The sequence below is a fragment of the Choloepus didactylus genome, chromosome 6 (genome assembly GCF_015220235.1).
Source record: "Choloepus didactylus isolate mChoDid1 chromosome 6, mChoDid1.pri, whole genome shotgun sequence".
Taxonomy (NCBI): Eukaryota; Metazoa; Chordata; class Mammalia; order Pilosa; family Megalonychidae; genus Choloepus; species Choloepus didactylus.
In genome coordinates this window covers 150,021,572-150,132,376 of record NC_051312.1, presented here as the reverse complement: position 1 = coordinate 150,132,376, position 110,805 = coordinate 150,021,572, and the positions used below count along the sequence as shown (strand labels likewise).

Here is a 110,805-nt window from a genome sequence, read left to right as displayed (position 1 = left end):
CAGCCACTGAAGTTTTATTTTGTTTCATTTCGCATCCCCCTTTTGGTCAAGAATATGTTCTCAATCCCACGCTGCCGGGTCCAGATTCATCCCCAGGAGTCATGTCCTGCATTGCCAGGGAGATTTACACCCCTGGGAGTCAGGTCCCAAGTAGGGGGGAGGGCAGTGAGATCACCTGCTGAGGTGGCTTAGTTAGAGAGAGAGGGGGAGTGGCAGCTTTTGCAAGGGACAGAAGGGCTGTCCAACCTTTAGCACGGTCTGTGGACTCACCACACCAAAAGGAAACATTTAGTGACTCTTTAAGCCTTACTAAGGTAGCTGACTTTCATATCTACACATCCAGAGAAGCACTAATAGTGCCTTTTACTATAAATGTTAAGGGCTGCCTCATCAAGCCCCTTCTTCCATTTTCTTTTCGCTCAAATTCAAGTTTCTTGACAGCCTTTATGCCAAATCCAGTGCTCCCTGCAGAAGGCCTATGGAGGGACAAGACAGGGTCTAGCCCCAAATTATTTACAATATAGTCTTTGAACTTTTAAAAACAATATCAAACGTTCTCCCTTTCTTTCCGCTTTGTTACCAGTTATTTATATAAACAAAATTTAAATAAACAAAACCTTCAAGAGAAAAAATGTTGCTGAATTGCACAGTTTTTCCCTCCCTTTGGGTGTTTTCTGTTCTCAAGCCTTTGCTTGGTTGTGATTTCTCCCTCTTTTCCTTGATTAGTTTGGCAGTTCTCTAAGTTTTATCACCATTAACGCTTCTTTCTTCTCGTTTACGTTCCAGTGTGCTAAGTCTTTACATGGCAATCTCACTCACTCTTCCAAACAATCTCGCAAGGTAAATATTGTGGATGGGGAAACCGCCCCTCCTAGAAGGTCCAAGGTCTCATCGCATTGCAGGTGGGTGGGAACAGCTGGGCGTATTCCATGCACTTGGCCACCTTCTCAAAAGGCGATTTTAAGAAACTCCAGGATGCGCACACAAGGGTGAAGAAATGAGCACGCTCAATCATTGGCGAACCAATGTCGAATAACACTTCTTAACGTTTCTGAAAATCATTTCCCTTATTGGAACTTCCAGAGTGGCAAGGAGGGAAAAGACGAGCTGCAGGAAAGGCGCTCTGAGGCTTGGCAGGGGATGTTTCGGTTGTACTGGAAGCGGCGGGAAACGCGGGACACAGGCAAGGGGGTCAGAGGAAGGGAATTCAAGTGCGGTCAGCATCAGGAGGACAGCCCCAGGCGGGCTGGAGACCCCCGAGCCCCGCTCCGTCCCGGCTGCACCCGAGGTCGCCTAGCTCCAGAGCGCGGCCGGGCGCAGGGCAGACGCTGGCCCCGTCACCTGCCTCCGTGCCGGGACCCAGGAGACCGCGCAGCCCGAGAACCCGGGACTCCCCGCGCGCGAGACAGGAGGCAGCTGGGGCCACCGGAGAGCCCATTCCAGCGCCCCGCGCCCGCTCCCTCCGCAGGGGCTCGACCCGCCACCCCCAGAGTCCGGCTCTCTGATTGGCTTAGCGCACAAACACCACCCAAGACCCGCGCTTTGATTGGGTTGTAAAAGAACAGCAGAACACGAAATAAAGAGGTCTTCAGTCATTGGGCCATTGCATGAATCTCCTTTTGGCTTCTCTGCCGACTGAAAAAACGTCTCAGGATCTTCGTCATGACTCTTAAATCTGGGCCTGTCAGTTTGCCCCGGCGTTACTCGTCTCCAGGGTTGACATGGGGTTTTCAGAGTTCAGCCAATCACATAACGTCTAGATCTGGTTGCCAGGCAGGTTATGCTAATAAGACCCCGCCCTTTGTGCTGCTCCCACTCTGCGGCGGGAAGAACCACCTGGAGGTGGCGGGGGGGGGGGGTTTGATTTCTATCACCCCTAGGGACAGAAGATCGGGGACCCGCTGATCTTCCAGCTCCCCTCACCCAACGTCGTGTAAGTACCGAAAGGATTAAGGGAACCGAATAAGCCAGGGTCCAGAGTACCTCGTCGACTGGGAGGGTGTTTCGTCTTTGCTTAGTCCCACCCAAAATGGCGCCCAGCTCTTTCCGCGTTTCAGAGCTCGGCCGGGGCCAACCGACCGCGGGCCCGGGTTGGGGGGGGTGGAATTGATGGTGGTGGTGGGGGGGAGAAATCCCGGCGGCACCGCCCGATGGTACAGTCCAGCCGGGGCTGGGACAAGGCACCTCACTCGGGGTGGGGGGTCAAACCATCTGCACCTTCGAAGGGGAAAGGGGCAAAGCCCTAAAGGAGCCCCTCCTGGCACCGCGGCCGGCCATGGCTTCGGCGCCTCCTCGCCCCCGTCTTCTCCGTAGCCGGCCTCCCCCTGCGACCACCCGGCGGCCGGCCCGCTCCCCCAGCCGCGCGCACTGCTCTCCCCTGCCCGCGTTGGTTGGGCCGGGACGGCCGTTGGGCGCCGGGCTCACTCCCTGCGGTTGGGCGGTTGGGCAGGCGCGCGGGCCATTCGCGCGGGCCCGGGCCGCTGGGGGACAGGGCTGCTGAGACATAGGGCCGCCGGGGAACGGGGCCGCCAGAGGACAGGGCCGCCGGGGTCAGGGCCACCGAGGGGCAGCGCGGGCGGGGCGGAGCCGGTCAGCCCCCGGGGGCGCCTACTTGGCCTTTGTGCGCCCGCGCACCCCCACCTGCCACCGGTCGTTGGTCCCTCTGCACCCCCTTGATGTGCGAGTGGGCAGCGCGGGTCGCGGGAGGCCTGCTTTAGGGTTATGGGCGGTGGCGGGTTTGGGGCCACCCCAGCGAGCCCGGTGTCCCGGGGTGCGCAGAGCGAGGACGAGGACGATGTGGCGGTTGGGGTGGCCGGTGGCCTGGCTTCTGCCAACCTGCGCCAAGCCCTGAGCCCCAGGCCTTGATAGGTGCCCACGGCCGAGCTTCGTCGTGAGCAGGTTGATGGTAGATGGTTTCCCAGCTGATCGCTAGCTTTCCTGCAGGCTTGTTAGATTGTAGCCAGGTACTGGATACTCTCCCAAGTAAAACCCCGTAGTCACTGCCTGCCCGCGAGGCCTAGAAATGCTGCACAGTTAAATTGTGTGTGCATGCCGTTTAGCCTTACTTGGTGCATTAGTTGGTTTTTAATCAGTTGTCAGTCAGTGTCCGTGTACTCTTAAGCACAAGGTGGGGGGCGGTTTTGGTTCTGTCATCCGGGATTAAGTGGGTGATGAGTCCTTCATTCTGCTCTTTCCACTTATTCAAATCTCGCCCAAGGATTTACCTACATTTTTTACCTACGTTGTAAACATGCCTTATCCACAGGCAATAAAAGACTTAAACACACCAAAACATCAGCAGACATTATCTTTGGCAATTGTAGTTTAGGTGATTTTTAACTTTTTATGCTGTTTCTGTATTTTCTACACCCAGTGTAGAAATCCCAGCGGTACCGGCCTGTGGTCACTGGAGAGTTTTCCCCTTTAAATTCAATTGTAGTTACCTTCATGGACAAAAAACAGGGATCACTCATAACTGTTTTCTGGCCTCTTTCTGACCTGTCCCCTTGTTTTTTTTTTATCACTCCATCTGTGTTGTAAGCTCTTCGAGGGCTGGAAGGTATAAGATACTGTACTTGTGCAGCTCCAATCCGCTCCACCCCCAACACTACGACGCCTTTCACATTGATGAGTGAGCGATACTTACTTGTTACTTTGAAACGGAGAAAAACAAAGATTTTTTTTTTTTTTTTTTTTTTTAATTAGCATTGGTTGGGAGCAAAGCAGAATTTAAATAGTAACTTCACTAGGTTTCCAGTTTTTACTTTGGACCAAGACATTTCTTTCACGTTCTTACTATTCCTTGAGCACCCACTCTTTCCTAAGCCCTATTTGTTTTGAAAGAGTGCTAAACTGATTTGTTTTTCCAAAGAAGCTACTATTTTTCTTATGTTTTCTAGCATGCACCACCACATGTTAATGTGTGTATTGAATATTGTGCATCTGCGTGTAATCTAGCCTGTGTTGTAGACAAAACAAAGTCCCTGTCCTTAAGAGTCCTGAAATGCTTTTTACTTAGAGATTATGGTGGTATTAAGGGATAGCATATCAATCCAATATAATTTTAAATAGATTGGCAATGTCCACTGCCCTGCGTTTATTTTTTTCTTCCTCTGGTTTTAATAATGCATGATCATTGTAGAAAACATAGAAAATATAGAAGCAGCATAAAAAGTAAAAGTCACCTAAAACACAATTGCCAGAGATAATCCTTGTTGATATTTTGGTGTGTTTCAAGTCTTTTTTTGAACATGTATAGAACATTTTTACAAACTTGATATCATAATGTGTGATGTAGTATCTAGTTTCTAAAATGTATATAGGCACCAAAGACTTCACTGATGATGTCATTTTCAGTAGTTTCTTCCATTATGTTGTGAGGTCATGAAATGCTCTGAACTAAATGAATTTCAATATTTTGATTCATTTTACTTTTTAACATGTAGTATAGTTAATAAGGATTGGTTTCTGAATGACAAGCAGAATTGATCAAAGCATTGTGAAGTACTGAGCTATACTTTTGATTTTATCAGTAACTACAATTTAAGCACTGGCAAATATTGGTAACTGCATAATAATTTGGTAAAAATAATGAGCTATTAAACATTCTGTCATTGCAATGTTCGAGTTGTTTAGTAAGTTTTTTTTAAAAATTGAATGCCAAGGTTCTTTGACCTATTACCACTAAAATAGGTAGTCTCTCCCAAAAAGAGTGTAAACACACACCCTGCCTGGAAGTTTGTATGTTTTTCGTAAGCAGAATTTACTGATTACTATTTAAATTTATTGTCGTCACCTTAATAGATTAGTAAATCAGAATTTGATTTGGTATCTAGAAAAAGCCAGTCAGTTAAGAAAAAGGAAATGTTTGCTACAACCAAATCCTTGGTAGAAGGTCCCAGCTCGATTTTTCTTGGTAGTAGGGGTAAGGGGTGGAAGGGGAGCTTTTTTGGACATAATTATTTCTGTGGTCATTTTTCTGGCCTGCACTGTTTACTCCTTCCCCTCCCTAAATCTGGCATCAAATCATTTACATTGTTTCACTGAACATCTGCTACAGTGTATCAGGCTTCAGTCTTTTTTTTTTTTTGTCAGTGTTAGAACGCTAGTTCAAGATTTGTCTAGAACATTCTGAACTGCTGCTTCTCCATTTGTTTCCTACAACCCCTTCTGCAACATTGCTGCTTCACTATTATCCTCAAACATTATTTCTGTTCCCTTTCCAAAATTCTTTGGTGGCTTCCCATTGCCTGTACCTGTGTAGATTTATAATTTGTTTAGGTTGTAGAAAGCACCAGAAAGTTAGTTCTATGTGGATAATTTGAAATGATTAAGGGAATTGGCACATGAGGAAATGGAGAGAGGAGGGAGTTTCTAGATAATCCCTAATCATAATTACAAGAGTAGAGAACAATTGCTATAAAATCAATACTATAGAACCGTTTATGAACCTGCAAACACATAGATTGCTAAATGCCTGCTATTGTTACTTATTTCTTAGTTGAGCCCTCATTTATTTCAAACAGAGCGTTGGAGTTCAAAGCTCCTTTTCTTTCCCTAGGTCCTTCACTTGCACAATATGGTTCTCTGTGGTTGGAATTCACGGCCTCTTACCTGCTGTGATCTGAGAAGTACTGTTCCTTAGATCTGTGCTGTCCATTTTGATAGCCATTAGCTCCCTGCGGCTACCAAGCACTTGAAAAATGGTCAGTGCGGTAGGAAAAAAGGACATACGATATCTCAATTTTAAATATATTGATTACATGTTAAAATGATAATGTTGAATATATTCGGTTATATAAAATGTATTACTAAATTTCATCTGTTTCTACTTTCTTAAACTGACTGCTAGGAAATTTAAAATGATTTAAAATTGCATTTGTGGCTTGCATGATGTTTATTGAACCATGCTGCCTTAGAGTTATTTTGATAGGGGTGGGGTGTTCCCAGGTAGCAATAAGGCATAATATATTAACTTTTGTTTTCTATAGTTTCAGCGAATATATTCTTCTAATGTGTGGATCTGTCTGATTTTTTTTTAGTGCTTATGCTAGCTCTTACAAAAGCACTCTTACTCTTTTGAAGATTACACTTAATCTCAAAACCACTTCCATGTGATTGAGTTGACTGTTATTGAATTAATATATTCAATTAATCATTTGAACTTAAAATAATAAAGTGACATAATCCATTTTGAAAAAGTTGAGCTAAGCATTATCAGCTGAATTGTCCAAAACTTGGTCTGCTACTTATTTATTGATTTTTAAAATTTAGCCTTTTGAAAGATGTAAGAAATATTTCTGGGAGAGATTTGAAATTGAGAAAATCAAGTTCACATTTTTTTTGTGGGTTTTTTTTTTTTTTTTCCTTGTCTCTGGGGTCAAAGGAACCTAGATTCCCAGCTCAGTTCAGCCTACTGGCTGTGACCTTGGGCAAGTTACCTAACTTCTGTAAGCCTTGGTTTTTTATTTTTTTGTTTGTTTGTTTTAATCATTTAACTAGTTTCTTAATTATTAATGAGAAGAAAAATAGTACCAACCTCATAGACTCAGTATTAAGGATGCTTGTTATACTTATCAGGATCTTATAAAATGCCTCAGTAACAGCACTTAGTAATAAATGGCTCAATAACTCTTCACCTATTTTTGGACCCTCTACTTTCATCCAAATGGCCCTCCCACTGGCCCTAAAATATTCTGAAATTTTTCTCTCCATGTTTTTACTTCTTCCTTTCCCAAATGGTGTGTTTGCTCCTCCACGTGTCCTCTCCGCCTCCCCAGGTCTGCCCTCTGAAATCCCATCCATCCTCCTAGAGCAGGGGTCAGCAAACTTTTTGGTAAAGAGTCAGTTAGTAAATATTTTTGTCTTTGCAGGCCTTGTGGTCTCTGTCACAGCCACTCATCTCTGCCTCTGTACCATGAAAGTGTGGCTGTGTTCCAGTAAAACTTTAGTTATGGACACTGAAATTTGAATTCATGTAATTTTCATGTGTCACAAAATCTTCTTTTGAGTTTTTTCAACCATTTTAAAATGTAAAAACCATTCTTAGCTCATAGCCCCTAGTCAGGCAGAATTGATGGACCATGGTTTGCCCACCCTTGTATTAGAGCAAGCTGAAATCATACATTCCTTGTTGAAGGCTTGTTGACCATCTTATTTGAAAGCGATTCTTCTTGTCTTTGAATGTCCTGCAGGGGTTTTACACTGCATCCTCATAGTAGTAGTATTTATTAAGCGTTTACTGTGTGTCCTACTCCAGTTTGTGGCTGGCCAGATTATAAATTCCCAGAAGCTCATCTAGATTGTGGTACAGAAGAGTGCCTTTTACTTACTGGACTCTAACATGTTTTGAGGAATATATGAATTAATATATTTAGTTAGGAATTCATTCCCAGTGATTTCTGATGCCTCCCCCCTTTTTTCCAAAATTCTTTTTGCTTGCATTAGCATTTTCTTATAGCACTTTTGAAGATTTTGAGGCCAATTTATCGGGGATTATTGTCAGGCTTACTACACTGATTACAATGAGGCAACCTCATTGTAAGATCCTCCTGATAATGGGATAACTAAAGCCCCTTTGATTATGCATTGCTGTGTTTGACTGATGTTTAAAGTGTCTTTTCCAAGGCACCTGTTTACATTTAATCCTTCATGTGTGACATTGACTGGACAGTGTTATAATTGTTTTACAACTGAGGAAATGGAGTATACTAGAGTGGTGAGGGAGCTGAGGCTAGGAGCAGGTGTCTGGGTTCTGAACTCCAGGCTGTGGTTGGGATATTGGTGAGGTTTCAGTCTCCTAGTCATCATTTTTCTCCTCCTTTATTCTTTTCCTCTTAAAGTCAAGGAATTGAAAGTTATTCTAGATTTTCAGTACTTCATAATTTGATAAATGTTACGACCTACAATCAAGTAGATATTTATGTGGCATGCAAGTTTTCTCAAGTACCTTATACTCATTAGAGTTAGATATTACATAATTATAAAACGGTAATTCTAGAATTAAGACTAAATTACAAAGTAGCAATTGTGCTTTGGTGAACTTGGTTTCCTTAAAAATTTTTAATTAAAAAAGCTTATGCTCATATTTATATGTACTTATTCCAACCTCTAGGCATCACCAAAAAATTTATAACCTTTAATATATCTTAAAAATAATTTCTTTTTCAGATTCATGGTTTTCAACAGTTATAAACTATAGCAGATATATTTTAAGTCTAATAAAATATGTGCAAGACCTTTACAGAAAATAACTTCAAAAATTTTGTTGGGTGACTGTAAATAAGACCTAAATAAATGGAGAGAGACAGTGATCAAGGACTGGAAGATTCGGTTTTGTAAAGGTGTCAGTTCTCTGGAAGCTGATTAATAGATTTAATATGATCCCAGTAAATTTTTAAAAACTAGATTGGACAAGCTGATTATGAAGCTTTTACCAGAGCCCAAGAATAGGCAAGGCTCTCCTGAAAATGAGAAAGAAGTTGGAACAACTTCTGCTATTAGAGATCAAGAAGTATTCTAGAGCTATAATAATTAAAAGTGTGATATTGGCACTGGGATAGACTCTTAGATCAATGGAACACAATAATGCATCTAGCAATGGCCTCACACATATTCAGACACTTGATTTATGACATGCGGGGCATGGCTGATCAGAAAAGAAGGGAGAGACTTTCTATTAAATGGTGCTGGGGTAATTGGCCATCCATATAGAAAAATTAAATTGGCCCCTGCCTCACACCATACACAAAATCAATTTCAGATGGATTAAAAACCTAACTATGAAAAAATAGTAAAGCTTTTAGAAGTTAATTTAGGGGAATATGTTCATGACCTCAGTATAGAGAAGGGTTTCCTGAATAAGACAGTACAGGCACTTTAGAAAAGGAGAAATCCAAATGGCTAATAAACATATGTCAAGATGTTCAACCATGTTAATAATCAACCATGTTATTAACCATGTTAATAATCAACCACAAGGTCATACTACCACATTCTCCTAAATTAAAGTTGGCAATGTTTGGCATTATCTGGAAAGTAAAAATTTTGTATACTCTAAAACCTACCTACTCCACTGCTAGAGAAATGTGTGCACAGGAGAAGAACAGAAAAATTATTTGGAGGAATTTATTTTTATGATATTGGACTCAGTTAATATTTGTGGGCTGCTATATTTCTGTTCTCTGCACCTAGGGAGCTATTTTTGGAACAATGGTGAATAAATATTACATATATTTCCCTATCTGCTGAGTATTTTAATAAAATTTTCCAGCTAATCTCTTCTTCAGTTCCTAAAACAATGCTAGTCACATTATAGGTACTTAATAAATATGGTTGTGTGTTTTTATAATTATTTGAATTTTTACAATGGGTACCCTTCACTATGGCTTTTTAGCTATCTTAACTCTGGCTATTGAGTTATTTGCTCAGTTAAATCTGCTTGTGGGTTTGGTAAATTACAGCCTCCTCTGATTCCCTTGAGACCAAGTCTAGCCTAGTGATTGCATCATGTGTAGGATGCCAGGAAGACAGAAGCAGATCAAACTGTCCTTGGGTTCTGGTAACTTGGCCTAGGATAAAAGCTGTTAGAGCAGAGAAGAGGGAAAAAAAAAGTTGAAGTTCTGTAGTAAAAGGCTTCTGGGTTTAAAGCCCACTCATTGGCTCTGTGACCATAGAGAAGTGATCATTCTTGGGTGTTGTGAAGACTCAGCCTGAGAGTTTGATAGCTCACAATGCTTGGCTCTGCTGGCCCTCTGTAAATGGCAGTAGCTATAGTTGTTACTATCCTGTTGGTTGTTTAACTAAGTATTATTGAATTTCCACATGTATCTTTTTAATCAGATTGACTATGATTATGTTGATTTTTAAAATAAAGAGCTGCATCTGTTAAAGGATCTTAATTTTGTGGTTTCTTTAACTCCACTGGCTTTACAAATGACTCCAACATATTTTAGCACAGCAAAATGAAATGGTCCTGTTGAGCATTTGCAAAGAGTACATGTGGTTAAGGTTGCTAGAGAGGAGATGCCCCTATTTTGTCTCTCCATGTGGCAGATAAATGCTAATACATATTTTAAAATTCTGTCAATTTTATGTTGAATACTATGTATCTTCTAGTAAGATAACATCCTTAAGAGAGAACCCTGGCCTATGGTTGAGATATTCTCATCGATTTTATAATAAAGTGCATTAAAATGTCTTAATTGAGAATAAGATTTTTCTGGATAAAACACCTTCCTGATCTAACACTTACCCCATGGTATCATAATTTAAATAATTAACATTTTATACCATTATACTATGTTGTAATGAGCATTATTCCACTCTGTTTTAACAATGAGCCTGCCAGACCACTGGTATTATTCCAATTGTCGAAATACATTTTACTTGCCTTTATATCTAATATTTTCCCACCACTCTGTAGTGAGAAAACTCTTTAGGAGATGTTCAGGCTTGTAGAATACAATGCTAATAACTAGACCAGAGAATGCTGGGCTAGCTATGTTGGTTTTATTGACATGGAAGATGTTGAAATTTGGTAGATTCCAGCTCTTAATTATTACCTAATTATTGAGTTTTTATGAGGGCAATCACTGCCTCACTAGCATTCAGTATTTCATCTGTTGTTCAACATCTTGTGGATGAAATGCTTGTTTTTGACCACTCTGTGTTTCACATTTAACTTTGCAAACAAGGGGCTAGGTGAGAGGAACGAGAATCTGAAAGTAAACAACAGATGAGTCCCACACTGTCTGTTCACAGGGAGAGTGAATTTGGTAGAAAGGAAATCACTTTAAACCAGTATCAATTTTCTTCTTAGTCCTGGATCGGTGTCACGTTTTAGTCTATTTGAACAAAAGACTTTGTATTTTTCAGGAGTTGAGGTAGAGCAAACAGCAAGTTATACTGTTTTCTTTTGAATCATATACATAGTGTTAAATTATGAAAATTGCACTCTAGAATAATTTTCCTCAAACGAGTTTAATAGTGAAAGCCCTTTTTTTCCAGTTAAATCATTTTAAAGCACTTAAACATTTATCGAGGAAACAGCTTACCATTTAAGCTCATTGCCTTTTTATGTTATCCAGCATTTATCCTAACAACTTGGGTTTGTGATTGTTGAGTCATAGTTACCATCCAGAACCATCTGTGAGGAAGGCTCACAGGGCCTTGGAAGACCCACCTGAAAGTCTCCTATCAGTTCCTGCAATTGCTAACTCCACAAAAGGGCCTCAGATATGTAGGCCAGATAGCCTGGGGCGTGCAGGTGTACCTGGGTCACAGATTGTCTCATCAGGGAATGCTGCTATTCAGTATGGTCTAGTCGCTGTAATTCGCTTAGCCATAGTCGAAAAGCAAGTCTCTGTGCTCGACGCTATTTGTTATTTGCAGCCATCTTTCAGTCTTCCTGTTTCTCATAAATCTGTGTTTACTGTATTTACTCTCATAAATCTGTATTTACGTACAAAACTCATTTCAGATATTCCCAATAAGTGTTATCATGTGATGAAGGGAGGCTAGAAAGGGAAATGCCCATGAGAGTTGTCTGGTTGGCAAGGAAGCCCACCTATATCAATGCCCCCCACCAGCTTTTTTCAGAATTTTTAGACGTAAATACCACAAATGTTTTAGGGAAGTTGGTTGAGTTGTGTATTTTGAAGAAAGGTGCAAGGATTCTGGCTAACGTTTTTGTTTAGCAATGAAAAAATATTTTTTAAGATGGTGGCTTTGAGCCCTGGACATTTATGTAAGAATATTTATTAATATCACTTAACTGGTTGGAGTAAGAATTCAGAGCACTTTATCTTTCCCTGGTGCTTACTAAAGGCAGGTCTTGGCTTTGTGATAATGAGACTCTTGTATCACTTCTAGAACGATTCTCCAAAAAGCATCACTCCCATGAGAAAATATTTTTCTTTCCCTGTGCAGGAGTTGGCAGGATCTGGCCAGGTGTCAGGAACCTCTGGGGAGGTGTAGAAACACAGATTCTTGTCACCACCCTCCTCCTCCTGCCCCCTAAATGACCTAATCAGAATCTCCGGGAATCTGTTTTCACCCAGCTTCCTCAATGATTCTGGTAAAACCAGTTCATGAACTTTGGGGACTGTGGGCCAACCAAATGACATTTAAATTCCCCAACTTTCACTTGAAGTCTTATGGGCCCAACTAATCGCCGTTCAAGACTCTTCTCCCTCATAGTTACTAGTCCCTGAACACGCCTTCCATTTCCCCTGCCTTGGGACCTTTCTCAAGCTGTTTTCCTGAGAAATGCCCCCATTATTTGTCTAGGAGCCAGCATGCCAGGCTTCCTAGGACAGCCGAAAGACCACTTTGATTTTTTTTTCCTCTGCATCCTGCCCCCTGGAATCAGTTTCTCCAGGTTTAAGGCTCTTGATGGTTATTGCCAAATTGCTTCCTAGAAAGTTTGCTTCTATTTAAACCTATATTTTCACTTTTTTGAAAAACCGCTGTACTGAGGTAAAATTCACATATTTTACAATCTACTCATTTAAAGTGTAGTCAGTGGCTTTTAGTATAGTCACAGAGTTGTGTAACTATCCCCAGAGTCAATTTTAGAATGTTTCATCACCCTGACAAGAAACCCCATATCCCTTAATCACCACCCCCATTCCCCATTCCCTACCCAGCTCTAGGCTACGATGAGTCTACTTTCTGTCTCCATATTGCCCATTCTGCCTAGTTCATATCATGGAATCATACAATATTGGTCTTTTGTGACTGGACTCTTTCACTTAGCATGTTTTCAAGGTTCATCCATGTTACAGCATGTATCTGTATTTCCTTCCTTTTTATTGCCGAATACTATTTTATTATATGCATATACCACATTTTATTTATCCATTCATCAGGTGATGGACATTTAGGCTGTTTCTACTTTTTGGCTATTATGAACAATGCTCCTATGAACATTTGTGTACATGTTTCAGTGTGGATATATGTTTTCATTTTTATTCATTTCCCTAGGAGTGGAATTGCTGGGTCACATGGTAATTCTGTGCTTTTTTTTCCTTTTGAGGAACTGCCAAGCTGTTTTCCGAAGCAGCTATACCATTTTACGCTCCCACCAACAGCATAACAGGGTTCCAGTTTCTCCACATCCTTCTCAACACTTGTCACAAGGATTAAATGAGTTAGATTAAATTAAATGCCTATAAAGTTCTTAGCACAGTGTATGGCCCTAGTAAGCTTTAGCTAAAAATTAGCTGTTAACATTGTATTACCATGGTTCTCTATTTTTGTTTAACGCATGCAACACTTCTGCAAGAAAGAGTTTATTATCCTCCTCTTGCACGTGAAGAAATGGAAGCTCAGAGTTGAATTGCCAAGGCCAAGCATCTAGGAAGCAGCCAGCCTGGGGATTGAACCCAGCCCTCTGGCGCCAGGTCATATGGTTTCCACCAAGCAACAAGTCATGTTCGTGGACGGAAGCGACTCTTTAAATGGTTGCAATAAAATATTTCAGATTCTTTGTTGTTATATCAGAATTTTGGATGAAATGATGAGGATTAAAATACACTACAAAAATGAGCATGATAGAAACCAGCATATCATTATCAAGGACAGTTTTGCACAGTTGGTTGACATGGCATTAACGGTGTTGCCTAGTGTTATATCTGGAGCTCTCCAAATGATAAAAGTTACAAGACGATGATTTTGCTTGAATAGTGGCCACAGAAGCCATGTTCAACTGTTCTTCTGTAGAACCATAGGCTCTAAGTGTTTTTTTTTTTTTAGCAAGACAAACACTGGCTGTTTGGACTGTTGGAGATATTTAAAATCTGTGTGATTTGAATTGTTAAGTGTATTCTGCTTCCACAATAGCGGTTAATAACCTGTAGTGTTTATTTCATTTGGCTGCACTTATTCTTTTTAATCCTAGAATAGTATGAATTTTTAGGTGCATTCATAATTATAATAATAACCACAACTACTACAGCAATTACCACTTTTGAGTGTTTCCTATGTGCCAGGTATGGTGCTAAGCAGTTCACAGTGTTTTTCATTTGCACAGTTGATTTCATAGCTCCACCTGAGATCTCTGCCTGTTATTGTGTTGTTCTCATCTTAGAGATGAGGGAATGAAGGCGTAGAGAAGTCAAGTAACTTGCCCCAGGGCCTGTAGTGAGTAGTTGGCAGCTGAAGAGTCTGATTCCAGGCCACCTGACTCTGGAGCTCTGCTGCCTTCCATCAAAGTCCATGCAGAGGTAGCCAGGAGTGAGGGAGGAGGAAGTTTGGTAAGTCGTAGGCTACTTGAAGGTCATGTTAAGGCACTGGGTATTACACAGAACTGACCACAGGCCTGTTACAGGCGGAAGCCCCCTGTGAAAGCTCCTGTTAATGAATGCAGGCTGGAGGCACTGGGTGAGCAGGTCTAGTCCTGACTTCGCCATGTCACCCTGAGCCTGATGTATTACCACTGTGTGCTCAACTCCTCCTGTACAATGGGGATGTTAAGATCTAAACTGACCTTCCAGAGTTGCTGTGGGATTGACTCAGGGCCACGGAGAGGAAAGCCTTCCAGAAACTATAAAGTAGAGGCGTACATTAAGATATTAACGTTGGGTTATAAGAATTGGACTTTTCAAATAATTTCTTTTCATAGCTTCTTTGGCTTATCAGGTATTCTTGGCATTTCTAAGGACTGATTTTGATTTTGATTTTGTACACTTTGGGAGCAGCTGGGCCCCATAAACCTTTGCTGTTTTACAGTTAGCGCGAGTTAAGTTCCTTGGGAATATTGTGATTGGCTAGTTTTTTGTAGTACTTGATAAAGTCATGTATAATTTGCTCCCCCCCCACAGTACTTTTTTCTTTCCTGTTCATTAAACTTCGGTTATCAACATTTTTATTGTATGTCTACTTAGTGTCTTAACCGTGGAAGCAGTTGTGTACCATTATTTTTAATGGTGATACATTTTTTTATTTATGAGAATGCTTCCTAAGAGGGTTTTCTGTTAAGTAACAAATTACCCTCCTAAGGTAGGAAAAGACCATAGATGCATTCATTCTAGAAAGTTTGTTGATAGCCTTCTGTGCCAGGCACAGTTCTAAGTGCCACAGATGCTCTGCCATTAGGCCAGGTGAGCTGCGTTCCAGCAGGGGGACAGACAGTGCACACATATATAAACTACTGAACTGATGACAAATGCTTTGCAGAGTATTGAAGGAGAGTGATGTGAGAGAGGTGATCAGGAGATGCCTGCTGAGGGGGTAGCATTGACCTTAAGATCTGAATAATAAGAAGTGGGTAAGCACTGGAAAATGTTGGCAGAAAGCATTCCAGGCAGAGGATACAGCTATTGCAAAGCCCTGAAGGCTGAAATGCACCCAGGGATGTACATAGCTCACAAAGAAAGGGAGACCCAGAGAGAACTGGGGCAGTACAACCTTCAGCAATCAAGCCTGAGACAACGTCCAGCAAATGAGATCATGAAGAAATTGCCGGAGAGAGCAGGAAAACCAGGAATGTGTGTTATGAAATCAAGAGAAGAAGGGGTTTTAAAGATGGCATGGATGTTGCAGGGAGGCCAAGCAGGATGAGAACAGTTGAGTGAGCACTGGATTTGGCAGCAGAAAATTAAAACCAGCCCTTAGGGAAGCGATGGGAATTGGAGCCTGACTGGGGTGAGCTGAGGAGGGAATGTGAGATGAGGATGTGGAGACCATGGACAACTCTGAAGTTTCTGTTTTGTATGTGAGAAAGAGCAGGCAAGTATAGTGGGAGGAAAGCAGGCCAGTGTGTTCAAGGGAAAGTTTTGTTTAATGTAAACCTTTTACTGAAATACAGGATACATCCAGAATAGTGCACACTTTTTACTTTTAATAAAGGTAGGCAGTTTGTTTGTTTGGTGATGCATATGTTCTGGGAGGGAGGGAGGGAGGAACTGAGGCCGCAGAAGGGACAGGGCTGGAGCTCCTGAGTCCACGTGGTGGAGTGGAGAGGCTGCTCGTGGGCAGGACTGGGAACACTTCTTCCAGTCATGAGAGTGTGGGAATGGGGTGCGTGTGGGTAGATGAGGACGAAGTTGAGGGTCAGCTGCCTGCTGGGTCCGGTTTTCTCAGTGAAGTGTGAGGCAGGGTCAGCAGCTGGGGGTCAGGGTGGTGATGGGGGTGTCTGAGGAGGAGAGAGAAGCGCAGGAGCTGTCCTTTGTGGAGGCGAGAACCCAAATGTGAGAACCTAAGCATAGCAGGTGTGATAGCCAAGGCTGAATGCTTTTTGAGATCGGTGGCCCCAAAATTAAAGGGAAACAGGTTAACACCTGTGTGGCATAGGTGGGGGCGGGGGGTACGGAGGTAAGGGCCTTTACAAGAGGGTGTTTATAATATGGACGTCAGCATCCAACCCAAGAAAAATGCCTATATTGTTTTAATCCTTTGGCTGCCCTGTGTAGTGTGTCCTTCCAGCTTAGTGTAGTGCTATATTCAGTCAGTGGGAAGGAAGATCTTTCTGGTGTTACCCCTTTCAACTTGTCTGTCCCTTCCTGAACCTTCCTCACTTTTTTATACACTCAGTTAACTCCTGAAAGATTGACTTATAAAGAATTGTAACAATATTTTTTCAAAATGAAAATAGCTTTGCTATTTTTGATTATAAGAAAATACACCCTGACAAAAAACTATTGAAAAGTATTGAGAAAATATTTTAAAAAATATAAAGAAGTAAAAATTACCCAGATTCAGCTTTTCAGAGATAACTGTGGTTAACATTTTGTTGAATATTCCCTAAGATATTTATGCATGAATCTATAGATGTCTTTCCATATCATATATAAAATATTGTCTATCATCTAACTATCTACCTATCTATCCACACACACACATATATATTAGCAAATAGATATAATTTTTATTGAATTTTTCTGATCATAAAAATAAATCATGCTTATTATAAAAAAAATTGAAACATATTGAAAAGTATAAAATAAAAAACTGAAACCTGCAATCCCATGAAGTTATGGTAATCTCTACTGACATTTTTTTAAAATGTTAATTTTACACCATCCAATCCATCCAAAGTATGCCGTCAGTGGTTCACAATATCATCCCACACACATATTTTTAAAGTCTCTTTTTAATTAGGGCATTTTTAGTAAAAGAAAAGGTCCATCAGTGGGGGCATACTTAAATAAATTATTGGCCTACCCATCAGCTGTTAATAGTAATGAGGTTACCAAACACCACTCTGAAAAGGTGTGCACAATATATTAAGTGCAAGAATGATTCCACTTGTGCATAACTGTGTGTGTGTGCTCACACATAAACACATCTAGCTTTTGTGTGTTTGGTTTGTATGTCTTAGAACAGTGGATGGGAAGACACACACTAAAATCTCAATGGCCACATCTGGAGTTTGGGGTAGGTAGGGAGGGAAACTTTTACTTTTTGTTTCAAATAATTCCATAGTATCAAAATTTTAAACATTTATTTGAGAAGTCATCCATGTTCACTGTAAAAAATAAATCCATTTTGTCAATACAGTAGCTCAAAAGATTATAAGGAAAAAGCCTGATTCCTCTTGTTTCCAGAGCAGTAAGCTTGGTCACACGAAAACTCTGATTGATATTCTATGTAAATATATTTCATAATAATTAAATGGATTTTACCTCTGTTCTGCCAACCGTTTTTATATCATACTGCCAAAAGCATTTATAGAAAATGCATACAGAAGGACTATTTAATACATTTAATTTCGAAGTTAGTAGAATGACAAAATAATAGCAATGCAGTATTTTTAAGTGCTTCTTATATTCTAAAACTTTCTCATTGCTTTTTTCTTCCTTGATAAAGAGACATATTCAGTGATTCTGGTTATATCTTTTTTTTCATTTTTTTAAATTGTAGAATGTAACATGTATACATGGAAGTGATAACTCTCCAAGTGCAATTTAACAAGCATTTGGCAAATTTGAAAGAAATCATAGGTCAAGTTGCACAGTTTCAGTTACTTCCCCATTGTGAAATATGACTGTGCTGGTCAGCAGGCCAGCAAAAGTCAAAGGCCAAACAGAAAGCAGCTGGAAAGCAGAGTGGAGCTCATGGATGCCCAGGAGACAAAAACTGGAGTTCCAGGCCCACCAAAGTGCAGATCCCTAGGAAGCACCTCAGAATCTCAGCTGCAACCCCTGGAAGGTCAAACCTAGGCGCAGACCTGGTCTTATTTACAGAGGCTGCAGCCAGCCAGGGGATGGGCTGGGCCCTGGAGGCAGCACGGGGTCACCTTTGGGAGAGGGCGTCAGGAGGCTTGTAGGGTGCTGATGGTGTTCTGTAAGCATCTATCCAGCCCTATTGGGATTCACACACTTTCCCGCAGGCGTGTGATACTGGAGGACAAGCTTGCTCTCTGCTGCACTGAGGCTTCTGCCTGCAACCTTGTGAGAGTGAATGGAGGACTGCTGATAGATTTCTCTTTGAAATTGCCTTCACATTTTACCAGCCAACCGGTTCTTCTTTGTAAAAAGGCAAAGGCAGACATCAAGGTTTGTCATTCTTTAGAACTCCTGGTGGTTCCTTTTGAACTCCAGAGGATTCTAAGGGTAGACCCCCAGCAAGCCTTTAGGTTTTTCTTATCTTTGAATGAATGGCAAGGGTTCTTTTGAAGGATGTGATGGAGGCTCTAATGCATTGCCAATAAATTATCAAATGGATGGAAGGATCAATTTTAGTTTATTTCTTGTTGCATAAAAAGTTTTTATCTGAACTAGGAAGAAAAAAAAAAGTCCACGTTTCTTGGGTTGCCATGATGTTGACTTGCACGCCTCTTTTGAGGCATGAAGAAAGGAGTATCACAGCCCTGAGTGGAAAAAGCCTTTCTTTCATAGAGGAAAACCCTTAGTTGATTATCTCTGAAGCCCTCTGTGTACCAGAAAAAGTAGGAGGCCTGGTGTGAAGATGTCAGTGTGGAAAATAGAAAAGTAAAGTGGGAAGTAAATGAAGAAGGGGAAGAAGGCTGCGACCACCATTTCAGACTGCTTCCTGCTTTCACTCCTGTGCTTGCTTTCCTCATCCTGTGTGGCCTCCTGTTGTTTCTTCTTAAAACCTAGTTCTATTCGCTTCTTGGTTACGCGGTAGCTTCCCTGATGATGGTCAGAAACACACCAGGAAAATTTCTGTAGGATATATTATGCACAGTAATTTTTAACTTGAACAGATAGCTCAGTCATACTTGTAAAAGCGCAAGGTGCTCTGAAATTTATCTGTCATTGTTTGTTTACTTACCCTGTTCCTGAAGGTTTTTCTGTAGTGTTTTTCCCAATGGCATAAAATGTTATTATCTGGAGCAGTTTATCCACCTTCTTGGACCTTTCATTGTTTTCTCACTTGTTAACGTTTATAACAAATGTTAAGCAAGAGTGACCTCAGTAGTACCTGGAAGAAGTCATTATTATCACGTTTTCATTCTTTATTTTCACCCTTAGATGTCTCTGTTTATATAGAAACATTCCAAATCCATAATGGCTTAATTACAAAGAACAGTTTTATTTGGAGTATAATCAAAAGCTTATTCTTTTTTTTTTTTTTTTTTTTTTTAATACTTGTTGAAAGCTTTTGTGAAAGCTGATCTCCCTGCTTATTCACTTTCTCAGAAACTTAGTTCTTTGGGCATATTTCCCCTAACTCAAATTGTGGCTTAAAAAAAATATGTTTTAAGCTAGAAGTAAATACCTGAAACTATCAAACTGCAACCCAATGGCCTTGACTCTTAAAGATGATCGTATAGCAATGTAGCTTGCAAGGGTGACAATGTGGTTGTGAAAGCCTTGTGGATCACATTCCCTTTATCCAGTATATGAATGGATAAGTAGAAAAATGGGGACAAAAAACTAAATGAAAAATAGGGTGGGGTGTTTTGGGTGTTCTTCTTTACTTTTATTTTTTATTCTTATTTTCACTTCTTCTGGTGCAAGGAAAATGTTAAAAAAATAGATTGGGGTGATGAATGCACAACTATATGATGGTATGGTGAGCAACTGATTGTACATTTTGGATGGTTGTATGATGTGAATATATCTCAAAAAAATTGAATAAAAAATACAAAAAAAGAAAACCCTAAACAAACCATATTTTATTCCCATCACTCCACCCTTCCTTCTAGGTTTCTGGTAGATCTTTCACTGGGGTCACAGTGATCCAATAGAATGGTGATGTGCCTTGATGGGGGAGGGCTCTCAGGCTGACTAGTACCTCACTTCTCTTCTAAGTAGTTTCCTCCTCTATAAAATGAAGACAGCAGTCTTGCTCTAGCTATATCACAGGGTTGAGGTGCAGAGCCCATGAAACAAGGGCCTGTGGGAAACCTTGCTCTGCAAGGTTAAGGGAGTGTTGTTATTTATAGCTACTCATTTCCATTTCTCCTCAGCAATGCTAATTTGTTGCAATTCCTTTCTAAAATTGAGACACTTACATAATGCATTATTTGGGCTTCCTCTTCTCAGCAGGAATGAGGAATTTGTGCAGAAATTTGTTCTTGTCCATTGCTACTTCCCCTGCCGGTTCCTTTCAGCCCTCCCCCATAGAAGGGAGTGCAGTCATTTTCTTCTCTTCTGATATCTAAAAGGGTTTGTTCCAGAAATCAGTTACATGTAAAGTCTCCACTTGCCATTCCAGATGAGTGAACATAATAGAAGCCCTGTATTGCCATTATACTTGGTCTAATTTTATAGCTCTTAAATTGAATATAACACTTCTTCTTCATATGGGCTCCATCAGCTACTCAGAATAGAGCACCATTTTATTATGGTGCACTCTTAAGAGGTGTTCTCTGAGCTGTGAGGAGATGGGTCTTAAACAACTGCACTGGGTTGTGGTGGGCACTAAGTTAATTAAGTGAATTATGTGCTAGTGGCTCACCAGTGCCTAGCACATGGTGAGCGCTCATGGAGCGTCAGCTGTCCTCACATCCTGTGCCTCTGATTGTCCCTGTAGGCCGTGCCCTCCCTTCTGGCACATCCCAGGGCACAGTGTGAGAACTAGAAGGGCTGTCTTTGACTGTAGGTTCTGGGACAGCCAGTGGGTGGGGAGTTTCCCAAACCTTGCATAACAAGTGTGGCATGAATCAAGTCAGTAGCCAGAGATCCAAGAACTAAATCCAGAGCCAGAGAGTTTATGAGCTAGAGAAACCAGGAAGCGGGAAAAAGAATGATTGAAATAGGGCAGCTTGTGTTGACTGAGCCTCTAATAGGAAAGGACTCTTAGTTGAACCAGGGCCTTCCTTTGAGATCCTTCAGTCCCTCTCGCACCCCAGCCAAAAAAATGTCTTAAAGGGTTCTTATGTGGGTGAGGTATTATATCATGACCTTTTCCCCATGACCCACCTCTAGTTGTCCCTAAGAAGTGGGAGGAATGTGGCTCATGTTTACTAGGACGTTGGCAGTCAGAGCAATCACCGCCATTTATCGTTCACCTACTGTGTGCCTGGCACTTTCTGGGTGCTTTCTACTGTAGCCCTCCCACTACAGGGGAAGACCGTGGAAGAGGACCCAGATTATGGCTCTCAGGAACACCAGAAGGGGATTCCTTGGAGAGCAGCCCCTTTGACCTGAGCTGGGCGTGAGTGCTGGGGTGACAGGAGGAAGGCAGGGTCAATTTGGCTGGTAGGAGAAAGGACCAGGGGAAGACAGGGTTTGTACTGAGTGTGAGGAGTGACTGCCCTGGCTGGGATGGGGTTGTAATGGCATGGAAGGCCACCGTGAAGGCCCAGCTCCACCCAGGCAGTGAGGTCAACGTCTTTAGGAACACATTCTGGGCACCTTCTCTGGTCCATTTGCTCTCAAAAGTCACTGTTACTCACGTAGGATAACATAACAGGTTTCCCTTCCCTGCCCCCGACTGTCACTGCCCCATAGTTCAGTTTATTTTACCTCAGAAAATCTTTCTAGTGGGTCTCATCTTTTACACTGTGCCACTTTCACATCTAACTTTTACCCAGTTACCTCAGAACAGCCTGATTCATTTTTACCCCATTTCTTTAATTTTTCTTTTCTCCCTACTTCTCCCCCCTCACTCCCTCTTCCTTTTATTCTGCTCATCTAGTTCTTTCTTCGTCCTTTCCTCACTCCCTCCTTTCATTCCTCTTGTCCTCCTACCCCATTTCCTCCCAACCTCATTGTTCTCTTCCAGAACACTCCATCTCCATTTCCCTCTTGCTGTCTTCTTTTCTTCCTTTTATGCCCTTCTCTCCTCCCGCTAGTTCACTTCTACTTGCTCTACCACCTGTAACTTGACTCAGAAAGGACCCTCATTATTTCCTTCATTTAACAAGCATATAAAGTGCTCACTATATTCTCTGGGCTCAGACTCATTCAGTCCTCCTGACAGCTCTATGAAATAGATACTGTTACTGTTGCCATATTACAGATGATACAGTTGAGTCACACAGGGGTGAAGTAGCTCGTGCCAGGTTGGCGGGATGGGGCAGGGTCAGGGCTGGGGCGCAGGCAACTCAGTGCAAAGGGAATGTCAGGCCCCAAGTCACAGGTAAAGGGAGGTTACAGTTCAAAGGCAAATTAAGCAGAAACCGTGCTTGTCTCACCAAGGTCTACAAGTTTTGGAAGTAGTATCTCCAGAAGTCTCATCCTCATATTTTCATAAGCCTTTATCTACCTTTTTATCTTATGCTATTTAGACCCGTTTGTCTTCAAGTACCAGGATTTTTTTTTAGTCTATTAATTTAATATTAATTATAGAGCTAAAAAGTACTTTGGGGATCAACTGATTTTATAAAGAGGGAACTGAGTGCCCTAAATACATTCAGCATTTTTTCTTCCCCCTCTAGCTTTGTTGAGTCATGACACTGTAACAGATGATTCCCTAAATTTTTATTCAGTTTCATTTTATTTTATTTCAATTAAATTATAAGTAAATAAGCTTTTTTAAAATCATATTCACAATTTTAATTTTTTTTTATTAACTTCAGTTTTATTGAAATACATTCACACACCATACAATCATCCATGGTATACAATCCACTGTCCACAGTATAACATAGTTATGCGTTCATCACCACAATCTATCTCTGAACATTTTCCTTACATCAGAAAGAACCAGAACAAGAATAAAAAATAAAAGTGAAAAAAGAACACCCAAATCATCCCCTCCATCCCACCCCATTTGTCCTTAAGTTTTATCCCCATTTTTCTACTCATCCATACAGTAGATAAAGGGGGTGTGATCCACAAGGTCTTCACAATCATACTGTCACCCCTTGTAATCTACATTCTTATATAATTGTCTTCAGGAGTCCAGACTGCTGGGTTGGGGTTTGGTAGTTTCAGGTATTTACTTCTAGTTATTCCAATGCATTAAAACCTAAGAGGTGTTACCTATATAGTGCATAAGAATGTCCACCAGAGCGACCTCTCGACTCCATTTGAAATCTCTCAGCCACTGAAACTATTTAGTCTCATTTTGCATCCCACTTTTGGTCAAGAAGATACTCTCAGTCCCACGATGCCAGGTCCACATTCATCCCCGGGAGTCATATTCTGTATTGCCAGGGAGATTTACAACCCTGGGAGTCAGGTCCCACGTAGAGGGGAGGGCAGCAAGTTCACCTGTCGAGATGGCTCAGTTAGAGAGAGAGAGGGCCACATCTGAGCAACAAAGAGGTACTCAGGGGGAGATTCTTAGGCACAACTATATGCAAGTTTAGCCTCTCCTTTGCAGTAACGAGCTTCATAAGGGCAAGTCCCATGATCGAGGGCTCAGCACATCAAACCGCCAGTCCCAATGTTTGTGACAACATCAACACCAGTCCAGGTGAGGATGTCCAACACACCCGCACTTTCCCCCAGATCCTCGGGACTGGGGAGGGGGAGGCTGTAAATATATTTTTTATTATCTGCTCAAATTACTCTGGAATGTGTCACTATTTCATTCCAGCCTATACTAACCTATCGTATCTCACTTCCTATTCAAAGTTCCATGCAATTGTGGTGTTTGAACAAATCGACTATAGAGTTGTACCGTTTAGAAAATTTAGATCCTGTACCAAATAGATATCTCTTCCCTTGGTCTCATATGGAAGTTGAAGTTTTAAAACACAGTCAGTTTCAACCTTTACCCTTTGGCCTGGCTTGTACTGGTCTTAACCAGACCTGTTTCATTCATATCACTATTTGAAGTCTGGGCTCTTTTTCAGCTTTTTTTTTTTTTTTTTTTTTTTTAACAGTGGCTGTATGCACTAATACTGACATTCATATCTGCCGAGCTCTAGCTCTGAGTTTCAGGTGTCTCAGAAAAATGCATTGTTCCAGAGACCAATCAGGTTATACGCTAGGGGATCAGCATCTCAAAGTTTAGAGATAGGCATTACAATTCAGGGATAGAGTTAACTGCTGTAAGAGCTTACAATCTAGGTACTATTACAATAATTATGTCCACGTTAGGCTATGTTCTAAGATTCAATTCTGAGTTTTCACATTGTAGTTAGTCCATATTGGTAAGGCATTAAAGTGTTTGCCTTCATTTCTGGTGTACTTCACTCAAATACTGTGTACAGGATCCATTCACCTCGTTGTGTGTCTCACAGCTTCACTCCTTCTTGTAGTTGCTCAATGTTCCACTGTATGCGTACACCAGAGTACACCATTTCATTCTTCAGTCATTGTACCCTTAGGTCATCTGCACCCTTTGCAAATGATGATTACTGCCTCCATGAACATCAGTTTGCAAATGTTCATTCATGTCTCTGCTCTCAGATCTTCAAATGACATACCCCATAATGAGGTTGCAGGACCTTTTGGTCCCCACATACTTAACTTTTTGTGGAACAACCACCCTGACCTTCAGAAAGGCTACACCGTTCTACCTGCTCATCAACAGGTAGATAGGTACATCCCTTTCACCATGTTTTCTCCAACACTTTTACTCCTGTATATTTTCCTACAATTTTATAGAGTTATATTCACATACCATACATTTATCCACAGTGTACAATCAGTTGTTCATGGTATCATCATAAAGTTGTACATTTATCACCACAATCAGCACTTGAACATATTGATTACTACAAGAAAAATTGTTTTTTTTTAGCAATAAGAAAAAAAATGATAAAAAGAAAAATAACATGTCATACGATGCAATATACTACTAAGGACAGCAAATAGCACCACTACCAAGAATCCCATATTCCTCCCCTGTATCCCCCTCTCATATACATTTAGCATTGGCATATTGACTTTGTTACATTTTATGGAGGTCTATTACAATGTTACTGTTGACCATAGACTCCAGTTTGCTTTGATTATGTTTTTTCCTGAATACCATTCCTTTTTCAACTCTCTACATGGTTGACATTCATTTGCTCTCCCACATGCAAAAACATTTTTATATTTGTATATTTAGTAACAGTCATTGGCCACTCCAGTTTTTGCCAAGTTATACAGTCCCAGTCTTTATCATCTATCTTTACCTCTGGTGTCATACATTCTCCTATCCCACCTCTTTCAGCTTTACTCACAGACATCTTTGTTCAGTGTACTTACAATACCATGCTACCATCACACAGTATTATGCTATCTATTTCTGGATCTATGCAATCAATCCTAAACATTCTGTAGTCCTTCAGCATCAAATGGCTGGTCTCTGCCCTCTTTCTATCTCCTGGTCGCCTGTGTTGTCAGCTTTTAACTCCCAAAGTTTGTTCATTGTCTGTTCATATTAGTGAGACTATACAGAATCTGTCCTTTTGTTTCTGGCTAACTTCACTCAACATAATGTCCTCAAGGTTCATCCACATTATTACATGATCCATGTCTTTGTTCTGTCTTACAGCTGCATAATATTCCATCATGTGTGTATACCACAGTTTGTTTATCCACTCGTCCTTTGATGGACATTTGGGCTATTTCCATCTCTTGGCAATTGTGAATAATGCTGCAATAAACATCGGTTTACAAATGTCTGTTTGTGTCTTAAGTTTCAGTTCCTCTGAGTATATACCTAGCAATGGGAATCAAAACATAGGGTGTAACATAATTTTGAAGGGACTATACAAAGCATCATCAATCAATTTAAATCAGCTTTTGGAATTTACTCCATATCTCAGACAGGTTGCCTTTTGCCATCCTTGCTGGAAGATTCTGGCTTGGTGCCACATACCTTGCTGGGTTCCTCAGTGTCAGTTCTACAGATCCTCACTTATTGTGAGCTAGCTTAATCCATCCATTTTGGTTCATAGACTGTGAGTATTTGCATAGAACTGTTAATACTCATTTCTTCATCTTTGTCACTTTTTTACCTCTGCAGGCTGGGTCTTTAGGCCTTTGTGTTTCACTGGTTTCCCCATTCATCACTCTTTGATATACAGTTTGCATTCTGAGGTATTATAATCTTACATGATTTAGTTACTTTGTATCTTAAAGGACTTTGGTCTAAGAAAAAGAAAAGAAAGACCCTAAAAAAGGAAGTAACAAACATTTTCTTCCTGTCTGCCTTAACAGAGAAGACTTTTCACAGTTTTAGTTAAAATTTTACAAAAAATCTTTGTATCTGCTTAGTGACCATCCTTCAAACATTACACAAGTTTTATAACCGAGCCACTGCCCCTCTCCAAATCTTATACTTTTCAGTTAGGTGGGTGGGGTTACCCATTTTTCTTATTCTTTCGTCTGCTTTTACTTGCTAGAAGTTTGTTGAGGGTTTGTGATGGCTGTGATAATGCTTTTTTCCTTGACTTGGGCTACAAAGTGCTGAAGACTGTTTCTCTAATGGGGGAATCAAGGAAATAAGTTTAAAGAACTAAAACAAAGACTAAATAAAAAGTTTTAGGTGAGTGATGTAAGGAATCTCCAAAGTCTTATCTAAACCCTTTCCACAATAAATCCAGTGGATTAGTGGATTAGGGATAAGCAGTTGGAAGTCCCAGGTTCTGAATTTTGTGCTGTCTCTCACTTTGCTGTATGACTTGAAGTGATTCACTCAATCTATCTCTCTGGTTCTTGAATTAGTCCTCTATAAAACGAAGTTTGCTCTAGATAAGACTCTGTTCTTAAAAATATCCTTCCCCAAATCACCAGTGTTCTAGAGCTGGTGTTCTTTCATTTAAAAATAAAGAAATAAAGGATAATTTTCTTTGTAAAAGTGAAAAACTTGGGGAATACTTACTCTTGCTTCATTTTTTTTTTTTTTTAATAGTAAAGTGAGGTTGAATGTGAATTTTTGTAGCTTATATAATGGCCATTATGCCGGGGATCCACACAGGTCAGCTGTCCTTGGTTTAGGGAGGATGCAGAAAGAAACGTATAGAATGGCGGGTGAACAATGGCTCAGCCATCAGTTTGCCTGAGTACTGCTGTAGCTCTGCCAGGTGCTAGCTCTGTCACCCTGGGCAAATGGCTTCCCCTCTCTTTCTCCATTCCTCGCCTATAGAGCGGAGATGATAACATACTTCTTCATGGTTGTTGTGAGGATGAATGAGTTGAGGCATGCAAAGTGTTGCTTGAAATGCTGCTGAATATAGTAAGGCTATACAAATGTAGCTATCGTTTGTGTGATGGAAACCAATATAGTAATACTGAATGGTGCCTCAGTGGAGGATGCTGTATATATTAGAGAACAGGGCCTGGAATTTCTTTCTAGTTCTGAAATTCTGTTTTTCTATGCCATAGAATTGGTTTCCCCATACTCTGTCTTTCTCCTTTTTTATAACATGTTTCCCCCTCTTTTTCAGATAGTGAAATCCATCATCTAGTAAGAGTTCAGAAGATTTCCTTTCGTTTTTTTTAATGTAAAGGCATTTATTTTTGTATTTTACTCATTAGTTAAAATTATCTGTTATTAAGTACCTAATATCCTTGGATTTAGCCTTATGGATGATGAAACTGAGGCTCAGAGAGATGAAACAGTTTGCCAAAAGTGATAGAAGTGGCAGATCCAGGATTTGAAGTCAGGCTGTCTGCCTCCCAAGTCTGCTTTAATATCAGTCCAAGCCCAAGTTTCTATTCCAGTGGCCATCATATCCATGGTCACTCATTTACAGCAAGGTCAAGCTCCTTTAAATGGAGACGGATGTCTATAGAAGTGTTCCTGAAGGATGCTGTGTCTCATACTTCGGTCAGCAAGAGTTACCATATAGCTGCACACATTTGTTAAACAAAGGTGAACAATTAGACAAAGAATGAGTAGTTGCTTGTACAACAGGCCAGAATGCCTCTGGGCCCCACTGTCCCTGTTGGCCCCCAGGGCCCCTTCCTGGACTTTCCCACTTCTGTCTCGAGGAGAGAGGACCCCGCAGCCAGCTTTTCTCCTGGCTCCAGTTCTCTGTTCCCAGCCATTGGGCTGGCTGCTTATTTCTGTGTCGTGGCAGAGATGGTACAGATATGGGAAATGGGGGCTCAGGGAGATTGCAGGGAGAGAGGAAAACAGAGAAATTCTTCCTCCCCTGCTCCAGTTCTGTGATGTCTGCTTCAAGCTCCATTCTGGGCTGCCTCCTGGGCTGTCCACAGTAGCATCTGCATCCTGCATTTTCTTTCTCACAGCCTCTCCCCCCCCACAATTTATTTATTTATTTTCTTTAAACTTTTTATTTTGAAATCATTTCAAAGAGTTGCAAAAGTAATACAAAACACGTACAGAGACCTCCAGTATAAACTTCCCCAATTCCCAGATCCACCAATTTTAACATTTTGTCACATTTGCTGTTATCATTCTGTCTGTCCATTATCCATCCAACCATCCATCCATCCATCCATCTTTGACTGTCTGATCTGTCTTTTAATCTATTTTCTGCACATTTGAGAGTAGGCTGTATACATCCTGCTCTTTGGACACTTAATTCTTCCATGTAAATTTCCTAAGAACAAGGATTTTCAGTTACATAACCACCAAAGTACAATTATCAAGTTCAAGAAATTTAACATCGATATGAAGTATACAGTCCATATTCTGATTTAGTCATATGTTCCAATAATGTCCTTTTGAGCCTTTTCTCTTCCATGATTAGATACCGCCCAGGATCACGTATTGCATTTATGTCATTGTCTCTTTAGTAGCTTTTTTTTTTTTTTTAATTGTGGAAACATGTACAATGTCAACTTTCCCATCTAAGCCACTCCCAGGTGTACTGTGGAGTGGGATTAATCACATTCAGTGTTGTGCTACCATCACCCTCCATTGCCAGAACTTTCCTATTCTTAACAGTTTTTATGTTCATTTTGCAGGTCCATCTATGTTCCTAGCCTTCCTTCTTTTACATGTCTAGTATTGGGTTGCAGGGAGGGAGCCAGCCATTTCTGTTAGTTTGTCATTTTGTAATGAGCCAGAAAGGTTTATAGGGGCTCTATGTGGAAGATGGTACTAGTCCTTCCATATAAATAATGATGTATCTAACATATAAGATGCCAGGCCAGTACAGAAACTTCTGTTGAATTCTTGATGTTTCTGAAATTTAATCATGTACCAGTAATCCTGTGGAGCTTAATCACTATATTTAACAACATTTTAAACTGAAGTGTATTTTTCCTTCTTACTCTTACTCTTCATCAGTCTCTTACCATGCAGATATCACCTTGGGGTGAGCTGAGAAGTGGGCTGTCTGTTTTTGTTCACTTTTTAATCTTCCGAATCCAGCATAGTTCTCAGCATAGAAGTGCTAAAAAATGATGTTCACAAAATGTGAAAAAAAAAACTGCTGCCATTTCTGGGGTGTTCATCATTATGCTATGTGATCACAAGTGTTACCATGTTTTAGTGACTCTTAAGATATTGATGGTAAGCTACGCAATTATTTTAGGTACCATTAAGAAAAAAGAGAAAAAAAACCTTGCCAATTAAATTCTGACAAAAATGCTTTTGTTACTTAGAATTTTTTTTTAAAATTAAATTCAGTTTTACTGAGGTATAGTCACATACCATACAATCATCAATGGTGTACAATCAACTGTTCACAGTACCATCATACAGTTATGCATTCATCACCACAATCTATTTTTGAACATTTTCCTTATACCAGAAAGAGTCAGAATAAGAATAAAAAATAAAAGTAAAAAAGAACACCCAAATCATCCCCCTCATCCCACCCTATTTTTCGTTTAGTTTTTGTCCCCATTTTTCTACTCATCCATCCATACACTGGATAAAGGGAGTTTGATCTACAAGGTTTTCACAATCGCCCTGTCACCCCACGTAAGCTATATTGTTATACAATCATCCTCAAGAGTCAAGGCTATTGGGTTGGAGTTTGATAGTTTCAGGTATTTACTTCTAGCTATTCCAGTACATTAAAACCTAAAGAGGAGTATCTATATAGTGCATAAGAATGTCCACCCAAATGGGGTGGGATGGGGGGATGATTTGGGTGTTCTTTTTTCACTTTTATTTTTTATTCTTGTTCTGGTTCTTTCTGATGTAAGGAAAATGTTCAGAGATAGATTGTGGTGATGAACACATAACTATGTTATCATACTGTGGACAGTGGATTGTATACCATGAATGATTGTATGGTGTGTGAATGTATTTCAATAAAACTGAATTTAATAAAAAAAAAATTAAGTCAAGAGAAATGTGCAATTTCTCTAGCAAAGCTAATATATTATGCTTTATTTGTTGTTGAAGAAAAGAGATCTATATCTAAAAAGCATAATTGATTTCCATGACATTTACCTAAGCTAAAAAGTAAAATTAAGAGTTTAATTTTTCACATGGATAATAAAACTCAATACCTATTTATGAACATATTACTAATTAATACACTTGATTAAATAAATGATAAATACAATCTAATGTCTGCCCTCAATAAGCTTCATAACCTAGGAGCAGAAGTAAGGAATATAAAAGTATGTGAGTACTTATACTAAGTGTAATTTAGAAAGGGGCATTAAAAAAAAAAAAAAAAAAAAAAGAATGTCGACCCAAGTGACCTCTTGACTCCATTTGAAGTTTCTCAGCCACCAAACCTTCACTTCATTTCACCTTGCATCCCACTTTTGGTCAAGAAAGTGTTCTCAATCCCATGATGCTGGGTTCGGACTCACCCCTGGGAGTTATATCCTGCATTGCCAGGGAGATTTACACCCCTCGGAGTCAGGTCCCGTGTAGGGGAGAGGGCAGTGAGTTCACCTGCTGAGGTGTCACTTAGAATTTTTATCATATATTTACTGAAAAAGCTCTTTTACCTTCCTTAGACATAGATTTTTATCATATCAGTTTGTATATACATAAAAGGGAAAATTTAAGTGAAATGAATTGCTTAAGATATTCCTAAAACTTCTTCACTTTTAGAGTCTGACTCTTTAGAATACTTTTTGACTCAGAGCCCTTGATGTTTGTGGCTTTCCACATGGTACCGTTCTCCATCCATCAAGGGTATCGGTGATGCAGCAGCTTCTAAAAGAGGGCACTTCTCCTGTCCCCAGGAATCTCTTCCAAGCATCTAAAACCCATTCTGCAGGTTTTGATCCCAGTGCCTTCTTACTCGTCCCAGTGCCTTCTTATTCGGCTTGTGTTGGGTCATTCTTTTCCAGGTATCTCAGTGATAACACATAATGCAGCTTCATCCATGTGGGCTCTTTCATAAAGAAGTTCCAGAAGGTCCTTGGTTGTCATGGTCATTTTCCCATTGATACACATTTGCTAACCAAATGTATGCCCTGCTGCTGTTTCCATGCCTTTAGGTTTTTTTTTTAAATGCAATTTTATTGAGATATAATCACATAACATACAGTCATTCAAAGTGTACAATCAGTTGTTGACAGTATCGTCATATAGTTGTGCTTTCATCACCACAATCAAACTTTGAACATTTTCATTACTCCAAAGAATAAAATAAAAATTAAAATAAAAAAAGAACATCCAAAACATCTCATTCCCCTCCTTCCCCCATTGTTCTTTTACTTTTTTTCATAAGATTTGTTCACACACCATACAATCATCCAAAATATTCAATCAATTGATCATATTACCATCATATAGTTGTTCATTGATCACCCTGATCTATTTTTTTTAACATTTTCCTTGTACCAGAAAAAGTGATAATAAGAATAAAAAAAAATAGTGAAAAAGAACACCCAAATCATCCCCCCTGCCCTATTTTTCCTTCAGTTTTTTGGCCTCATTTTTCTACTCATCCATCCATACACTGGATAAAAGAAGTGTGATCCACAAGGTTTTCCAAATCACGCTGTCACCCCTTGTAAGTTACATTGTCATACAATCCTCTTCAAGAATCAAGGTCACTGGGTTGGGGTTTGATAGTTTCAGGTATTTATTTCTAGCTATTCCAATATATTAAAACATAAAATGTGTTATCTATATAGTGTGTAAGAATGTCCACCAGAGTGACCTCTCTACTCCTTTTGAATTCTATAGCTACTGAAGCTTTATTTTGTTTCATTTCACATCCCCCATTTGGTCAAGAAGATGTTCTCAATCCCATGATGCCGGGTCCAGATTCATCCCCAGAAGTCATATCCTGCAATGCCCAGGGAGATTTACACCTCTGGGAGTCAGATCCCACATAGGGGGGAGGGCAGTGAGATCACCTGCTGGGGTGCATTCCTTTAGGTTTTTTTTTTTTTTTTTTTTTTTTTTAAATCTTCATTTTATTGCAATATATTCACATACCACGCAGTCATACAAACAAATCGTACATTCGATTGTTCACAGTACCATTACATAGTTGTACATTCATCACCTAAATCAATCCCTGACACCTTCATTAGCACACACACAAAAATAACAAGAATAATAATTAAAGTGAAAAAGAGCAATTAAAGTAAAAAAGAACACTGGATACCTTTGTCTGTTTATTTGTTTGTTTGTTTCCTTCCCCTATTTTTCTACTCATCCATCCATAAACTAGACAAAGGGGAGTGTGGTCCTTATGGCTTTCCCAATCCCATTGTCACCCCTCATAAGCTACATTTTGATACAATTGTCTTCGAGATTCATGGGTTCTGGGTTGTAGTTTGATAGTTTCAGGTATCTACCACCAGCTACCCCAATTCTTTAGAACCTAAAAAGGATTGTTTAAATTGTGCATAAGAGTGCCCACCAGAGTGACCTCTCGGCTCCTTTTGGAATCTCTCTGCCACTGAAGCTTATTTTATTTCCTTTCACATCCCCGTTTTGGTCAAGAAGATGTTCTCCATCCCATGATGCCGGGTCCGCATTCCTCCCCGGGAGTCATATTCCACGTTGCCAGGGAGATTCACTCCCTTGGGTGTCTGATCCCACGTAGGGGGAGGGCAGTGATTTCACCTTTCAAGTCGGCTTAGCTAGAGAGAGAGGGCCACATCTGAGCAACAAAGAGGCACTCGGGAGGAGGCTCTTAGGCACAATTATAGGGAGGCCTAGCCTCTCCTTTGTGCACTGATTCTTTTTTTTTTTTTTTTTTTTTTTTTTTTTTTTTTTTTTAAATCATCATTTTATTGAGATATATTCACATACCACGCAGTCATACAAAACAAATTGTACTTTCGATTGTTTACAGTACCATTACATAGTTGTACATTCATCACCTAAATCAATCCCTGACACCTTCATTAGCACACACACAAAAATAACAAGAATAATAATTAGAGTGAAAAAGAGCAATTGAAGTAAAAAAGAACACTGGGTACCTTTGTTTGTTTCCTTCCCCTACTTTTCTACACATCCATCCATAAACTAGACAAAGTGGTGTTTGGTCCTTATGGCTTTCCCAATCCCATTGTCACCCCTCATAAGCTACATTTTTATACAACTGTCTTCGAGATTCATGGGTTCTGGGTTGTAGTTTGATAGTTTCAGGTATCCACCACCAGCTACCCCAATTCTTTAGAACCTAAAAAGGGTTGTCTAAAGTGTGCCTAAGAGTGCCCACCAGAGTGACCTCTCGGCTCCTTTTGGAATCTCTCTGCCACTGAAGCTTATTTCATTTCCTTTCACATCCCCCTTTTGGTCAAGAAGATGTTCTCCGTCCCACGGTTGTGCACTGATTCTTAAAGACCTAGGACACCGCCTGGCAGATACAAGTATTCAATAAATACTTGTTGAATATAGTCAACCTTTAGGGAGAGAATAGAAGTGCAAGCTTGTCTTTCTCTTCTTGGAAACGAAGTCTCTGACTCTTTTTGGATAGTTGGAAAAAGAGACAAGATGGACGATCATTTTCTAGGTAAGGTATAGTTTTATAGTTTGTGGTTGAAGGGAGAGCGGGGCAAGGAAGGAAGGCTATCCCCAGTTAAGAGCTCTATCAGCACCTGTCTGAAGAACAGCGCCCAGGCGCTCGTGGATTCTTCCTCCCCGTCTCCGATAAATCGATGCCAGTAGGCCTCTTTAAATCAATATCAATAGGCCTCTATAAATTGTGCAGTTAAAAAAATTAATAAAAAAGGGAAATAAATATGAACTTCCTTACGATAAAGGAAGTTCATGTACAGGAAGTATGTGTTCATCAAAACATTGTTAGCTTTTGGAAAATATGAAATGTTTTGAAAATTCTAAAGCTCTGTTTGGTGCACCTGTAAAATATGAAGATTGATATATTTGAGCACCGCCTGTGTGTCAGGCCTTGTCCCTAGGATTTTAATATAGACCAGTTAACCCTCACAATAACTCTGGGGGAGGTCATTTTTATCCCCATCTTACATTTAACAACATCGAGGCTCAGGGATCTTGTTGTATCCAGGACCCAGCATGGTAGACCCATGGGAATTTGTGCAATCAGTGAACCAAGTTGCAAAAAAATTAAAATTCCTATCCTAGGAAGGACACAACATCTCTTGTACTATTCCTGCTAAAAATACGTATCCTGAGTCTAACCGTGAAGAAATATCAGATAAACTCAAATTGAGGGACATTCTGCAAAATAAGTGGCCCGTACACACATTTCAAAGATGTCAAGGTCGTGAAAGATGAAGGAAGATGAGGGATCTGTTCCAGATTGAAGGGACTGAGGGACGTAACAGCTACACACAGCCTACGTTATGCCAGACAGGATCCTGGGCCAGGGAAGATGGGGTTTCTTTTGCTATAAAGGACATTGTTAGGACAATTGGCAAAATTTGAATAAGGTCTGTAAATTAGGTAATAGTACTATTTCAATGTTGTTTTCCTGAATTTATACTAATACTATGGCTATGTAAGACACTGTCCTTGTTTTTGGGAAATAGACACTGAACAATTTAGGAGTAAAGGAGCATTTTGTCTGCAACTCACTCTCAAATGGTTCAGGAGGAAAAAAAAGTATATATACACACACACACACACACACACACACATGAGGGGGCAAGAGAGAGGGGCAAAGAAATATAAGAATTCTTTGTACTATTTTTTAATTTTTCTGTAAGTCTGAAATTATTTTTAAAAACTTAAAAAGAGGTTTCCTACATGGAACAGTTTGATGTTTCTCTAATTACTGAAGACTTTGTTCTTTTGTACAATAATATTTTGGTTGCTTTTTAAAAAATGTAACAGGTCTATTTCACATACCATACAATTCACCCTGGATATCTTTTTTATATATCTTTAAAAGGAAGTGATATAAGAGGAAGATATGTTTTATTAGAGTATATGTTACAAAAGATAAAATCCACATGTTCTGGTTGAACAGTTGTGTATTAGTCAGGGTTCTCTAGGGAAAGAGAACCAACAGGAGATGTCTGTAAATATGAGGTTTTATAAAAGCGTCTCACACAACTGTGGAGATGCACAAGTCCGAATTCTGTAGCGCAGGATGCACAAGTCCAAATTCCGTAGGGCAGGCAGCAAGCTGGCAACTCTGAGGAAGGTCTTTGATGAACTCCCCAGGAGAGGTTGGCTGGCCAAAGAAGAAGTCAAAGTTCTCTCTCTTCTCCCTTGAAAGTCTTCAACTGATTGGATTAAATCAGACTGATTGAATTCTCTCATTGCAGGAGATACTCCCTTTGTTGATGTAATCAGCTACAGATGCAAGCAATTGACTGATGATTTAATAAACCAGCCTTCTGGTTTATTAACCAGCCACAAATGTCCTTGCAGTAGTGGTTAGGCCAATGCTTGTTAGACCAGACACCTGGGCACCATCACCTGGCCAAGCTGACACATGAACCTAACCATCACAAGGCGGATGACTTTTGCATTTTGCATTTCCCATGTAACAGCCACTGCAGTCCAGTTGCAACATACAGCACATTTCCATTTCCCCAGAAAGTTCGCTCATGCTTCTTTGTTTATACATTCTCCTGCTGCATTGTTTCCAGTATTCTGAGATGAGAGGAGTTTGTGGGGTTTGTGTGGGTTGGGGTGGGGGTGGGGCAGGTAAGAATGGTCGTGTGGAAGAGAATCAGACAGGCTCCAGAAATGCTCAGGAGATGGCTCCTGCCCAGTGGCATGTGGCAGTCCTTGTGTCCCAGAGTTAGGCACAGACATTGGGCATTAAGGGATCTTTCTTTCTTCTTTAGGCCTTGCTCTAGTTCTGAGGTTGGAGTACATAAACAAGAATGTGCTTCTCAGTTTGTTTCCACTAGTAATGGAAAAAAATCTGGGTGGATCTCGGCTAGTAGCCTTTCCTGTCTTTAGTTTAATGGTGCGCTGGCCACTTTTAGCCTTTTTGTGTGTATGTATGCCGGTTCCATGGGAAGCTGGGGGGAGGTATCTCAGGCATGTCAAGTCTCATGTGACTTCTAAAACATCCACCTGTAGTCATCTTCCCAAGGAGAGATTCATTACTCTAAAAGCACTGTTTTGGAAAAGAGGAGTAAAGTTTCAAGACGTAGATTTCTTGCATCTTGACTTTTCGTAAGGCTTTTGATCAGGTCACTAATCACCCCTCCATCAACTAAACGGGAAACTAAGGGCCATATTTGTGTCCCCCCAAACTGTGGCCAGAGAGCATAGCCCCGCCCCCTGGCATTTTCTCCTTGTTTTGTGACTTTGTATTATTCTGCTGGGCATTTCTGGAAGAGGTGGTAGAGGAAGTCAGTGTGTAGAAATAGTGAGCAGGGGAGGAGAGAGCCTGGGCTCAGCCGCAGTCACACTGGGTTTGAACCCATCACTTCCTAGAATTTGGCATCTGCAAACCACATTTCCCTCAGCAGGGCCAGGATAACCACCTCAAGTAATTTTCAGTGAGGATTAAATTACATCTATCTATCTATCTATCTATCTATCTATCTATCTATCTATCTATCTCTGTACACATATACATATATATATACTTACTGTATTAGGGTTCTCCTGAGAAACAAACTTGACAGGATATATATGTAAATATGAAGGGATTTATTATAGGAATTGGCTCATGTGACTGTGGGGATACGTGAGTCTGGATTCCATAGGGCAGGTCGCAAGTTGGGAACTGATGAAGGTGACAGTGAGTTCCCCAGGAGTTGCTGGCTGGCTGAAGTAGAGATGGAAATTCTTCTTTCTGACTGCTGAAATCATCAGCTCTCCCTTTAAGGCTTCCCACTGCCTGAATGAGGAGACGTCTCTCATTGCTGAAGGCAATCTCCTTAGTTGATTGTAGATGTCATCAGACTTTGATGCAATTGATTGACTAATGATTTAAATCCACAAAGTATCCTCCCAGTAACAATCAGGCCAGTGCCTCCTTGACCAAACAACTGGACACCGTCACCTGGCCAAGATGACACATGAACTTAACTGTCACAGCTACCCAGCTCATGAGATGAGTGGCTACAACATGGCAAGCATGCAATCCGTTGTATTACTTTTACAAATAATTTCTCCATTTTTACCTTTTTTGTCCAGGTGTGTTGTCTTTTTTTTTTTGCAATTTTTTTTTATTAAATTCAGTTTTATTGAGATACAGTCACACACCATACAATCATCCATGGTATACAATCAACTGTCCACAGTATGATAACATAGTTATGCGTTCATCACCACAATCTATCTCTGAACATTTCCCTTACATCAGAAAGACAGGTGTGTTGTCTTTTAACAACATTGTCCTTTTTTTCCTCTTTGTGGTGAAACTGTAATTTATTAAAATGTATTGATCCATTTAAAGCCTTGGTCCCTTTTCTTTTTTCAGGCTTGCCACAGAGAGACCGTCTTGTGTTTCATGAACACATACATGGTGGACAGATGACTGTCCTCCGTCTCATGCTGCTCTAGGTGCTCCGGGCTTGGAGCCGTCCAGTTGGGAAGTGATGGATTCCAAGGCCGAAAGTGCACACGTGTGGTCTACCTCTGCAGAGCATGAACAGAATGCTGCACAGGTGAAGCACGAGATTTCCCACTTTGTATCGATGGCAGTTTTTAGCTGGGTTTGGTTTGCAGACAGCTGAAGAAACAATGGCTCTTAGGTGGTAATGAATAGTTGGGAGGAAGCTGACTTGAAGAATGTGTGTAAGGAGCAGGGAGTGTTTCAGCACTTCGGCAACTGCGTCAAAATGGTCCCCTATGTGATTCAAAAAAAGAGCCCACCTACCACCTGTATGCACCTCTGCCTTTTCCCCAATTTGTCATAACCTCTTTCATACCCTGTTTTATTTTAAATTATTGGTGCTGAAAATCTCAAACTGTCATTTTTTTTTTAATGTTTCCCAGTATAGGATTTTATTCTTTGTGTGCATTGAAGTACAAGGTATGTCTATAAAGTGAGTGGCTGTTTCTTTTCTTTTAAAATCCAGAATGTAAACCTCTAAGTGAAAGTTGTCCGCTTATGAGTCAACAGCTTTGGAGGTTAGTCACGAATTCAAATGCTGCCCTCAATGATAAGCTCTGCCTTTCCATTTGCCATCAGAACCAGCTGCAGGTTCTTTTGACTGTTCTTAGCAGAGGCAAAACTCTGCATTTTGGGTAAGGGTTTGCTTTTTTTTTTTTTTTTTTTTTTTTAATATTCATTTTATTGAGATATATTCACATACCACGCAGTCATACAAAACAAATCGTACTTTCGATTGTTTACAGTACCATTACATAGTGGTACATTCATCACCCAAATCAATCCCTGGCACCTTCATTAGCACACACACAAAAATAACAAGAATAATAATTAGAGTGAAAAAGAGCAATTGAAGTAAAAAAGAACACTGGTTACCTTTGTCTGTTTGTTTCCTTCCCCTATTTTTCTTTTTTTTTATTAAATTCAGTTTTATTGAAATACCTTCACATACCATGCAATCATCCATGATATACAATCCACTGTCCACAGTATGATAACATAGTTATGCGTTCATCACCACAATCTATCTCTGAACATTTTCCTTACATCAGAAAGAACCAGAACAAGAATAAAAAATAAAAGTGAAAAAAAAAACACCCAAATCATCCGCCCATCCCACCCCATTTGTCCTTTAGTTTTTTTTTTTTTTTATCTTCATTTTATTGAGATATATTCACATACCACGCAGTCATACAAAACAAATCGTACTTTTGATTGTTTACAGTACCATTACATAGTGGTATATTCATCACCCAAATCAATCCCTGACACCTTCATTAGCACACACACAAAAATAACAAGAATAATAATTAGAGTGAAAAAGAGCAATTGAAGTAAAAAAGAACACTGGGTACCTTTGTCTGTTTGTTTCCTTCCCCTATTTTTCTACTCATCCATCCATAAACTAGACAAAGTGGAGTGTGGTCCTTATGGCTTTCCCAATCCCATTGTCACCCCTCATAAGCTACATTTTTATACAACTGTCTTCGAGATTCATGGGTTCTGGGTTGTAGTTTGATAGTTTCAGGTATCCACCACCAGCTACCCCAATTCTTTAGAACCTAAAAAGGGTTGTCTAAAGTGTGCGTAAGAGTGCCCACCAGAGTGACCTCTCGGCTCCTTTTGGAATCTCTCTGCCACTGAAGCTTATTTCATTTCCTTTCACATCCCCCTTTTGGTCAAGAAGATGTTCTCCGTCCCACGATGCCGGGTCTACATTCCTCCCCGGGAGTCGTATTCCACGTTGCCAGGGAGATTCACTCCCCTGGGTGTCTGATCCCATGTAGCGGGGAGGGCAGTGATTTCGCCTTTCAAGTTGGCTTAGCTAGAGAGACAGGGCCACATCTGAGCAACAAAGAGGCATTCGGGAGGAGGCTCTTAGGCACAACCATAGGGAGGCCTAGCCTCTCCTTTGCAGCAACAGTCTTCCCAAGGGTAAAACCTGTGGTAGAGGGCTCAAGGGTTTGCTTTTTGGAAAGAGTTAGCAGTCATATGGAGCCAGGTTTTATATGTGACCAAAGTATAAAGCTTAATTTTTAAGCAAAAATGGTATTATAATAAAGTGATAAAATTGGTAATGTGGTGTGATTTAAAAGTCTGATTCTGAATACTTAAAAAAGGAAGGACAAAAAAAAAAGTTCCAGAGATGTTTTCAGCAGAATAGTTGAGACTGTTGTTTAGTTTCCCAGGGAAACTACTTTGAAGGCTATTTTCATGCAGCTATATATTTTGGTGTATTTTGTTTATAAACAAAAATGGAGTCCATTAAAAAACAAAACAACAGAAAATCCTTCTGTGACCCTGTACTTGACCAGGGTCCTCCATTTGCAGGAAACCAGACAGTAGACTACAGAGCTCGGGACCCCTCATAGCAGCTCTATTCCCAGTCATTCCTATCTCTGGCTAGTAATTCTGATTTTGTAGAATACTGAGTGATGCAGAACCAAGTGGGAAAGCTTGGATAGCTTTCTTTTTGAGGAAGTGTTTTTTTTTTTTTTTTTCTTTTTTAAGCACTAAAACTAGTTCAAGGTTTTGATGCTAATGAACAAAATCTAAATGTAAAGCCACAAAATTATCCTGCAGCAAATGAAAACTACACAAATATGTCCAACGCCTAATTCTTGCACTATGCCAACTACATCTTCATGGACAATTCAAATTTATGTGGAAGTTAGAATCATCACTTAGTGTAGAAGTGGAATTTTATTGTGTTTCTGTGGTGCTCGACTGCATTTGGCCCTCAGGTTTCTTTTTGGAGATTAAATTAGTTTATGTCATGTTTGGGATCCTTCATTCCCTACTGGAGGAAACGGAAATAAAAAAAAGTTATGTCCAAAGCCAAGTCGGTAAAAAGAACGGATTTCACCCTAAAACTGCCTTAACTGCAGTATCAGCCCATGAATGATATCTCTCTCAGCTGTGTGCTTTGGCCATCTGCTCCCCAGACCTTTGATGTAATCAGGCTTCAGGCTGTGTGCCAAGTGCTGGGCTTCAAGAATTCAAACCTCCAAGGTTGACTACTCAGAAAGTATTTCACCAAGCTCAGCTTCTCCTTTGGCTGTTTATTATTTACCCTGGTGACGAATGAAACAGTTGTCCAAAAACTCTTTAAAGTACCTTATTACAATTTTCTGTATCTTACCTAGCTGGCAAGGAAGAGTTCTAGTACATTCTTTGGTTCAGCCAACCTTTACTGATATGCCTCCAGTATGTCCTTTGAGTGTGAAAGAACTTGTAGAAAAGAAAGTGGCCTCATTTTAATACGTTTGCTGAAAGGCACTATCAGTCATAAAATGCAATTTTTAGGATTGCTTGAGAAGAATTGGCTTTTGATTCTAGACATTTTTTCACATCACAGAATAATTTGTATTTTATATTTTGGTAGTGTTGCCAGCCAGGAATCGTCAATCACTCTTCCAGGATCAGTTGACCTCATTATCTGCATTGGACATTTGAGACAAAGGGGAATTTAAGTCATTTGCCTAACATTTAAGCAGTAAATCTGTGACAGGTTTCTTGGATCCTGTCTCCTGCTCACTGACACAGTGTAGTTGAAGATTTATCAGTCCCTGGCCCTCCTTTTATCGGGGAAATTTTAGGATCGCAAGTGTGTCCTGTGCTTGGTCTACCGCTTACCTTTGTGAGATTGATTCTGTTCAACAAAAGTAGATGCTGCATGCTCATCTGCTTTCTGCCCCAGGTGCACTTTGTTCCGGACGCTGGAACCGTGGCTCAGATCGTCTACACGGACGACCAGGGCCGGCCCCCCCAGCAGGTGGTCTACACGGCAGATGGTGCCTCCTACACCTCAGTGGATGGTCCCGAGCACACGCTGGTTTATATCCATCCTGTGGAAGCAGCACAGGCACGTCACAGATCATTTGTTTGTAGTTTTCTTATTCATGAATTAATTCACCCTTTGCTTCTGTTTACTCTCTGTCAGTGACTGAGTGAGGGGCTGGGGATATGGGAACTATTTACATAAGATACATGCTCCCAAGGGAGTTTATAGCCAGCGTGGCAGAGGAAGATATGGCTTATTTATTTAAATTAAATGCAACAAGGATTCAGATCACCAGCTCCATCTCAGCTCTTTTCCCCAATGATCATGGGCTAGGTTACAAAAATGTTACTTTTACTGAGTCTCAAGAACCAGGCCCCAAACGGCCTGTAGTTCTATGTAACATAATCAAGATGGATCTGGGAAAGCATGCAGATTATTTTAGTTAAATCTGTTGACAGAGGGTTGTAGTAGGTTATTAACCATGTTTTATTTATAACTTTCTGATTTGTGGGATTATAATAGAGACAGAGGTGTTTGCTGGTAAAAGCTGTACAATTATAGCTATTTTTATTTTATTTTGCCAGTGAATTGGAGCATTCCTTTCCAAATGCAAGACATAATTATTCCCCAATATATAAATGTTAGTTTCTGTTGTTAGCACTTTACAAAGATACAAAGCATTTTTAAACATTTTGTAATAGGATCCTGGTAATAGCAGTTTACCCTCATGCAATATTTAATCAAGAGGCTCAAATCACTCCTAAGAAAAAATGGGGCCACCTCATGAATATCTTCAAATTCATATAAAGAAATAGCCAATAGAACAGTACATGATCTTAAAATAAGCTAGGATAGCTAATGTAGAGAATGTCCTGTGCCCAGCTTTTAGTTTACTACTATGCTACTAAATGTCTGAATTATGATTATTTTTTCTGGTGTTAAATCGAAGAAATCTGTCACTTGCTGAAATTCTCTTTTATGTTCCTCTGGAATCAGAACAGAACAACAGTTCTTTTTCCCCTAGATTTGCTAAAGACTTGGGGCAAATTAAAGTCCTTTAAATTTTTTTTGTCTGGATTGGACAGATTAACCATGGTGCCTGGACTAAAATAGTTTGAAGATTTTCCTTCCCTAGTTAGCTTTGTTGCATCCTGACCCAAACGATTGTATATTTATCTTGATTATTTTTGTTTATTATGACCTTAATGGCTCTATCTAAAAGAGAGCCTCTGGAACATTAAGTTGAGTTTATTTTCCTTTTAATTTTCTTCTGATAATGAATGTGCATTTATATTTGAAGGAACTGTAATACTAGTGCATATATAATGATCTTGTATGTCTGTATATCTCCATCCATTTTCATTCATTCACAAATCTACTCCTGTGCTAGGCAGTATTATGTGGGAATGTATATACCCTCATCCACGGCATGTTTTTACATTTTCGTGACATGCCTTTTAAATTAGCTGTCACCTTGAATGTGAAAGAGAGGCTTTGCTTGAGAGTAAAGTCATCAAGTATGTTAGACATTTGGGATGGTTAGCTTATAAAATCTCTTTGGAGTCATTTGAATGAAGGGCTTTAGCTAAATGTTTGATTACTATCTCTCCTTTATTAATGAAGGATTATTACTAGCTGTATTGGGAGTTAACTCTCCAAAGAATAGTGCTTAGCAGTAGGATAATTTTCTAGGCAAGCAGTCTAGAGATCTTTTGATAAGTCTTTTTCCTTTCTTTCTCTCTCTCTTTTTTAGACTCTGTTTACAGATCCAGGCCAGGTAGCTTATGTCCAACAGGATGCTACAACTCAGCAGGTAAGGAATCACCTTTTTTTCTTGTTTGGGGACAATACTGTGAATTTACAGTCCCCTGCAGTGCCTCCCCTAACCGTCTGTACTCTGCATTCTCTGGATGTCTCTTATGTATTAAGAATGTTCTCCTGCTCCTTTAATAAAAACAAAATATAACATAATGTAACTTTTACTTACTCCAGTCAGTATACATTGGAATAGCCTGGAAATAAAAAAAAAAAAAAAAAAAAATACTTTGTCAGGGAAATTTGAAAAATAAGCCTATAAACCAAATGTTGATTCATGTCCCAAATAATATTCCTGAGTTATAAGAGTGTCTTTTTTTACAAAACAAATTGGAAACATTTGAGTACTTGTTCCATTTTTTTTTTGTTTTTTTTTTGTTCCATTTTTAAATACCCTAAAAATACCCCCAAATTCCACCCAGAAACATCATCATTACTTTCAAATTTGGTAACTATTATTCCAGACATACACAGAGAGAAAAATAAAACAGGCAGGGGAAAAAAATGGTATCCTGCTCCAAATGCTATTATGAATGTCAATACTTTTCACTTAAATTTACTTGAAATTAGCAGAAGAAAAAGAAATTGAAGTGTAACTAAAGAGATTGGAGTTATTTTCTGCTGAACTGCGCTCCAGGTCTAGCCCTGTCCTGTGTATGGACTCCTGTGGTGACAAGATGATATGGAAATCAGTTCACTTGATTTCCTCCCACTTCCTCAGCACTGTTTTGTGCTAGTTACATTATTATTGCAACTAGTGTATTTATGTTTGTTCAGTAATCACAGCTATTTAGAGCTTTGTTCCATTCTCAACTAGCATTCGATTTGGTTTGGAGAAGTCTTAAGTTTGATCTTTTCTCCATTCCTTCTCTGTCGTAATGCCTGTGTGATTCTTTCTTTATCCTTGAAGTTTTTCTTTGAAGTCTAATGACTTCACCAGCGCTGAGTCAGAATTCCCCAAGACAGGGTGTGTCCTTTTAATGTGTAGGTTCACACTTCATTTCATGAAACTTTTTGTCTATCAGATCTTTGGAAACCTTTTAGTTCCATTTGATGTGCTCACCTTTTCCAGAACGTGAGTGGTGCGTATGTGACTCTTTTTTTGCATTCCGTTTGTAACATAATCTCTACAATCATTGTTATATCTGCTGTTCCGTATTTTACTTGCATAGGTTCCTTTAGCCTGTCCATCAAGCCATCTCACTGGGTTTTTTTTTTTTCTTTTTTTCTTTTTAATTAAATTATAACATACCTATAGAAAAACACAAAAATCTTAAGCAGATAGCCCAATGCTATGCTGTGAAGTGAACATTCCTTATAATCAGCACCAGATTAAGCAGTATGTCTTTATTAGCTCTCTCCCAATCACATCTCCTTTCCTTCTTCTCACAAGTAACTACTCTCCTGCCAGCTAACACCATAGATTAGTTTCCCATGTTTTTGAACTTGATATAAATGGAATTAGAGATGGTTTCCTTTTTCTCTGGCTTCTTCAACATCATGCTTAGGAGAGTCATTCCTGTCACTGAGTGTTGCTGTGGGGTTGCTCTTTCTTCTTCCTCCACCTCTTCTACCTCCTCCTCCCCTCCACCACCCCCCTCCCCTCCTCCCCTTCCCCCTTCCCCTCCCCTCCTCCCCTCCTCCCCTCCCTCCTCCTCCTCCCCTCCTCTTCTCCCTCCCCCTTCTCTTTTCCCTCCCTGTCCCCTCCTCCTCCTTCTCTTACTCCTCTTCTATTTTTATCACTACACAGTATTCAATGTTACAACTATACCACAAAGTATTTACCTATTCCCCTACTAATGCACTTTTGGGTTGCTTCCAGTTTGGGCTATTAGGTGTAATGGCTGCCCTGGATACTTTGGCCTGTCTTACAGTGCCCATGTGTACACATTTCCACTGGGTATGTGCTTAACAGGGAAATGGCTGGGTTGTAAGGTATACATAGGTCCACCTTTTAATAAATACTACTAAGCCGTTTTCTGAAGTGGCTCATAGTAATTTACACTACTACCAGCAGTATCTGAGAGTTATAGTTGGACCACCTCCTTGCCATCGTTGGTCTTATCAGTCTTGTTGATTGGGGCTATTCTAAGTGTGTATTAGTGTAATAGAATTTAAAAAAACAATTTTTTAGGTTGAGGTCTCACACATTCCAATAGATTTATTCCTTGAAGGTTTTTGTTGGCATTGCAAATAGTATAATTTTAAATTTTCATTTTCTAACTTATATTTTTATATGGAAACATCGTTCATATTGCATTGTCCTTGCATTTGATCTTCCCATTAGTTCTAATAATTTATGGGTGGATTCTTTTGGATTTTCTCAATAAATAATCAGGTCTGTGAATAATGACAGTTTTTATGTCCTTTTTTTTTGCCCTGTGTCTGCTAGCCAGGATTGCCAGTGTGTTACTGAATTGAAGTGGTGCTACTCATCTCAGAGGAGATGGTTTCAATATTTCACCATTAAGAATGATGTTTGCTATAGTTTTCTTTTTTTTTTAAAGATACCCTTTATCAGATTAAGGAAATTGCCTTTATTTATGGTTTTCTATAAGTGTTTATTTTTTTTTATCTTCATTTTATTGAGATATATTCACATACCACGCAGTCATACAAAACAAATTGTACATTTGATTGTTCACAGTACCATTACATAGTTGTACATTCATCACCTAAATCAATCCCTGACACCTTCATTAGCACACACACAAAAATAATAAGAATAATAATTAAAGTGAAAAAGAGCAATTGAAGTAAAAAAGAACACTGGGTACCTTTGTCTGTTTGTTTGTTTCCTTCCCCTATTTTTCTACTCATCCATCCATAAACTAGACAAAGTGGAGTGTGGTCCTTATGGCTTTCCCAATCCCATTGTCACCCCTCATAAGCTACATTTTTATACAACTGTCTTCGAGATTCATGGGTTCTGGGTTGTAGTTTGATAGTTTCAGGTATCCACCACCAGCTACCCCAATTCTTTAGAACCTAAAAAGGGTTGTCTAAAGTGTGCATAAGAGTGCCCACCAGAGTGACCTCTCGGCTCCTTTTGGAATCTCTCTGCTACTGAAGCTTATTTCATTTCCTTTCACATCCCCCTTTTGGTCAAGAAGATGTTCTCCGTCCCATGATGCCAGGTCTACATTCCTCCCCGGGAGTCATATTCCACCCAGGGAGATTCACTCCCCTGGGTGTTATAAGTGTTTATTAAGAATTGATGTTGATTATTACTAAATATTGATTTTTGTCAAATGTTTTTTCTGACTCTGTTGAGATCATCATATGGCTTTTACCCTCTTTTCTGATAATATGGTAAATTACACTGATATTTCCAAATAAGCCAGCCTTGTTGTTCTGGTTTGCTAAAGCTGCCAGAAATGCAATATACCAGAAATGGATTGAGTTTTACAATGGGGGGTTATTAGTTCACAAATTTACAGTTCTACGTCCATGGAATTGTCTAAATTAAGGCATCAAGAGGTAGATACCGTCTCTGAGGAAAAGGCCGATGGCATCTGGAACACCTCTGTCAGCTGTGAAGGCATGGGGCTGGTGTCTGCTGGTCCTTTGCTCCCCTGTTGCATTGCTTTCAGCTTCTGATTCCAATGGCTTTCTCCTTGAGTGTCTGTGGATATTCACTTAGCTTCTCCAGGGCAAACTCTATGCTTCAACTCTTAGCTTAGCATCTCTAAACGTCTTTCTGGTCTTTCTGTGTCTGGGTCTGTGTCAACTCCTGAGTTCTTAAGGACTCCTGTAAACTAATCAAAACCCACCTTGAATGGGTGGGTCACACCTCCATGGAAATAATCTCATCAAAAGATCTCACCCACAGCTGAATGGGTCACATCTCCATGGAAACAACCTAATGAAAAGATCCCACAATAGGTCTGCCCCCGCAAGACTGCATTAAAGAACATGCTTTTTATGGAGTGCATAACAGATTCAAACCAGCACATTTGCATTCATTATTGGAATAAATTCCACTTAGTCCTTTTCATATATGTCTGGATTTGGTTTGCTAATATTTTGCTTAGGATTTTGAATATATTAGTGAGTCCATTTTGTTTTCAGCCAGTATATTGGATTTTTTTTTTCTTTTAAAGTGGCTTTCATCTTGTTAATAGTTTTCTTTTATCTCTTAATAACATCCTGAAAAGCAACATCATCATTTTTATTGACTGTATAGTATTCTTTTGCTCTTTCTTATATTTATTTTGACTGTATGATATTTTATGGTAGGGATGTACTATTATTTATATTCTCAGTTACCTATTATTGTACATCTTGGTTGTGTCCCTTTTTTTTTGCTACTATAAAGAATACTGTCATAGATATTATATCAAATTATTTCCTTAAGATAAATTCTCAGAAGAAAAATGGTAGGGAAAAACCTATTCACATTTTAAATTACCTAAGAACCAAGGTTGTTTTTATGGAAGCAAAAACAGGATACATGTATAAAAATCAAAGAAGTTAAATAAAAATCCAAAATCCTAAATTTGAATGATGTATCTCTCTTAAAAAAAACAATTTTCTAGCTCTGGCCACTGAAAAAGTTTATATATAATGATCAATCCAGTATCATTGGGTATCCCTAGTGGTTCAATTCCAGTAAAAAGGATCTGAGCTACTTGGAGAAATGGCTGCTTCCAGCTGTGGTGCGGGAAATGTACAAGATGAACCTGAAACATCTTGTCTTTGTGGAAAGCAAAGACACTATTAAAACCTCCTGTTTGGGGGTCCTGTGAAAAGAACTCAAGCTGTAACTTGAAGGGGCCAGAATGGGACAAGTTGAGCCATAAAAAGAATGATACCTATGGTAGATTGAAATACATTAAATATATTTAAAGCTCACCAGTTCATACTGATATTAAAAAAACAACAACTCATTTACACTTTGAGGATGCTACAGACCCACCACCTTCTTCCGAAAACTGGTTAGGAAAGAGAAGGAATCAAGCCTTTGTCCCTGAATGTACTCAGCTTTTCTCCCTGAAGGTGCTCAAGTAACCAGATCCTTGATGGGGACATGCTTCCTTCTGGAAGTGTTCCAGCTAATAAATAAAGAGGGAGCGATAGGTTTGGAACATTATCATTCTTCAGCACCTAATGAAATTGTGGATCGGGGCAGTGACCGTCAACAGCAGCCTGGAAACACTAGGAAAGAGCTGACGAGGAACTTCCTGTGGGCTGGATCAGGGTAACAACCTTCTGAACATTCCCAACATCACCGAAAGAGAGGCAGCCCTAAACACGAGCTTTCCAAGGTGGTGTGCTTGTCTTTGTACTCTCACCCGCAAATTGAGCCCGAATCTTACCGAGGCTCTAGCGTCAGCTGCTGGCATAGGAAGTACAGAGAACAAAATGGACAAGTTAAAAGACACACAAGGATGCAGCTGTGAAAATCCAGGATGTGAGAAACCCTCGAGGACAATTATTCCACCCATAATGGCAAGGGGAAAGAAGAGGAGGGTGGATTAACATGAAAGGAGACTTTGGAGACATCAGTGGGACACAGCACACCCTGATTCGAACAAACCTAGTTGTATAACAATTTGTGACACAGCTGGGGAGATTCTAACCCTACCTGGATAATTGATGATGTTAACGGATTGTTAATGTTTTAGGTATGATGATGTATAACATATAAAAATACTTTTTAAAAGAGATACCTACTGAACCATTTACAGATGAAAATGTATAAGGTCTGAGTTTTGCTTCACAATTATCTAGTGAAGAAGAAAGTGGGTGGGAGAGTGATGAGATGGTAATTGTTGAAGTAGGGAGATAGATACATGAGGTTTATTATACTACTCTCCATGTTTTGATACATGTTTGAAATTTGTCATTATAAATGGGAAAATTATTGTGATAAGACTTTCTAAATTGCTTTTCTGATGCTGAAAAATTTATATTCCCACCAGAAATACATAAGAACGCCCATTTCCACTCACCCTTCCCACATGGATATTTACATTCTTGTTACTTTTTGCCAACCTGACAAAGTTTTTTTTTTAAAGGCAGAGTTTTAATAATTATAAGAAAATTGCTGCTATTTGTACCTCAAGGGGCCTTTCATCTTCTCCAATCTCCAGATGCAATCTCCTTGTTTCATGTTTGGTACAAAAGGGAAGTTGTACTCGAATCTCTCTATGAACCATGATATTACAAATCTCTGTCAACATTGACTTAGCAACTTGCTTTATCGCAGCTTTCTTTTGAAGACAATAACCAGCACAGTTTTTATTTCTGGCTGTAACACCTTGGCGATTGCCAGTTTATTCAGTGACCTGGATAAATTCTGGATAGGAAGTTGGAGGGAGGTTTTAACACAGATTATAGCTACTTTACCTTTTTTTTCTTGGCTTCAGCAAAAGGGTCCTCTTTTCCGTTGCTTTTAGTGATGGCAAAGTCCTGTTGAAGCTTTTTTTCATATATGTATTTCCTCATCCTTAGGGACTGCATCAGTACTCTCCTGACATAGAAGTACAGCCTCTTCTTTGTTTCTGAAAACGAACATTTGTGACTCCCCACATGCTGAGAAGAAAATATGCTGCACTGATAATTGGTCTCAGTAGGACTCAGGAAGCACTCTGATGTGTCTGCTGCTGTCCAGTGTAGTTTCCTATTTCCCTGCTCAGATAAATTGTATCCTGAAGCACATTACAGAGTTTCAGAAATAATTACAGAGGGTGTGGTACTAAGTGGGAAGGAGAAGGGTATGCCATAAAGTTTAACACATTCTTTTCCTTTTTCTATGTTTTATTGTCCATGACAAGGTGCTCAGGATTGAGATGTTTGTGTTTCTCATTGTTTGGTTCCTCCAAGTAACGTTGGCACACAGTTACCGCCTTGCTGCCTGCCTGTGATCTCAGCAGCACGTGTGTGGTTGGCTCCTTGCTCTGGTGTTCCGGGTGTACGTGATGTTTACCTCCTCTGCCACCTGCCTTGAATAGACTTAATTCCACAGGGGCCAGTTGTGATGTAGTGGAAAAAGCAGGGCAGAGCTAGAATTTGAATTTCATTCTGCCACTTAGGAGCTGTGTGACCTCAAAGGGATTTAAGTATATGCATAGCACTCAGTAAATACCAGTTACATTTGAATGAATTATCCATTAAATTTGTAATGTGTGCCTACGATGCATACCTACTCTGCTATCTGGAAATGTACAGTTCTTACCTTCATTCTTTTTCAACAACTGATTGCATGATTCCAGTATATGCCCAACTGCTGCTTTAGCATGAGTCCTTCAAGATAATGCGGAAGTGTTCAAGTCTTTCTTTAGCTACAGTCTTTAGGAGAGTTCCAGCATGGTAGAGGAGAAGGTTGTTGGTACTATTTTTTTTAAATTCAGTTTTATTGAGATATATTCACATACCATGTAGTCATCCATGGTGTACAATCAACTGTTCACAGTACCATCATATAGTTGTGCATTCATCACCCCAATCAATTTTTGAACATTTTCCTTACATGTTGGCCCTATTTTAACATCATGGGCAGAAGCCAGCAGTAACCTGGCCTAACCAGAGTCTTTCTAGCAGCATCTCTTGGGGAAAACGACATTTGCTGCTTCACAAGAATATTGCTAAGCTGCTGAATTTATTCTTCCACGGTTTGGCCTGCAAAGAGATAAAGAATTGAAGAGGAGTAGGTGTGCATTTACACTTTGATTTGCTCAATGTGTGATAACACTCATCACTGTTGCTGGCACGAAGTTTAAGTGGGTTTAGGATAAAGAGCCATATTGTTAACTGTGAGTGGAATTAAAGTAGCTTCATTGCAGGATCTTGTGAACGTGTAGAAGAGGCGGTAGAAAAGCAGTTGCTTTGCCAGGAGCCCTCTTGCTCTTTTCCTGTTGAGTCCTTGTCCTCAATAGCATTTTATTCTGTTCTTAATGAAGCTGAAGCAGAAACATCACCCAGAATTTTGTCCTCCTATATAAAACTTTCCAAAAGGCCCTGAGTTACAGAGTTGGAATATCCTGCGAAAGTCTGGGTTAAGCAAGTGCTAAATTTAGCATGTGTTGTTTGAGGTAATGGTCTGCCTTCTCTCTGGAGCCTGTTTCACAGGTGGACGATGGTATTACACGGCCGTGGCAGGTGGTACCATACATGGAATCAGGTCTGCCAAATGGTTTCTTTTTTGAGTTTAAGAAATTCTTAGGTTTAGATGCACCACTGTGAGTAGCAGCAGAGAGTTTTGATGCCTAAAGGGATTGATGTCATTTCCCAAAGGGCCAGATATGTTTCAACAAACTAATCTTCCGTGAATATGACTATGTGCTCAGCAGTCATTTCAGGTTTTGCAGGAAGTTTATGATGTCATCTCAGTCCTCGGGTCATTTACAATGCTACTACTGCTACTACTAATATCCATTGGTTTAATACTTAGCACCTAATAAGTGCCAGACACTACTACTGACCCTACATACATGTTGTTTCACTTAATCCTCACAGCAACCCAGGAGGTGTGTATTGTTGTGCCCATTTTGCAGATAAAGAAACCGAGATTCAAGGACATTTAATAACTTGCTTAGCAGTGGTGCTAGGATTTGAATCCAAATTGGCTTGACTCCAAAGCCCATGGTTTTCTTCTCTGAGGTATTGTGGGAGAGGAAAAGTAGATTATTTTGTCAATAAATACAAGGCTATGAGGGATAGCTAATAAGTGAGATTTAGAATCCGGATTCTAAGAGATTTGGCAGGCTGGAAGAACAGATACAAGCAATAAAATGAAATTTACTTGGGATAAATGTGAAGCTCTGTATTTAAGTAAAAATCAGCTATTTAAGTCCTGTGGAGGGAAAGATGGTTTGGTAGCACTTTATGAAGGGAAGAAGGGGCTCAGGGATTTTAGTTATCTGCAAGTTCAACATGGGTCAGCGGTGAAAGAAAGGCTGTCATAAATGCTAATGTCACCTGATGCCGTATTCCTAAAAGTAAGGGATCTGCTGAGGCATAAGTGAAGACAAGAAGGCAGTGAGTGATCTGGAAACTTGTCCACGTGGGGAATGATGGAATGAATCAGGCGTTTTCGGTCTTCAATTTCTTGAAGAATGGTCATGTGTGAGAAGGGTTAGACTTACTTTACATAGCTCCAGAGGAGACACATAGATCCCAGCCAAAGCACAAAAGATATGTAGAGGGAGATTTTGACTTAAAAACTCTCACAGAGCTATTTCAAAGTGATTTGGGCTGCCCTGGGAGGTCATGAGTTTCCAGTGATGAAGTACATGGTGGAATTCTGTGACTTCAAATGCTGTAGGAGTTTGGTTCATTGGAGAGTCAGGGAGGGTTAGAGGAAGCGGGGATGGTTCACTGACAGCCTGGAATTTGATTAGATTTAGGAGAGCAGTGAGGAAAGAGCATTCTGGGTGAGGAAAACACCATATGGGAAGATAAAGAAAAAGGGAGTTGGCAATTTATTTTATATTAACTTGATATATGTATTTGATACATTTATTTAGCAGGAAGGGAACATGGCCTGAGTATGGCCAGGGGTGCCAGTTGGGCAGTAGAAATCAGATTGGGTAAAAAGAATCTATGTGACACTTATTTAGGAGGTGAGAGAACTTTCTAAGTTATTTTCTGTCAGTGTATTTAGTAAAGTAGCATTCATACAATAAGTGACCTAAGAGAGCAACTTCCGTGTGATTAAACCCATAAAAGAGCTTAGCATCTCAGAAATGTTTAAAAGGAGGGCTGCTAAGTGTTTGATTTTACCAACTTGTGCTGCCCTGGTGTTTAGTTTTAAAAGTGAAGTGGCTGAAGACAGGTCACGGTATTTCATATGCTACATTGTGGCCACTCTGCAGATGCAGGGGAGACCCCCACCTCAAATTTGGTTTGGGTGTCCCAGCTGATGATTCTACACACACAGGAGGGTGTGAAAGGTTTATTCTGTATGTAACTGGGTTTCTGGGGAGAACAGGGCAGGCTCTCAACAGGTCCAAAAATGGCAGATGTGGAGTTTGGTTGTGGTTGGGGGAGGGGCTGGCGTGAGAGTCCCCACACGGGGCAGGGGCTTGCATGGCTCAAATCTCCCACTGGTGCCAGAGGAGAGAGCGCCCGGGCTTCCTTACCGGTTTGCCCACATCTGAGACCCAAGGGGAAGAGGGAGGGTGAAGGCTTAGAAGCCGTCAGCCATCAAACATCAAAAAATGGAGTCAGACTCCTGATTGCATCGTGCAGATGGAAATCATTTTCCTTGAAAGGAGCAAAGAGTGAAGCATATATTCCACCGGAACCTGGTAGCTTGTGTGCGCGGGACCGTCTGCTAACCTTATGATCACACCTCTGTGCAGGCCTCCTTACCGGTGCACAGCCAGGTGTTACCTTCAATCGAGGGCGTCGATGGGTCCGACCCTTTAGCGACTCTGCAGAACCCGATCAGCAGATTGGAGGCCAAAGAGGAAGAGGAGGAGGATGAAGACGAGGATTCCGAGGAAGATGAGGAAGAAGACGGTGAAGACACAGACTTGGATGAGTGGGAACCAGACCCACCCCGGCCCTTTGACCCTCATGACTTGTGTAAGTTATGGGCTATCTCATCCTCAGGGTGCCAGGTGCTGTTCCTTATGAGTGTGTGTGAACACAGGCACATTTCCTGAGTACCTCCCATGTGCCCGAAGCTGTGCTACGTGCTTCACGCTCCTGTAATGCACCTGAAGCGCTGGCACCGTTACTTTGTTCCAGCATCACCGAAGAGTGCAGCGCAGGAGAGCTCAGGTTGCCTGCCCAGCGTTGCACGACTGGTGCAGGTTGCACCTGGCCTAGCCCAGGTCGCCAATACCTGAGCTCAAGCTCCTGGCCATGGTGGGGAGTTGGTCCAATCCTGCAGTATTCAGGCCATCTCTGTTTTAGCAAGTTTGCTTTGCTGCTTTACCTCGCTTCATAACAGCCTTTTAAAAATGCTTGTTATATTCTTATTGCACTTAGTAATTCATTGATGTTCTGCACCTAATCCCTGCAGAGGGGTTATGTAGGTTTCGAAAGGTCACGCTTGTAAGTGACAAGAGCCAGTCAGGGGGTCCGGTCCCAGCATGCACGAGATCTGTGGTGACGCGTTACCACCTCTCAGTACCACCAGCTTAGGAGGGCTCTGCCTCCACCTGCCAAACCATTGTCTCCTTCCATCGCTATTCATGCTCCCGTGGCAAAGCTCCCATCCTGTTGATTTGAGTTACTGAGGCTATTCAGAGCCTCGTAGCCTGCCCATGCTTCTCCTGGGGACCTTCTGTGTGGTGTGGTAGAACCCGTTAGCATGGGGCCAGTGTCCTGCTCCCCTCGCACATAGAGAACTGTCTCGTTTTGTTTTTCTTTGAATTCCTGTCTTTTCTAAAGCACATGAAGCCACTTTGTCTTATAAATAGGAATATAGTACTCCTCCATTATTTGAGAATTGTAGAAATAGAAAAATACCTATTTCCTAAGCCAGGTCTGTGTTGGGGAAAATATGATTGGTTAGTTAAATTTGTTAAGGGTCACAAGTCCATTCTCTAAATGGTCCAGAAACTTTTCTGTTTTGTTTTGTGGCTATACACATCTGCTCCTGGCAAGTTAGCTTACAAATGAGGACTACTGGTAAAGAAGGAGAGAGTGTGGATAGTGCAAACTGATCACTAGAATGAGAAGTGAAGATACATACCCTGTCCTTACTGGACTAATTGTGTCATCTCAGTGAAGCAAGTGTGAAGAGCCATATTCCTTTATTTCAGCATTATCATCAGGCAGTATGCACTGAAACCTCAAACTGTGCATGTTTTTTGGAGTTAGACATGCCCAGACAATGAAACTTCCAGAACTTCCTTTGAGAAAATTGATTGAACTGTTTTTTTTAATCAACTTGATTGAGATATAATTTACATACTATAAAATTCACCCATTTTGTCCCACCAGATTATGCAAACATTTAGCCCAATGAGCTCTTCTATTTTTTCTTTTTAGACATGATATAAGTGATTTGTAGATTTACTGGCCACTAAGTCTAATTACTATCCAGCCAGAGAAATAAGTCACCACCCACATCTTATTTTTGGCAGGCATAAGCTAATTCTGCCCGATTGCAGGGGAAAATTACAGGATTTTATTGGCCTATGAAAGTCAGTGGATTACAACTGAATGGATAGTGCAGTTGTTGAAGTTTGTTGGATTTGGGCTTTGAAAACTCAGACTTGGGGATTTTTCAGGTTAGAGCTTTTTGCCGTAGGTCGAGTCACGCCGCGGACGTGGACAGCTGCTCAGGCTTGCCTTTCGTTCGCAGGGTGCGAGGAGTGTAACAATGCACACTCGTCGGTGTGCCCAAAGCACGGGCCCTTGCACCCCATCCCCAACCGGCCTGTGCTCACCCGAGCCAGAGCGAGTCTGCCCCTGGTCCTCTACATAGACCGCTTCCTCGGCGGCGTCTTCTCCAAAAGGCGTATTCCCAAGCGGACTCAGTTCGGCCCCGTGGAGGGCCCCCTCGTCAGGGAATCGGAGCTGAAGGACTGCTATATTCACCTAAAGGTAAGTCACCCTTGATTGACTTTCACTCTTGTTCTTTAATGGTTTTCAGAAGGGTGCTCATTTTCCTACTCGAGTCTCTTTATTTTCACTCCAGAGCAGTAGTTTACTGATGTTTTTCTTTCTGTGCTTTAACTTGTTTTAAATGGAAACCTTTTTTCTGTACCCAATAAAATGGAGATTGCCAGGTCAGTCCCCTAAGGCATTATATGAATAATTCTGAGGTGTTGTTTTTAAGTGCTTTGACAGTCTGATCCTTGATGCCTTTTTTTAAAACATTGACAAAAAACTAGCTTTGACTGGAAAGCAAAGAGAATTATGTAAACTCAGTGTAATCCCCTATGTACCAGCAATGTTTTCAGGAAAAGCATTTTTCAGTTTTTAATATGTTATTGACAGCAAGTCTTTCCTGTTGAATCTTTAGTGACAGAATAATTCACTGTATGATGAAGTATATAAATCTCATCTCCATTCTGTGCATCGAATGCTTGTGCTTCTCTCCAATCCTCTCTGCTTCCTGGAGAACCACTCTGGAGAATTAAGCAAGGGGAGGGGAGAAGGTTTGGGATGTGTTCTTTGTGAAATAGCTGCTGGTACGGGGCGATTTTCTTTGGTGAGTGCTCAAGGTCTCCAAGAAAGACTAATACTGTGTAAAGAAAAATACCTCTCAACCTGGCTCCACATTATAAATAAATGCAGCCTGTAGTGAGTTGGAGAGTGTGTTTGCTTGCATTTTCTGGCGTATTTATAGAATTTTTTTGGTGCATCAGCTTTGTGAAACATGAAATGTAGCTGTACAATTGAATCATTCACCTTCAGATTTTGCCAGGTAATTCTCCTACAATTGAGGCTTCAGAAAGTATCTCCTCCCTTTTACGTTTGACAAGTCACGACTCCAGCATCTTTCTGGGTACAAAGGGGAGAATCAGGATGTATGAATTCAAGGAGCAGTATTTTGTATGTTATGACCTTAACGCATATCACACTGAAAGCTTTTGTTTTGTTTCTGGTGTGGACTTTTTCCTTTCGCTTTGGTTGCAGGTGTCTCTGGATAAAGGGGACAGAAAGGACAGGGATTTGCATGAAGACCTGTGGTTTGAGCTGTCTGATGAGACACTTTGTAACTGGATGATGTTTGTGCGCCCCGCCCAGAATCACCTGGAGCAGAACCTGGTGGCCTACCAGTACGGCCACCACGTTTATTACACCACGATAAAGAACGTGGAGCCCAAGCAGGAGCTGAAGGTGCGGCGCTCGTCACTGGGGCCGTTGGTGGGGAACAGCAGTGTTCTAAGGCTTCTCTAATCTTTTTCCTGATGTGGGATTCCTACTAAAAGGGTGCTTTCCTTATGATTCATCTACTTATTGAGTAGCAGCAATGCGCCAAACACCAGTACTAATCCCATAAATAAAATGGAACGGAAAGTACATGGCTTTCGTTCCTGTCAGAGGTCTGTGTACAGGCCCGAGGCCCAGGGGTAAGGAAGCAGTTGTTTGGTAAGTGGCCTGGTATTCATGGTAGCATGATTAAAGATGGGGTCACTTAGCATTTACACACTGTGAAGGGGTATTAACTGGGAAACAGAAGCTTTGATAGAACAAAAGGAACTCAAATGTGTGGGCACTGTTTCTTTTCTTTCCCTGAATACTCCATTCTGTTCAAAGAATTCTACGTTCTGACTTCTGATTTCAGGGATATATTTTGGGGGGACAACTGTTGGAATTTATCTAAATATTAACCCTTGAAGACATAATGAAAATTCTACTTGTGATTCTATGTGAAAATTCTTTTAGGTGAAGCACTTTTTTTTTTTTAAAGCTATATTAGGAACACGGATAAAAGAGGGGGAGAAAATACTGTGGATTCTTGGTCTAAATGAAAAATAGGTGAGAAATGACTGTATCAGTATGTGAATACCAAATTGCATAGTGCCTCGAGGTGGTAAAAGTTAGAAGTAGAGACCTCTTTGGGGGGAGAATGAGGACCTGGATTTTGTTCCAAAACTTTACGAAACCATTGTCTGTGAAAACATGAGCTAGATAATCCATAAACTCTGAAGAAGATGTGTAAAAGGAGCTTTTATCTCATATCATCTTTCCCAAAACATGCAGGATAAGAAAAAAACGGAAGTGAACACTTCCTCACTGTGTAGTGGAGATTATTTCCTCCTTTAAAACAGTAGATAGAACTGTAGAGGTAAAGACAAACAGAAACAATTAAATAAGAATGTAATAGTTCAGTGTAATGAGGAACCAAAACAACAGAGAAAAAGGAAGCAAACAAATGGGGAAACATTTGTGATACATGTTAAAAGGTTAAAATATAAAAACAGAAGGAAAATTGTTCAGCAGATGTTGGGAATAGACTTTATTTAGAGGAGGAAACAAATAGTAAAGAAATGTTTAAAAAATTTTTTCAACATCGATAATTTAAAAAACCCTTAAATGACTATAAGTTACTATTCTTGTTAATATAAAATAGCAAAAATACATTGATACAGCTCAATAAATACGAGGTTTTTAAAAAAATAGGGATATTCATTCTAGAATTGCAGTATTTTGTAGAATATTTCTGGCAATCTGTACTAAAAATGTCCTTGGCTGGGTAATCCAAATCCTTGAAAATTAGCTTAAGGAAATAATTATAAACAAAGATAGAGCTAGATAACATTAGAATTTTGTAATACCATACTTCATTGAATCTAAGCCACCAATAATTTTAAAAATGTCACAGTATTTTATGCACCATTAAGGAAAAAATGCTGCCAGTTAAACTAGATTATAGTGGTTTTTTTTCCCAAGAAGAATGGTTATTTTATACTTACTGAAGGAGTTATTTTAGGCTTATTTAGACTTTATTTTGAAATTATATATCACTCATGTATCTCATGTATACATAAAAAGTCACATATAGGCAAAATAAAAAATAAGTTGATAAAGGGACAAACTGCTTTATGTTCAGTCTGACTTTTTTTTTTCTTTTAACTGAATCACCGTTTTACTTAGTCATTGGTGTTTGTGCTTTTCTATCTGGAGTCATCCTTTATGCTGTCAAGAGTGCTGATGATGGTGCAGTATTTTTAAAACAACTGCTTCACTATTGCCTCTGGGACATTTTTTTCCAAGCTACTGATAGGCTTTCTGCAACTTTTGATGCTGTGTTTTCCAATTTGACTGAACTTACTTTTTTTTTTTAAATCAAGAAATTTAATATATCTAATCCATAGCCAATATTCGATTTTTGACAATTGTCTCATTAATGTCCTGTGTAGAATTTTATAGTTCTTTTTTTTTCCCAACTGCTGGGCCAGGATACAATCCATTATTATGTATTACTTATAGTACTCTCTTTAGTTTTCTTTGAAATGGAACAGTTCCTCAGCCTTTAAAAAAAAAAACAAAAAACAAAAAACACTTTTATTCACATACCATACAACACATCCAAAGGGTACAAATCAGTGGCTCTTGGTATAATCACAGAGTTGTGCTTTCATCACCATAATCAATTTGAGAACATTCTCAATGCTCCAAAAAGAAAAATCCCATAACCTCTATGCCCCCTATTGTTGGCAGTTAGCATTGGTATAGTACTTTTGTTAAAATTGATGAAAGACTATTACAACATTACTGTTAACTATAGTCCGTAGTTTGCATTAGCTGTATTTTTCCCGTGTACCACCCTATTATTACCACCTTGTAAGGCATCTGCTTTTTTTTTTTAAAGCAATTCTATTGAGATAAATTCACGCCTCATATAATCCATCTAAAGTGTGAACTCATGTTTGTCTTTTCCCCCAATCCTACCACCTGTCCTTGGAAGCTAAGTGGCATTGGATGGAAGTCAGCAGGAAGTTTCCTACAATTTGAGTTCTGAGACCTTAATGATATGTCTCTACAGGAGTGATCACACCTGCCTTTCAAGGCTTTGACATTTCTTTTATTTGTCCCTCATGGGCCTTCCCTGGCAAGTGCGAACGACTCATGGAGTGCCAGTGGTGCCTGGAACTGAATGAGGGGAGAACAGGACAAATAACTTGACCAAGTTAGTGCAGGAGCAACTGAGCAAATGGTGACAGCAAGCACAGGGCACCAATGACTGTAAGACACATTCCGAGCTCAGAGATGCTAAAATACGAAAACATACACATCACAGAACCAATGAAATAGAGTAGCATTTAAGACAGCCAAAGGCTAAACCACCTGAAAATCCAACCACAGGGGCAAAGTTAGGTGAGAGAACACAGATAAAAATGAAGTTTCTCTCTACAAAATTTCCATATATTTAAAATAATGTTCCATAAAAATTATATACAATTCATTCATTTGGTGATTGAGACATTGAACTCCTACTATGTTTCAGACACCAGGAAAAGATAAACCTGTTCCCTGTGTTCAGACAACTTGTATTTTAGAGGGGAGATGGATACAAAGGTGTAAATGAGCAAGTGATATCAAATAGTTGGAAGTTTGGTGAAAGATACAAATGGGGCAAAAGGAGCAAGTAACAGGAAAGGGGCCAATGTGGATACGGTGGAAAGAGAAGGCCTTGCTGAAGAGATGAAATTTAGGCTGAGAATCAGGGAATGAGAAGAAGCCAGCCCTGTCGGGGAGGGGTCTGCGAGGTGTGAAAGGGGAGGATCGCCTGGTTCCTTCCTGGTCGTGAAGGAGCGAGGGCGAAGGCTTGGGGGCAGGAAAGAACTTGGGTGTTTGAGGACATGAACACAGACCGTCTTGGCTGAGTGCAGGTCGGGGAGAGGGATGAGAGCTGAGGTTCCTTAGCAAGGCAGGAACTGATCTCACACCGTTTGTAGCACATCATCTAACATCTCAGGTTCGTTATGAACTGAGAAGCCACTGCCGGTCTTTACACATGGGGATGACAAAATCCGATTGCGTTTTAAGAAGCCACTCTGGCTTCTGTGCTGGGAATGGATTGAAGGGAGCCAGAGTGGAAAAGGAGAGGCTGGTTAGAAGGGGATCCAGTAATCCAGGCAAGAGGTCTTCTCAGCATGTCTGCCAAGGGTAGCAGCAGAGATGGAGAACCCCTGAGGTATATTAGGATGTCATATCAACAGTTCATGCTAAAGGACTGCAGGAGAAAGGTGGAAATCAGATACCATTTAGGTTTCAGGTCTGAGTAACGAGGTGAAAGGGTATTATTGGGGTGGGGTGGGGGAAGCATCTCAAGTTCACTAGATTGAGCTGTTTGTGAATCATGCAGAATACCAGATGAGCAGTAAGTAGGATGACGAGAGGGGATGCAGAGGAGGGTCTGGGAGGGAGATACTAATTCAGGGAGCATCGTTAGAACAAAGTTGCTTGGGAATAGATGTGATCTCCTTAGGGGGAAAATAAGAGGGCTGTGAACTAAGCCTTGAGGAACACCAGTGTTTAGAAGCTGGGGAGATGAAGAGGCAGCCCCAGGAGACGGAGCAGAAGCAGCCAGCAAAGTTGGAGGGAGGAGGCCCTCACTCCAGGAGATGGTGGTGGCATTTGAAACAGTGAGAGCTGTTCTGGCGACACATTGGTGGCGGAAGCTACTGTGATGGCAAATATGTGAAAACCTGTGTTTTAAGTACAGATTAAAAAAATCAGAAGAGTCTGTGTTTTATTCTAGCGAAGAGGCTATGGTTATAATCTCCTGTGAAGCTGTTTTTTTTAAAAAAACCAACTTTTTAAAAAGACAAAAGAAAGCACCCAGTGTCTTGGGAAGCGAACTTCCTGATGGTGACCTGCCAGAGACTGGTGTTAAAGGGGTAGGCTCACAGTGTGATCGTTTTTGTTTTTTGTTTTTTGTTTTTTTCCTGTGAAAAGCCTGCATTGTATGTAAGCAGGAGAAATAGTTTAAGAATGCAAAGAACATCTGGGGTCAGCCCTTGGTTCTTGACCCTGTGCTTGGTTCTCACAGGTGTGGTATGCAGCATCTTATGCAGAGTTTGTGAATCAGAAGATTCATGACATTTCTGAGGAAGAAAGGAAAGGTGGGTGGACTTTTATAGTTTACATTTTCTATATGAATTCTAAATTGTAAGTACTGTATCTTCATACATCCTCCCATTTTTCTATCTCAATATCTTCCAGTAGGTTTCCATCTAATTCTAAGATCAAATTACAACAATATATTTACATTGATTTCATGGGTACTGGAAAATAGTTATTTAATATAATGAAAACCTCCAAAATTAGACTAGAACCTAGATCAGAGGCTGGTCCTTATCAAGATTTAATCACCTTTGAGGACTTAGCAAGGCAGCATTGACTTTGTTTTTAATGTAAATGTCATTCAAGTATAGCCTACATGCCGAAAGGGCACAGATTCCAAACGTACAACTCAACAAATGTCACAAAGCAGACACACCCGTGTAAGCTGTACCCCCATAATCAGAACAAGGCTGATGGTTCAGAAGCCCCCCGCACCCTCTTCCAATCCGTACCTGCCCCAAGGGTGACCGATCTCCTGACATCCAATACCACAGAGCAGATATGCCAGTTCCGGAACCTTATATAAACACAATTATAGGATGTGTCCACTCTTTGTATGTGTCATTTTCATCCAAAATTATGTTTGTGAAACTTACCCATATTGTTGCGCTTGATTGGAATTTATCCCCCCCTCATTAATGTTTTGTATTCCATTGTATGAAGATGATATAATGATGTATCCATTTTACAGTAGTGGGAAATTTGGGTTAAAATCCAAATTTGGGCTGTTTCCAGCATTTGGCCATCATGGAGAGTGCCATTATGAACATTCTTTTAGTGAGCCTACGTCTGCATATTTGTTGGCTCTACATCTAGGGGTGAGTTGTAGGGTATGTGTATATTTGACTTTAGTAGATACTTCTGAACATTTTGCCAAAGTGATTATATTGGGCATTGATTTTTTTTTTTTTTAATTCAGTTTTATTGAAATATATTCACAAACCATACAGTCATCCATGGTATACAATCAACTGTTCACAGTATGATCATATAGTTATGCGTTCATCACCACAATCTATTTCTGAACATTTTCCTTACATCAGAAAGAATCAGAATAAGAATAAAAAATAAAAGTGAAAAGAGAATACCCAAACCATCCCCCCATCCCACCCTATTTGTCATTTAGTTTTTACTCCCATTTTTCTACTGATTTTTTTTCAATTTTTTAACTTTGTTTATCAAAAAATTAAAAACAAACAGGCAAACAACAACCAAAAAAACCCCACAACATTTCAAACAAAGCAATGGATTAAGGAAAACAAATAACCTAAAATAACTACTTTGCTTCCAATATGTTCCTACCATGGGCATTGATTTTTAAGTTGTTTGTGATAAAATATACCCATCAGATTATGAAACTTGGATCTGAACCCCTGGATTATTTGGATGTAGGTTTGCAATATAGCACTTTTTGTCTTTCCATTGTGGTGAGATTATGTGTGTATGTGCATAAGCGTGTGCACTGGTGAGAGAGGGTGGTGGGAAGGCATTTGTTCCCCTTATGTCTTGCATGAATATGTCAGATAAAAGATCCTAAAAACCACCTCTCTGTCCAACTTGAAGCCTTTGATTTTATGATAGCACAGTGACGCAGATGGCAGCACTGTATACTCTACCAGTGTGGGGGGCTCTTTGAGCTGCAGCAAGATGGGAGTGGTGGGGCCACTGGGCATTTGGGTGTCACTGGTATCTACTGTCATCAGACTTTCTGCTTTCTCTCCTGTGGCTGCAGTTCTTCGAGAGCAGGAGAAGAACTGGCCCTGCTATGAATGCAACCGGCGATTCGTAAGCTCCGAGCAATTGCAACAGCATCTCAATTCGCATGATGAGAAACTAGATGTGTTTAGCAGGTATGTAAGAGGGGAAGGGCTCACGTACTTAATTTTTAAAGGCCCCGAGTCTTTTCTGTGTTGTAAACTGATGAGTGTTTCTGTGTGTGTGTGTCTGGACAGGTGAGCAGGTAGGCTGCTGAGGGAAATACCTAATTTGTCATTTCCTTTTCTTTTTCCATGTTGCTCATTTACTGTTTATCTCTTTTCCAGCATAACTAATACCCAGCCATGGGAGATCCTTTCACCTTAGTTGAGTCTTCCTTAACTAAGGATTCTGAAATAAGGGTTTCTGAGAGAGCGTATACCTTTGAAATAATCTGCATCTGTGATTTTCAGACTTTTTTCATCAGTGGTGTTCTTTTACCAAAATAAGTCATATGTTTAATTCCATGATATAGAAAAGGTAGGTGAGGGGAGAGTCATACCGGATGGGGTAGGCTGGAGCCAGATCAAGTAGGGCCTTCCAGGTAATAGTAAGACATTTGGATTTTATTCTATATGTACAGGGAAGTCTTTAGATCGGAGAGTATTGTCAGGTTGATTATGCTTTTAAAAGATCACTCTGGATAAAAATAAAAGCATCACTTCAGCTTGTATTGGAGCCAGAGCAGAATCAGGGAGTCCAGCCAGAAGCTACTGCAACAGTCCAGGGGAGGAGTGAGGGTGTTCTGGAATCGGACAGCACTGATAGGACCGATGTGGGGTGGTTGATGTCTGTTGGGTTGGAGAAGAGAGGAGATGATGTGAAATGGCATCCTGGAAAGGATGCTTGTCTGCAGCACGAAGAGCCCGCCGGGGCTCACGGGCATGGAACAAACCTGAGATCACCAGCATTGCTGCGTGGTGTTCTCCAGCTATGTTCAGCCACAAGGGCGCAGGGCAATGGGCGTAGAGAACTGGGTCAGGCAGGTTGTGGTTTCGCCAAGTGCGTGCAACAGAGCAAGAACAACGAAGCAACGGTGGGGATGGGAATGGAGGGCACGTACCAGGGAGTGATTGTAATGATCGACCACGGGGTCTGAGAAGAAGGAGAGAGAAAGCATCAAGGGGGTGAAAAGCTGTGAATAGTGACAGAATGATGGGATTGGAGATGCTAGGGAGCTTGAAGGGATGCCAAGATGGGGATAAGGGGAGTAGGCTAGAAAGTTGGGAGATGGGGGTGGAGGGATACATGGAATTGGGGCTGCATTTATCGATGATGACAAGGTCTTGGATATGACCAAGGTGGGTTGGAAAACAAAATTAAGTTGTCACTCCCTCCTGTTTAGGATACCCCTAAACTCTGTTCACAACTCTATTATAGCACTTTTTTCATGTTTTATTGTAGATTTTGGTTTATATGTCTTCCGCTCCTACTAACCCTGATAGTTTTTACCCATCTCATATAAATTTTTTCTAAGATGTGATAATGGTATTGTGGTTATATTTAAAAAAAAAAGAGTCCTTATGTCTTGGAGATACATACCGAAATATTTATGGATTTCTAATGGGTATGCAGATGGGCAAATTGTGGGGATATAGATGGAACAAGATTGAGCATCAACATTGGGTAATGGGTACATGAGGCTCATTATGCTATTTACTGTATTTGCCTAGATCAGAAATTTCCATAATAAAGAAATTTCTTAGCGGTTCCTGGAAAAAAATATATACTTTTTGTTAAATTGTTAAATGGATGAATGAAAGAATATAGCATGATCTGATTAATTACACACAGACACACACACACACACGCACGCACATATCTTCTAAAAGAGGTTTTCATGGCATGCTTTCTGAGTCCCTTTTATTAAGGAATTTTATATGTTAAAAAACCCTTTTAAAGGGAATAAATGTATTTGGAGTTTACTGGGCATGTTATGGGGCAGTTGAAGTAGAAATTTTGTTCTGACCTTCCAGAAGCTGATAGTATAAGATAAAAGTTCTTTTGACTGTAACCACATTTCTTGTAAGGAATAAGAGGTGAGGTAAGGAAAAGAGAGGGGAAGCACTGAATCTTGTCAGAGAAGGTATCTCGTGGGAACATACTGTAAGACTTCGCAAGTTGTGTCCTGTCTGCTTTTCTCACATCATTTCAGCGATGTGTTCGTGCTTTCAGCACTTTCAGGAGCAAAATGTTGTTGGTGCTATGACTTTTTATAGCTCTTTTCTTCTCGATACTTTAAGACATCACTTTGAGCTATATAGAGGGCAAAGATGAGAAATTTAGAAAGCGTATAGTAGCTAAACAATGGTTTCCATTAGAGGAAAGAATCAGGGCAAGTAATAAAGTTAGGGGAAATCAAGCTATATGAGGTCACTTAGGATCACTTAGGGAAATAATTTGTTACAGAGTATGAAGTAGAAATCAAGTGAAAACTACGACTATTTGTAACCCACTCTCTTGTCCCCAGAACAAGAGGCAGAGGAAGGGGACGAGGCAAGAGGCGATTTGGCCCCGGTCGACGGCCAGGGCGTCCCCCAAAATTTATCCGCTTGGAAATAACCAGTGAAAATGGAGACAAGTGTGACGATGGGACACAGGTACCTGGAGAGCGGGAAAGAACTGCTTCCCAACACTCACTTAGAGGATAGAAAGGAACTATTACTGTATTTAAGTGTAACTGAAAAGTCCTGTCAATTTAGGGCTCTGCTGCCTGTTAATTAGAGCGTGTATAAAGAAAGGCAAAAAATGTATTTTCAAATGCTACTCACAACAGAAATCCAACTTTGCTGCCTTAAAGATTTGAAATTGAACAGAAATATTAGAGGGGAGCTTTATATTAAATTTCTTTAAACAAATAAAAATTATGATGATATTCCAGAAGCATCATACCACAGCCTTTTCCTCATGAACTAGTCAAAACAGCTCATCGTTTTTTCATTCAGTGCATATTTATCTAATTAACTCTCCCAGAAGGAGAATATTCTTTTTTCCTGAGACTTCTGAACTTAGTCATTTAAAAACAAATCTTAATCTTATCTGATAGTCCTTCAAGGATGAATCTCTGTATTAGGTAGGGAAGTAATTGCTGGTTATGTGATTCCCAATTCCAGGACTTGCTACATTTTCCCAGCAAGGAACAGTTTGATGAGGCTGAACCAGCTCCACTGAATGGGCTGGATCAGCCGGAACAGGCTGTGCTCCCAATCCCTCCGCTGCCCCAGGAAACCCAGGCTTCTTTGGAACATGAACCAGAAACCCACACCTTGCAACTGCAGCCGCAGCATGAAGAGAGCGTGGTACCCACCCAGAGCTCCCTGACAGCCGATGACATGCGCAGAGCGAAACGCATCCGAGTAAGTGGGGAGCTGGCCCCTTTCCCATCGTCTCTCTCCTGCCAGCCAGCTTTGTAGGTGCTGTGTTTTCCAACCTGTTCACAATCCACTCTGAAATCCTGCATCTAGCCTGTCACATGCTCGATCCCCTTCTTTTGGAAGAAAGTGTTAACTATTTTTCAGTGTCTTTGTGTCTATGGCAGACAGGGATGGTTGGTCCCAGATTTGGTCCATTTAGCAATGACACAGGAGCCTGGATTTTGGCAGCTCCTGCGCTAGTGTAAGTAGGTTAGCAATCTGGCTTCCTAAGCTTGCAGACTGGAACTGGAGAAACTAGTACTTTTAGTTATGATAGTTACTGATCCCTTAAGTCAGACTATTCTGTGCCAGTAACGTCGTAGCTCTCGAGTGCATTTTGGGTGACTAAATTTGGTCATTACAGTTGCCAAGGGGAGACTGGACAGTGTCACGACTTGTCAGTGAAAAGGGCCTGTGTCCAAGGGAATACGTCAGATACAACCACATGCCCAGGGAAGTCTTGAAGTCAAGCTCTAGGTTTGGGAGCTGGGTGAATGTCTCATTTTGTACCCCATGTCTTGGCTTTAGACTGCTGCTGCAGGCTGCCAGGACTTCTAGTTCACGTGCATTTTCTCTTATTATTTTACAGACAGAACTTGAATCTGGGTTAGGAACGGCAGGGGCTACATGTGGAAAGATATGGTTTTGTGGGATGAGTGCCTGTACTGACAGTAAGCCTATGTATGTGGCAGCTGGGAGTATAAAGACTTTCACTAGCCCATTATGTGCAAGTGAAAGAGACTGTATAATTTCCCAGCCTTCACTATTTCTAGATGGATGATTGCTTTAGCTTCCGTTATTCGCCAACAGGCTAGAAGGGACCTTGAAAAAGAGTCTAGTCCATACCTACATATAAAAATGTGTTTAAACATTCATAGCCATACGATAGCTTCGAAGGACTCTTAAGAATTCTAACACTAAACAGCCTTTATGAGGATCCTGGAATTGAAACACATATAATCAGTTTCCAAGGGAAATGAATATACATTAAAAAGGATATGTAACCATACTTAAGTATAGACCAGAAAGGCAAAAAGCTGTTAATGAATGCCTTCCCATTCATCATTCTACTTTATTTCCCAATCTGCATTTCTCTCTTGCCCAATTACTGTCTTTTCTGCTTTGACCATTCTAAACAAGTCCAGAGAAATGCTTACCAGATTTGATTTTGTTTTTTGAAGGGAAAACTAAAGCCCACATGTGTGGTGATGTTGTGGAGGCACTAGCACAGTCTAGTATTGTACTTGTGTTCTTGAAGGAGCTGGGCTGCTGGTTTCAGTACAGGGTACCCTTGTGTCAAATCAAGAGCCATGTAAATGTGGCTTTTTTTTTTTTTTTTTTTTTTTAGAATATATATATTTTTTATTGCCTTATTTTTTTTTAATTAAATTCAGTTTTATTGAAATACATTCACACACCATACAATCATCCATGATATACAATCCACTGTCCATAGTATGATGACATAGTTATGCGTTCATCACCACAATCTATCTCTGAATATTTTCCTTACATCAGAAAGAACCAGAACAAGAATAAAAAATAAAAGTGAAAAAAGAACACCCAAATCATCCCCTCATCCCACCCCATTTGTCCTTTAGTTTTTATCCCCATTCCTCCACTCATCCATACACTACCTAAACGGGGTGTGATCCACAAGGTCTTCACAATCACACTGTCACCCCTTGTAATCTACATTATTATATAATTGTCTTCAGGAGTCCAGACCTGCTGGGTTGGAGTTTGGTAGTTTAAGGTATTTACTTCTAGCTATTCCAATACATTAAAACCTAATAGGTGTTATCTATATAGTGCATAAGAATGTCCACCAGAGTGACCTCTCGACTCCATTTGAAATCTCTCAGCCACTGAAACTATTTCGTCTCATTTTGCATCCCCCTTTTGGTCAAGAAGATACTCTCAGTCCCACGATGCCGGGTCCACATTCATCCCCGGGAGTCATATTCTGCATTGCCAGGGAGATTTGCAACTCTGGGAGTCGGGTCCCACGTAGAGGGGAGGGCAGCGAGTTCACCTGTCGAGATGGCTCAGTTAGAGAGAGAGAGGGCCACATCTGAGCAACAAAGAGGTACTAAGAGGGAGACTCTTAGGCGCAATTACATGCAAGTTTAGACTTTCCTTTGCGGTAACGAGCTTCATAAGGGCAAGTCCCATGCTCAAGGGCTCAGCACATCAAACCGCCAGTCCCAATGTTTGTGACAACATCAACACCAGTCCAGGTGAGGATGTCCAACACACCCGCACCTTCCCCCAGATCCTCGGGGCTGGGGAGGGGGAGGCTGTAAACATATTTTTTATTATCTGCCCAAATTACTCTGGGGTGTGTCATTATTTCACTCCAGCCTATACTAACCTACCGTATCTCACTTCCTATCCAAAGTTCCATGCAATTGTGGTGTCTGAACAAATCGACTGTAGAGTTGTACCGTTTAGAAAATTTAGATCCTGTACCAAATAGATATCTCTTCCCTTAGTCTCATATGGAAGTTGAAGTTTTAAAACACAATCAGTTTCAACCTTTACCCTTTGGCCTGGCTTGCCCTGGTCTTAACCAGACCTGCTTCATTCATATCACTAATTGAAGTCTGGGCTCTTTTTCAGCTTTTTTTTTTTTTTTTTTTTTTAACAGTGGCTGTATGCACTAATATTGACATTCATATCTGCCGAGCTCTAGCTCTGAGTTTCAGGTGTCTCAGAGATATGCATTGTTCCAGAGACCAATCAGGTTATACGCTAGGGGATCAGCATCTCAAAGTTTAGAGATAGGCATTACAATTCAGGGATAGAGTTAACTGCTGTAAGAGCTTACAATCTAGGGACTATTACAATTACTGTGTCCACGTTAGGCTATGTTCTAAGATTCAATTCTGAGTTTACACATTGTAGTTAGTCCATATTGGTGAGGCATCATCCCTCTCACCATGTTTTCTCCAACACTTTTACTCCTATATATATATTTTCCTACAATTTTATAGAGTTATATTCAACATGTGGCTTTTGAAGATCAGTCTTAATGGAGCTTTTTTTTTTTTTTTTCCCCTCTCACCCATTGTAAAAAGTAGGGCTATGTATTTTTTCATCTTTTCTCTCCAGATTGGTAATGACCAACTGAAGGGAAGTCTTCCAATCCAATTGGTAATGTAACTATTTTTCTCTCCTCTAATGCTGCCTGCTCAGTTGGAGCTGCAGGTAGGTTTGTTTCCTGTGTCTCACATAACAGAATGTCATTTAAGTGTTTGCCTGACCTGCTGTTCTTTGCAACCTGTACTTACTAAATCCCGGCAGAAACCACCATTTGGTTGCTCCAGTAGATACAAGTTAATTATGAATAATGATAATTTATTTGCAAACAGAATAGTCAGTAAATTGTGGGACTCATATGCAAAATGAAGGGATAGGACTAAGTGATCTCCAAGGTCCCTTCCAGCTCTAAAATAATTTGAAAGATTTAACTATCCATTTAACACTGGGCTAGGTTCTCTGAGGGATACAGTAGAATTTTCTCTAGAGCCCTGCTCTCTAGGAGCTTACAGTCTAATCGGGGAGATGATTCTACTACCAGGCAGTTTACAGTGAAGTGCTAAGTTGAGGAAAGTCTAGTTTAATTGCTCTAGGAACTTGGAAGAGTGAAAACCAAGAAAGATGGAGGAGTCAGGGAACACCATGAATGAGGTGAGACTGAGACTGGCCCTCGAACATGGGATGGAAGTTAGATGGATGAGAAGAAGGGAGAATGTTTCAGAGGAGAGCAGCCAAGCATCAAAGTTGTCCAGACACAGGACATGTGTCTATGTTTATGAGACGGTGAGAACACTAGCATGGCCGCAGTGTGGGAGGTCAGTTGAGTAGGGGAGAGATATGTTGGGCCTGGCTAGCCTACCAAAGGCTTTGAAAACTGGGCAGAAAAAAGGCCAGAGAAAAGATGTTTAAAACAACAATAATTAAACACGATTGATTTCCTTTTTCATCTGGTGTCAGGGTCAAAAGAGTATAAACATTGATCAATAACTTGGTTCCTTTAGCTAATAATATCAAATTTCAGAAACATTTCATGGTCTTTGTCTGCAAAGAATCTGTTGTCTCAGAATTCATTTCAGTGTGAATTGATGAATTTCTCATCACAGATTTAGCAACTATACGGTTTTTACATCCTTAGGGTATGTGATGTGCCATACAATATGGTGTGCTTGAGTAGCTGGAACTCAGAGAGCAGAAGATGCATTATCTCCCTCTGTGCTGCCGCCACCATTTTTCATGATTTCTGCTCGAGACATGGACGAGCCCTGGCTGGGAAGGACAGAACATACCTTACAGTAGAAATAGCCAGCAAGTGGGTCGAGAGATGGGCATGGTTTCAGCCCTTCCACTACCCTGTAATTTGAGGATAAATTAGATCAGAGAAATACAATCTAGTTCCTGAGTACTTAGACAATGTTCAGGGCTCCATGGAAATTAAAAAGAGGATAAGAACAAGATTTGTTGATAGAAGTGAGAAAGTGGAGCCAGGTGGCTGCTCAGTTTAAATCAGTGTCTGAGGGCACTCAGGCTAATCAGGAATGACAAGACTGATTAACTTAATGGACCAAAACAAAACTGGGTTCTGGCTTTGGCCCTCAAGGATAAATGGAGTCCCCAGCCAGGCCAAGATCAATCGTCCTACATTGTATCAGTCCTTGGAAACTTGACCAGCCTTGGATAAAGGAAGTGATTCTTCCATGCCAAAAAGCACTCTAAATCTTGAATCTCTTAACTGCGGGGTAGCATTTGCTTACCAGCAGTGTTTCCATAAAGCTTTTTTTTTTTTTTAAATTTTAATTAGAGAAGTTATGGGTTTACAGAACAATCATGCATAACATAAAAGTTTGAAAGTAACCAAAATTGTGAGAGCTTTTATGCAACACAAGTATCTCTCCAGATAGAGTGAAAAGATGAAGTGACAGCTAAAAAGTGTCATGAAATGATTGAAAGCTCTGTGGCTGATTTGAAAGAAGTTCTTTCTATTCTTGAAGATCTCTGAAGATGCTATAGAAAAGACTTTGAAATAGTGTGTGTTTTTTTTTGTTGTTGTTTGTTTCCCATGAAATTCATTTCAGTAATTCTCAAACTTCTATTGAATACTTTCTACGAGCTTAACGATTTATTAAGTGCCCTAGATACAAAGGAGAATAAAATGTGCTACCCACCTTTGAGTGGCGCCAATCAACTTTGGAAGGCAACACAATTACTTTATGCCTACTCAAGATAAATACAGAGGCAACGTCTTAAAACATCTCTCCCAGGCCTGTTAGAGAAGCCCTGGGAAAGAAGTTTTCTGTTATATTGGACCTATGTTCAGCATTTTCAGAGATTATTCACTTCACCGAATCAAAAATAATAATCTTGGTTTTTCCCCTAGATGATTATTTCACATTAAATTTGGTTTGGGAGTTACGACTTGTAGGTGACTTGAAATGAGCTGTTCATGGTACTGTTCAATGTACTTTCTTTACGGCACAAATGATGCACCAGGGCGTCCGTCAGTCCTTCACTTACTATTCTGGTGTAGCTGCATGGGCATGCCCATTCACAGAAATATTTTTCGAGGGATTTTTTTTTTCCTCCCTCATAGCTGTCTAGAGCTTTCCCCTGGATATTTTGAGGAACTTATGAGTGACTCCACTATGGTATAACTAAAATATTGATTCTATATTCTCTGCGTGAAAAATGATCCTGTTGGTCTGCTCTTGGTGGGGCATGCGTTGTTTTTCCCATAATCGTGGATGAATTTGCACTGAGTACCTGTATTTTCTCACTTGGATCCCCTTATAACAGTTGCGTGAGTTTATAAGATGGCTAATCATGAGCAGGGCAATCTGTGACTGAAAAAGAGGAGCTAAACTGACTGTTCTAGACAGGGAACAAACGACAAGCTTCACTCTGTTAGCATGGCGTCCTAACCAATGGAACTAACTAGCTAGAGGAAACTTTGTCCTCTGGGCTTCCTAAGTAGGGAGTTATTAAATGTATGCATTCCATTCATGACGTATGCTCATTTATCGTATCTCATGAAGAAATGCATTCACATAAATTCCTCTTCTTCCGTTTCCCTTTCAGTTCTTTTTAAATTGTGATATCATCCACATACCATAAAATGCACCCTTTTAAAGTCTACAGTTCAGTGGTTTATAGTCTATCCCCAAATGTGTGCAACCATCACCTCTCTCTAATTCCAGGAATATTTTCATTGCCCTCCAAAAGAAACCCCGTACCCATTAGCAGCTCACTCCTCGATTCCTTCCACCCCCTTCAGTTCTTTTTATTACCTTCTTTTTGCTAAACATTTTAATCAAGCTTCAAATTCTTTTTCTCAAGTACTTCCACAAGTAACATTTGGCCAACTTGCTCCAGCCTCCATCATGCCTGTGTGACTCACTCCCAAGACTTTTCTTCCAAATCTTCCATTTTTATCCTACCCCACTCTAGGGTTTGTTTTATTATACATGGCCTCTATTTGAGAGCACCTTTTGAATGCTACTTAAATCCTTTCAAAAGAAAGCACATACATAAACACACATACACATGCATCTTTTTTTTCTCCTCTTGCCTTCTTTTTTAAAAAACTTTTAATTTAGAAATAATTTCAAATTTACAAGACAGTTGCAAAAATAAATATGAAATCCATACAGAGAACTCCAACATACCCAGACCTACCAACGTCTAACATTTTGCCACGTTTGCCATATCATTCTATCTATCTTTCCATCTATCCATCCGTCATCTAAGTATTTATCTATTTTCTGAACATTTGGGAGTAGGTTGTATACATCATGCTCCTTGAACACTTCATATTTCTACATACATTTTCCAGGAACAAAGATATTCACTTATGTAACCACCTTCAATACAGTTATCAAGTTCAAGCAATTTAATGCTGATATAACGCTTACAGTCAACCCTCATCATTTAAGATGAACTTCTTTGGGGATGACTTCATTTTTTTTAAATGCAATTTTATTGAGATAAATTCACATACCATACCATCATTCAAAGTGTACAGTCAGTTGTTCACAGTACCATCATATAGTTGTGCATTCATCACCACAATCAATTTTTGAACATTTTCATTACTCCAAAAAATAAAAAATAAAAGTACGAATAAAAATAAAAATAAAAGTAAAAAAGAACACCCAAAACATCCCATACCCTTTCTCCCCCTCTTTTATTCATTTATTTTTATCCCCATTTTTCTACTCATCTGTCTATACACTGGATAAAGGGAGCATGAGCTACGAGGTTTTCACAGTCACACGGATGACTTCATTTTTAACGTCTTCACCAGAAAAATCTTCTTTCAGCTGTGTATCGTAGAGTTTAAATTTCTATGGAAAGTTGGTGATTGCAGGGATCATCCACCCCTCTCTAAATGTGTAAGCCACGTGCACACCTAATTTCCTCACTAAATCATCGTATTTTTGTATGTCTTTCAGAATGCAGCTCTTCAGCATCTGTTTATTCGCAAGTCCTTCCGGCCCTTTAAATGTTTGCAGTGTGGGAAGGCCTTCCGTGAAAAGGACAAACTGGATCAACACTTGCGTTTCCATGGGCGGGAGGGGAACTGCCCCTTGACCTGTGACCTCTGTAACAAGGGCTTCATCAGCAGCACATCCTTGGAGAGCCACATGAAGCTCCATTCTGACCAGAAGACTTACTCTTGCATATTTTGCCCAGAATCCTTTGACCGCCTTGATTTGTTGAAAGATCATGTGGCCATTCATATCAATGATGGCTACTTCACCTGCCCAACTTGTAAAAAACGTTTCCCAGATTTTATCCAGGTGAGTGCCTCTCACTGAGATTCCTGTATATTTACTTCTTTGGGTAAAAGAAACTTGCATTTTTATCCCTTCTTTGGAACAGCTTTACAGTCAAGCACAGTATTTCTTCAATCAAACTACTTCTGATGAACAAGATTGTTATGACCCTTACTTGTTCAAATCAGACTTTGAAGTGTAGACATTTAAGTTATATTGCAGGTAATAAACACCAGGTCTGATTTTAGTTTTAAGAAACTCTTTCCTAATCCTCGCCAATACCCATTACTCCTAATGTGGACATGTAGAGCCTGTTGAAAGCATTCTCCCATTTCCTGTGCTAGAAACCTCTCTTCCCTACCATTCTGGTAGCCTGGCTTGCATTACTAAGGTCATGCATTTTGGAAGGAAGCAGAGAGAAAGCTGGTATACAATATATTTTCATAATAAGCCCCAACTGTCTCCCCTCTACTATAGTCTTTGCCGGAGCAAAATAGGGGAAGATAAATTCCAGAGTATTCATGATTTCACTTGAGCTTCAAGTGATAATATTTTTATATGCTAGATAATGAATAATTAAATCTAAATATCCAGTAAAAATCCAATTTTTTTTTTTATTACTACCAGTGCAAAAGGAGATTAGGATGTAACCATAGTACTGTTAATTTAGGATCTTGGAAAGTTTCCCATTTCACCCAAACAGAAAAGTTGTTTTAAAGCTGAATCTAAAGGCAAAAGAGACTCAAAATAATGAAGCGAAGTGTCTGATAGGAATAGCTTGATATTACTCACAATTTAGCTCCCATCCATGGCTCTTCATTGGATATTCATGGCTAAGAGAGTTCTGAGACCATATTCCTTGATTTAAGTTACCTAAAAATGAAGGGAGTAAGTCCCAATTAGGGAGAAATGACACCAGTGTTACTTTGCTCTCATAAATGAGTAGTGTTTTCTGTTCATCTAACTCATGTCTTTAATTTTTCAGAGTCTGATTTTATAGAAAGATGCAAAAGGACCATTGACTAAAATGGGCTAAATTGCTTCTATACATGTTGGAGGCAGAAAAAAGTGGAAAAGACTGATTTACATGTTGTGTTCCTGTAGGTAATTTTTAGCAAGGTTCATTTAAACCCAGAGGAACTTTCCTTTTAATCTTAAAAAAGAAAAAGAGAGAAAAAATTAAAATGGACTCCAAGTGATCAGGACTCTGACCAAGCACATACTCTTTCTCTGTCTCCAAGCCACATGGGAGGTTAACATTTCTAAGGCTTTCTGGCTGCTCGTTTTGATCCTCTGTGACAGGGATAGAAAGCATGATCGAGGCCAGTTACCACATCTGATTGGATTCCATGTCCTGGTTGATGGAAACTCATGGCCACGTGTCTGGCGCCCTCTAGCGTCGATAAGCTGCCCTCTGCCATGTCCTTTGGCGCCCGTGTCCCCTGACTTTGTGTCTCCACTGCAGGTGAAAAAGCACGTGCGCAGCTTCCACTCGGAAAAGATCTACCAGTGCACGGAGTGTGACAAGGCCTTCTGCCGTCCCGATAAACTGCGCCTGCACATGCTGCGACACTCGGACCGCAAAGACTTCCTGTGCTCCACGTGCGGGAAGCAGTTTAAGGTACCCTAGCCAGCGAGCAGCCTGTTGGCCGCTTCTGGCCACTGAAGAGTCAAGCTAAGAATAAATGCCTGTCGGTTTATCTCCTCACAGACTTGAGATGCATGAAAGCCTGTGGGCCTTAAGTTCAATTTAGTTATTATAAAATTAAGGGGAAAAAACTCACCAAAATTTCCCTAAATTCAAATCCCCAAACAAATGCAGCGATGATGAGTCTTCTGCTTAAAGAATCCAAATGGATAACAGGGTAGCACTGAATTGCTACTGAGGAATTCCCATAACAATGTATTTACTTACCACACAGATCAACGGATTTTTTTTTTTGAAGTTGTAGGTGAATTTTATTTCAATCAGAACATATTAATATAACCATGATACAGATCGACAAAGTTTATAAATGAGAAAGTTTAGTTTTTTTGTAGCTAATATTTAAATAGAGATGTAGGAATAAAAATATGAAGGGGAAAAACTCATGGGGTTCATTATCTATTGATAATGTTACAGTGAATAGTAACAAAAAGTCCGTCTGTGAACAGTAGCATGTGGACATATATTTTTTAAATTAATTATTTATTCTTTATCCTTATTTTAAAAAGAGTTCCCTTCCAGCTCAAAAAGAGGGTTTCAGCATATTTAGGTCAGACACATTTTTCCAGTTTGGAAAAATGTAACAACAAGCAAAATGTTTAATTTGGTCAAAAAGATAATTTTAAAAATCCTGCTAATTTGACTCAGCTATTTATTATTTTAATGATAACAAAAACACCTGATATTTATGAAGTGACAGTCCTTGTGCTAATCACTTTAGTGCATTATGTAAGCATGATCTGTTAACACGCCCATTTTACAGATCAGGAATCAAATCAACAGATTGTTATTGAGCATTTATTATGATTGAGATTCTGGTAATCGAGCTCTTTGAAGGATCAGTAACCTGCCTGGAACATAGAACAAGCAAAAGAAACACTTGTGGGAGACTCAGAGACAGAAGTTAAACAAATGTGAAAACAATCAAATATGCTTCATTGGAAAATCAGATGACTCTGCAAAGATGTCTTTCAGAGACATGCTACTGAATATGATTGTAGGCCACACTGTCATGGAAACTGGAAAAGAATCATAAGTGGATTCAGGAGGGAAAAGCTAATTTAGAAAGGATGTATTTGTGAAGAGTGTGAAGACATTATGACATTCAAAGCTTGAGTTTTATAGAATGTGTGTCATGGGATATAATCTTGACTGCTTTCCCTGTAGAGAACTCTGCAGGGAAATCTGATGTGAAACATATAAAAGGGTCTAGGTCTTTCTTCTGTTTTTAGCTTAATTTTTTTGTTGCTTCTTAAAAGAATTCTATCTAAATGGATCCCTGTCTTGCGATGCTAGATACGATGACCATCCATCCATCCTGTCCACTCAGCATTTTCTGGTGATCTATTTTGTGCCAGATTTCATCATTTTAGGACCTAGGGATATAAAAAGGGTTTCTCTTTCCATTTTCTCCTCCATTTTCACCCAGGATTCAGTTGTGGAAGCAGAACCACTAAGAGTATTATGGAAAAAGGTTTTATTATAGGAGAAATAACTTAATTATAGGAGAAGATGGAGAAGGAAAGATGAGAAAGGTGACGCTGAAGGAGCCCTGGTGGGGGGTGAATGGGAACTTAGTGGGAATCGGGGAGGCCGGGCAGACTCCTCCAGCTTCCAGAGCCTCCTGCATCGGGGGGTGGGGTGGGCGTGGCTGCTCTGCAGGGTGGGCAATCAGGAGAAAGAGCTGGCTGCTGAGTGGAGAGTGGGGATCAACTGGGATCCACAGGCCCCCTGCACCCAACACCGCCTCCACCACCTTGGCCAGCAGAACAGAGTGTTGTGGTGCTTCACTGCCACCTCCATCAGGTGGGAGCTTCTCTTCCGGCTGACTCTAACTGGGGGACAGACTGGGCAGGGCATTCTGCTTAAACCTGGTCCCCTGTAGCCTGGATGACACAGTTCAAGACCACCACATACCTGCTGTCCATTTTTCAGACAACAACCAGAGGAATTTTTCTTGAGACCAAATCTGATGTCATGTCCCTGATGAAAAACCCCTTAAAAGCTCTCCACTGACTTCAAGGTAGAATCCAAAGTTCTTGTCATGTTTGAGGCACTGCCTGACTTGGCCCCTAAATACCTCTGCAGTCCCCCTTTCTCCTTGTCCTCTGGATTACCTAGGTGTGGTGTATTTTTTCCCTTTGGACCTTTGAATTTGCTCTCCGCTCCCAACCCTCTCCCTGCTTGAAGTAAATAATTAGCTTCACAGGTCATTTCACCTGGCTGCTGATGTTACTTCACATGAGGGGTGTTTCTTGATCTCCCCCAAACCAGATTAAGTGCTTCGTCTGTGTATTCCCATACATAGACCCCATTCACACTATTTATTATACTTACTCAGACCCCATCACATTCCTTATTATACTTTATTGTAATCCTCTGTCCTACTAAATTGTAAGTTCCATGTGGGCAGCATATCTAAAGACCAGTAGGACCTTTTGACTGCAAGGACCTCACAATTTAATAGAGAAATTAGACAAGTAAATTTAAAAAATTATTAGTAGTCCTGTAATAGAGAAAAGAATAACATGCTATGAGAGGTATTAACTCTAATTTGGGATAAAGGGAAATTTCGTAGCTAAGACGATGCTTTTGAATTCACTCAAGGGTGGGGAAGGGTTTGCCAGCTAGGAAAGGGATGGGATGAGGACTGGGGGAGGGAAAAGTCACTCAGAGCAGAGGGAGCGGCAGGGACCAAAGAGACACCATGCTAAGAAGAAGGTGAGGCATGGAGAGGGTGCGGGAGATGGTAAGGGTGTGGGTTGAAGCCAGAGAAGCCCATTAAAGCCAGCTTGCTATGCAGAGTAATTAGTCTTCTGAGGACACAAGCCCATAAGTGTTTTGGAGCAGGACTTAAACCAAAGCCGAGATAGTGGGCACGGAGAAGAAGCCCGTCTACAGTCCATACAAACATCTGAGGGAGAATTGATAGGTCCTTGCCGATGAATGAAAGGGTGAAGGACAGATAGTGAGGAATTGGAGCCTACAACTTGAGAGGCTCTATGTTTGGGAACAAATACATGTGGCTGGCATCTGCTGGTCCTTTGCTTCCGGGTTGTGTTTCAAAATGGCTTTCTCCAAAATATTTCTGGGCTTCTATCTTCGCTGCTCCAGGGCAAACTCTGGGCTTCATCTCTTAGCTTGCATCTCCAAATGTCCTTCTGTCCACATCTCTAAGCATCTCTAAGCATCAGCAAGCATCTTGGTCTGCTCCTAGCATCTCTGTTGGCTCCCAAGTGTCTATTAAAGGACTCCAGTGATCTAATGAAGACCTACGCTGAATAGTCAAGGCCACACCTTCATGGAAGTATCTAATCAAAATGTTTCATCTACAGTTGGGTGAATCACGTCTACGTGGAAACAACCTTATCCAAATATCCCACAAGATTGGAGTAAAACATGGCTCTTGGGGGGACATAATATATCCAAACTTGCACAGCGCCCATCAGTGTATGTCACCCACCAGGGATGCTCACCGGAGCTTCAGATTGAATCCATGCCCTGCTGGATGGAGTTCAGTGTCCAGCCCCACTTACCTTCCCAGGGCTGGGCTGGCAGCACCTGGCTCAGAGCTCCAACCCCCTAATCACAGGGTTGCACTTTCTAGCCTGGCTACCCACCCACTCTACCTGCCTCCTCCCGTGGCCCCTCCCTACCCTGAGTCATCTTCAGCATCAACTTCTAGGGCCGACTATGAATAACAAAGAACCTCCTCTGAAAAAATTCTCTCTTGGGCTTTCCAGGGACAAGGGCAGATAGGAATGGGAAGAAAGAGCAGTTGAGTCTGTATCCATGTAGCAGAAGAGAGAGGAAGGGAGGGAGGAGGGATGTCAGGGAGCACGCCAGCACTGGAACTCAGCACCTAGCATAGTTCTCGGTACTTGGCAGGCATGCAAGGAATATTTGTTGAATAAATGTGCTGGGGGGGAAAGTCCCTGTACCAAAAGATGGGAAGAACTGTTCTTGTGGAAAGGTTCAACATCACTTCAAAATCAGTAAGAGTTTAACTATATGTCCAGTGGCAGAGAGCCTCACTGGTTCAGGGAATTGGCATTTTTAAAATTTGGGTTTTTACCTGAGTTGGGCTCTATGGAATTACCTGTCTCTATGGACTCACTTCAACTTGTATCACTAGATTAGGTCATCAAAGCAGGAGCTGTAACCCAGAGCTTAGGCTCCATCCATAGCAGGCGGTGTAATTGTTTCCTTGAACTTCTAAATCCATAAGATGAGAGGTTTTTACTTACTTCATGTAGAATCTAGGGGAACATCAGGTTTGTTAAAATGTGTGGGAATTGCGTAGAAACATGACTTTGTAAATCCAGTAGTACCTGTCAATATTTATTCAATTTGTCTTATGGTTCTTAATAACAAATTCATTCCAATATCATTCGATTTCCTTATATAAATGCAAAGTCTTTCTTCTCAAGAATCATCATGTATCTTTTGAATTTAATGATCATTTTAAACCACAGCTCATTGGTAGGCACTTATTTGCTACAGAACAGAGTAATTCTGACATGTCTCATATGTCCCAGCATTCCAGCATATTGTGGTAGGGTGTGGTTACTGCTAACTTTAATTTTTTTCTTTCCTTCAATTAAAATTTTTCTACCTCCCCCCTTTGCAAAACTCTCTAAACAGCGAAAAGATAAACTTCGGGAACACATGCAACGGATGCATAATCCTGAGAGGGAGGCCAAGAAAGCCGACCGCATCAGCCGCTCGAAGACCTTCAAGCCTCGCATCACGTCCACGGACTATGACAGCTTCACGTTCAAGTGCCGCCTGTGCATGATGGGCTTCCGGAGACGCGGCATGCTGGTCAGTCAGTGTCCCCGGCTGCAGGCCCCGGCCTCTCGGCTCCTGCATTCTGTCTGATGAAGGCTTTGCATTGTGTTCTGTACTAAATTATATTTGTCAGAAGGTATTGGATGGCTAGGGGAAAAAACCAGAGGCTAACAATGCCCAAGTTGGAGATCTTTCCTTTCCCATCTCCCTTTCCTCTTTTACCAATATTCTTTCCCGGCAACCTCTTGGAGGTCACTTTTTCTGTCGCTTTTCACCACGAATTTTGTTTCTTTTCTATTTTATTTCCCTCTTCTCTTTCATGTTCCTGTGTACACTTTCTGGTGAGGTCTTTTGTCTCCTCCCCTACTGTCCTCCCCCCCCTTTTTTTAAATTTATTTATCAAAAAATTAAAAAAAATTCAAACAAAACAAAGGAATGAGAAAAACAAATAATCTAAATTAACTGCATTGCTTCCAACATGTTCCTACCATACCCAAGAAAATTTACAAACCATAATCGTTCCTGAGCATTCCCATAATATTGAGATTATCCCTTTTAATGCCTCTCTTTTCAGATATGAAACAGTAACAGAAAGGATCTTCCCATAAAAGCATGGTTAACACAAGGTTAGCCGAGACATTGGGACAGCCAGTTCACTGCTGTCAACTTGTGCGACCTCAGTACGGTTGCAGAATGTATTTCTGCCAGAAGCCAGAAAGTCGTGAAGCAAGTTTTAAAATTCAGAACCTTAGTCTGTATATCATTTAATGTGCTCAGGAAAGCTAGGTCACTGAATAGCAAAAGACAGGTTTGAATCAGGAGAATTCACCAAAGAAATTCTTGCAGTGTAATGTTCATTTTTCCAGTAGCAGTTCTTTCAGCCAAAGACTATTAGTGGGATCCACAGTGACCCAATTCTCCTTCAGTAATTTGCTGAATTACTGTTAATTCCTTTAAACAGTGACTGTGAACATTTTCATGTCAGATGGGTCTGGTGATGCTGGTTCTGGCCAAATGCCTGTTGACTGGGGCAACAAGAGAATTTCAAAGTCTAGAAGCCAATGTCAGGGACATTTGTCTACCTTCTGTTTGTAATGGGGTTTATTCTCTCATGTGCTTTCTTTCTCTTAAGGTAAATCACTTATCAAAGAGGCACCCAGACATGAAGATAGAAGAGGTGCCAGAGTTAACTCTACCCATCATAAAACCCAACCGTGATTACTTCTGTCAGTATTGTGATAAGGTAAAAGGAACATGTCCACATTGGGGTGGGAGTCTGGCTGGGAGCCAGTGTGTCTGCATGGATAAATACATACTGGGGCCCTGCAGGTTCTCTCTGCAAATGATCTTTGACTCGCAGTAGTTTTCCATTCCAACAAGAAAGGGCTGGAAATGCAGCTTCATTTTAAGCCAAATCTTTTTTCTTGAGAATTAGTTGACTCACTTTATTTTTCTTATTGTCCCTCCTCTCTGTAATTTTTTTTACAAAGGAAGAGACCTATTCCAAGAGCCTTGTCTGTGAAATCATTTTAATGTCCTAAACTCTGAAATGAGAGTGTTCTCCTACTTGTAAAATACATGATGGTTGAAAGTTTCTAGGAGATTGAGTAGCCTGTGAAAAAAGTTCTGGGGTAGAGTACTCTAGTTGTACTATCCCATTCTTTATTTTTTGTGCAGTTGCAAAAAAAGAGAATACACATTTATTGTTTCATCTGCTTCATTACTATTGCTTCCTTATATAATGTACCAATGTTATATTTCAAAGATCTCTACTGGTTAGCCAACCTCTGCTTAAAAGTAAAAAACATTTTTTAGACATAGATTCACCACTAAAGGTACTAGTTGCTTGCCATTCTGGAAGGTTCTTTGGCACCTGGTAGTCCGCTACATACATCCAGGGAGAGCTTTCACAGAAAGGCTAAAGAATGATAGCAGATCTCTTTCTATGTCTGTGTAGCCATCTTTTTAACTTTAAGATAAAGGGTATTTTTTTAAAGTTACTATCTTAGATGCATAAATTCAAGGAAGATGCCTAGCCTATCTATATTACTTTATTTGATTCTAATTTATGTGCAATCCTTATTAGCCTTCATATATCTGTTAATATACTTTTTGGGGGCTACATGAATTCTTTTTCTCATTTCCTTGCCATAGACTAGTTAGTTTGCTCTAAGCAAAAATGTGGAACCTGCTTTCATGGCAAACCCTGGAATTTGCAGGTTTATAAAAGTGCCAGCAAGCGCAAAGCCCACATTCTGAAGAACCACCCAGGAGCTGAGCTCCCACCGAGCATTCGGAAACTGCGTCCTGCCGGTCCCGGAGAGCCAGACCCCATGCTCAGCACCCACACCCAGCTGACCGGCACCATCGCCACCCCCCCAGTCTGCTGCCCCCACTGCTCCAAACAGTACAGCAGCAAGGTACAGGAGGCTTCTGGCTAAAGCCAAGGTCACAGCCACTATTTGAGGAATCGCTGTTATGCCTCGATGTCTTCTTCGGCGTTGATGGGGGCTGGGGCTGGTGGTAGGGGTGAGGGAGCTAAAGGAAGTGTTTTCCCAGTTTACATGGCTAAACAGGGGCCATGAGCAAAGAATGGAAGAGAATGTTACAGACTTGCCCCAGAACTGGTGCCATCCAATAGCCTGAGCTATTTCCTGGGCCAAGGAGGGTCTCGTATTTGAATATCCTGGGCTCATGGTTTGTGAGCTCAGGCTTACAGAAGAAGCATCACAGAGGGTCTAACATGATAGTTCTTCAAAAGGGATCATATTTGCCAGGGGCTTGTGACTGATTGCACAGGTTTCAGAGCAGACAGGGGAGTGCTGTGAGGTGTTCGGACCCTGCCTGATGCTGGGAGAGTTTTTGATTTCTTTTCAGCCCTCATGTTTTTTCTCTTTTCATAGCCCTGTGCCTACTTTAGGTAGAGCAGGCATAATCAGCATTGCTCTGCTGTTTGTTTGATTTGAAATTAATGCATAACATAAAAGACTCCAGGAACCTTTGGAGGGCTTGCCAATGGAAAGAGTGAACATAACCAATTCTAGTAATTATGCTTGGGCTCTGCCTTAATTTTTCAGACCAAGATGGTACAACACATCCGAAAGAAGCATCCGGAGTATGCCCAGCTCCCCAATGCCGTCCATACGCCCTTGACAACAGCTGTCATCAGTGCCACCCCTGCTGTGTTGACGACAGACAGTGCTACCGGAGAGACCATGGTGGTGAGTGCCTGCTCAGAGCGGTCGTTTCCTTCATGTACCAAAGCTGTTCCTTTGTTAGTAAACTGGCTACAGGGGTACACAAGGCAAGATGCTTACAATTGGGTCTCCAGTCAATCTTTCCAAAGCTCCCTGTGAAAGGGGCAGCAAGAAAATATCATGTTGCTTGTTCACTGGGAGACTGTCAGAATCTCTCGGGAAACTCCATCGGGGCTGAAGCAGACAATCAAATATATATATCTATGTTTTAAAAATCTTACAATCTTACAACATCTTCTCAACTTCATTTTTACCCCCTCTATCTGGACTCAGTCTAATTTGTAGCTCCATGATCCATCAGTGAGATAAACTAAATTTTAGTAAGTTTTAAAAGCACTGAAAGAGCTGCAAACAGTAGTGTTACCAGCTGATGTGTTTTGTGTGCTCTTTCTAGACAACGGACCTGCTAACCCAAGCCATGACAGAACTGTCCCAGACCTTAACGACAGATTACCGAACCCCGCAAGGGGAGTACCAGAGAATTCAGTATATCCCTGTGTCACAGTCAACATCTGGGCTTCAGCAACCTCAGCATATACAGCTTCAAGTGGTGCAAGTGGCCCCGGTACTGTATTTATTCATCTCTCTTTACCTTTCTTTCCCTTTCCCTTTACGAATGCCATGTTGCCCCTAGCCAACGTGGCAGGCAGAGTCAGCAGAGATACCCAGTTCTCAGAGATGGAGCTGGATCTCACAGAACATGCTTCTGAATGTAAGTTCTGAGTCCAAGGTATTTGTCAGACTTTTTATTTTCTAGTATGGCTCTGGACATAGCAGCGTGGGAGATTTCTGTCTATGCTAGTCAAGAGATTTTAGTCTCTGACTCAGGCAATCACCCTGTGCTGCTTTTTCTGGGCCTGTGCAGCCATGGTTCCTAACGAGTCTCTATCCTTTAGCACCCGGGTTGACTACTTGGTGATAAGCCAGTTAGATAAATCCTTGCCTGGGCACTGATTGACTTACACCGTGAGACGCTGTAAGGAATAACTTTGATCCAGTCTCTGAATAGTCTGTACCCTGTTCGTACAGAGGTATAACTATATTCCTTCAACCAGGTAATTAGTAGCTCATTCTTACTGACTAGGGAGCTGAAAGAAAGAATCCAAGAACTGTTGTTACATTTAATTAAGCTGAGGAAGTATGTCCAAGGCACAAATGGGCATACTTGTTACTTTGAAATAATTTGGACTCCACAGATTCAAAACTCATACCAAAGCAGGAAGTCACAAGTTGCCATTGTCATCTTTTTGACTATTCTTTTCTCTATCTTGTCTTTCTTACAGACTGATTCTTTTATTTAAAATTCCATTTTATTGAGGTATATCCCCATACCCTACAATCATTCACAGTGTACAATAAATTGTTCACAGTACCATCATGTAGGTACATTCATCACCCCAATCAATTTCTGAACATTTGCATTACTCAAAAAAAAATAATAAAAATCAAAGTAAGGAAGAACATCCAAAACATCCCACCCCCCACATTCCTCCCTATTATTAATTTAATTTTTGTCCCCATTTTTCTACTCATCTGTCCATACACTAGATAAAGCCACAAGGTTTTCACAATCACACAGTTACACTGTGTAAGCTACATAGTTATACAATCATCTTCAAGAATCAAGGCTACTGGATTGCAATTTGACAGTTTCAGCTATTTCCTTCTAGCTCTTCCAATACACTAAAAACTAAAAGGGTTATCTATATAGTGCATAAGAAACCTCCAGAATGACCTCTTGACTTCCATTTGAAATCTCCCAGCCACTGAACCTTTATTTTGTTTCATTTCTCTTCCCCCTTTTTATCCAGAAGATTTTCTCAATCCCATGATGCCGGGTCCAGGCTCATCCCTGGGAGTCATGTCCCATGTTGCCAGGGAGATTTATACCCCTGGGAGTCATGTCCCACATGGGGGTTTGGAGGGATCTATGAATCCCTGAAGTTGCCTATGAAATATATATGTATATGTGCATTGTTCTGGAAAACAGTCACATTTTCAAAGATGTCGGTGATACATAAAAGGTTAAGAACCACTGTTCTAGTGGGTTAATAGTGACAAGCTAAAAGCAGATTCATTCTTTGATCGCTTTTAACTGGTAAAGGATAGGTCATTAGTCAATTGGAATTTAAAGGAAAAAGATTTTTGATTCTTGAGAGCTTCTCATTCAGCTTACTGTTAGGAGCTTTGTTCTCTTTTTCTCCTTCTCTTCCAGAATTTAACACTGTCAGTGACTCATGTTTTATAAGCATAATTTTTCAAACTATCTTTCTTCCTAATGTTTGCCAGCTTGACTTTGGTGTGTGCTCTCTGAGAGGGAAGCAATGGATCTGAAGTTTCATCTATTCTTACATTTCTTTTGGGATAGTGTTTTTAACTGAGCTTTTTCTCTGGAAGGATTTTCCTTAACCTCAATCAATATGTATTTGGTTTTGGGGCCTGTTTTTTCACCCTCTAGGCCACTTCACCTCACCAGTCTCAACAGTCCACTGTGGACGTCGGCCAGCTCCATGATGCTCAGACATACACCCAGCACGCCATCCAGGTGCAGCACATCCAGGTCACTGAGCCCGCCTCCTCGGCTCCTGCTTCCTCACAGGTAAAGGTTCCTGTTCTGGTTTGCTAATGCTGCTGTTATGCAAAATACCAGAGATGGATTGGCTTTTATAAAGGGAATTTATTTGGTTACAAAGTTACAGTCTGAAGGCCATGAAAATGTCCAAAGGAAGGCAACAACACAAATATACCTTCACCGAAGGAAGGCCAGTGGCATCCGGAAAACCTCTGTTAGCTGGGAAGGCACGAGGCTTGTGTCTGCTGATCCCAGGTTATGTTCCAACCCCACTGTCAGCTCCTGTGCATTCTTCAAAGTGTCCCTCTTGGCTGTATCACCTCCTTCTGTCTGTGAACACTTTTATAGGACTCCAGTGATTGAATTAAGACCCACCCTAAATGGGTGGGATAACACCTCCATGGAAATTATCCAGTCAAAGATCTCACCCACAGTTGATTGAATCACATCTCCATGGAAACACTTAATCAAAGGATTCCAACTGAATCAACCCTAATAAATCTGCCCCCACAAGACTGCATCAAAGAACATAGAGTTTTGGGGGACATAATACATCCAAACTGGCACAGTTCCTGTAGATTTTTCAAAGATGTTAATATGGCCTCAGAGGCTATCAAGAGTTAATAAGAACAATGAGACATTATTTTCAGATTTGGTCTCCTGGGTTATTGAAATAATATCTGTTGTATTCGACCTTAACTAAAGACTCTTCTTACCTTTGCCCCCATTTTTATATTAGTATTATAGATATACTTACATTAAATTATAAGCTTCTCCTATCCAAATGGAGTCCGATGATAATGTTATCCTACAAAGAACACCAGCCTTTGCTTCCCTGTTCTAAATGGCTGTGTGATAGTATGCAATTGCTAAATTGCTTCTGTAATTTCAGGACTGTGACTTAGTGGAGAATTATTGTGCATTTTCTACTCATCTGTCCATACACTGGATAAAGGGAGTGTGAGCCACAAGGTTTTCACAATCACGCAGTCACACCATGTAAGCTGCGTAGTTATACAATCATTTTTGAGGTAGACTGAATGGATATAGCAGTGCTATCTCAATAGATTATTGAGATAGCATTGCTATATCCATTCAAAAAACATTTATTAAATCCTTACCCTTTGCATGAAATTTAACTAGGTTCTGCTTAGAGTGTAGAAAGGAGGTAACACTGCATACAAGTAAATAGGATATGAAGTAAGAGGTTTCTTTACCATAAAGCATGCATACGGGCCCACCCCCAATATTTGCAGGTTCCAGGGCAAGAATGCAAATGAAGGCTGGCACTCCATATATCTAAACAGTTAAAAGTTCTAGATCAAGCTAACAAACTGGAAAATAAAAGATATCCTATCTTCCTATATGACAAATATACTTCCTAATGACAAAACTGAAACATAAATGTAAAGTTCCTATCAACAAATAACATGGATAGTGCCAGTTTAGAATTAATTCCATTTTCTGCCAAAGACCATGAACTGTCCCGAAGATGCCCTCTTGGAGCTGCTGTTGGGGTGAGAAGAGGGGGAGCGAGGGTGTCTCCCCCTTTGTTGTCTCCGTGTCCTTCTAGGCTGTGGAAATCCTCAGGATAAGCACTCACCTTGTCTGCCATCCTGTTTATCAGGGTGGGAGAAGGCAGGGTTGACGTTCCTCTTTGGAGGCTCTGCTGCTTGCCCTCCTGTTGTCCCTGCCTCATCCCCTGTTCCAGTTTGCTAAAGCTGCCATTATGCAAAATACCAGAAATGGATTGGCTTTTGTAAAAGGGATTTATTAGGTTACAAATGTATGGTTCTGAGGCCATAAAAGTGTCCAAACAAAGGCATCAACAAGAGGATACCTGCACTGAAGAAAGGCCGATGGCGTCCAGAACACATTTATCAGCTGGGAAGGCATGTGGCTGGCATCTGCTGTTCTAGTTTCAAAATGGCTTTCTCCAAAATGTCTCTGGGCTTCTGTCTCTCTTAGCTTCTTTCTCTCAGCTCCTGTGCATCCTTGCTTGTTCTCCCAGAGCATATCCCTCTGATTGTCTGGGGGGCCTCTCTTAGCTTCTCTAGGACAAACTCTGGGCTTCATCTGTTAGCTTAGGATCCCCAAACGTCTTCCTGCATCTCCAAGCATCTCCAAGAGTCTCGGTCTGTGTCAGCTCCTGAGCTCTCTCTCTCTCTTTTTTTTTTGAATTCATTTTATTGAGATATATTCACATACCATGCAGTCATACAAAACAAATCGTACATTCGATTGTTCATGGTACCATTACATAGTTGTGCATTCATCACCAAAATCAATCCCTGACACCTTCATTACCACACACACAAAAATAACAAGAAGAATAATTAAAGTGAAAAAGAGCAATTAAAGTTAAAAAGAACAGAGTGTCTTTGTTTGTTTGTTTGTTTGTTTCCTTCCCCCGTTTTTCTACTCATCCATCCATAAACTAGACAAAGGGGAGTGTGGTCCATATGGCTTTCCCAATCACATTGTCACCCCTCATAAGCTACATTTTTTTTATATTCATTTTATTGAGATATATTCACATACCGTGCAGTCATACAAAACAAATCATACATTGGATTGTTCACAGTACCATTACATTGTTGTGCATTCATCACCAAAATCATTCCCTGACACCTTCATTACCACACACACAAAAATAACAAGAATGATAATTAAAGTGAAAAAGAGCAATTAAAGTAAAAAAAAAAACACTTTTTACTTGCCTTTGTTTGTTTCCTTTTCCCATTTTTCTACTCGTCCATCCATACACTGGACAAAGGGGAGTGTGGTCCATATGGCTTTCCCAATCCCATTGTCACCCCTCATAAGCTACATTTTTATACAATCGTCTTCAAGATTCATGGGTTCTGGGTTGTAGTTTGATAGTTTCAGGTATCTACCGCCAGCTACCCCAATTCTTTAGAACCTAAAAAGGGTTGTCTAAAGTGTGCGTAAGAGTGCCCACCAGAGTGACCTCTCGGCTCCTTTTGGAATCTCTCTGCCACTGAAGCTTATTTCATTTCCTTTCACATCCCCCTTTTGGTCAAGAAGATGTTCTCCGTCCCACGATGCCAGGTCTACATTCCTCCCCGGGAGTCATATTCCATATTGCCAGGGAGATTCACTCCCCTGGGTGTCTGATCCCATGTAGGGGGGAGGGCAGTGATTTCACCTGCCAAGCTGGCTTAGGTAGAGAGAGAGGGCCACATCTGAGCAACAAAGAGGCATTCGGGAGGAGTCTCTTAGGCACAATTATAGGGAGGCTTAGCCTCTCCTTTACAGCAACAGTCTTCCCAAGGGCAAGTCCTATGGTAGAGGGCTCAACCCATCAAACCACCAGTCCCCTATGTCTGTGAGCACATTAGCAACCATCGAGGTGGGGAAACCCAATACCCCTGCATTCTCTACCAGTCCTGAGCTCTCTTAAATACTCCAGTGAACTAATCAAGACCCACCTTGAATGGGCAGGGTAACACTTCCATGGAAATAATCTAAACAAAATTTCCCGCCTACACTTGGGTGGGTTACAACTCCATGGAAACAACCTAATCCAGAGATCCCATCCATAATAGGACCCCCCCCCCCCCCAGCTGCATTAAAGAACATGGCTTTTTCTGTACTGCATAATAGATTCAAACCAGCATGCCTCCCCTTCAGGGTATAGTTCATGGCTGTGAGGTTTCTGTTCCTTCCTACAAGTTCAGCACAGGCAGCCTCTGCCCTTAACGGTGCCCTGTGTTTCCCATCCCCAGAGGCATCAGACTTTTATGTTTCTCAAAGGAACCTGAGGCTGGAAAACCAGGTTGGACTTTTCAGAGGTCCTTGCCCGAATGTGGTGGCCTATAGTGATGGCCATCCCAAGTCAGCCCCCTTACTCTTCTCACCCAGACGTTGTCCTGTACCTCAAGGGGCTCTGTGAACCCACATGGACACCTTGACCCTCATACATGAGCTCTGTCCACACCTCTGTCCTTCCCCATTGCGCTGAGGTGCCTGCGTACCATTTGAGGAGCCTACATCCAGCAGGTGGGATCTCCCAGGAGGACAGATTCAGGGGAGAGGCTTTTCAGGCCCAGGGAGTGGGTTCAGGGCATTTCCACAGGGAAGTGGGGGCCCTACTCCCCCGAGTGTGGCCTAGAATGGAGACACACATCCTAGGGAGGCATGTCTGTTTGGCCTGTGGACTGCCTGCCCTGTGAGGAGGACATACCTTCCCAGGTCTAAGGACAGTACTGGATAAAAAGATAAGTTATGGGGATTTGGATGGGAGAGATTATATGTAGCAGGAAATCACAGAATTTTTTTGTAGAAAATTCTTTTTTTTTTTTTTTGCAATAAAATGGACATTTATTTCTAAAGTTCTCGTTGTCTCAGGGTTAAACCTCCTAGGGGGGAAATGAAAGGACTTCTGTTAGACAGTTGCTTTTTGGCTACATAACTGATTCCCAGCCTTTTCAAGCATGAGAATTCCTTTTAAACATAAAAAAGTGTGACCCTCCCCCATAACACTAGTTATTTTCTGCTATTGATTAATCCAAATAGACATTTGGTTACTAACCAAATAACTATAAAAAATCCAATATTCTTTTTCATTGAATTTATTTATTTGTGTGTGTGTGTGTGTGTTTTAAATTCAGTTTTATTGAGATATATTCACATACCATACAATCATCCATGGTGTACAATCAACTGTTCACAGTACCATCATATAGTTATGTATTCATCACCCCAATCTATTTTTGAACATTTTCCTCATACCAGAAAGAATCAGAGTAAGAATAAAAAATAAAAATAAAAAAGAACACCCAGATCATCCTCCCCATCCCATCCTATTCTTCATTGAGTTTTTGTCCCCATTTATCTACTCATCCATCCATACACTGGATAAAGGGACTGTGATCCACAAGGTTTTCACAGTCACACTGTCAGGAGGGGTAGGATTTTGACACAGTGGTTAGAGAAAGCAATATGATCTGAATAAAGATTGTGACAAAGACACAGAGATGGAAATGTGTAGTACATTTATAGAAAACAGAGTTATTCTATTTGGCTGAAATATATCAGTGGCAGGAAATGATACTTGGAAAAAAGGTTGGAACGGTAGTTTGGAGCTGGATTACAGAAGGCCTTTAATGGTAGACTATGGCGCTAGGGCTTTATTCTATAGATACGAGTAACTCTTTCCACTGGCTGTCTCAGTGTGTGCCTGTGTTTGTCTCCACTTGCTGGGATGGGATTATGCAGGGCAGTTGAATAAGAATCATCACTTCTGGGTTCTATTTCAATTATGTTACGGATTAGCTTTGTGACACAGGCAAGTTATTTAGACTCTCATTTTTTTTAAACCTTATATAAACTAGGTAATTATATGTTCATTTGTTTATCTAATAAGGTTATTGAAGTTAATTATTTGGGTTCTTTTGTAGAAAATCCTTTGGAAACTAAGTAGGATTTCATAGCCATGATTGCTTTTCATTAATTCTTTTCTTATTTAAAATGTGATTACATTAGCAGTGATGCTTTCAATGTTATATTTCATATCAGTCTGATTTATTGACTTCAGATATTTGCGAGTCTTGCCCATTTTGGAAGTTCAGAGTTTCCCACTCTTGCTTCTCCTTCTCCCCAGGTAGCCGGGCCACCCTTGAGTCCCTCTGCCCAGCCGTCTCAGCAGGGACTCAGCCCCTCCCAGATCCCAGGCAGCTCCTCAGCACAAGGGCAGGCTCTTCAGCAGCAGCAACAGCAGCCGAGCCCCTCTGTCCAACACACATACCTGCCTAATGCTTGGAATTCCTTCCGTGGTTACTGTAAGTAAGAACAAAGGGGTGATGCCTAGGTTATGGGTGGCGAATCTCCAGCCAGTGCCACAATGTCATCAGCTTTACAATAGATTTGCTGGATTAAAGTATCCATTGGCTCTATTATATAAAATGTAAATATAAATAAATTTATAAGGACGGAATTAGATTAGTGGTTATGTAGGGCTGCGGAAGGATAGAGGGATTGAGAACTGACTGCTAAGGGGTTTTTCTGTTTGGAATTAAGGAAAATGTTCTAAAATTTATTGTGATGAATACGCAACTCTATGATTATACTAAAAGTCACTGATTATTCACCTTGGATGGATTATATGGTATGTGAATACGTATCTCAATAAAATTGCTTTTTTTAAAAAAAGAGTGAGAACTCTAGAATTATGCTGCCAGGGTAAGTGCCACAGTTTCTCAGCTGGCTCTGCGAACATCTGGAGCCTTAGTTTCTTCAACTATAAAATGAACAAATTCCTACCTACTGTGAGAATTGGACAAGATAACACGTCAGAGGAACTGAAAACACAGAAAATGATTGTTAGATGTTATCACACTTGTACACTGGCTATTTTGGATTATTGTACAAAGTCTTCTCTTTTTTTAACTGCTCTCAAAATTCATTGAATGATTGGTAACAGTTATAATTTCAGTGAGGCATATTTTATTTAAAAGTTGGAAGCCTATTCTATAATCTGTAGTTTCTAGAAGGCTTATTTTAAGATTAGAGATCTGAAAATTGTTAGAAAGTCCAAATGATACATTTGCAAAATATTTTCATTAATTTCTAAATTTTAGATTTATCATTGTCAATATGTGTACTAAATTTTAAGAATTACCATCTTTTATGTTTGAAGTGTCTTAATTTTTATATCCTGTATTAATTGATTCAAATTTATTAACTATGTAGCAGGGAGGGTAAAGAAGCAAAAAGTCAGGCAAAAAAAAAATGGCTTGACACCATTAATCGTAACAATTATTGAAGATTAACTATTGCTCATATTCCATGGTCACCAAGCAACCTTCTGAATGTGATTTGGCTGCCTATATAGATCTCTAATGAAAAAAAGATGCTATGGTCAAGCTGATTCAAATGATTCTGTGTCTGTAAGGGTTATAATTTTCTTTGTAAATTAATAAACTGGAATTCTGGGAGTATTTTAACAAGAACTTGGAGATGGTGCTTACAAAGAATTGTTACTGAAGAAAGCCATTATGGTAAATGCTGCTTGACTTAACGTTTTGAAAACCTCTACCCTTTGACTAAAAAACAGGACACTTAACAGTAGAGGCAGTATAAATAGGTGGGAAAAATGTTCATGAAAATTATATTGTGCCAACTTTGGTAAATGAAAGTAAATATTAAAAGCACAACAGGAGGCATCTAATTGAAGGAACTCTTTGGGGATTCCTTATTTCAAAAATTAATACAATTTTCACAAATGTGAAAAAGAAAAGTACCCATTGGCCATCTTCTACACCGTGTAGTACTCATATCTGATTGAGTTTCATGACAGAATTCAAGGTGGCATTATGGTCTCAAAGAGCTACCTTGATATTATATTTTCAGAGATATTAAGTATATTGCTGGAGGAAGTTTTGGCAGGTAGTTAAGTAACAGAATAGATGGGGGTAAGCTTCATTGGTGGTGATGATTCATCTCTTCCATGAATATTTCTTGAATGCCTATATATCCATCACTATGTCAGACCCTGGGTGTATAAAGCCTAATATTAATATCATAACAACCACAACAATTCTTCTCCATAACATTCTTTAACATTTACTGTGTGCCAGGAATGATTCTAAACTATATATATAGCTTTCATTACTCAGAACAGTCTATGAGAGAAGTATAATTACTATTTACACTTTACAGAGAAGGCAATTTAGATATAGAGTAACTTGTCCAAGAAACAGCTAGTAAATGGAGGATTTGAACCCATGCAACCTGGCTCCAGACTTTACACTCTAACCCCCCCCCCCCGCTACCTTTCCCAAAGTGATAGTCTTTGGCTCAAAGACATCATCATCTAGTGGAAAAGACAGATGTGTCTGGATTCCAAAACCCTGAGATTAGTGCTATGAAAGCAGTAAGAGGCTGCTGTCAAAGGTAGACTAGATAGGACAGCCTTGGGTATGGGGCTGGAAAGTATGAGATCTTTATCACTGAAGATGTGGAAGGAACAGAAATAGATGTAATGGTTTGGCTTAAAGAGGAGGAACTCAGCGGACTAGTGGGGGTGGGGGTGGAGGTACGAGAAGAGAGAAAGGCCAGTGTTGGTCTTTCTCCTTCTATTGATTTATTTTTTTGGACATTCCTTCTCTGTTGTGATAGATCCTTGGCTATGTTATGTAGATTTGCTACAGAGTCAGGCTGAAGCGCTACAATTATTTTTACAATAGATTCTCCTGAATACTGGTGGTCACAACGAGGGCTGAGTCTAGTTTTCAGACAGAAAAGATTGTTTTACTCATGGTAAACACCAGTAGAATCTTGATAAATAGACTGACATTTATACTTAGTTTAATTTCTATAAAAGAAAGGGGAATGATGAAAATATCCATTTAGGAATAATATGAGCTAGCATTCTAACCTGAAGAAAATATTCTGAAACTGAAATATTTCATTAGGAAAAATTTCAACATATACAAGAGCCAAGAGAATAGTATCTTGAGCCCCCATGTACCCGTGATCCAGCGTCAACAGTTACCAACTCACAGCCAGTCTTGTTTGTTTATTTCATCTATACCCCCAGTCATTTGCTCCCTGCCCTCCCACTAGATTTTTATCCAGATATCATATTTCATCCATAACTATTTTAGTGTCTATCTCTAAAACCAAAGGAATATTTTTAAAAAACACAACTCCATTACCATCATCACACCTGAAATTAGTAACAGTAATTCTTTAATATCATCAAACATTCAGTCAGTGTCCATATTTCCGTAATTGTCTCATAAATGTTTCTCTGTGTGTAGGGGTGTGTGTGTGTATTGTGCTTCAAATATAAATAAAGGCAATTGGTTCTGTCTTTTGGATTCCTGTTAATCTATATGTTCTCTGTCTCTTTTAAATTGCAATTTATGTTTTGAAGAAACTGGCTCGTTTGTCCTGAAGACCTTCCCACATTCTAGATTTTGTTGGTTGCAGCTTTCTTCCGTCCCTTTTATTTCCTATAGCTTGGCGATTAGATATAGGGAATGATCAGGTTCAGGCTTAGTTTTATTCCCTCCCAGATACTGCATAGCTGGTGTTGTACACTTTCATTGGGAGGTACATAATGTTTGGTTGTCTCTCTTTTTGTAACATTAGTTCCATTATGTTATTAGTGTTTGTAAAGTTGTAAGTTCTATCATTCTTTATTCAATAACTAGCTAGAAAATGTCTATAAAGAAAAACATACTCTATACAGAAGAAGACTCTAAGGTTGTTCAGAGGTACAGTTTGTACAGGAATGGTAGAATAAATGCTTTAAATACCTAACTCATACCCTTTATTTACCAGTTTACCCGGGTATTATCCAGGGTGACCAATGAGGGAAATGTGTGTGTGTGTTTTAGGATCAGTATTACTCCTGAATTTCAACATATTTGATGTGTTTCAATCCATTACAGTGGTTATTGATGCTCAAATCATCCCATCTTCGGCCAGTGGGAGACTCCTCAAGTTGGCCCTGCATTTTTTCACACGAACCCAGTAGTCTTTTAGAGCATCTTGCATTCTTTGGTATGACAAGATGTTCTGGGCTCATCCTATACATTTTCTGCCCCATTTTTTCAAGAAGTCCTGGTTCCTTTTAATAGAGAATATTATTTACAAAACATCAACTGAGTGCTAGGGTGAACCTTATTTTTAATGTGCTTTAATAACATGGGTGGTAAAGTAAAATCAAGTTAGATTAATTTGTGATTGCTAGGTAACAGTGAATACATTTATGCCACCCATCCAAATTCAAATATAAAAGGTAAAAATGTTGAGATAACTGCTAAATCTTTGTAAGTTATTTGAAAGTTTTAAAAAATTGTTGAATGTTTGTCTTTGTGGGGTATTCAGACACCACACTTGAGCAGGAACTCATTGAATGTCTCTGGTATTTGGCAACTGTGTTCTAGCCTCTTCTCATAGGAACAGTTCTTATCACAGATGCTTTCACTATATCAAGAAATCACATCATCAGAAGAATCTGACAGCAAGCAAATGCATGGAAGATATCTGGAGAATGTGGCCACCAGTTAGGTATTTATTTCTACAATTCATATTAAAATCTGAGACCACCGAACTATGGATGTGTTCTGTTTTTCAGCTTCTGAGATTCAGATGATGACACTTCCCCCAGGTCAGTTTGTGATTACAGACAGTGGTGTGGCAACTCCTGTAACCACTGGCCAGGTGAAGGCAGTGACTCCGGTAAGCTATGCTGCTTGGTAGGGTCCACCATATTGCACACCCTCCCCTTCCCCTACCTTCTGCTCCTAACTGTCTTGGTTTGGCTGAGCTGCTGTCACAAACACTACATGTGGATTTTGGCTTAAACAACAAACATTTGTTGGCTCATGGTTTCAGAGGCCGGAAGTCCAACATCAAGATATCATCAAGGCTTGCTTTTTCTCTGAAGTCTGGAGCATTCTCATGCTGGCTGCCAGTAATCTTTGGGGTTCCTTGGCTTTCCCATCAGTGGAAGGTCCTCTCCTTTTTTATGCTCTTCTAGGTTTCTTCTGACTTCCACTTCTGACCCTATAAGGCCTCTGGTAATCCAGAATAAGACCCACCCTCATTCAGTTGTACCATACCTTAAGTAAAACTACCTTCAAGAGGTCCTGTTTACAATGGGTTCACATCCACAGGAATGCAGATTGAGATTAAGAGCATGTCTAAATTGGGGGTACATAATTCAATCTATCACAACAACTTCCCATGTCTGAATTAGAAGTACCTCCTCTGTATTCCCGCAATGCCCTGTGGTACTCTATTATAACCATTATCAAAGGATTCCGTCTATCTTCTTCCAGTAGTCTATGAATTCCTTGTAAACTGGGTCTTGGTCTTTAGCTGTTTATCTTCAGTGTCTTCAAAGAGGCTGGGATATAGCACATGCTCAACAACAGACATTTAATTACTAACTTTAATAAAATGCCTAGATCCATGACATGCGAATTCATAATTGACCACCTTTTTATGTGCTTCTTAGAAAGTATATGAGTCCTCAAGACTATTGGTTCTCAACTGGGTTGTGAGAGAATAATATAATGAATCAATTATGGAGATATTTTAAACTATTTTAAATAATTCATACACCCCAAGGTGAAAAACCTTGCCATAAATTATGTAAAATAATATATAGGGCAGGTCGATTTGTGTCTGCCCAACATATCTTCACTGCTTTTTATCCTCACTGGTTAGTTATTAGAAGACACGTATGTAAATTTAAATGAAGAAAAATACCTTTAAATGGCTAGAAAGATAGAAATATTGGGATAGTCCCAAGGAAAGACTATTTCCCAAGAGATCCTGAAGGTAGCAGGGGCCTCAAAAACCTGATTTTTTAAAAAAAGCGTACTGACCGTTCATCCATTTCTCAGCACACAAGCTCACATTAACTAGACTTAGAAGAGATGTATAAATTCAGAGTAACACTTTATTAATCATCGAAAATAGTACCTATTGTAAAATATAATAGTTGCAATGGACTAATTAGTGAATTTTTTGCTCCCTGTAGGGCCCAATGATTCTTTACCTTTTTATTTTTGGACAGAACCCTTTGAGAACTTCACTAAAGCCAAGGATGTTTCCCTCCTTCTGCCACAATGTCCATAAACACAAATTTAAATTTTCAGGGGTCTCATGGAGCCCACCTGGAGACCCCCCAGGGACCAATGGGCCAGATTTTGCCTCCACCCCCCACCCCCTGCAGGAAGATCCACTTGGGGAACCAGATGTAATCAGAAGGTTGCTTGGGGAGCACAGACTCAGAACATAAGGCTTTAGGGAATCAAATGGGGTTGTGGCCACAGCTTCTTTCCTGACTGTGGAAGGGCTACTGCCCATTTTCCTCTGTGACTTAGCTTTTTTCTCTGCCTCTGTAGCTAACCAAATTCCCTTCTGACTGACACGTTTTTTTTCTTTAAAAATATTAACATAACAAAATAGCTAGCTTCAGGCCCATGAAGTTTTTATGACCCGAAGAAAAAAATGAGACAAAATAATGTGTGTTTCCATAAAGCTAAACATGTTAAACATAAAGGACTTTCTTTTAAGATTGTATTCTTCCTATGCATTTGAGTGTTAAAATGTCTTTTCACTTGATGGTAGCATTTTTTTTTTTTTTTTCATTTTTATTGAGATTGTTCAGATACCATACAATTATCCAAAGATCTGAAGTGTACAATCACTTGCCTCTGGGTACCCTCATACAGCTGTGCATCCATCACCACACTTAATTTTTGTTCAATTTTTAGAGACTTTTCATTACTCCAGACAAGAAATAAAGTGAAAGATGAAAAAAGAAAAAACAGAAAAGTAACCTCTAAGCCTCTCCTATCCCTAACCAACCCCCCTCAATTGTTGACTCGTATTGGTATAGTACATTTGTTACTGTTTATGAAAAAATGTTGAAATACTACTAACTGTAGTATGTAGTTTGCAATAGGTATATATTTCTTCCCTATATGCCCCTCTATTATTAACTTCTAATTGTAATGTCATACATTTGTTCTGGTTCATGGAAGAGATTTCTAGTATTTGTACAGTTGATCATGGACATTGCCCACCATAGGATTCAGTTTTATACATTCCCATCTTTTGACCTCCAACTTTCCTTCTGGTGACATATATGACGCTGAGCTTCCCCTTTCCACCTCATTCACACACCGTTCGGCACTGTTAGTTATTCTCGCATCTTGCTACTGACACCTCTGTTCATTTCCAAACATTTAAGTTCATCTTAGTTGAACATTCTGCTCATACTAAGCAACCGCTCCCATTCTTAAGCCTCATCCTATATCTTGGTACCTTATATTTCATGTCTATGAGTTTACATATTATAATTCCTATCAGTGAGACCCTGCAATAATTGTCCTTATGTGTCTGGCTTATTTCACTCAGTATATTGCCCTCGAGGTTTTGTCATCAACCCATTTTTTTTTTTAATATGGTTTTGTTCACTCACCATACATTCCATCCTAAGTAAATAATCGATGGTTCTCTGTAAGGTCATATATTTATGTGTTCACCACCTTCACCACTATCTATATAAGGGCATCTACATTTCTTCCACAAGGCAGGAGGAAGAGTCAAAGAAGGTGGAGAGGCAAAAGAAAGAGGAAAAAAAATGACAGCTAGGAAGCAGCAAAAGGAAAAATAACCTTAAAGTAGAGTAAAGAATCAGACAATACCACCAATGTCAAGTGTCTAACATGCCTCCCCTATCCCCCCCACTTATCTGCATTTACCTTGTTATATCACCTTTGTTACATTAAAGGAAGCATAATACAATGATTCTATTAGTTACAGTCTCTAGTTTATGTAGATTGCATCCCTCCCCCAGTGCCCCCCCCCATTTTTAACACCTTGCAAGGTTGACATTTGCTTGTTCTCCCTTGTAAAAGAACATATTTGTACATTTTATCACAATTGTTGAATACTCTAGATTTCTCCAAGTTACACAGTCCCAGTCTTTATCTTTCCTCCTTTCTTCTGGTGTCTCACATGCTCCCCACCTTCCTCTGTCAACCGTATTCATAGTTACCTTTGTTCAGTATACTTACATTGTTGTGCTACCATCTCAAAAAATTGTGTTCCAAACCATGCACTCCTGTCTTCTATCACTCTGTAGTGCTCCCTTTAGTATTTCCTTTAGGGCAGGTGTCTTGTTCACAAAGTCTCTCATTGTCTGTTTGTCAGAAAATATTTTGAGCTCTCCCTCATATCTGAAGGACAGCTTTGCTGGATATAGGATTGTTGGTTGGCGGTTTTTCTCTTTCAGTATCTTAAATATATCACACCACTTCCTTCTTGTCTCCATGGTTTCTGCTGAGAGATCCACACATAGTCTTATTAAGCTTCCTTTGTATGTAATAGATTGCTTTTCTCTTGCTGCTTTCAGGATTCTCTCTTTGTCTTTGACATTTGATAATCTGATTATTAAGTGTCTTGGCATAGGCCTATTCAGATCTCTTCTGTTTGGAGTAAGCTGCGCTTCTTGGATCTGTAATTTTATGTTTTTTATAAGGGATGGGAAATTTTCATTAATTATTTCCTCTATTATTGCTTCTTCCCCTTTTCCCTTCTCTTTTCCTTCTGGGACACCAATGATACGTACATTATTGTACTTTGTTTCATCCTTGAGTTCCCGGAGACATTGCTCATATTTTTTCATTCTTTTCTCCATCTGCTCCTTTGCGTATAGGCTTTCAGGTGTTTTGTTCTCCAGTTCCTGAGTGTTTTCTTCTGCCTCTTGAGATCTGCTGCTGTATGTTTCCATTGTGTCTTTCATCTCTTGTGTTGTGCCTTTCATTTCCATAGATTCTACTAGTTGTTTTTTTGAACTTTCAATTTCTGCCATATATATGCCTAGTGTTTCCTCTACAGCCTCTATCTCTTTTGCAATATCTTCTCTAAACTTTTTGATTTGATTTAGCATTAGTTGTTTAAATTCCTGTATCTCAGTTGAAGTGTACGTTTGTTCCTTTGACTGGGCCATAACTTTGTTTTTCTTAGTGTAGTTTGTAATTTTCTGTTGTCTAGGCATGGTTTCCTTGGTTATCCAAATCAGGTTTTCCCAGACCAGAACAGGCTCAGGTCCCAGAGGGAAGAAATACTCAGTATCTGGTTTCCCTGAGGGTGTGTCTTAGAAAATTGCTCCACCCTGTGAGGTCACTGTGCTTTTCTGCCCAGCAGGTGATGCCTGTTAGCCTATAATTCTTGACTAGTGTGAGGAGGTGTGGCCGTGTTCCCCCAGGCTCTGGGATCTGGTTCTGAATGGAAAGGGCCCCACCCCTTTCCTCTTAGAGAAGATAGACCCTCTAGGGGGAGGCCATTAGCATTTCAATGGTCTCTCTCTCTGCTTGTGCTGTCTCCACCCTTCTCTGAGTCACAGCCCTGGAAACTGAAAACGACTGGGGCTTTCTCCACTGAGCCAAAAAAGAAACAGATAGTCCCCTTCAGACCCAGTCCAAGGCGACCCTCCGGCTCTCCAAGGTCAGTCGTCACCCAACACCTCTGTCTGTTTTTTGGGGATTCATATCTGTAGTGAGCAGTTCACACTCGCTACTTAAAATCCCAGTTGGAGCTCAGCTGAGCTATATTCGCTTGCTGGGAGAGAGCTTCTCTCTGGCACCACGAGGCTTTGCAGCTTGGGCTGTGGGGAAGTTGGTCTCGTGACTTGGATCCGTAGGTTTTACTTACAGATTTTATGCTGTGTTCTCAGGCATTCCTCCCAATTCAGGTTGGTATATGATGAGTGGACGGTCTCGTTTGTCTCCCCACAGTTATTCTGGATTCTTTACTAGTTGTTTCTGGTTTTTTGTAGTTGTTCCAGGGGGACTACTTAGCTTCCACTCCTCTCTATGCCGCCATCTTGCCAGGGAATCAATGGTAGCATTTTTAAGTTGACTTTACTTGGTAAAATAAGAAAAATTCGGGACCTTTTATTAATTTAACCATAGATCTTTTTATATATTTTTCTCTGTCAATTTTGCTGAAAGGGAGCTAAGAGATTATTTTTCTAATTTCATCTTTTTATAAAGGCTGACAGAGGAGATGGCTTATCAAAGGACAATTAGGGAAACAAGTAGGATTAGAACCAGGTCTGTTGCCTTTTTCTTTTTTTTGTTATCTATGAAACTTTTTTTTTTTAATTTAATAGATTTTATTTTAAAATAAATTCAGTCTTACAGAAGAGTTACAAAAACAGTACAAACCCCATACATAGAACTCCATCATACCCCAACCCCCCTCCCTTGATACTCCGATCCACCACCTTTAACATCCTGTCACACCTCCATTTCTTTCTTTCCCTCCCTCTCTCCCTCCCTCCCTCTCTCCCTAGCTATCATCCATCATCTGTTGTTCTGTCCTCTGAACATATGTGAGCAAGCTGCACATGTCCTTGAACAAACAATTCACATATACCTTTCCCATGGACAGAAACATTCTTTTATGCAATCTCATTAAGCACAGCTAAGAAGTTAAGAAATTCAACATTGATACAAAGTTTACATTCTATATTTCCTTTTTGTGTGTGTGTGTGTCCCATCTGTGTCCCTTTGAGCCTCCTCTCCTCCATCCTTAGATCCCATCCAGGATCATCCTTGGCATTTAATTGTCATCTAATTAGACTTTTTTTGTTTTGTTTTCAATTGTGGAAACATATATATAGCGTAAATCATCCCATTCCACCCCCTCCCTAGCATTCCATTGGTGGGATTAATCACATTTAGAATGTTGCAATGCTATCACCTTCCCACCATCCATTTCTAAAAGTTTCCCTTCACCCCAAACAGAAACCCTACTCTCATTTCTTAACTCCCTATTGCCCCTTCCTCCACTTCTCGGAACCCCTACTCTACTTTTCATCTCTATGCTCATATTCTCTGATACTTTCTTTGTGTTTGCCGTGGGGCTTAAATTTAACATCTTAAATCTATAACAATCTTGTTTTTCTTTGATACCAACTTATCTTCAATAGGACACATAAACTATGTTCCTATACTCCATTATTCCCCCACCTTTATGTAGTTCTTGTACAAAATTACATATTTTACATTGAGTCCAAAACCACTGATTTATCATTACAGTTTATGTAGTTTAGATCCTGTAGGAAGTAAATGGTGGGGTTATAAATAAAAAATACAGTAGTATTGGTTTTTATATCTACCATGTGATCTTTACTGGAAATCTTTATTTCTTCATGTAGTTTCAGTTAGTTGTTTAGTGTCCCTTCCTTTCAGCCTGCTCAACTCCCTTTAGCATTTCTTGTAGGACTGATTACTGGTGATGAAGTCCTTCAGCTTTTGATTATCCGGGAATGTTTCTATCTCCCCCTCATTTTTATCCTCCAGGTGTTTGTGAATTCTCCAAGTCTCTGACGGTTATTGACTTCTATTTGTGTTCCATTGTGGTCAGAGAAGGTGCTTTGAACAAATTCCTTTTTTTTTTTTTTTAGTTTATTGAGGCTTGTTTTTATGCCCCAGCATACGGTCCATTCTGGAGAAAGATCCGTGATCACAAGAGAAGAATGTGTGTCCTGGTGACCTGGGATGTAATATTCTATATATGTCTGTTAAAATTTTCTGTCTCTCTCTCTCTCCTTTGTTTGTTTCTCTGTTGGTAGGGCTCCCTTTATTATCTCCAGTAGGAAAGGTCTTTTATTAGCAAAATCTCTCAGCATTTGTCTGTGAAAAATTTAAGCTCTCCCTCAAATTTGAAGGAGAGTTTTGCTGGATAAGGTATTCTTGGTTGGAAATTTTTCTCTCTCAGAATTTTAAATATGTCATGCCACTGCCTTCTCACCTCCATGGTGGCCGCTGAGTAGTCACTACTTAGTCTTATGTTGTTTCCTTTGTATGTGGTGAATTGCTTTTCTCTTGCTGCTTTCAGAAGTTGCTTCTTCTCTTCAGTAGTTGACGGTCTGATCAGAATATGTCTTGGAGTGGGTTTATTTGGATTTATTCTATTTGGAGTTTGCTGGGCATTTATGTTGTGTAGAAGGTTTGGGAAGTTTTCCCCAATGATTTCTTTGGATACTCTTTCTAGACCTTTACCCTTCTCTTCCCCTTCTGGGACACCAATGAGTCTTAAATTTGGACATTTTATTTTATCTATCGTATCCCTGAGATCCATTTCGATTTTTTTTTATTTTTTCCCCTTTCTTTTGTTCTTTCATTTTCTGTTCTGTGGTCCTCGAGGAGGCTGAGTTGTTGTTCAGCTTCCTCTAATCTTGTGTTATGAGTATCCAGAGTCTTTTTAATTTGGGCTACAGTTTCTTTAATTTCCATAAGATCTTCTATTTTTTTTATCTACTCTTCCAATTTCTTCTTTATGCTCTTCTAGGGTCTTCTTTATGTCCTTTATATCCTGTGCCATGCTCTTCTTCATGTCCTTTATATCCTGAGCCATGCTCTTGTTGCCTGTCTGTAATTCTTTGATTAATTGCGCCAAGTACTGTGTGTCTTCTGATCTTTTGATTTGGGTGTTTTGGTTTGGGTTCTCTATATCGTCTGGTTTTATCATATGCTTTAAGATTTTCTGTTGTTTTTGGCTTCTTGGCATTTGCTTTACTTGATCCTTAATTTGACAGAAGTACAGCTTGGTGGTATACACTTTCTCTAACTAACCAGCCGATGGCATCCATGAGTCACCTATTCCCCTCAAGTCAGTTCTCCCCCACTTTGTCTTTGTGGTGTGTGGGGGTCTGATTCTTGTGGGGTCCAATTGGTGCACCAAGTTTGGGTGTGTTGCTGGTGCTGTCTGCCCTGAATGTGGGGCATGTGTCTGGGTGGTTAGGCAGGCAGGGCAGCTTTAATAATCAAACCTCCCAGGTGTTCCCAGAGATTTAAGGCTATTGCAGGAGCCTAAGCCTTCATTTCAGTCTTTCTACCGATTGTCTCTGCTGCTGACCCACAAGTCCTTGGTATTCGTGTAGGGTCCCTGGGATTTCTGAGCAGTTCCCCCTTCCCAGCTGTGCTCTTCCAGGACCTCTGCTGAGGGAGGGCCATGCCACGTCACTAGTGCGCGCCGGCCCGCCAGGGAAGCTCTGGGTTGCTGGGCCCTGCAGGGGCACTCCCAGCCCGCTTCAAAGATGGTTGAATGGGACATTAACTTCCCCCTTTTTGCACAGCTCTGCCCTTCCAGCTCTGGGACAATCAGCCGTGGGTGTATTGTCTGATATTGTGGCTTGTGTGTAGTGCTGCAGGAAAGATTCCCTGTCACACTGGGTTTCTTGGCACAGCTCTGGGCTGTGTGTCTGGTCCCAGGCAGGAGCGTCCCTCACCCGCTGGGGAGATGGCTGCAAGGAATGCATTTTTTTTTTTCTCCTTTTGGCTCCCCTCTGCTTCTCTGCTCTCGAGACAATCAGCAGTGGGTGTGGGAAGGGGTATCCTCCACGCCAGACACCGAGGTGTTAACCCAGCCCGCTCCCACCGTGCTTCACTGCGCGGCTCTCCCTGTTGTATCTGCAGCTGCTCCCGGGCTTTTTTTTTTTTAAAAGAACTAGTCCGTCTTCAAATGCCAGCCCACTGTTTCCCCACATTGCAGTGCGGCCGTGGGACTTTCAGCCGACTCACTCACTCGTTTCAGAATGCAGGCTCCTGGTTTCACCAAATGCACATTCCTTGTGGATTTAGCAGACCTTGTCCAGCTGGTGCATTGCTGGCAGTGGTGTTCTGGGTCACTTTCTGGTTTTTATCTAGTATTTTTCACGGAGGTGTTTTTTTGCCCTGTCTCACCTAGCCGCCATCTTAGGTTCTCCCTCTTATTAAACTTTTTACTGCAGTAACTGATATAGAGCAAAAAATTTCCCATTTTAACCACATTCCAGTGTACAATTCAGTAATATTGGGCTATGATTACCGATATCAGTTACCCTTTCTTTTTCATCTCCTGAAACAGAAACTACTCACCCATTAAGCTGTAACTCCCTCCCCTGCCCCTGGTAACCATAGACCACCATCTGTCTCTATGAAGTTTGGGAACCACTGACCTTGACTGCCCATAGTAAGGGCCATTCTGCCTCTTTAAGGTGACTTTAAATATCTCTTCTTTGATCCATTTTGTATTAATCCTAAAACTTAATTGACAGATTGTACTCTTATTTCCCAAATTTCTAAATTCCCAGGAGCAGCAAAATAGCACATATTTTCTTTGTCGTGTGTGGGATACCATCACGATGCTAATTTCTGTATCTGAAGTTGACTATGTTGGGGTCCCTTTGTAACATTTCCTTACATATTCCCTCCTCCTCCCAGCCACGCCCCCCTCTTTTGGCCTCAGATTTTTTTTTCCTTTTCTTTATTGGCCTCAGATGTTTAAAGGTCACTTTTTTCCTGCCCTAGGGTCATTATGTGTTATCAGAAAGCCAACCAGAATTGGAGGAAAAGCAGACTTCTGCCTTGTCCAGTGGAGTGCAGGTTCAGCCATCGGCACACAGTGATCCCTTGGACTCCCAGACAACCAGCCAGCCCCAGACGACACAGTACATCATCACAACCACCACCAATGGGAACGGAAGCAGTGAAGTACACATCACCAAACCGTAACTTTCACTCAGGGGCTGGAATCAAACAGTCGCTTCATGGCTTTCCCTTCATCAAGTGGGAAAGCTTCTGACACTTAGAACTCTTTTTTTTTTTTTTTTTTTTTTAATTCGTTCAAGAGTTTGGAAACCACAGTTTTGACATTCATATGGGGTTTATTTTACCAAGGTCATTGTTACCAAATTGGCGCTTCAAACCCTAGCGAATAGAGCTGTTTCCAGGGAACGTAGATTTCAAGATGGAGACACCCTGCCTTGCTCTTGAGTTGGTTTTCTATTTAAACATTTTGATAAGCCTTACTTTTCCTTTGTGGAAATATTAAGTGGTATATTGTGTTCATACCAGAAGCAGAGAAAAGATGTGCCAAGTATAGTCATTGAACTTTTTAATTCCAAGCCAAAGTCCCAAAAGAAAAGTGGCATTTATGGGCACGTATTAGGTCAGAAGTGCTTTATCTTGCTACTTAAGAGTTTGCAGTAATTTAACAAAGGGAGCCTACTGAATAGAAAACGAACAATAACGAAGCAAAGGTTTGCCAGTGATGTTCTGAACCAAAAAACTGTTGTTTAAATTTTTCTTAGTGCTGATTTTTTTTTTTTTTTAAACTTTTCTTTTCTATTGGAAAACTGTTGTCGGGCTGTTGGTGGTACTGTTCCTCGTTGCTGGTTCAGTCAGAACCTTCTGTTCTGAGAGTTGCTACTCAACTAAGGTGGATTCCCTACAAGAGAAGGGGACAATTGCTGCCAGCAGATTTAACCCTTACGTTAAAGCTGTGACTCCCACTCTTTGGTTGTGGTTGTATTGAGAAGGAGATTACGTACAGGAAAGATTCCTAAAACAGTTAGATACATGTATTGTTTTTTTTAAAGTAAAAAACACTGACACCTTGTCACTGCCTGGCAGGGTCTGTTTACCATTCATTGGTAAAGGATGAATTCCTTGCGCTTACCAGGTGTGCATTCAAGCCTTGCTCACAGCACTCAATATATTTTATTTGAGTACTTTTAATGCTGTCTTAAAACGAACATTCTTTAAGGTTGGATGGAAAGGTGGCCTTCCTTATTTCTTTAGGACACCCTTAACTTTAAACATATTGTAACCCATCTGGACCTTTTTTAAACATATTTTAACTTATCTTGACCAACTTCACACTTAGGGGAAGAGTCAAAATATGTGGGGACCATTTATTACAAGTTAATATAATTATACGGGATTTGGGAGAAGTCCAATCCCATGCCTGTTACACTGTTGGTTGGGAAAGGGGAAAAAAAAATCTGTCTCTGACAGTCTTTCATATATGTGCTCCTATTTGGGAGTCTTGCTTGCTATGAATTCAGTGGGGGAAAATGAAATTTCCCTTCTTTTTACTATACATTTCAATCATATGCATAAAACATTACAGAAATTGGTATGTATTTTAGCAACTTTTTGTGACATAATTCCTAACACATTTTTAAAAATAATTACTGCATAGTAGAATTTCTGCACTCCAGAACAGAGAGAACTAACTTCATTTCAAATGAAGCTAATTAATTTAATTTACTTACATTTCTGGATGAAAATGGTTCTATACATTACAAAACATGGTAGTGGGTTTTTTTAATGGGCAAGATACCTTTCTGAATGATGAACAATTCTGTTGAAATAGAACTTCAGTAATATATAGCCTTTGCACTTTATTTTTAAGACCGCATTCATTAAGTTATCGCTGAAAATTTGGGCATGAAGAGAACTTGAGAAAGTTACTTGGTAAATGTGTAGAAACTGAAAATGGACTCTATTATCTTTGGTTACAAAGAGGCAATGTCAGTGTTTTCAACAGAAAATACTGACCCCGAGTCACGAAATAGGAGCCCTGGGTCACAAAATCCCACTAATGTAATGATGGTTATTTGTAAATAACCTAGTGTGTGTTTACCTAGTCCAGTTTAGAAAGACTTGCTAGGAAAAGTTTATTAGGCTTTCCTGAAGGTCCAGTTTTAGTTTTTGTAACCTAAAATTTGAGTTGAGTCCTTTTTAATTTGAGCCTATTTTAATTTGAAAATATTCCCTCCTCTTCTGCCAGGAATAATTTATTGATTAAAATGGAAATCTATCATTGAATGGAATGTTCGTTTTATGCCAGTTATTTCAAGTCTTAAGATACACAGAGGGAAATATTGTGGAAGGACCTCTTGGTCTCTTTCTCTTCTAGGTTTTTTTGTTTTGTTTTGTTTTGTTTTTGGTCCTTATGTGGAATAAGCAAAGACTCTAAAACTAATTTGTGTATTACCAACCAGAGATGCAGGTAGTAGTCAAGCCAAACAATCTTGCTTTAAGATCGATCAGGTCTTCTGCACATTCATCCCAAGGTAATAGATTTTCAGAAGGACTTGGATTTGAGGAGATGGGAGATTATAAGCCATCTGAAGACCGAATTTGGAAAAAAAAGAAATGAAGCCAGTGCTCTTATTGTGCCCTCTTTCAGGACATACATTGGCACTGTAGACTTCATTCAGTGCACGTGATAATTTTGGATAGGTCACATACAGATTTTACATTTTTATTGTTTGATTTGTGTCCACATAAATACGTAATTTCATCATGTAAAATTCCGGCTATTCTGGAAAATCCTATTTTTTAATCTTTGTGTTGAATTGTTTTCTGACTTGGAATTATCCTTTCAAAAACTCTTAAGATACCTAGGGCTAAAAAGCACTTCATGAGATGCTAAAGCTGACCCACTGGTTGAAAATGTTGACCCTATCCTGTTATTTAAATGTGAACATTTATTGTACATTCAGTGAGTTATAGTGTTAATAGTCTTGTGCTACCCATCAGGTGTAAAGATTAATAAATATTTTTTTTTAATAAACACGTTCCTTGGTTGTATGTGTGAAGCAACAACAGGTACTGAGATGGTTAATTTTAGAAAATATTACAATTTACAGTGTTTTGCCTCTTGGGCTCACTTTGGTCTGGAGGCAGAACCAAGTTAAGGGAAGTTATGGATGACAATTATGGAATGGTTCTCCTGCCATTTACACCATGGTCTCTAACAGGAACTAAGGGCATGCTTGGAGCCAGTAGTGGAACAGAGACTGGATTTTATTTCGAAACAACTATTTCTCCACAAGGCGGGATCAGGTCCTCATCTATTAGCTTGACCAATGAGCTTTTTGACATGTATCTACCCAGCTGAGAAAACGGAGTATATCATGAGAGCAGCTCTGGAAAAAGCAGTTTGAAGCCGTTCTAAGTAAAGCTCTGTGA

At 40.3% G+C, this 110,805-nt stretch overlaps 1 protein-coding gene across 2 annotated transcripts; it reads left to right on the top strand.

The window, feature by feature from the left end:
• The first annotated feature begins 1,752 nt into the window (after window positions 1-1,752).
• On the top strand, window positions 1,753-107,649 carry PRDM10 (PR/SET domain 10). 2 transcript variants are annotated; one of them, XM_037841956.1, is made up of 22 exons: window positions 1,753-1,933; window positions 37,973-38,159; window positions 41,808-41,972; window positions 43,645-43,704; window positions 54,014-54,239; window positions 55,972-56,213; window positions 57,252-57,455; window positions 62,119-62,191; window positions 63,925-64,042; window positions 66,418-66,547; window positions 67,061-67,303; window positions 74,848-75,195; window positions 76,637-76,792; window positions 81,521-81,700; window positions 82,800-82,910; window positions 83,887-84,087; window positions 84,745-84,888; window positions 85,319-85,489; window positions 87,383-87,523; window positions 93,123-93,300; window positions 97,608-97,711; window positions 107,353-107,649. In XM_037841956.1, the coding sequence occupies exons 2-22, from the start codon at window positions 38,091-38,093 to the stop codon at window positions 107,554-107,556; spliced, it is 3,468 nt and encodes a 1,155-aa protein (XP_037697884.1). In that variant the 5' UTR covers window positions 1,753-1,933; window positions 37,973-38,090; the 3' UTR covers window positions 107,557-107,649. The 2 variants fall into 2 exon arrangements, with proteins under 2 accessions (XP_037697884.1, XP_037697885.1); XM_037841957.1 differs by lacking the exon at window positions 83,887-84,087.
• Window positions 107,650-110,805: the final 3,156 nt, after the last annotated feature.

Bases quoted from the DNA above. Each gene is read 5' to 3' on its own strand.
- PRDM10 (XM_037841956.1), top strand. From the start codon at position 38,091: ATGGATTCCAAGGCCGAAAGTGCACACGTGTGGTCTACCTCTGCAGAG. The intron at 38,160-41,807 runs GTGAAGCACGAG...TTTCTGCCCCAG, and splicing joins ATGAACAGAATGCTGCACAG to GTGCACTTTGTTCCGGACGC. The intron at 64,043-66,417 runs GTATGTAAGAGG...TCTTGTCCCCAG, and splicing joins AAACTAGATGTGTTTAGCAG to AACAAGAGGCAGAGGAAGGG.